The following is a 144,179-nucleotide window of genomic DNA, read 5'->3' on the forward strand; positions in this document are numbered from 1 at the left end:
GACAAAGTTTTCTATAGAAATAAAATTTTGACAAAATTTTCAATAAAAATAAAATTTTGACAAAATTTCAATAGAAATAAAATTTTGACATCATTTTCTATAGAAATAAATATTGGTCAACATTTTCTATAGAAATAAAATTTTGACAAAATTTTCTATAAAAATAAAAGTTTGACAAAATTTTCTATAGAAATAAAATTTTTGACAAAATTGTCTATAGAAATTAAATTTTTGACAAAATTGTCTATAGAAATTAAATTTTGATACAATTTTCTATAGAAAAAAATTTGACAAAATTTTAATAGAAATAAAATTTTGAAAAATTTTCTATAGAAATAAAATTTTCACAAAATTCTCTATAGAAATAAAAGTTTGACTAAATTTTCTATAGAAATAAAATTTTTGACAAAATTGTCTATATAAATTAAATTTTAATAAAATTTTCTATAGAAAAATATTTGACAAAATTTTAATAGAAATAAAATTTTGATAAAATTTTCGATAGAAATAAAATTTTTACTACATTTTCTATAGAAATAAACTTTTGACAACATTTTCTATAGAAATAAAATTTTAACAAAATTTTCTATAAACAATAAAATGTTGACAAAAATTTCTATAGAAATAAAATGTTGACAAAATTTTCTAGAGAAATAATTTTTTCTCTAAATTTTCTATAGAAATACAATTGTGACACAATTTTCAATAGAAATAAAATTTTGATAAAGTTTTCTATAGAAATAAAATTTTTGACAAAATTGTCTAAAAAAAAATTTGACAAAATTTCAATAGAAATAAAATTTTGATAAAATTTTCGATAGAAATAAAATTTTCTATGGAAACATTTTCTATAGAAATAAATTTTTGTCAAATTTTTCTATAGAAATACAATTGTGACACAATTTTCAATAGAAATAAAATGTTGACAAAATTTTCAATAGAAATAAAATTTTGACAAAATTTTTTATAGAAATACAATTGTGACACAATTTTCAATAGAAATAAAATGTTGACAAAATTTTCAATAGAAATAAAATTTTGACAAAATTTTCAATATAAATAAAATTTTGACAACATTACAACATTTTCTATAGAAATAAAATTTTGACAATATTTTCTATAAAAAAATTAAATTTTGACAAAATTTTCTATAGAAATAAAAGTGTGACAAATTTTTCTACAGAAATAAATGTTTGACAACATTTTCCACAGACATAAAATTTTGACAAAAGTTTCTATAGAAATAAAATTTTGACAACATTTTCTATAGGAATAAAATTTTGACAAAACTTTTTTATAGAAATAAAAAAATTTGACATATTCCATTTTTTGTTCGAAACGAGTTCACAACGTTCTGAGTACGTATAACCTCAAAAATGTCAAGCATTACAATAGAGCTGTCAGTTGGCAGATTGCAACCCAATCCCGAAATATAAAAGGCAATCCTCATAGACTCCTCTATATAAACCGATCAAAAACTATAGTGGACAGATAGATTTCATATGGACTAGCTCACAATTTAGAGGACAATGTTAAGATACCACACAAAAATTCTTCTTTCTGATTCAATAACGAAATTAATTGATTCAATTAATTTTTTAACTGAAATGTCTTCAATCACAGAAATGATAGTATCAATTAAAAAATTAATTGAAATTCATATTCGAAGTTTCGGCCGTATATACTGTTTTTGCATAAAACAAAACTTCGTCGAAATAAAAATATAGATTGAATGTTGCAATATGGAAAAGATTTTATAATTTTTTTGTATTAACAAAATAATAAATATACTTATGTGTTAAACAAAATGTCCTAGTTTCGTTAAATTCGTTTTTTTAAAGCTACTCTTCATTACTATTATCATTTTCACTTTCAATATACACACATAAAAAGCTAGTACATCATAAACATAACCTTCTATCACTAATTCACTTAATCACTCACACACCTTTATATACATATACAACATAAATAACACAAGATACACACAAACACATACGTTTTTTCTACACTCTTGTCAATTTTGTTATAAACAAATTTATTATTACAAAGAACAACAACACTCCAAAATTGAATTTATCTTTTTATCAAACCAAATAAAATGAGAAGGAATGAATGAAAACAGATGAAAATATTCCAACAACAAAAAATTCCTTACAAAAAAACAGAAAAGATATGAATAACAACAAACGCAAGCGAACAAATTTCACAATTTCTTATAAAACAAAAAAAAAGAAACCAGACAAAATCCCAAATTTACTAAAAAGAATCCCTCAAACACCATAACAAAAAAAGTTATCAAACAAACCAAAAAGGAAAAAAGAGAAAATAAATAAATGATGATGATATTTCATATGGAAAAATAAATAACAACAGAAGAAAACACAATAAAAAATTAAAAATATTAAAAAAATACACATATAAAATTGTTTTTGATTTGTTTTAGGAAATGACCGTAGATTAGGTTAGATATAGTGATAGCCTGTTATCGTAGGCTCACTTACGGCGATTTCCATTGGAATAAAAGGTGCAACATTTTTTTCTATAGAAAAAAATTTGTCAAAACTCTATAGTTCTATAGAAAATTTTGTAAAAATTTTATTTCTATAGAGAATTTTGTCAACATTTTATTTCTATAGAAAATTTTGTCAACATTTTATTTCTATAGTAAATTTTGTCAACATTTTATTTCTATAGTAAATTTTGTCAACATTTTATTTCTATAGTAAATTTTGTCAACATTTTATTCCTATAGAAAATTTTTTGTCAAAATTGTATTTCTTTGAAAATTTTATCAAAATTTTGGTTCTAAAGAAAATTTTGTCGAAATTTTAGTTCTATAGAAAATTTTATCAACATTTTATTTCTATAGAAAATTTTGCCAACATTTCATTTCTGTAGAATATATTATCAAAATATTCCTATAGAAAATTTTGTCACATTTGTATTTTTATATAAAATTTTGTTAAAATCTTATTTCTATAAAACATATCGTCAAAAATTTATTTCTATAGAAAATTTTGTCAAAAGTTGATTTCTATAGAAAATTTTGTCAAAATTTTATTTCAATAGAAAATGTTGTCAACATTTTATTTCTCTAGAAAATTTTGTCAAAACTTTATTTCTATAGAAAATCTTGTCAAAATTTTATTTCTATAGAAAATTTTTTCAGCATTTTATTTCTATAGAAAATTTTGTCAAAATTTTATTTTTATAGAAAATTTTGTCAAAATCATACTTCTATAGAAAATTTTGTCAAAACTTTATTTCTATAGAAAATATTGTCAAATTTTTATTTCTATAAAAAATTTTGTCAAGTTTTTATTTCTATAGAAAAATTTTTGTCAAAATTGTATTTCTATAGAAAATTTGGTCAAAATTTTATTTCTATAGAAAATTTTGTTAAATTTTAGTTCTATAGAAAATTTTATCAAAATTTTATTTCTATAGAAAATGTCAAATTTTTATTTCTATAGAAAATTTTGTCAAATTTTTGTTTCAATAGAAAATGTTGTCAACATTTTATTTCTCTAGAAAATTTTGTCAAAATTTTATTTCTATAGAAAATTTTTTCAACATTTTATTTCTATAGAAAATTTTGTCAAAATTTTATTTCTATAGAAAATTTTGTCCAAATCGTACTTCTATAGAAAATGTTGTCAAATTTTTATTTCTATAAAAAAAATTTTCAAGTTTTTATTTCTATAGAAAAATTTTTGTCAAAATTGTATTTCTATGAAAATTTTGTCATGATTTTAGTTCTATAGAAAATTTGGTCAAAATTTTATTTCTATAGAAAATTTTGTAAAAATTTTAGTTCTATAGAAAATTTTGTTAAAATTTTATTTCTATAGAAAATGTCAACATATCGTCAAAATTTTATTTCTATAGAAAATTTTGTCAAAAGTTGTTTTCTATAGAAAATTTTGTCAAAATTTTATTTCAATAGAAAATGTTGTCAACATTTTATTTCTCTAGAAAATTTTGTCAAAATTTTATTTCTATAGAAAATTTTTTCAACATTTTATTTCTATAGAAAATTTTGTCAACATTTTATTTCTATAGAAAATTTTGTCAAAATTATACTTCTATAGAAAATGTTGTCAAATTTTTATTTCTATAAAAAATTTTTTCAAGTTTTTATTTCTATAGAAAAATTTTTGTCAAAATTGTATTTCTATGAAAATTTTGTCATGATTTTAGTTCTATAGAAAATTTGGTCAAAATTTTGTTAAAATTTTATTTCTATAGAAAATTTTGTCAAAAGTTGTTTTCTATAGAAAATTTTGTCAAAATTGTATTTCAATAGAAAATGTTGTCAACATTTTATTTCTCTAGAAAATTTTGTCAAAATTTTATTTCTATAGAAAATTTTTTCAACATTTTATTTCTATAGAAAATTTTGTCAACATTTTATTTCTATAGAAAATTTTGTCAAAATTATACTTCTATAGAAAATGTTGTCAAATTTTTATTTCTATAAAAAATTTTTTCAAGTTTTTATTCCTATAGAAAAATTTTTGTCAAAATTGTATTTCTATGAAAATTTTGTCATGATTTTAGTTCTATAAAAATTTGGTCAAAATTTTATTTCTATAGAAAATTTTGTAAAAATTTTAGTTCTATAGAAAATTTTGTAAAAATTTTATTTCTATAAAAATGTCCAATTTTTATTTTTATAGAAAATTTTGTCAACATTTTATTTCTATAGAAAATTTTGTCAACATTTTATTTCTATAGAAAATTTTGTCAAAATTTTATTTCTATAGAAAAATTTGTCAACATTTTATTTCTATAGAAAAATTTGTCAAATTTTTATTTCTATAAAAAATGTTTTCAAGTTTTTATTTCTATAGAAAATGTTGTCAACATTTTGTTTCTATAGAAAATGTTGTCAACATTTTGTTTCTATAGAAAATGTCTAAATTTTATTCCTATAGAAGAATTTGTCAAAATATTATTTCTATAGAAAATTTTGTCAAAATTTTATTTCTATAGAACGTTTTGTCAAAATTTAATTTCTATAGAAAATTTTTTCAAAATTTTATGTTTTATAGAAAATTTTATTTCTATAGAAAATTTCGTCAGAATTTTGTTTCTAAAGAAAATTTTGTCAAAATTTTATTTCAATAGAAAATTTCGTCAGAATTTTGTTTCTAAAGAAAATTTTGTCAAAATTTTATTTTTAAAGGAAATTTGATCAAAATTTTATTTCTATAGAAAATTTTGTCAAAATTTTATGTTTTATAGCAAATTTTGTCAAATTTTTATTTCTATAGGAAATTTTGGGATTTTTTTTTTTGGTATAGAAGATTTTGCCAACATTTTTATTTCTATAGGAAATTTTGGGATTTTTTTTTTTGGTATAGAAGATTTTGCCAACATTTTCTGCTATAGAAAATGTTGTCAAAATTTTATTTCTATAGAAAATTTCGTCAGAATTTTATTTCTATAGAAAATTTATCAAAATTTTATTTTTGTAGAAAATTTTGTCAAAATTGTATTTCTATAGAAAATTTTGTCAAAATTTTATTTCTAAAGAAAATTTTGTCAAAATTGTATTTCTATAGAAAATTTTGTCAACATTTTATTTCTATAGAAAATTTTGTCAAAATTTTATGTCAAATTTTATCACAGGGCCGACACATTGTAGGGTACCACTCACATCAATCCCCAACCAGAAATTCTGATTGAACAACAAAGTCTGCTGGGAAATAGAAAATAGTCATCCTTCGCTCTAATAGCAAACTTTGTCTAAACTCGGTTTTTGGATGTGTGTGAGTTATCACGCTATAGTAGCTCCTTTTTATTTCGAGAAAATATTCAATTTGGTTATATGTTTCATAAGAGTCATGTTAACTGAGCGTTACTTATGTCAGACTCACTTATTCCTGATTCTGTATTTAGCTCAATAAGGAGGTAGCTCACCCCCCAACAGTCGAGGTTGAACGGAAACTCATAGAGAATCTACTGATCTTCTATAGGCAATTGTCCCACTGTATCTCTTCGTCTCATTGTTTTCCTACTTCAGTTTTGTTCTATTTTAAAGAGTATACCATATATTTTATTTTTAATTTTTGTTTTCTAAAAAAGTTTATGTTTTATTTTTATATAATTTTAATAACAACTTTCAATTTTTTTGCGAAAAATTGCGTTAAATTTAAATTTCTTATAATAAAAACACAGATTAAATTCCAAAATCAAAATTTCTTTCTCTTCATTGTATGGTACGATTTACAGCATCGAAGGCTTCGTTTTTATGATCACTCACATTTGGACGAGCTTCATAGGTGCATATGGTTACACCATGATGATGGGCTTCACTAAATTCGCCACGTAAACCTGGAAAGATATATAAATATTACAAATAAATGGAATATAAAAACCACTTAATTAAAATTTTGGGAGAAATTTGGAAACACAGAAAAAAATTTTTTTTGAGTCAGTCAAGAATTTAATTGATTAAATTAATTCTTAATTGAAATTGCTTCAATCATTGAAATGATGGTATCAATCACTGACGTCAATTACATAATTAGATGTTCCAAATAAAAATTTAATTGTTAAAATTAATTTACGTGATTATCGGTTTGATTACAAAATTAATTGATTCGATCTATGTGATTGATTTTTGTTTTGTTTAGAAAATTATTTGATTTTTAATGTTTCAATTGATTTAAAATCAAGTAAGATTTTATAGAAAAAATATTGGACATATGTACACATAATTTTCTGTGAGAATTCAGCGGCGAAGATGTATATATACAGAAAAAAATATTTTTTGTCTCCAATCACGAAATTAATTGATCCAATAAAATATTAATTGAAAGTTATTTAATAAAAGAAATGATAGTATCAATTACCAACGATAATTAAAAAAATAATCAATCCAATTAAAAAATATCAACACAATTATTTTTGATTGATTTTTGATTTAATTAAACGATTGGTTGAGTCAATTAATTTTTTTATTAAATGTTTTTCAAAATTCAATTAATTGTATTTCGGAAAATTTTGGAAATAATTTTCTCTGTGTGGCTACACTAGATTTATAATCAGTTTTATTTGCCTACATACCAATATAGTAAATTTTAGTATTATCATCACCGAAATTCGAGGGGAAATGTATTGACAAATGATGGACCGATGAAAAAGTAACAACTCTGAAAAGAAAAAAAAAAAACATCGAAATAGGTGAGAGGTAAGGAAAACCTAAATCTTAGGATGTGTTATATTTTACAGTTAATCGGCCATAGTGTGTCCAAAATAATACTTGCGGGGGAAAATTGCAGAAAAATCAAATTTTGATTGCAATAACGGGACTGCTGAAATTTTTACAAAGATTTTTTTTCTGAGAGAAGATTTTCGATACAATGCTGAGCCCCATGCCCTGCAGAAGTCATATTTGAAAATCAGAATTTCTAAAACGCTCTATCCGACAATGGACATATACGAATAATTTTTTTGTTTATAATTTGTTGCAGTTACAAAAAAAAACAAATTTTAATAGCAATAATTTTCCTGATGAAAAACAATTTTTGGCTTTTGCTATCAGATTTTTTTTTGAGTGCACAGAGAAGTTTTTTGATCCATTTTTTCTGAGTTTAAAGAGATTTCTTTTTTTAACGCAAAGGCTAGCTTCAATTCTTAGTAGCACACAATTTTAGACGGATCGGATAAAAAATCATATTTGAAAATAGGAAACGACGGATTATTTTTCATGTTAGCATGATATCAATGCAGCCTAGTCTAATGTCCAATACAATATGGACAGGAAAATTAAGACACGGACATATTGAAATAATTTGTATAGCCTAAACCACATCCTAGCAAACAAATTTGGAAGTTGTTCTAAAGGCACAACTTTAAAAGCACTTCCAAAAATGTCCTCCTAAATATGTTCTTTATTTTAACTACACAGGAAGTTATTTTAATTAATTTTTATAAATCTTTTTTTTTTTATTTATTTTTATTTTTAACGGGTAATTTGAAATTTTTTGTTTCAAATGAGTTAAAAACATAGTAAGAATTAATAAAATTATGTATATTATTTAAATTTTATCGAAAAATTTTCTAAATTCATTCTAGAAAAATTGCGAATTTATGAAAGTTGTGGTTCAGACGAGTGTTCAGTGCAACAGCTGTTGAAATGGTAGACATCCGTCCTATTACAAGCCCATGTTTAATTAATCGCTTCTGTGCCAATTTTGCACCACATCCGTATCCAAAAAGAACATTTTCACAACTTTTTGGCGACGCTTTTATGCAGGGATAGTGATCAGGGTATAATAATTTTGATCGGCCAAAAAAATTTGCCTACCAAAAAGTTGTAGACCCCATAAAATATTTACCGATCGCCTCAGAATCACCTCCTGAGTGGATCTGGCCCATGGTGTCTGTCAGTCCGTCTGTCCATGTATTTGTTGTTCGCAGGATTTCGGTTGCAACTATTAATCGATTTTGATGAAATTTGGTACAGAGTGTTCTTTTGACACAAGGGCGAACGCTATTGAATTTCGAAGCAATCGGATCAAATTTATATATGTATAATCCGATTTCGACAAATTGGATCACATTGCACTTTTTGACTAACCGATCGTCGTCAAATTTGGCACAAAGTAATCTTTTTCATCACACTTTAAGCCTGCAACATTTCATCGAAATCGGTTCAGATTTAGATATAGCTCCCATATATGTATCGCTCGTAAAACTCTTATTTATCAACCGATCATACTCAAATTTGGCTAAATGTAATCTTCTATATCACTAACTGTATGTGCAAAATGTCACTGAAATCGGTTCAGATTTAGATATAGCTCCCATATATATGTGTCGCCCGATTTGGCTAAATTTGGCCATAAAACCCTTATTTATCAACAGATCTTACTCAAAGTTGGTTTACTTTAATTTTCTGTAGTCAGTACTATGTGCAAAAAAATCATGGTAATCGGTTCAGATTTAAATATTGCTCCCCTATATATGTATTGCCCGATTTTCCAAAATTTGGTCATAATAGCCTTATGTATTAACCGATCTTACTCAAATTTAGCACAAAGTAACCATATGTGGTATCAACCAAACCTGCAAAATATCATCCAAATCGGTTCAGATGTAGATATAGCTCCCATATATATGCATCGCTCGATTTTCCAAAATTTGGCCATAAGACTCTTATTTATAAAACAATCTTAGGTTAGGTGGCAGCCCGATGTATCAGGCTCACTTAGACTATTCAGTCCATTGTGATACCACAGTGGTGAACTTCTCTCTTATCACTGAGTGCTGCCCGATTCCATGTTAAGCTCAATGACAAGGGGCCGAGTCTGAACGGCGTTCCACATTGCAGTGAAACCACTTAGAGAAGCTTTGAAACACTCAGCAATGTCATCAGCATTACTAAGGTGGGATAATCATCCATCGCTGAAAAACTTTTTGGTGTTCGGTCGAAGCAGGAATCGAACCCACGACCTTGTGTATGCAAGGTGGGCATGCTAACCATTGTACCACGGTGGCTCCCTATATTAAATATTGAAGTATTAGTCGGTCGTAGTTAGACTTAATTAAATATATTTCCCACGTTTCGCAAATTTGGATTTATTACCCACACTAACTTGCGCGATTTCCTCTTTTTTAATTATGGACTCAATATTAGTGGCATACTAACTCTGTAGATTCAGAATTAACTATAGATCCTAATATCAGACATTTCTCTTTAGATTGTGATAAAACTTCCATAAAAATGTACCCCGTAATTTTCTTAAATATATAAATACGTTTTATCTCCTAACCCTATTTCAATGATACCCAACAAATGCTTAGGTTTTCTAATTCTGTAAGGGTGGTTTAGAGTAGATATAGTCGTAGTAGTAATATTAGCTAAATACTACCTCTGCGGGTGTAAAATCAAGTATAGCTCCTAAGATCTATCATTGCTTTTCAGATTTAGATAGAGCTCTCATAAACATGTGCCCCTTAACTTTCATAAATGTGGAACTAAGCTTTATCTCCCAAACATATTTCAATGATACCCCACAAATGCTTATTCAGTAGGGGGTGGTTTCGGGTACGATATAGTCGGTCCCGCCCGACTTTCTCCTTTACTCACTTGTTTTTGTTTAGAATTTATTGAACACAAATTGATTTTATTTTACTTATAAGGAAACTAATAATGTTAACAAACTTACTTGGGAGAATATTCGATTTCGCCTCTACTATCTCGTGTCAATTCAAATTCTTGATCAGCCTTCGATTGTGCATCGTCAAAAGTCATTTTTGGTCGATTTTTGAACCTAAAAACGAAACCCAAAATAGAAAAAATTGCTATACTAAAGCAATTCAATATCTTACAGTCTCATTTTACTGGGGTGTGTGTCATCATTTGCTCCAGCCACTATAATGCCTTTCAGCTTAATATTACCAGTAAAAGGAATATTAAATAAAAGTTCTTCATCTGCATCGCTTTGAACAAACTGTGGGAGAAGGAAAATTGTAGGAGATGATAACTATGAAATCTTTGTATTTTAAATACTCTCTCTGTTCCAACCTTTGTTACATCCAATCGATCTTCGTATGGTTTAAAAACTTTTTTACCATCTCCATCACGTTCCTCATTTAAACATTCCATATTCTCCATATCGATCTTTTGATATAAACTATACTCAATACCCATTTCAAGGGCTTGATCGACATCGGTAGCTTCATGGCCACAACCATGACCATGGTCGTGTGAATGTCCAGACATTCTACAAAAAGGAAACAAAAAAGAAAAATATTAAAATGGAGGACCATTTCCAATCAGCATTTAACCAGAGTAATATATGCATTTGCATGGGATAAGCTGATTTCTCAAACATTGATACCGATCGTAAAACTCAAAATAAATTTTAGTTAAATATTCATGTTCCTCTATAAAAAAAACGTTAATTTCACGCACTAAGTGTGTAAATATAAACATAGCGAAGTAAAATTTTGTCAAAATTTTATTTCTATAGAAAATTTTGTTAACATTTTATAGGAAATTTGTCAACATTATATAGGAAATTTTGTCAAAATTTTCTATAGAAATAAAATGTTGACAAAATTTTATTTCTATAGATAATTTTGATAAAATTTTATTTAAAAAAAAATTAATTTTTATAGAAAATTTTGCCAAAATTCTATTTCTATAGAAAATTTTACCAAAATTTTATTTCTATAGAAAATTTTGTCAAAATTTTACTTCTATAGAAAACTTTGACAAAATTTTATTTCTATAGAAAATTTTGATAAAATTTGATTAAAAAAAAATTTCCAAAATTTTATTTTTATAGAAAATTTTGTCAAAATTCTATTGTCAAAATTCTATTGTCAAAATTCTATTGTCAACATTTTATTTCTATAGAAAATTTTGTTAAAATTTTATTTCTATAGAAAATTTTGTGAAATATTTATTTCTATAGAAAATTTTGTGAAAATGTTATTTATATAGAAAATTTTTGAGTTTTTTATTTCTATAGAAAATTTTGTCACAAGTTTAGTTCAGTAGAAAATGTCGTCAAAATTTCATTTCTATAGAAAATTGTGTCAAAATGTTATTTCTATATAAAATTTTTACAAAAATTTCTTCCAATACAAAATTTTTGAATAATTTTATATCTTAGCAAAATTTTTTTAAAGTTTATTTCTGTACTATATTTTGGCAAAATTTTATTTCTATAGAAAATTTTGACAAAATTTTATTTCTACAGAAAATTCTGTTAAAATGTTATGCAGAGGAATGCATAAAAACTTAAGAGAGCAAAGAGAAGCAAGACGTAGCGAGAACACAGCTGATATCACTCATCAACGACCACACAGATAAATGCAAACTCAGTAGAAGGGATAGATTAGTATTAAACACAGTGGCGCAGACAAGAAAATATTTAAACGAAAATAAAGACATCATGATTTTAAATGCTGACAAGGGAGGAAAAACAGTTGCAAGGAGAAAAAAGACGAATACCAAATGAAAATGAGGAATATAGTGGGCAATATTTGCACTTACAGATGACGGAAACGAGATCCGACATATCACCTACAGACTAAAAATAATAAATTAGTAGATAAGTTGTATAGTTTAAAACTTATCGACGTATATATCAGTTAAGAACAAATTGACGAATAGGACATCTATAGCCCCGAGGATTTTTGGGCCTTCCTAAAATTCATAAGAATGACACACCACTTAGACCCATTGATCGTCTGTAAATTCCCCTTCATGCAGTCTATCTAAATACGTAGTGGACGTATTGAAGAATTTAACCAAAGACTCTCCATACAACGTAAAAGACGCGATTGAATTCAAGACAAAGATACGTGATATTGAACTTGACGAAGAATAAATATTATATCGTTTGACGTGGTTTATTTATTGCCAAATATTCCTGTTAATTTTGCACTAAATATTATAAATCAAAAATGGACGATTATTGAAGAAAGAATTAACACAAATACCAAAAGACTTATTCATGGATATTTTAACTTTCTGCATAAAGGAATCAAGATACTTTAAATTTTAAGACAAAATTTATGAACAACGCCAAGGGATCTCCAATCTCGCCAATCGTCGCTGACATAATAATGGAAGAATTATTAAGTACAACAATACAACTATTCTAGAAAAGATTATAAAAAGAGGAAGAGATTGAGGAAAAGAGATTGACTTGCGTCATACCAAATGTTGCATTTACCAAAGACAATAAACTTGAGGAAGATAGGAAATTGGCTTGCGTCATACCAAATGTTGCATTTACCATGTTAGTTCCATACATGTTTGTAATTTTTTATTTGTTTTTCGTTTTTATTTTCTAAATGAAAAACTTAATTTTCTTTATGAAACAATGTTAAATTTAAAGCAACAACAAAAAAATTACATTTTCCCCTCTATTAAAATTTATTTCGTGCACTTAATTTCTTTTTATTTGCATTTTAATGCTATGTCAATACTTGTCGTATACGCGTTTGGTTCGAGTATGAAACTAACACGGTAAATGGTTTGATCTCCTCAGTAGCCAATTTCCCATCTTTCTCAAGTTTATTGTCTTTGGCATTTACCAGGTTAGTTTAATACATGTTTATAATCTTTTAGTTTTTCGTTTTTATTTTTTAAATGAAAAATGCAATTTTCTTAATGAAACAATGTTAAATTTTAGGCAACAACAAAAAAAATTACATTTTCCCCTTCATGGAAATTTATTTCGTGCTCTTAATTTCTTTTTATTTGCATTTTAATGCTATGTCAATACTTGTATACGCGTTTGGTTCGAGTATTAAACTAATGTGGTAAATGGTTTGATGTGCTCAGTAGCCAATCTCCCATCTTCCTCTTTTATAATCTTTGATTCTAGAAACCCCAAATTTGATTTGAAATGCTAACGTTGGCAACTCTGGTCAAAACAAAAATAAACCGTAAGTAGTTATTGCTATGCGTCGTCGAAAAAGAGTAAAGGAATTTTATTACAGATTTTTAATAAATTTAAGCAGTGTTATTAGTTTTAAGTGTTTCGATTGGATTAATGCTTCGATTAATGAACAAGTCACTATGTTTTCTACCAACATCGCGTGTACAATAATAAAGTGGTTCGACGGTTCAATAAAAATTGATGCGAAGTAATAAAATCATTCTATGCATATATTGCACACAACAATAAAATCAAAGTATATGAATACATTAGAGGTAAACTAATTGAAATAAATTGTTATTAAATTGAACATTGTTTGCTAAAACTAAATTTCGCACACTCACTTTATGTTTGTTGTTGTTTGACAGAAATGTACTTCTTTATTGTGAATGAAATTCACCACTGTGAATAGTAGTATATCGATTGTTGATACCAAAATCGATTTACCGGCAAAATATTTTGATAAGATACCCCATAGGAACTGTCAAAACATTGCGGATAACAAGGAGATTCATATGAAACTACTAATACTACGTTCGCACTAGACACGAAATCCTCGTAAACGAGGATTTTGACCGAAATCCTCCTAGATCTCAGTAGATTTGCAATAGGCAAATATCAGATGGCAATTTTCCTTGTAGATGAATGTGTGTGTGCGTGTACACATACGGGTTTGTGTTTGTATTGATATATTTACAAACACCCTGCCAACATTTTTTGAATTTGGGGGCGCTTCTGAGAATCCCCACTACGTCGAAAACAATCATATACGACATCAAAAACTCGTCGGAAAAGCGAGAAGTTGTACCACGCCAAGTTACTACGAAAAAGTTTCTCATCAGTGCAATTATTAGGTGTCTATTTAGATCAATTTCAAAGGACGCCAATAAGAACCCCTGCAAACTATCAGAAAAAGTGCATTTTAAGGTAATTGTAGAAGAATCATTGTAGTCAAGTAAAACACGATTGTGTAGATGTTTATTGATTTGATTAAACATTTATAATTTCTTATAAATATAACATTTTTCGGTTTATCTCATCACATTTAACATAAGTTTTTGCATTAATAAAAGAAAGATGTTGAGTTTTAAGTAGAAAGTTACATTTTGCAGCGTCTATCAGCCAGTTTGTTAATTTTCGATGGAGACAGCGTGCCTGGAAAAATATTTGAAAAACGATCACTTTATTCTATTTGGAAAGTCGAAAATTGTTCACCATATACCTTTCACAATTTTAAGCGTAATATCTATGTTTTCAGAACTTTATTTTCGTTTTTGTTTAAATAAAATATAACAAGCTGGTTGCGCTTGGCGTTTCACAAAAAATAAAATGGCTCTTCTAACAGTAGTGATGGCAAAATACTTTCATGTACATTTTGTACTTTTTGATATGCTTCCCCCATCACAGTTCGCGATGGTTGTGGTGACATTTACGAGTCTGTGGTAGCGATGAGGATGAAATGGAACTTTGAAATGCTGGCAGGGCAGCTGTTAAACCGTCAAATCTACGAAATCTCGTTATTTTGCCAGTCCGAACACTCAAGATTTGTAAAGAGATTTTGGTTCTAAATAGCGAGATTTCGTGTCTAGTGCGAAGGTAGTATAACACTTTTATTAGATGACGTTACAATTTAAAATGAATGGAGTATTTACACCAAGGTTAGGTTAAAGTGGCAGCCCGATTAAGTTTAATGCTCACTTAGACTATTCGGTCCATTGTGATAATTATACCAACGCCGAAACGCATTTCAATGGTATTTTCTTTCGCATTATGGATATATTTTGAAATAATTAAACTCCATCCAGTAAATATCTTTAAAATTTGTATACAGTACATTCGCGATAACGTGAACACGCTTTTTCTTACACTAACTACTCCATAAAGTGAACAAACTTGAAAGCTGAACAAATTTCGTTTTTGTCATAAACGTGAGTACTATGTACTATGTAAATAATCAAAATTATAAATAAACTTTCTCAATTGTTGCTTTAGATATTTACCCTCCATGTTATAATAAACTTTATGCGCTTTACAGACTATCAGTTATTCCGGACGGAATGTCGATCCCATAAACATGCAGCAGTATCGATTATGCCTTTGGACTTAACTTATAATGTGCACCATATATGGGATATGTTCGACACGAGCACTGTCGTCCGGAATAACTGATAGTCTGTAAAGCGCATTACTAAAAAATTATAATGTTACTCTGCTTTAATAGATTTATTTTTGATTTTAGCGGCTAAACTCGAACTTAGTACTCACCTAAAAGCGGACATAGTACTTACCTTATAGCGTTAGGCAAATGCTAAAATACATGAAATTTGACGTTAAAAGCAAATTCACAATGTCAAATACAGTTTCAAATATATCTATGGATTTTTTTTGTGATCTCGTTTTGCTGTTTTTCGTGAATTTTAATTGTTAATTTAAATTACTTTATAACTCCATACCGACTAATATTTTTCAGATATCTTTTTTTAATTTTTTATGAAATTAATTGTTAAATTAAAGTTTTTATTTACGCACTAAGTGTGTAAATATGACAATGACGATAGGCGAAATATTTTTACTGCGACGACAAACACAATAATATTGTCGGCAAATGTTTAATCTTTTCTTCAGGTTTTCGAGAGTTTTTTTTTGTCAATACAAGATGATTTTTCAATATTAAACATTGAAGTTGAATAAAAACATGTAATAGCTTGTTATTTGTTGAATTATTTTAAGAAAAAATAATTTCCACGTGAACAGGCAACAACAATGGTGAGTTCAAAAAATTGATGTATTGGCAACACTATTCCATTTTTCGCCAAGGAATTAGAATTTTATTTAATTTGGCGACACTCCGCTAGCCGCCACGGTATTTCGTTGCGGATTTTGGGCATTTCGTAAGAAATGCACTTACACATGTGTTCGCCTACCGCCTATCGCTATGATTATATTTACACACTAAACACATTCAATTCTTGATGTTGTTTGACAAATATGTACTTTTTATTGTGAATGGAATATTGTTGATGCTAAAATCGATTTCCCGGCAAAATAATTCGATAACTAAACCCGTAGGTAAAAAGAAGACAACAATACGGCTGTTTTCTTTCAGCACTGGGTACCCTAAGCCGTGAAGGACTAAAAGAAAACAGAGTACTCGCTTATCCAGAACATCTCCAAAAATATGCAACACTGTCATCAGCTGTTTAAAAACAATCACAGAAAAGAAGTTAAATCTTGCATTTCTAATATATGAAATGCTCCAATTTGTAATAAATATTTACTGCTGCGATTATTTATGACACTGTACCACTTTGAATTACATGTTTTTTGATAAATTAGTCACAATAAGTTGCTATTGTGAATCACTTTATCAAAATACAATCCGGCAACATCGGCGCGACTTGCACTGATGAGTTGTTCTGGATAGAACACCAGTGCAACGATGTTCTGGATAGCCCATACAAATGTTGCATCCCAAGGCATATTAAAGAGGTAAAGTCATGCAATCAGGTGACTAATATCGACATTCATCTTGTCAAAGGCTTTGTTTACGTTTAGTAGGTTTGTTTACATTCTTTGTGTACATAAATATTACAATACAACAACACTACGCATACACAAAATGTCAACTTAAGTGACCTGCCTATTTAGTTTGACTTTCTAAATATCATGGCGGTGTACACACGTTTGCTCGTGACTTTACCTTTAATTAATATGCCTTGGTTGCATCCAGTGCTAAAAGAAAACAGCCCTAATATTAACCGGTAGGGGTATTAGGGATAACAGGGCGATTCAAAAAAAAATATATTAAAACGTTTGTTAGATGCCGTTACAGTTTAAAACTTATATACCATTCACACCATAATCGCATTTCATATTAATGGCGTTTCCTTTTCTTTATTAAGGTGGATTACATACCACGCGGTCATGCGTGCTATTGTCAAAATTTTAATGTGGGAACTGCTATTGTTGTTAAATGTGGGAACTGCTATTGTTGGAGTTACACAACAAAAGTATGTAATCAGCAAATTTAATGGTGTTCCGACGCAATGGTGTTCCGACACATGGTGTTCAATTGAAGAATCGTATTCGTCAACGCATTCGAAAACAACGTACGCACGCATGACCGCATGGTATGTAATTCCACCTTTATTAGGCTTATATTTTGAAACAACAAATCGAATGGCAATGAGATTAGTTGTACAACCAATTTTACAATCACATTTATGCGCTTTACAGACTATCAGTTATTCCGGACGGAATGTCGGTGTTTGTAAAGAATCTTACAGTGTGTCGGATCGATAAGACTTGTCGGCGATGACTAAATAATCGGTAAATGTGTTATCGATCCCATAAACATGCAGCAGTATGGATTATGCCGTCGGACGTAACTTATAATGTGCACAATATATGGGATATGTTCGACACGAGCACTGTCGTCCGGAATAACTGATAGTCTGTCTGTAAAGCGCATTACATTTCATTCAAATTTTCTGAGCTAAATTTTTGCAACATTATTGTAGCAACTTGATACTGACGGTTTTTGGGTCATTTGGAAAAAAAATACAACAATTATTAATATTTTTTCTGATTTAAATACATATTTTTGATTAATTGGCGGCTAATTTTGAGTCGAGATGAGTCGATATACTCGGCGGCGGCTTCGAATGGCAAAAACTGTCGGCGCGACTCGGCGGCTTTATTCTTTTAACAGTGACCACAGATAAAGGGCTTATGTATCAGGCTCACTTAGACTATTCAGTCCATTGTGATACCATAGTGGTGATGATGATATGGAACTTTGGAATGCTGGCAGGTAATTGCTTACATGACCAGCTGACTGTCATTTTTTGCATGCGAAATAATGTGCCAGGCTATTTTTTCGCGCGAATTGTGACATTTTTGTGTCAACATGTTGTTAGCGTTTTTGCTTGTTAAACTCAGTAATATTTGAGCGAAAAATGTCCCCAATAATTTCGCAAATGTTAATACTAGGCTTTACGTGGAAAACAGTCTTATACGTTACCCAAATTTCCTTATAATAAAATTTTTGGTACATTTCCCCCCATATAATCCCCCCACTATAATCACTTGAGATATTCCAATCATACTTTATAATAAAATTCCCTAAAAATAAAACAAAATGTTTATGATTTGCTTCACTATTATATTTCAATAGTTTTTTACGCTTTTAACAAATTTCGTTTGTTTCTCTTGTGGGTACTTTTTGTTAAAAGGACCATTTTGGGGAATTCTTTGTCAATCGGATATATCCATCGGCTATGACCTTCTCTCGTATGATATAAAATTCTTAAATGTTTAAATTCATATATTTATTATCGTTTGCTATTTGACTTTTCATTTCTTTTTCTTTCGGGAGTTTTTAAATCCACTCTGCGTTCAATTTCGGCTCTGTTTTTTTCCTCATTCTAATATATTAATAAATTTATAATTTTATATATACTGATAATTATGGCGTCTTTTTAAAATCATATTTTATATTTGTTTTAATTTTTTTTCACTAATTTATGGCTCGATTAAATACAATCTTTTAAATTGCTGATTTCTGTTTGGAATTTTGTTTTTAATCAATTTCTTGATTCATCCTAGGTTTTATTACTAAATACATACATAAGATATGTGTAAACACACATAAAGTATTTTTTTAAGACTTGGGTCATTTCGCTGCAAAAGAAAGATTTGCGATGAAATGCATATTTATATTAGACTTTTCTTTAAGTTGAATGAAAGCACTCAGTTTTACGGGATTTGGTATTTGTTTCACTCGATAATATATGAATCTTTTAGGGGCAGTCTTTGTCTGCTGCCACAAATACAAAAAATGATCAAAACTGCCAGAAATGGTTAACAGTAGTTGATAGATGCAAACACAATTTTGTGTTTTAAATTTCTTATACTACGTTCACACTATGCTTGAAATCTTCAATTTTGAAAGACGAATAGTACGTAGTATTATAACCATGATGTACTGCAATACTTTATAATTTGTTTATCTACTCCAGCCAACGATTACTATTATTTCTTTTTACCGATTTTCCATTTAAAATGTCCGAACCAATGAATTTTTTTTAACTCGTCTCTGCATGCATTTTTGATATATTGTTTTATGCGCTTTACAGACTATCAGTTATTCCGGACGACAGTGCCCGTGTCGAACATATCCTATATATTGTGCACATTATATGTTAAGTCCGAAGGCATAATCGATACTGCTGCATGTTTATGGGATCGATAACACATTTACCGATTATTTAGTCATCGCCGACAAGTCGTATCGATTGGACACACTGTAAGATTCTTTACAAATGCCGACATTACGTCCGGAATAACTGATAGTCTGTAAAGCGCATTATCCGATTGGTAATGAGATTAGTCGTACCACTAATCTTACAATCACATTTACATTTCATTCAAATTTTCTGAGCTAAATTTTTATAGCAACTTGATACTGACAGATTTTGAGTGGAAAGTTAAATATTTTGACAAAAAATACAACTGATTTAAATCAATATTTTTGAATAATTGGCGGCTAATTTTGAGTCGAGATGAATCGACATATTCGGCGGCGGCTTCTACTGGCAAAATCTGGTATCTGATTGGTTATGAGATTAGTTGTACAACCAATCTTACAATCAAATTTACATATCATTCAAATCTTTTGAGGGAGATTTTTGCGAAATTATTATAGAAATCTAATATTGAATAATTGTGGATCGAAAGCTCAAAATTTTAGCAGAAAAGACAAGAATTTTCTATTTCTAATAAATTTTTTGATTAATTGGTGGCTAAATTTGAGTCGAGATGAGTCGACATATTCGGCGGCGTCAACTGCCAAAAAAGGGTGGGCAGCGGCTAAAATCAGCGGCGCAACTCGGCGTCTTCATTCTCTGAGTGTGAACGTAGTATAAGCTGATGTTGTTTTATTGTGCTTGTTTATCTACTATGAATCGCCCTGTTAATGCGCTTTACAGACTATCAGTTATTCCGGACGGAATGTCGGTGTTTGTAAAGAATTTTACAATGTGTCGGATCGATACGACTTGTCGGCGATGACTAAATAATCGGTAAATGTGTTATCGATCCCATAAACATGCAGCAGTATCGATTATGCCGTCGGACTTAAATTATAATGTGCACAATATATGGGATATGTTCGACACGAGCACTGTCGTCCGGAATAACTGATAGTCTGTAAAGCGCATAACGCACGCAAATTGCACTACACTTACTGGGCCGTTCAGACATATGTAGTTTGTTGTACAACTTTATGGCGATTAATGTCTTACAAAGGCTTCCCTTTATAATTGGTTTTGTAATTATTTGGGGGCGCAAACTAGTGACGCATGTTAGTATTATGCGCCTTGCAGACTATAAGTTTATCTGAACGACAGTGGTCTCGTCGAACATATCCCATATATTGGCCACATTATAAGTTGAGTCCGAAGGCATAATCGATACTGCTGCATGTTTATGGGATCGATAACACATTTACCGATTATTTAGTCATCAACGAATTGTCGTATCGATTGGACACACTGTAAGATTCTTTACAAACAAAGACATTCCGTCCGGAAAAAACTTATAGTCTGTAAGATGCATTACAGTGATGTAATGTTGGCATAGGTCTGAACGGCCAATTAAAGATCGGTAGATCGTATATTTATTTTGACGCCGGAAATAAATGCATTGCTTCCCTTTGCCTTTGAAAGAAAAAAATAATAATAAGTATGCTCGACTTTAAACTCTAGGAAATCTATAATAGTTTTATATTTATAATTGTTTTCTTTTATTTTTTGTAATTTCGGAGTATTTTTTATACTTGTGTTTTTTTTTTTTGTCTAAATCTAAAAATTATCGAAAATAATAAACCTAATTGTAATGTCTTCACATTATAAATCTACACAAAATTAACATTAAATATATTTATAATAATATAATATATATGTATGTATAATATTAATATTATTAATTTATGTATGTATACGTATTGGTTTCGATTTTTACTTAGTTTGTTTTTTGTTTTAAAAATGCATACAATTAGTAAAATAATCTCTAAACTATACACAAAAAAGCTTGAAGCCTTCTAACAATCTCTCCATTTGTTTGGTTTTTGTTTTGTTTTATGTTAAAGTTTTCGTTTTTTTTTTTATCAAAATTATAATCATAATATGTCTGTAGATCATTTGCTTCTCCATCAACCCTAGGCATAGTTTATATCATATAAAAAAGAGAATTAACAGATGATTTATTGAAAAATATTTTTTTTTTAATTTTGGGGGCGCAAATGTTCACTTTACTTTCCTGGGGGTCTTTTTGGGGTTTCTATCAAAAAATTATAATTTTGGACTTTTTTGTCTTTCACACAATTAAATTTTTTGTTATTTCCTCTTTTGGCTGGGTTCTGACTTTTTTTAAATCCCTGCTTCTAAAACTCTATTGCAAGCGTTTTATTTAGGCAATTCATAAAACTGGACGGGAAGCGCTTTAGGTGTTATAATCTCATCATCAAAATCTTCATCATGTATGGAATAGTCTCCACCACCTCCACCGCCACCATTTCCTCCACTTTGTTCATGATCGAATTCATTGGGAACAATTTCGACATCGGTAGGTGTTCCCAGTGTTGAAGAGCGTCCATTATTGCCTCCGGCATAATTTGTTCGCGATTTATGTTTGATTACATATTCTCGCAAGAGATGCGAATAAAGGATATCATCTATGTAGAACATTGTACCCAAATTATAAACGAAAACTTCACTTTCTGTTATTTTGGCATTATTCACACTGGTAGCATTACTGCCGGGATTTCGGGTGATTTTAATGTGACCTCCACCTATTGTCTCGAAAACTTCGTTATCTTTGAGATCACGATTGTAGAGACGTCCTTTCACGAAATGATTCAGAAGCATTTTAACTCCTCGCTGTGATGCCTGCAATGAATTATTAAATATTGCTATATTAAAAAAATATATATAGAATTCATAACTAAATCATATTTTAAAAGTGTTAACGTTCCATAATCAAAGAATCATGATGTGACTAGAACAGGTGGTGTATCCCAAATATATGCTCAAATTGTAATCATTGTATTGTAACAAATGCCAGGATTTTTATTGTTTTCTTCCATTTTTTAGTAAAAAATGGCTTCAACCATAACTTTTTTTACATCTTCATTGTTTATGTTTCTCCTTATTTTGTCATGTTGTCATCATATTTGTTTGTGCTGTGTAAGAGCAAAACTTGAACGAACACACAACAAATAGGCGAACCTCTATCGTAGTGTTTATCCGACCGTGCAAGGTCCGCTTTAAACGGACATCTCTCCATTGGAATCACGGTTGCCACAGTTGGTAGAATTCTACCAAAAAATAAGAAATACAAGTTTGACAAAATGTTCTATAGAAATAAAATTTTGACGAAAATTTTCTATAGAAATAAAATTTTGACGAAAATTTTCTATAGAAAAAAAATTTGGCAAAATTTTTCTATAGAAATAAAATTTTAGCAAAATTTTCTATAAAAATAAAATTTTGACAAAATTTTCTACAAAAATAAAATTTTGACGAAAATTTTCTATAGAAATTAAATTTTGACGAAATTTTCTATATAAATAAAGTTTTGACGAATATTTTCTATAGAAATAAAATTTTGACAAAATTTTCTATAAAAATAACATTTTCTATAGAAATAAGATATTGACAAAATTTTCTATAGAAATAAAATGTTGATGAAAATTTTCTATAGAAATTAAATTTTGACGAAAATTTTCTATAGAAGTGACATTTTGAAAAAAATTTCTAAAGAAATAAAATTTTGACGACATTTTCTATAGAAATGAAATTTTGAAAATTTTTCTATAGAACGTTTCTATAGAAATAAAATTTTGGCAAAATTGTCTATAGAAATAAAATTTTGGCAAGATTGTCTATAGAAATAAAATTTTGACAAAATTTTCTATATAAATAAAATTTTGACAAAATTTTCTATATAAATAAAATTTTGACAAAAATTTTTATAGAAATAAAATTTTGACGGAAATTTACTATATAAATAAAATTTTGACGAAATTTTCTATAGAAATGAAATTTTGACAAAATTTTCTATAGAAATGAAATTTTGACAAAATTTTCTATAGAAATAAAATTTGGCAAAAATTTGCTATAGAAATAAAATTTTGACGAAAATTTTCTATAGAAATCAAATGTTGACGAATAGTCTAAGTGAGCCTGAATCTTAATCGGGCTGCCACTTTAACCTAACCTAACCTAACCTAACCTAACCTAACCTACTATAGAAATAAAATTTTGACAAAATTTTCTACAAAAAAAATACAATTTTGATAAAAAATTCTATAAAGATAAAATTTTGACAAAATTTTCTATAGAAATAAAATTTTGAGAAATTTTCTACTGAAATAAAATTTTGACAAAAATTTCTATGGAAATAAAATGTTGACAAAATTTTCTATAGAAATAAAATTCTGATATTTTTTAAGTTGTGTAAAGGTTTCTTTAAATTTTGGTAGATTATTTTTGGCACGAGTGGCAACCGTGATTTGAATTCGTTTTATAAATCGTTTTTGATGAGTTGTGTAAAATAGAAAAAAAATAGTAAAATTAAGTCGTCCTATATAATTGAGGGTTAAGGGTACAGCCGTAAAGCTGACTGTGACAAAAATTTTGTGTCAGCTGCTGACGTCAAAAATGGACCATTTTCTGACAGAGACGAATATGTGATTGAAAGCTTGGCTGTACAATTAATCTCACAACAATTCGGAAACATGAAGTATGATTTTTGTAAGAGATAATTTAACGGAACCGATGTTAGCACAGTCGTCAACCGCTGCCGCCAGTGACAGATATTTAGAGATGAGATAAGATAAAAATCGATAGATGCGTCATTGATCTCATAAATTATCAGCAGTATCGATTACGACGTCGAGCAAAAATTATGGTGTGGTCAAAATTTTAGATTTGTGTCGAAATTTTGGATACCGATAAATGAATATGATACGGTGGCTGACACTCAATTTTTACAACTGACGGATCTATATCTAATCTGAACCGATTTCTTCCAAAATCAATAGGGTTATATTCTGACCTAAAACACATTCATGTGCCAAATTTGAAGTCGATTGGACTAAAATTACGACCTAGACTTTGATAACAAAAATGTGTCCACAGACAGATAGACGGACATGGCTAGATCGATTCAGGGACCGCCCCCGAGCATTATTTCCAAAGAAACCATATGTCTATGCCGTCTCTTTCTGTGTCTTGCAAACATATGTACTCACAGACATTATAATACATAGATGATCCACTATTCTCTTTAAAAAAATGTGTCAGTTCCAAAAATTAATTTTCTGACATTTCGTTTTGATTTTTTCGTTAAGAGTCAGCCCCGACCATTAATTTTCGTGCATTTGCTTTTGTGTGGTGTTCGTAAAGAGCAATGCTGCTCAAAATTAAATTTCGTATTTTCGCGGTTTTGGCCACAATTTTTTGTTCAAATATGAACTTTTAATATATTAATTTATTTATAAATCCTTTGGTGCATCATAAACGTTCTAATTTTGTGTAAAAGTGGCAAACTACAAAAAGGAAAACGAAAGAGATTGTAAGCGTGCTCTTATTTTTCTCGTTTATTCTTAATCTTCGGAACTGTCAAACATAGTTTGACACCCATGGCTCATCTATATGTATTATAATGTCTATGTATGTACTAACTTATAATACACGGTTCCACAGTTTGGCGCAGGGTATACAAATGCCTAGTGTCAATTAAAAAAAATGATAACCATTTCCCCCAAGGAATTAGAACAGATTTCAGTCACATTTTAAGCTTCCCATAAAAAATACACGTAAACAAGTGTTCGCCTAACGCCTAACGCTGTGGCTAGATTTATCTTACGGGAAATGGAACAACCACTGGACTGGTTCAGAACTAGTCCATGGTCTGTATGGACCAGTTCAAGTTCTGGTCAAAATGTATGGAAAGGTCCGGTCACTTTAACATGGGTTTGTCATTGACGGGGTAAATTTACACTTAGACTCATTCCAAAGGACACGTCCTGGGACAATTTAGCAGGAGCACTCCATAGACAGGTCCTCAGGAACCACTCTCGGACAAACTCTTATGCGTCTTACAGACTATAAGTTTTTCCGGACGGAATGTCTGTGTTTGTAAAGAATCTTACAGTGTGTCCAATCGATACAAATTGTCGGCGATGACTAAATAATCGGTAAATGTGTTATCGATCCCATAAATATCCTGCAGTAACGATTATGCCTTCAGACTTAACTTATAATGTGGCCAATGTATAGAATAGGTTCGACACGAGCACTGTCGTTCGGATAAACTTATGTCTGCACGGCGCATTAGATATCTGTTTCATTTTGGGCATCCGAATCGCATTCGAAATTTTGAAAACTTTTGAAATATATCGAACAATGGGTTATTCTGTTATTATTTATTTCATTAAATGTGTAGATACAAAACGATTTTAATATCAAGCTAGTACGGAAATCATTAAATTACGACTATTTAAAAATTGCAACTAACTGGAGCATCTGTACCAGTTCTGTGATGGGTCCATCAGTGGCAATTTGCACGAAATTTTTCCGTAGGGTACACACTAGAATTGACTCAAGCCAGCGTTACCATGTGTTTCCTATTGAATACCCAAATTGTCGTTCGAATAAAAATTTAAGTTTTGTTTGTACAACTTTTTGGGGACCTACCATTGACACATGGTTTTAAATATCCAACCAAAACCCAGTAACAATTCTTTCTATTTTAAAATTCATTAACATATATGTTATATGTCTTACCATAACATCATCACTGAGCTTATCGAAACCTAGTTTCTCAAAAGCTTTATCATCGGGAACAAAGAATGTGTAATTTGCTCCTGAGACATGGGGTGCAATTTCAGCATTATTTAAAAATCTGGAATAATAGAAAATGTTCACATAAATCAAACAGACAAAACAATAATTGTTGTGCGAATGTTGGCGGGAGGGGGTAATTATCCTCCCTATTAATCGTAATGCAAACATAGACATAAAATACCTGGTGATTTGTGTGAATCTAGGATCTCGTTCCAAAGCCAAAAAGGAATGTGATAGAAATTGAGCACCAAACCATGGGAATGCTAATAATGGTGGCGTCTCTTTATCCTTGTGCATCTGTGGGTTGGGTGGGATTGTGGATTAAAAGAAAGAATAAAATACAATTCGTTGATAACATTAAACGTTAGGCGACCATTATGAACACACCATTTACCTGATGCAATTTCGATACAACCGCCTCGGAAACAAACAGCACCTCGGTTATGATAAACACTTGATTGCCATTTGACAATATATAATCGGACATTATGGAAACATTGTTGACGGTAGGCGATGCTGTATTCGTAGAGAAGAGAAGAGAAAAAGGAAGCAAATATAAATCAAGGATTAATCCTAAAAGCAGCCATGTTAAGTGAGGACGACCAAGGGGATAGAGGAATACTCCTCCAGGGCCATTTAAAACCCCATCGGGGCCACTCACTCCCCTCACTTGGTTACAGGGAAGAACACATTTTCATTCATTTGTGTTGTACTTACGTTGTCCCCGAAACAGAACACTCTCACCTCCCATGGTGCGTACTGTCATTTGGTCCATATTCTTGAGCTCATTCATACGCAATGGCTTTTGGGTGGGCAAGAAATGATTGCGCAACACACTTTCGGTAAACTCCTGTACACTGAATGGATAGAAGCCCCAGTCAATTGGATGCCAACGTTGGAAGGCATTGTCGGTGGGTATGAGTATTGTGTATGAGCCATCGTCCATTATTTGTGTGAGATTACTTTTCGAAAGGAAATGCTGGAAAACTTTTGTACCACTTTTCATGCTGCCAAGGAAGGACATTAGGGGGCTGGCCTTTGACTCCTTAAGGATGGGTTCGTTCTTTGTGTGTGCAATATTGCTGCTGGAATTGCGCATCTCCAAACGTTGTGGTTCGTTGTAGCGACTGTAAAATGGTAAAAGTTTAGGACATTAGGCAAACGCTTCGCATCGACTTCTGTTTAGTATGGAGAAGGCCAACAAATGTTGGAAAGGGGAAATTAAAAAAAAAAAAAAAATTATTTATACAGCGGATGTTTAAAAGCTTTTAAATTTATCATTGGCCAATATTGTTGTTCGGCAGGGGATTACGGACAAAATTGAAAGTAACTTATGGAAAAATAGCATAGAAAGAAAGTTAGTTGGAATGGATGGAGAGGATGTGAAATAACCTAGAGCAAAAAATGCATATTGCCTGAACAAGAAAATTAAGGTAATTGAGTTTATAAGCGTAGGATCAATTACGAGGATTGCCTTTCATATTTCGAGATTAGGGAACCCTAGTGTTAAAATCTGCCAACTTATAGCTTCATCGTAAAGCTTAACATTTTTGATGTTATACGACGTCAGAGCGTTTTGATACACGAGCGCGATCTGTGTTGTTTAAAGCAACTTTAAATATTCTTCTCGCCCAAAAAATGGAATTAAATCGTGAACATTTTCGTGCGTTTATTTTTTAAAACTTTCGGCATGGATTAACTTAACAGCAGTGCATCGATGAACTTAGATCAATTTTTGGCGATGACCGAGGTTGTAGTACGAATTTCCTGAAGGTCATCCAAGTTTTTGAAACCATAAATGCTGCGTGCCAACTGATTTTGCAAGATCTCCATGTGACTTATCGTGAGATAGAATTAGCGCGATCAGCATGCATTTAATATTGCATGAACATATATATGTTTTCCGGAAATTCCATTGTGTTCTGTCATTAGCTAATATTTTAGTTATCGCCATGTGTATCCCGCATCGTGTACTTCGGCATCTACTAATCTTCTCCAAGTGTTCGATGGTCTCCCTCTTCTTCGACTTCTCTGTGGATTCCACTCGAGTTCTGTTCTTGCTATGTCATCGTGCGGCTTCCTATGTGGTATGCCCGATTCACATCAATTTTCTTCTTCGGATTTCCAATAATACAGGTTGATGCCTGATGGTAAGTCATAGGTCTTCGTTAGTGATAATGTTTGGCGAAAATATTCTGACTATTTTCCTTAGGCAGCGATTTATAAACACTTGAATAGCCTGTAGTTCTTTATTTGCGGGATTCCATGTCTCACATCCATACAGAATTACTGATTTCATACTGGCGTTGAAGATTTTAATTTTCGTGTTCCTCGATATGTCGAGTCGAGGTCGCAGAGGTTTCCTTGTAGTCTCCAGGTTATTCCTCTATGACTCGAGAATTATGTTGAAGAGGAGTGGTGGGAGGACACATCCTTGGCGTACGTCTATCTCAACTTTTATTTGGTCACTAAGCTCTTGTTCGTGTCGCATGAAGAAAGTGACAAATTGTGAGGGATTCAACGCGAGCATATTTGTTGGCTTTTTTTGCAGCCAAAAACATATGTTCGCGTTGAATCCCTCACAATTTCTCCATCGCTCAAAAACAGGCTCGTGCCGATTGGTCGAAAAAAATTTTGCAAAAATGCAATCGCGGTGTTGCGAAACACTTCTATGACATCGTGACAGGCGATGAATCGTGAATCGTATGCGTATGAGCCCGAAAGTAAACAACATTGGACTCTGTTGCTGTTTCAAGATGAGTCAAATCCAACAAAAGTTGCTCGTTCGCAAAGCACTTCCAAGCAAATTCGTGAAAACTAGACATCTCGTAATCGTACCACTAGAACAACGCAATTCTGAGTGGAGCACAACCATTTGTTTGTCAGTTGTCTACCGAGAAACAGGAAACCTAAGCGCCGAAGATGGATCACTCTTCACCACGACAATGCAATCTCTCACATCAGCTCAAGTAACTGCATTTTTCAGCAATCAAAACATCTATTTAATGGGTCATCTGTCGTATAATCAATACTTGGATTCGTTTTATGTGGGGGCTATACCAAATGTCGGACCGATATGGACCATCTTCAAACTTGAACTTGCTTGCAGAAAAATAACGAATCTTTGGCAAATTTCAGAACAAAAGCTCATCTACTGGAGGCTGTAACGTGACAACAGACAGACACATCGCCATCGAATTTCTCGTTGATCAAAATATATGTGTGCTTTATCCAAGGTTATCAGCTACCTGCAGCAAATTACACGAACATGGCCTTGGACACGAATTATGGCCGACAAAGCCATCTCACGCTGCGCAAAAGTGGCTCTGCATTATTTTTACCAATTCCTTGCGAAGTGCCTTCTTGAGATGATCGGCACTTTGGATTTTTTGGTGTCAACTTTGCACTCCAAAATATCTCAGGCGCAAAAAGTCCAACGGATTGAGTTCGCGGGATTTTGGTGACCAAATGTTAGACCGATATCTACTATCTTCGAACATCACCTGACCAAATGCTGGACCGTTATAGACCATCTTCGGATTTGACCTGAAATTGCTTGCAGACAAATAACGAATCTGTCACCAAATTTCCACTATTGGAGGCTCTCAGCAGACAGACAGGCGGACAGATCGGTAGAAATGAAGTGACGAGCTTCCTTTTTAAGTCATTCCTGGTTGACGCATGCTGATTCCTGTTGGAATGTCCAAGATCTCAATTATTTTGACGATCGATGAATACGAGCGGGTAACGACCATCGGTCGTTGCCCACACCAATTTCATTGCCGACGTTTGAGTTATGGCGCCCAATTGAAGGTTGAAATTTTCAGCTCACTCCTTTGACAAGTGAAAACGATCATTTCGTTTGTTTACAAATAGCTCAATTTGGAACTGGTCACTATCTTGCAAGCGAAGTAACTCCTCGGCATTTTCACTCAGTAATACTGGTTACATTTCTGAGTGTCGTGCAAGCAAAGCAAATCCTCGGTTTGTCATTGAAGTAAACATAGAATAGTGATGCACTCAGTAATTCAGTGATTTCACAGCTATAAAAAGTGTTCCCTTGTCATTGAGGTAAACATAGAATAGTGATGCACTCAGTGATAAGAGAGAAATTCTACTGCGATACCACAATGGACTGATTAGTCTAAGTAACCTTTAACTTTCTTTATGTGGAAACATGCGAAAATCATTCCGGTTCCTAAATCTAATTTGGATTTCCGTCCCATATCTATACTCAGCTACTTGTCTAAGGTTTTCGAGAAGATATTGCACTCTCAGATGTCAGAATATCTTCACCGGGAGTCACTGTTGACTGGTAGGCAGTCTGGGTTTCGCCCGGACCATAGTTGCATCACTGCCCTGGCGGAGGTTTCAGAATCGTTGAGAGGAGATATTGATGACAACAAAGTTGGATTTCTTGTACTTTTGGACCACTCAAAAGCGTTTGATTCTGTTGATCATCAAAATCTGGCCATGAATTGAGACGTTTCTTTAAATTCTCATCAACCGCATTGGACCTGATTACGTCGTACCTTAAGGACAGGATTCAAACAGTTTATAGTGGAGGCGATAGATCGGGACCTCACCCTGTATATAGGGGTGTACCACAGGGGTCCATTATAGGTCCGTTATTATTCTCACTATATGCCAACGATCTCCCCCTACAATTAGAGCATTGCAAGACTGTCATGTATGCTGATGACGTCCAGGTTTTCCTGAGCGGCAATGTTGGCAGTATCAGGGACACTGTAGAGAGGCTTAACTATGATCTTAACCGTGTATTTAATTGGGCGAAGCCTAACGGATTATTGCTGAACCCTACTAAATCGAAATGCCTTATAATACACAGGAACAAGCATTTCCACCCACATGCGCCGGATATTATTATAAATGGTCAGAAGGTAGATGTTGTCACCAGAGCGAAGAATTTAGGAGTAATTTTCAATAGTTCACTTAGTTGGACAGATAATGTCAATTCTGCTGCGGGCCAGACTTATGCTAGGTTAAGAGCGCTGTGGTTTAGCCATTTCTATACGCCACTGAACATACGAATTCTCTTGGCGAAAACTTTACTAGTACCAGGACTGATTTATGGCTGTGAACTTTTTGCTAATTGTGACTCGGGGAGTCTACGGAGGTTAAATGTTGCCTTCAATAGCATATGGATTCAGTTTTCAGACTCTCCTCAATTCAAAGGCTTTGATATTTTTGCAGAAACTTATAGTAAAACGGACACCGGATAACTTGTATTACAAATTGAGATTTGCAAGATCAAGCAGAGGAAGAAAAATAATACCATTTAGGCGTCGATGTCTTGTTTCCGAATGGCATTTCTTTATCAGTACAATACGTCTTTGGAACACATTACCGAGCAACATACAAAGCATCAGCAACCCCTTTATTTTTAAAAAGCGAATACTACAATTGTATCGGAATTAATTTACATCCATCTTGTCCTTCATAAACTTCTATTTACATACTATCACGTCTTTGCATTTAAATGTTAAATTTTTCTTCGATATTATTATAAATACTAAAAACATATTTCTTTTCAAAAATTATTTATTATATAAATTATTAATATTTAAAAGAAATGTTTTTCCTCAATTTTTTTTTCTTTTTTATAAAATTTCCCATAATATGAATTATTGTAATCCTAATTAAGATGGATATTATTTCAACTATTGAAATCTGCACTATAATTATAAGACATTGTCTTGCTGTGTAGAAATATACAAATAAATAAATAAATTTCTCAAAGCTTCTCTATATGGTTTCACTGCAATGTGGAACTCCGTTCGGACTCAGCTATAAAAAATAGGTCTCTTGTCATTGAGCTAAATATGGAATCGGGCAGAACTCTGTGATAAGAGAGAAATTCTCCACTTTTGTACAACAATGGTCTGAATAGTCTAAATGATCCTAAATTTTCGGAGACTCAAAGCTTCTCTAATTGGTTTCACCGCTATAAAAAGTGGTCCCTTGTCATTGAGGTAAACATAGAATAGTGATGCACTCAGTGATAAGAGAGAAATACACCACTTTGGTACCACAATGGACTGAATAGTCTAAGTGAGGTTGTAATATGGGGCTCCCACAATACCTAACGCAGGCTATCTCCGAAATTGACCTGCTTGCAGATAAATAAAGAACCTGTGCTCAATTTCTGGTGGATAGCTCCATTATTGAAAGCAGTAGTGTGACAACATATAGACAGAAGGACGGTGTTAGCTCCCCATACAATTTCTCCCTGATCAAGAATATATATATTTTATATGTTAGGAATTGTTACAAACAGAATGACAAACTCAACTCAACTTGAAAATGATCTAACTCTGATCTGAGGATCTGTGCTTGCTTTAAAGCGAATATTTTAGCCGCATTTTCTTATGATAAAATTAAAGCAGTGACTTTTGAAGAAAAACAATTTGTTCTGCCTCTCCTATGATATATACTGTCCTTGGAAGTATCTTTTGCCTCAAAACGAAAGCAATACAAGTTTCCCATACAAGAAAAAAATTATACAATGGGGAATCAAAAAAGTAAAATAAACGCAATCAACAAGGAATGGTCATCAATAACTACAAATTTTACTTCTACCACATATTTCAAAGTTCTTTCACATAAGAAGAACTCGAAATGTTACAAATGAAACCAATTTAGAACAAAAGCAAAACAACAAATGCTACTTAAGGGCCAAAACTTACATATTGCTACCCTCCTGTATGTTCCGCTTCGAATAAGGTGATTTGCGATCTCCCAAATAACCATCAATGGCCAATGCAATTAAATTATCATTGATGCGAACACGATGCAATATTTGGAAACCATTCAATAACCACACAACACCGTTGGGTGATTTCTCCAATTTGCGAAAGACAATCTTGTGGCCATTACCATTGCCATAGGACGAGGAGGAAGCCACCGATGATGACTCCTCATCGGCATAGTTGTCAAAAGCTCTACCCGGCACCATATGCTCCAGCATGAATTCCTTAAGGCGAGGCTTCTCAATGGTGCGCACATCAATTTTCGGTATAATTAAGGTGAATGGTATATCTGAAATGGTATCATATAAAAAGAAATGAAAAGAATCAGTATTGAAGGAGTATAGGAAATTGCATTTACAATTTTATTTTAATCATGGACAACAAGTCCGGCAGCTGTTGCATCAATAATGACAGCAATTTATTTTACATTTGGTGACTTAAAAACAAGCATTGCTATTGAAATGGGTCATACAATCAAAAAATGGAGATTTCATATCATATATTTGTCTTATCGATAATTTTACTTCATCTCCATATTGATTATTTGATGTTAATTACCAAGACAATTTACAGATCAGTAGGAGAATCAACAAATGCAAGTAGATCATATGGTTAGAAAACTTGAAGAACTGTTAAACGCTGTTCACACTATACTTTAATTCATTCCAGAGAATAGGAAAATATAAGAGAACGAAACTGTGAAGCGAAACTGGGTCAATAGGTGGCAGTCATGAGGAAAAATAAAATAAATTTCTCTAATGTCATGCAGTTTTTGCGGGTGTTTCTCTCAAATATCGTACAGTTTGCGTCGGCGTCATTCAGTTCTGTACTCTGCTTTACGAAACATAAGGAAATAGGATTTAGGACCTACTTCGTAATAAGAATAATAAATCTTTTCATTCTATTAAACTTCTGGCAGACAATGAAATTATAACTGCCGATACTTCTATAACCAATTTAACAGGTTGGCTGATAAGTCCCCGGTCTGACACATAGATGGCGTCGATAGTATTAAATGCATATTATTTTTATATAGTACCAACCTTCAAATGATTCGTGTCAAAATTTTACGTCTGTAAGTCAATTAGTTTGTAAGATAGAGCGTCTTTTGTGAAGTAACTTTTGTTATTGTGAAAAAATGAAAAAAAAGGAATTTCGTGTTTTGATAAAATACTGTTTTCTGAAGGGAAAAAACACGGTGGAAGCAAAAACTTGGCTTGATAATGAGTTTCCGGACTCTGCCCCAGGGAAATCAACAATAATTGATTGGTATGCAAAATTCAAGAGTGGTGAAATGAGCACGGAGGACGGTGAACGAAGTGGACGCCCGAAAGAGGTGGTTACCGACGAAAACATCAAAAAATCCACAAAATGATTTTGAATGACCGTAAAATGAAGTTGATCGAGATAGAGGAGGCCTTAAAGATATCAAAGGAACGTGTTGGTCATATCATTAATCAATATTTGGATATGCGGAAGCTCTGTGCAAAATGGGTGCCGCGCGAGCTCACATTTGACCAAAAACAACAACGTGTTGATGATTCTGAGCGGTGTTTGCAGCAGTTAACTCATAATACATCCGAGTTTTTCCGTCGATATGTGACAATGGATGAAACACGGCTCCATCACTACACTCCTGAGTCCAATCGACAGTCGGCTGAGTGGACAGCGACCGGTGAACCGTCTCCGAAGCGTGGAAAGACTCAAAAGTCCGCTGGCAAAGTAATGGCCTCTGTTTTTGGGATGCGCATGGAATAATTTTTATCGATTATCTTGAGAAGCGAAAAACCATCAACAGTGACTATTAAGCGTTTCAAGGTAGAAATCGCGGCAAAACGGCCCCATATGAAGTAGAAAAAAGTGTTGTTCCACCAAGACAACGCACCGTGCCACAAGTCATTGAGAACGATGGCAAAAATTCATGAATTGGGCTTCGAATTGCTTCCCCACCCACCGTATTCTCCAGATCTGCCCCGAGCGACTTTTTCTTGTTCTCAGACCTCAAAAGGATGCTCGCAGGGAAAATTTTTGGCTGCAATGAAGAGGTGATCGACGAAACTGAGGCCTATTTTGAGGCAAAACCGAAGGAGTTCTACCAAAATGGTATCAACAAATTGGAAGGTCATTATAATCGTTGTATCGCTCTTGAAGAGAACTATGTTGAATAATAAAAACGAATTTTGACAAAAACAAGTGTTTTTTTGTTAGACCGGGGACTTATCAGCCAACCTGTTATCAAAACAGCGCTTCTATCGCAATGCCGGTAATACCAGAACGCAGCGGTCATTGTGTGACATCTACACGATTGAAATTTGTTTTCTTTGCAGTAGAGCCCCTTTCTCATTCCTGTATTTCCTATTCTCTGTTCGTCCGATAATCCGGGTTACCGGATTTTTTCAATAGAGATCCCCAAATGTTCGAAAAAAGGAGACATTGATTGTATGGCCTAAAACAAAAATTCCTAAATATGTTGACTTTTTGAAAATTTAGTCAACATGTTATTTTTAAAGAAAAATTTGCTAAAATTTAGTTCTATAAAAACGTTTTCTTTTCTATAAAAATTTTGTCAAAATTTTATTTCTATAGAGAATTTAGCCAAAAATTTATTTCTATAGAAAATTTTTTATCAAAATTTTATTTCACATTTGTTGTTTTCATCTCAGCTTAAAAACCATTGCGTTGACTCAACTATAAGATTAGCTTAACCAATAGAGGAAAACATCAGCATGATCTACTTGCAGCAAAACTACGAGTATCAACCAATTATCAGAATAATTGCGGATAGTTCACTAAGCTCAAAGTGAACCACACTTGAACCTTCCGTAAAAAGGTTTATGATAGTCGGCTTTTGCCGAAATAAATCTTTGTACAAACATTTCTCTTCTCCTTTGCCACCTTGAAATCATCGATTTGAGTGCAGTTGGCTGGGTTTATTTTGAGGGTGCCTCCTCTTATTTCATATGTTTTGTTTTATTATTGTTGGTTTATATTTCAAACAAAACGAAGTGTGATTCACTTTGGGTTAGGAGAACTACCAGAATTTGTTCTGATAATTGGTTGATAGTTTTGTTGCAAGTGGAGGATGCTGATGAGGAATGTAGTAATTCCGAAACGTTCGTCCATCCAACCATCTTGCAGTCTATAGGGCTTTGCCCTAATATATTTGTCAAATATATTAGGGCTTTGCCCTAAAATATGTTTGACAAACATTCTTTTCCTCTATTGGTTTAAGATACACTTGTATGGTTTTTAAGCTGATATCAAAACAACAAATATGATTGAAGTAGAAACCAACAATAACAAAACAACACGAAAAATTTTATGTGTATAAAAATTTTTGTCAAAACTTTATTTCTATAGAAAATTTTGTCAAAATTGTATTTCTATAGAAAATGTTATCAAACTTTTATTTCTACAGAAAATGTTGTCAAAATTTTATTCCTATAGAAAATTTTGTCAAAATTTTATTTCTACGGAAAATTTAGTCAAAATTTTATTTCTATGGAAAATTTTGTCAAAATTTTATTTCTATGGAAAATTTTGTCAACATTTTTATTTCTATAGAAAATTTTGTTAGAATTTTATTTCTATAAAAAAAATTGTCAAAGTTTCATTTTTATAAAAAATTTTTGTAAAAATTTTATTTCTTTAGAAAATTTTTGTCAAAATTTTATTTCTATAGAAAATTTTATTCTATAGAAAATTTTATTCTATAGAAAATTTTTTATTTCTATAGAAAATTTGATTCTATAGAAATTTTTTTATTTCTATAGAAAATTTTGTCAAAATTTTATTTCTACAGAAAATTTTGTCAAAATTTTATTTCTATAAAAAATTTTGTCAAAATTTTATTCCTATAGAAAATTTTGTCAAAATTTTATTTCTACCGAAAATTTTGTCAAAATTTTATTTCTATAGAAAATTTTGTAAAAATTTTATTTCTATAGAAAATTTTGTCAACAGTTTATTTCTATAGACAATTTTGTCAAAATGTTATTTCTATAGAAAATTTTGTCAACATTTTTGTTTCTATAGAAAATTTTGTCAGAATTTTATTTCTATAGAAAATATTGTCTAAACTTTATTTTTATAGAAAAATTTTGTAAAAATTTTATTTCTTAAAAAATTTTGTCAAAATTTTATTTCTTAAAAAATTTTGTCAAAATTTTATTTCTATAGAACATTTTTTTAAAAATTTTATTTCTATAGAAAATTTTGTCAACATATTTTTCTAAAGAAAATTTTGTCAAAATTTTATTTCTATAGAAAATTTTGTCAACATATTTTTCTAAAGAAAATTTTGTCAAAATTTTATTTCTATAGAAAATTTTGTCAACATTTCTTTTATAGAACATTTTGTGAAAATTTTATTTCTATAGACAATTTTGTTAAAATTTTATTTTTACAGAAAATTTTGTCAAAATTTTTATTTTATAGATAATTCTTTTAGTTTCTTTTAGTTTGTATTTCTATAGAAAATGTTGTCAAAATTTTATTTCTACAGGAAATTTTGCCCATTTTTTTTCTATAGAAAATTTTGTCAAAATTTTATTTCTACGGAAAATTTAGTCAACATTTTATTTCTATGGAAAATTTAGTCAAAATTTTATTTCTATAGAAAATGTTGTCAAAATTTTATTTCTACAGAAAATTTTGCCAATTTTTTTCTATAGAAAATTTTGTCAAAATTTTATTTCTTTAGAAAATTTTTGTCGAAATTTTATTTCTATAGAAAATTTTGTAAAAATTTTATTTCTATAGAAAATTTTGTCAACATTTTTTTTTAAAGATAATTTTGCCAAAATTTTATTTCTATAGAAAATTTTGTCAAAATTTTGTTTTATAGAGAATTCTTTTAGTTGGTGAGGAATATTTATCAAAATCTACCAAAATATCAAGAATTCAAGCAATTTTCCAAACAGTAAAAAAACCTACCATTTTTGGTCTAATTCTACGAAATGTGTCAACCGTGGTCTAGATCCGGAAGTTAGGGAAGAATCGAAACCACTTACTGTGCAGCATTATTCTTTAGAAGAGTCAAGATACTGAACCCCTTTTTCTTTCAGGCTCTCACCATCTGCGAGAGTGTAGCTTAAGGAACACACTCACCTTCGTCAGGGCCTCTGATTTAAAGGAGACCACCACACGAAGAAGAAGTTGAGAAAATTACCGCGAGGAAGTAGAATGGACCTATAGAGGCCTAAGTAGACATCAATTCAATTGAAGAATTGTTGTCAACCTTTACAACCTAACCTAATAGTAAACTTAACTTTAACATTTTTCATTTCGTGTGCGATCAACCGGAATGTGCGTCGACCCGCTCTAATGTATTCTATTAATAGATATTATCTATAAACGAATACGCATTTGTCATAAAATAAATTCACTAACAATGAATCATTTTCCTAGAATGAATTCATCAGATTATTATTGTTTGGTTATTGGAATCTGTTATGGTCAAGATTTCGACTGGAGAAAAAAAAAAAATCATGTGTCATATTTCAAATCCATCTATTTGTATTACTGCACGTGGAACCTTAACAGTTTAACTGTCATAAATTTGCGCGAGGACAACTTTTTAATTAATTTAAAAGCGAATAGAATATTTCGAATAGCGCTAAACACTACACGGACGAAAAAGACTGTTGTTCATATGTTTGGGTGTAAAAATTATATGTTTGGAACTCAAATTTTTTTTAAGTGCAAGCAAATAATGTTCATAAACTAATAGCATAACATGTTTGGGACATATATGTTAATATGTTAGAACATATTATGTTTGGGATATAAAATGTTTGTAAATATAATATGCTTCGATGCAAACATATATTAATTTAGAAATAGACTATAAACATATACATGTTTAGAAAGAGAGACCTAGAGAGTATGATGCAAGTAAAATAATGGATGTAACCAATTGGCGCCTTAAAAATATATCCACACAAAGAAAATTTCATTAAAATTTCTTTCTACCAGTGTATGGTGAAACATACATAATATGTTTGAACAATACAAACAATATTTTGTTTGGACCAATCCTGAAAATATATATGTTTGAAGCAAAATGTGTTTGGGGTATATGTTACAGAAGCGCTTTTTTTTTGAGGGTGTACCTAACGAATTGAGAGAAGAAACGTGAATGTTGTCGAAAGCATTGTTCCATTGATATTCGTTCACCAAAAATACTTATTTCCTCCTTAAAGATATTGTTGACAACGAAATAAGACGAACGTGTTGCGAAGAATGGCCTATTGATCATATGATGTAAAGGCCTACCCTATCGGTCGGAAGGGTGACAGTGGCCCTTTTCTGGGATTCACAAGTTGTGATCCATATGGTATTCTTAGAGCCGGGTCCACTTGAAAACATTGTCACCATTAGTGTGTTAACATACACAGAAAAAAATATCACCAAAATATTTCCAATTAAAAAGTTAATTGAAGTTGAAAATTTTTTCAATTAATAAATTAATTGATTCAATTAACTTTTTAATCATGATAGAAACATTAAGTTAATTAAGTCAATGATTGAAATTTTTAAAATGTTTAATTAAAAAATTAATTAATACAAATAACTTTTTAATCAAATTCGGAAGACTAATTCAGTTAAAAAAAGTACTGATTTTTTTTACTTTTTTAATTAAAAATGTATTTCAAACAATCATTTGTTAATCCAAATAAAAACTCTAAGCCAATCTAACTAAGTAATTAAAAATAGTTACCTTTTTAAAAATAGTTACCTTAATAAATTAATTGCGTTTTGCAATCAACATCAATTAAATTTTTAATTGAATCAATTAAAAAATGAATTGAATTTTGCTGAAAAAATCAATTAATTTTTTCTATGCCCAATTAAAACTGTGATTGATACTATCATTTTCGTGATTGAAGACATTTCAATTAAAAAATTAATTGGATCAATTAATTTGGTGATTGAATCAGAGAAAAAATTTTTTGTGTGTAACGAAAGGCGGCAAGTGAAAGATTTTCCCGCGACGAACAAACACAGCAGCCTTGTCGACCAAAATTTAATTTTTTCTTATTTCCGAGTCATTTTGATGACAATAAATCATGATTTTTCAATATTCAACTTTGGAGTTTAATAAAAACAATTTCCACGTCGAAAGGAATAACAATTCCTAGTGGTGAGTTCAAACATTTGATAAGCGATGGCAACACTATCCAATTCTCCGCACTAGGGAAAAAATGTCTTCCTTTCCATTTTCCGAATGTAAAAATTTGATATGTGATGACACAAATATACCATTATCACGGTATTCCGTCGCGGATTTTGGCCTTCCCATAAGAAATGCACTGCATATCCAATAAATTGCTACTATGAATCGAGGAAACGTCACCTTATCAAATAAAAGTTTGACAAATTTTTCTATAAACAAAATCTTCACAACATTTTTTATACAAATAAAATTTTGACAAAATTTTATATGGAAATAACATTTTGACAACATTTTTTATAGAAATAAAATTTTGACAAAATTTTCTATAGAAATAAAATTTTTACAAAAGTTTTTGTGAAAAATTTTTCTATAGAAATAAAATTTTGACAAAACTTTCTATTGAAGTAAAATTTTGATAAAATTTTCTATAGAAATAAAATTTTGAAAAAATTTTCTATAGAAATAAAATTATTACAAAATTTTTTTGTGAAAAAAATTTTCTATAGAAATAAAATTTTGACAAAATTTTCTATAGAAATAAAATTTTGACAAAATTTTCTATAGAAATAAAATTTTGACAAAATTTTTATACAAATAAAATTTTGACAAAATTTTCTATTGAAATAAAAATTTGACAAAATTTTTATAGAAATAAAATTTTGACAAAATTTTCTACAGAAATAAAGTTTTGACAAAAATTTCTAAAAAATGAAATTTAGACAAAATTTTCTATAGAAATAAAATTTTGAAAACATTTCTATAGAAATAAAATGTTGGCAAAATTTTCTAACAAAATAAAATTTTGACAAATTTTTCTATAATAAAAATTTGCCAACATTTTCTATAGAAATAAAATTTTTACAAATTTTTCTTTAGAAACAAAAATTTTACAATAATTTCTATAGAAATTAAATTTTGACAAAATTTTCTATATGTTAGTTTTCTATAAAAAGTTTTGACAAAATTTTTTATAGAAATAAAATTTTGACAAAGTTTTTTATAGAAATAAAATTTTGACAAAGTTTTTTATAGAAATAAAATTTTGGCAAAATTTTCTATAGAGATAAAATTTTAACAAAAGTTTCCATAGAAAAAAAAATTAACAAAAATTTCTATAGAAATGCAATTTTGACATAATTTTCTATAGAAATAAAATTTGGATAAAATTTTCTATAGAAATAACATTTTGACAAAATTTTCTATAGAAATAAAATTTTTACAAAATTTTTTGTGCATAAGTTTTCTATAGAAATAAAATTTTGACAAAATTTTCTATTGAAGTAAAATTTTAACAAAATTTTCTATAGAAATAAAATTTTGACAAAATTTTCTATGGAAATAAAATTTTTACAATTTTTTTTTTGTGAAAAAATTTTCTATAGAAATAAAATTTTGACAAAATTTTCTATTGAAGTAAAATTTTGACGAAATTTTCAATAGAAATAAAATTTTGACAAAATTTTCTATACAAATAAAATTTTGACAACATTTTCTATTGAAATAAAATTTATATAGAAATAAAATTTTTACAAAATTTTCTATGGAAATAAAATTTTGATAAAATTTTCCATAGAAATAAAATTTTGACAAAATTTTCTATAGAAATAAAATTTTGACAAAATTTTCTACAGAAATAAAATGTTACAAAAATTTCTAAAAAATGAAATTTAGACAAAATTTCTATAAGAATAAAATTTTGAAAACATTTCTATAGAAATAAAATTTTGGCAAGATTTTCTAACAAAATAAAATTTTGACAAATTTTTCTATAATAAAATTTTGCCAACATTTTCTATAGAAATAAAATTTTTCTTTAGAAACAAAGTTTTTACAAAAATTTCTATAGAAATTAAATTTTGATAAAATTTTCTATATGAAATAAAATTTTGAAAAAATTTTGTATAGAAATAAAATTATTACAAAATTTTTTTGTGAAAAAATTTTCTATAGAAATAAAATTTTGACAAAATTTTCTATACAAATAAAATTTTGACAAAATTTTCTATAGAAATAAAATTTTGAGAAAATTTTCCATAGAAATAAAATTTTGACGAAATTTTCTATTGAAATAAAATTTGGATAAAATATTCTATAGAAATAACATTTTGACAAAATTTTCTATAGAAATAAAATTTTGACAAAATTTTTTACAAAAAGTTTTTACAAAAATTTCTATAGAAATTAAATTTTGATAAAATTTTCTATATGTTAGTAATAAAATTTTGGCAAAATTTTCTATAGAAATAACATTTTAACAAAAGTTTCCATATAAAAAAAATTTACAAAAATGGCTGTCGAAATAAAATTTTGACAAAAATTTCTATAGAAATATAATTTTGAAATAATTTTCAATAGAAATAAATTTTTGACAAAATTTCCTATAAGAATAAAATTTTCTATAGAAATAAAATTTTCTATAGAAATAAAATTTTGACAAAATTTTCTATAGAAATAAAATTTTGAAAGAATATAAAAAATTTCGAATAATCTTGTAATGTGGACGCATTAGTCTACAAGTAAAATTTGGAATGGTAGTTTTTCACTTTCACTGTATGACAAGTTGAAGCATCGCTTGGCCAAATGTATCGAATTAAAAGAAGATTATGTTAGGAAGCAAACCAAGACTTTGTCATAATGGTTTTAAGGCTATCTGACTTATCTAATCACCCTTGTAATGATACTCTACAGTAAATATTTACTTTACCTAACATTTTCTCGCGTAATCTTAAAGCTATGTGGGTGGAGAATTTTCTATTCTATACCCATGCTGTCTCAATAGTGCACGCGTTTATCCCTTCCACTAATTGACCATAACCATCGTAATATCGTTCACACATTAATATCATAGCATAATACTTTGTATGCTTCTAACTATTCCCATATACCACTTACTCCTAGCAAAACTCATAACGTTCTTATGTCGGTGGATATGCACGTGCCTCGAACATTTGAGCCTATTTAAAGATGGGTTATGTGCATTGGATATTGTGATGGTTCTTCCACTGGTTTCTGTATAGTTAAAATTAATTATTATTCCTAGTGCATAACAGGTGTGTTCTAATATAAAACACCACATTCCTGAGGCATGTTGTGATTCTTCCAGTTCGTCTCGCTCTACATTGTGGATATCTAGTTAGGTTTTTTCCATGGCATGTAGACATTTATATTATTATTCGTTTTTTTGGTGTGGTTTTCCCCAAAAAAAGACAGAACAATAATAATAATAAAAACAAAACATTTTTGCAAAATTAATGCTCATTGTTGTAACCGAATTGGGTTGGGCTCTATGCTTAAAAGAAATACAACCCTTGATACCCTACGCCACCTAGTGGTCGGACAATAAATACTTTGTCTTATATACATAACAATATGAAGTATAAGGTCTCATGGACAGATTTTGAACTAAGGTTCATATTGATTTTGAATATCATTGAAATTCGACTTGAGTTCCCTATAAAAATTGTAAATATTTTCGGAAATTTCTCCCAAATTGGACGCAGAAAATGGAACATTTTTTGAGCCACCGACTACATCCGTAATCCTATCGGCCTTCGGTATGAAAAATTAACAAAAAAATACATTAGGTTCATTAAACTTCAACCCATTATTATTTCAACAGATGGCATTATTTATCTGCATCTTGCGTTGCGTTGCGATATTTCGTACTAGGCACGAAATCTCGATTTGTAGTACTTTCAAATCTCAACAGTTCATACTAGTAAAAATGGAGATTTTGTTCATTTGGGGATCTAGGTTAGGTTAGGTGGCAGCCCGATGTATCAGGCTCACTTAGACTATTCAGTCCATTGTGATACCACATTGGTGAACTTCTCTCTTATCACTGAGTGCTGCCCGATTCCGTGTTAAGCTCAATGACAAGGGACCTTCTTTTTATAGCCGAGTCCGAACGTCGTTCCACATTGCAGTGGAACCACTTAGAGAAGCTTTGAAACCCTCAGAAATGTCACCAGCATTACTGAGGTGGATAATCCACCGCTGAAAAACTTTTTGGTGTTCGGTAGAAGCAGGAATCGAACCCACGACCTGGTGTATGCAAGGCGGGCATGCTAACCATTGCACCACGGTGGGGATCCAATAGCTGTTTGTTTCGGTTGGGTCTGAATATTCTATTACCTATTGAGTTGTTAGTTTCTTTTGCTTCCTAACCTAACATTGAAGGATTTCAAGGAACGACATTGAGACTCCCAAAATCGTTTAAGTACTTGGGAGTTTTCTTAAACTCCGAACTAAATTAGCTAGAAAATATAGCTTTACGTCTAAAGAAGTCACACACCGAACTGTCTGCGTGCCAAAAGCTGTGTGGAGAACGTTGGGGGAATTAAGCCATCCCTCTTTCAGTGGTTTTTTCAGCAATTTGAAGATCATTAGCTACCTATGGATGCTACGTCGGGTGGACCATTACTAACCATCGGAATCATATATAAAGAAATTCAATAGAATAAACAGGACGGATCTTATTTATATGACTGGTGCGATGAGTACAACGGCCACCGCAACTCTGGAGGTATTGACGGGAGTATGTCAATTTGATTTGCCTAATAGGAAAACAGCTGAGATGATACTCATGAGACTGAAGAACCTGGACTCGCTTGGAAACGCGCACTTCAAACGCACGGAACTGGTTGCTTCAGTTGGGCATTATTTGAAGACGGACTATATGGTGACTCTGGATGGATCGAGAATGGTTGAAGGCTCTGGCAGTGGTATTTACTGCGAATTAGAGATTGATATGAGATGGACAGTGGATGCAGGTTGAGGTATTTGCATTGCAAAAGCTGCAGAACTCCTGCTAATGAGGCCGAAAGCCTTAGGTAATGTTTGCATTGCCCAAGGTCGAACCTGTTGTCATAGAGAGCTTAGAGCACTCACGGAACAACATAATATTACTCTGTGCTTAGTATATGGACATTATGGAATAATGGAGAGGCAGATGTGCTGATTAAAGAAGGCGCACCCGAAACGAATAACACCGTTACGCACGTTTTCCCTCCGCTATCTTCATATATTTACAGAACCAATGTGAAATACAGTGACCTATGGAAAGAACGTTGGGCTCCCTCTGCGGTATAGTATAGAGGATTGGTAGAATTTCACATACATTTCGGAGATCCGGAAATTTATATAGATGGATCGAAAATGGTTGAAAGCTGTGGCAGTAGTTTTTACTGCGAAGAGTTGGGAATTAGCGTGTCATATAAGATGGAGAGCAGATGCAGCATTTTTGCAAGCGGAGTTTTTTGCATTGCAAAAGCTGCAGAACTACTGTCCATGAGACTGATATTCAGAAGCGATATCAGCTTCTTCATTGACTGTCAGACACTAATAAAGACCTTGAGTAGTGCAAACATAACGTCGAAGGTAGTCGAAGCCGCTGTCTTTGAGAGCTTAGAGCTCTCACGGAAAAGTATAATATCACTCTGTGTATGGAATAATGGGTAATGAGGAGGCAGATGTGCTGGCTAAAGAAGGCACACCCGGCACGGATAACAGCGTTATGGAAGTTTGCCCTCCGCTACATTTATATATTTACAGAGCCAATGCCAAATGCAATGATCTATGGAAAGGACGTTGGGCTCTGCGAGCAAACCACATAAGAACACTGGATTTCTAACGGCGACGCACAGAGAGGATTTGAGACCGTTAATTGGCATCATAACAGGATATTTGTGGATGGTGCTTGGACGCGAAGGATACGGAAGACTCGAACCATTTTCTGTGTCCAGCATTACCATTTAGAAGAAACAAGATACTGGGCTCCTTTTCCTTTAATAAGATGAGATTAATTTTGGCAGTGAAAGATAGATGATGAAGAAGAGTCTTGTGAATCATTGGTTTAAGCGTGCTTAAAATTGTTTTATTCTTTGCCAACCAATTTATGTAAATATAAATTTGATTGTACGATTTATTGTACTGCCAATCTCATAACGGTTCAGACACTTTTAATTTGATTAGTCGCCATGCCGCCGTCGCATATGTTTAGGTTAGGTTAGGTTTAGTTGTGCACATTATATAAACTCACATAGACTTTTCAGTCCATTGTGGTGCCACAGATGGTGAAGAGAGAACTCTTATTGATTAGTGCTGCCCACTCAATGACAAGCGCTCTGTTTTATAGCCCAGTCCGAATGGCGTTTCACACTAGAGAAGCTTTGCAATACTCAAAAATGTCACCAGCATCTAACAGATAAACCACCGTTGAAAAACCTTTTGGTATTTGGTCGAATCTGGGCTTAAACCCTTGAAATTTTGCATGTAAGGCGGGCATGGTAAACATTGCACAACGGTAGTTTCCAAAATTTTAATTGTGTTAAAAATTCAGTGTCAACCGCCGCCGACAAAAATGAACCGACTTCATTCCCTTGGATGCATACTAACAAAGAGCAAATACGCTGGATTGCTTTTCGATAAGGGCGAAAATACCATCCAGACGGGGAAAATGTTAACAGACGATCACGTGCAATTTTAGTTTCCTCTATTCCATTCGGGGGATTTCAATGTCAAAGGTGTTGGTCAATTTTTGATAAAATCATGGACATCGTCCAGTCCGTTCGTCATGTAAGCACTGTTTCGATTCCGCAAGAGATTTACAAAACCCGTTTCAGAAAAACTTAATAGATTGAATTTGCATCTGCGAATCGCTACTGAATATCATCAAAATCGATCCATTTCTGAAGTGGTTAGTGACTGTCTATGAAACGTGGATCACTTATGACAACGTCAAGTGAAAACGGTCGTGCTCAAACGTAAAAATTATAAAATTTAGTGACATAACAAAAAATTTCGCAAAAAAAAAAATGCATGAAAAAAGTGGCACATCAATAATACTGCCTGTAGAGTTGTTTGGAATCCAGTAATCCTTAAATGTTCGTTGTGAATATTCAAATCAAATCGGTAAACTCTTTACTCCTTTACCATTTTAGAACACCCATATCAAATTTCACTCGGCGATAATTGTTATATATATATATATATATATATATATATATATATATATATATATATATATATATATATATATATATATATATATATATATATATATATATATATATATATATATATATATATATATATATATATTTCCAATGGTATTGCTATTAGAGGGTGGTTGCCTATATCAATTTCAAAATTTTGGTATTCTTGGCACGTTTACGACACATCTCAATAAATTCTACAGTACAAACCTAAATTTGCTAGAACAAATATTGAAGCAATTTTATTTGTGAAACAATTAAAACAATTTTAGGTAGATGGCTTGACTGTTGGCGTCTAAAATCTCTTGGGATTCCTTGCATTGCTTGGCTGGTTTTCTACATGAATGTGCAAGAATTTCATTCATTTGTAATTTCATGATTGCGGACAAGCCTTTGAGGTGAATATATAGTAGAATGGGTAAAAAATAGAGATGTCATAAAGGGAGTTTTGATTTTCTTTTCTTACCCTCAAATAAAGACAACTGGAAAGCAAGTCTTCTACTGTTTCAAACTTGGCAAATAAATGTTTTTTTTTTTTTTTAGTTTACAAAGTATGCAAATCCAATATTAATTTTAAATGAACCCTTCTCCCTGATGACATCCCTAATAGAAATTGAATGCATTTCGAATACACTTGGGGTGATTCGTTGTGTACTGGGGATTGCAATCCTTTTTTGTCTCATGCCCGTTCAACTTTTCGCTTTAGAACTCAATGACTGTGAAATGAATCACATTGGAAAATCCTGTCTTCTTTTATTGTCAGCATAGAAGTTTGATTTGTTTGATACCAAAAAGTTTGAAAACTAACTTCAATGGCTTGAAGGAATATACGAATCATCGCTGTAATATATTTCAACCTAACACCCACTGCCTGGGGGAAACGCGCACACATAGAGAAATGTTGTTGGTTCAAATAGATCGACTTTTAACGATTTGCAAAATTCGACATTTTCAAAGGCCTAAAATCGAAATTTTCTTAATTCGAAAAACTGAGCCACTCTACATTTTATTAGACACATTTGGGAAAGAAAAAGTTATTTTAGTCAGGATAAGGCAAACCAGGAGATTTCGTCGATTTTCATCCTTCAGTTAATTTTTGTTGGGACCCATAATCATTACAAACCGTCGCCTTACTTTTGGTGTCCTATTTCATTTAGGTTTAGGGACTCATTTTCGGTGGGTTCCATTTGCTTACCGACCGAAAAAACATTCAAATTTTATTTCTATAGAAATTTTTTGCAAAATTTTATTTCTATAGAAAATTTTTGCAAAATTTTATTTCTATAGAAAATTTTGACAAAATTTTATTTCTATAGAAAATTTTGACAAAATTTTATTTGTATAAAAATTTTTTGCAAAATTTTATTTCTATACAAAATTTTTGGAAAATTTTAATTCTATATTAATTTTTTGCAAAATTTTATTTTGATAGCTGTTGTATATTTTATTTCTATAGACAATTGTTTATTTTTATAGAACATTTTTGCAAAATTTTATTTTTATAGAAAATTTTATCAAAATTTTATTTCTATAGAAAATTTTGTCTAAATTTTATTCCTATAGAATCTTTTTGCAAAATTTTATTTCTATAGAAAATTTCCACAAAATTTTATTTCTGCAGAAAATTTTGTCAAAGTTTTATTTGTACAAAAATGTTGTCAAACCTTTATTTCTATAGGCAATTTTGTCAAAATTTTATTTCTATAGAATATTTTATCAAAATTTTATTTCTATAGAAAATTTTGTCAAGATTTTGTTTTTATAGAAAATTTTGTTAAAATTTTATTTTTATAGAAAATTCTGTCAAAATTTTATTTCTATAGAAAATTTTGTCAAAATGTTATTTCTATAAAATAAATTTTTCGCAAAAATTTATTTCTATAGAAAATTTTGTCAAAATTTTATTTCTATAGAAAATTTTGTCAAAATTTTATTTCTATAGAAAATTTTGTCAAAATTTTATTTCTATAGAAAATTTTGTCAAAATTTTATTTCTATAGAAAATTTTGTCAAAATGTTATTTCTATAGAAAATTTTGTCAAAATTTTATTTCTATAGAAAATTTTGTCACAATTTTATTTCCGACCGAAAAAACATTCAAATTTTATTTCTGTAGATAATTTTTTCAAAGTTTTATTTCTATAGAAAATTTTGACAAAATTTTATTTCTATAGACAATTTTGTCATCATTTCATTTCTATAGAAAATTTTCTCAAAATTTTATTTCTATGGAAAATTTTGTCAAAATTTTATTTCTATTGATTTTGTCTAAATTGTATTTCTATAGAAAATTTTGTCAAAATTTTATTTCTATAGAAAATTTTATCAAAATTTTATTTCTATAGGAAATTTTGTCAAAATTGTATTTCCATAGCAAATTTTGTAAACATTTTATTTCTATAAAAGATTTTGTCAAAATTTTATTTCTATAAAAAAATTTTCCAAAATTTAATTTCTATAGAAAATTTTGTAAATTTTTTTTCTATAGAAATTTTTGCAAAACTTTTTTTCTATAGAAAATTTTTGCAAAATTTTATTTCTATAATTTTTTTTAAATGTTATTTATATAGAAAATTGTGTCAAAACTTTATTTCATTAGAAAACATCCAAATTTTATTTCTATAGATAATTTTTTCAAAGTTTTATTTCTATAGAAAATTTTGACAAAATTTTATTTCTATAAAAATTTTTTGCAAAATTTCATTTCTATAGAAAATTTTTGCAAAATTTTATTTCTATAGACAATTTTGTCTTCATTTCATTTCTATAGAAAATTTTTTAAAAATTTTATTTCTATAGAAAATTTTGTCAAAATTTTATTTCTATAGAAAATTTTATCAAAATTTTATTTCTATAGGAAATTTTGTCAAAATTTTATTTCTATAGGCAATTTTGTCAGAATTGTATTTCCATAGCAAATTTTGTCAGCATTTTATTTCTATAAAAGATAATTTCTATAGAAAATTTTGTAAAATTTTTTTTCTATAGAAAATTTTTGCAAATTTTTTTTTCTATAGAAAATTTTTGCAAAATTTTATTTGTATAATTTTTTTTTTAATTTTATTTATATAGAAAATTGTGTCAAAACTTTATTTCATTAGAAAACATCCAAATTTTATTTCTATAGATAATTTTTTTAAAGTTTTATTTCTATAGAAAATTTTGACAAAATTTTATTTCTATAAAAATTTTTTGCAAAATTTTATTTCTATAGACAATTTTGATATCATTTCATTTCTATAGAAAATTTTGTCAAAATTTTATTTCTATAGAAAATTTTGTCAAAATTTTATTTCTATAGAAAATTTTGTCAAAATTTTATTTCAATAGAAAATTTTTTCAAAATTTTATTTCCGACCAAAAAACATCCAAATTTTGTTTCTATAGATAATTTTTTCAAAGTTTTATTTCTATAGAAAATTTTGACAAAATTTTATTTCTATAAATTTTTTTTTGCAAAATTTTATTTCTATAGACAATTTTGTCATCATTTCATTTCTATAGAAAATTTTCTCAAAATTTTATTTCTATAGAAATAAAATTTTCTATAGAAATTTTCTATAGGAAATTTTGTAAAAATTGTATTTCCATAGCACATTTTGTTAACATTTTATTTCTATAAAAGATTTTGTCAAAATTTTATTTCTATAAAAAATTTTGCACAATTTAATTTCTATAGAACATTTTTGTAAAATTTTATTTCTATAAAAAATTTTTTTAAAAAATTTTATTTATATAGAAAATTGTGTCAAAACTTTATTTCATTAGAAAATTATGTCAAAATTTTATTTCATTAGAAAATTTCGTTCGGCAACATTTTATTTCTATAGAAAATTTCGACAAAATTTTATTTCTATAGAAAATTTCGAAAAAAAAATTTATTTCCATAGAAAATTTTACCAAAATTTTATTTCTATACGAAATTTTGTCAAACTTTTATTTCTATGGACAATTTTGTCAAAATTTTATTTCCATAGAAAATTTTGTCAAAATTTTATTTCCATAGAAAATTTTGTTAAAATTTTATTTCTATAGAAAATTTTGTAAACATTTTATTTCTATAAAAAATTTTGTCAAACTTTTATATCTATGGACAATTTTGTCAAAATTTTATTTTTATAGGAAATTTTGTCAAAATTTTATTTCCATAGAAAATTTTGTTAAAATGTTATTTCTATAGAAAATTTTGTCAAAATTGTATTTCTATTGAAAATGTTTGCAAAATTTTATTTCTATAAATAATTTTGTCAACATTTTATTTCTGTAAAAGTTTGGAAGGCTATTGAAATCAATGCTGTTTTTAATATTACAACTTACCCCTCTGAGGCTTATAGCCATACAACTCCAAGACAGGTAAACCATCCTCCATAAAACGCCGTACCTGCTGCCAATTTTCATCGTTGATATTTATGGAAGGATCTGCAGGCAAGACGTTGACATCCGGTATAAATTTGCTTTCGATTAATTTGATATTTTTAAGATTTTGATCGATTTGTAGCACTGAGGCACATGCTACAGAGATCACCAGAAGAGGGCAGAAAATATGCAGCCACATTTTTTGTGAGACGATAACTTTTAGATGTAGAGTTAACTAAATATGTTCGATTTTATTTAAATCTTTTGCTTATTGTATTTTGTTGATTATATAAATTATTATCTCTTGGTTATAACAAAGAGTTAGCTACGAAAGCCCCAATCGGGAATGGGGGCCTGCAATAGTTGCAACAACTAAAAAGTTTTTAAAATGCAATTTATGGCACGACTTTTATTAAAAAAATCAATTTTATTATTATTAATTTTTTTAATTTATATAGATAGGCAATTTATTTGTTTAACATTGCGCTATTTGAAGAGTCGTTTTTATTTATTTTTTTTTAATTACACTGCATTCATATTTCTTCTGATCTGATAGTTTAGAGTGACGAGCTAGATCATTTTATTGTTGGGGTATTTACATTATATATTTTTCTCTTTTAATATCTCTTAATGTTACAATGTAATTATTATTGAATTAATTTTCTTTGTGGATAATAAGCTATAATCTGTAATTAAAAAATATTTTTGTGATTAAATAATCTGAGTGGGGTTTTTTGCAAAACATTTTTTCACTCTCTATTTCGATTGATATACAATTTGTATATATGGTTTAATCACGTTTTTCATGGTTTAAATAATATTAACTTTCTTAAATTAGTTGTTACAGTAGAAAAAGTCGAATTCACTTAGCCGTTATGGCGTTGGCAAGATTGGCATTTTATAGATTGAGCGACGACACACTTTTCATTTTATTTTTGTCACGAATTTTATATCCTTTTTTGTAATATCGTACAGCAATGTACTATACGATCACAAATATTGCATAATTGTATTGTTGCATCACACCAAAGAAAGCATCATCATCGTCGTCATGTTGTTGTCTAGCAACTGAAGCGCATGCGTAACAAAACTACAGTGTCGACCAAAATTATAGACACAGAAATAAGTTTTAAGAAAAACAACAAACACTATCATAAAAAACAAAGACAACTACATAATAAATTCAAATCAAAACTCATGGTTCCATTCAATTTAAAAAATAAAACTTCGACCCTGTGAAAAAGTTCCTAAGAGACTTGTGGAGAAATAAATGCTCTTAGTCGATGGTCTCCTACAATCCGATAAGACCAAGAAGAGATTGCTGGAGAATTCCCAGAGGTAGAGATGATCACCCTGCCGTTCAAACCACGCGAACAAGCTTCAAAGCAGGTGGAAGGTAAACCACTTCATAACCTCAGGACCTTTCTACGTCCAGCCAGGTGAATAAGCTCAAAGGAGAATTGCAATGGAAGATTCGAACGAATATTTCCTAATCTTAACACTACGGGATTAAGGAAAATATTAATAAAAACAAGAAAATACGGTCGAGAGTTCGGTCGGGCCGAATCTAACGTACCCTCCACCATGGCTTGCCTACAAAGTTCTACCACAGATTGTCAATCGAATTACTTTGGTTGTGGTTACCGAAAAAATATCACAAAATATTGATGATGTTGAAAATTTTTTCAATTAAAAATTAATTGATACAATTAATTTTTTACTCAAGATAGCAGAATTAAGTTAATTAAGTCAATGATTGAACACTTTTAAATTTTTAATTACAAAACAAGTATATACGACCGTAAGTTCGGCCAGGCCGAAGCTTATGTACCCTCCACCATGGATTGCGTAGAAACTTCTACTGAAGACTGTCATCCACCATCGAATTACTTGGGTTGTCGATGGCAAGGTACCTTAAAACTTCCTAACACCGTCTTCTAAATTGCAAGGTAGTCCATACGTGGTATATATTAAACTAAAAAAGGCCGATTAAATAGGTATATAATTAAGTTTGAAAAAATTTTCTGTAGAAATAAAATTTTAACAAAATTTTCTATAGAAATAAAATTTTGACAAAAGTTTCTATAGAAATAAAATTTTGACAACATTTTCTATAGAGATAAAATTTTGACAAAATTTTCTATAGAAATAAAATTTGACAAAATTTTCTATAGAAATAAAATGTTGACAAAATTTTCCATAGAATTAAAATTTGGCAACATTCTCTATAGAATTAAAATTTTGACAACATTTTCTATAAAAAAAAATTGGAAAAAATATTCTATAGAAATAAAATTTTGACAAAATTTTTTATAGAAATAAAATTTTGACAAAATTTTCTATAGAAATAAAATTTTGACAAAATTTTCTATAGAAATAAAATTTTGACAAAATTTTCTATAGAAATAAAATTTTGACAAAATTTTCTATAGAAATAAAATTTTGACAAAATTTTCTATAGAATTAAAATTTGGCAACATTCTCCATAGAACTAAAATTTTGACAACATTTTCTATAGGAATAAAATTATGCCAAAATTTTCTATAGAAATAATTTTTTTTTTAGATTATTTTTGGCTCGAGTGGCAACCATGATTATGAACCGATATAGACCAATCTTTGTGTGATTGGGGATCGGCTATATATAACCACAGACCGATATGGACCAATTTTCGCATGGTTATTAGCGGCCATTTACTAACACCACGTTCCAAGTTTCAAGCGGATCGGATGAATTTTGCTCCTCCAAGAGGCTGCGGAGATCAATTCTGGGGATCGGTTTATATGGGGGCTATATATAATTATGGACCGATATGGACCAATTTTCGCATGGTTGTTAGATACCATATACTAATACGATGTACCAAATTACAGCCGGATCGGATGAAATTTGCTTCTCTTAGAGGATCCGCAAACTAAATCTGGAGATCGGTTTATATGGGGGCTATATATAATTATGGACCGATATGGACCAATTTTTGCATGGTTATTAGAGACCATATACTAATACCATGTACCAAATTTCAGCCAGATCGGATGAAATTTGCTTCTCTTAGAGGATCCGCAAACCAAATCTGGGGATCGGTTTATATGGGGGCTATACGTAAAAGTGGACCGATATGGCCCATTTGCAATACCATCCGACCTACATCAATAACAACTACCAAGTTTCAAGTCGATAGCTTGTTTCGTTCGGAAGTTAGCGTGATTTCAACAGACGGACGGACGGACATGCTTAGATCGGCTCAGAATTTCACCACGATCCAGAATATATATATACTTTATGGGGTCTTAGAGCAATATTTCGATGTGTTACAAACGGAATGACAAAGTTAATAAACCCCCCTATGGTGGGGGGTATAATAATTGATGCTCAATCTCGAAAGACTAAGTCAGCTAAAACACTGATGAAAAAATTATCAAATTTTAATTAAAAATTTTAATTAAATTTATTAATCAAACTAAAACCACTAAGTTAGTTAAGAAAGTAAGTGAAAATAGTTACGTTTTTAATTAAAAAAATAATTGTGTTTTGCAATAAACATTAATTACATTTTTAATTGAATCAATTAAAAAATTAATTGGATCAATTAATTTCGTTAATTGATCAGTTTTTTTTGTGTATGGCAAAGTATATTGAACCTTCATAACATTGTCTGTCAAATTTTTAAGTTATTGAATATGGAGTCTATGTTAGATAAAAAAGGCAGAATATAAGGCACGGTAATTAGATCAGATGAGATTTGTTCCTTCATGAGGCTTCGAAGTTAAATCTTGGTGGTTGGTTTGTGTGGGAGCTATCTATATACGGATATGGAAAAATTTTTGCACAGTTGTTAGAGGACATGAACTAACATCACATACCAAAATTCAACCGGATCGGATGTAGGTATAGTGCCAGCCCGATTTTTCATGCTCACTTAGACTATTCAGTCCATTGTGATACCACAGTGGTAAACATCTCTCGAATCACTGAGTGCTGCCCGATTCTATGTTAAGCTCAATGACAAGGGACCTCCTTTTTATAGCCGAGTTCCACATTGCAGTGAAACCACTTAGAGAAGTTTTGAAACACTCAGAAATGTCACCAGCATTACTGAGGTGGGATAATCCACCGCTGAAAAACTTTTTGGAGTTTGGTCGAACATGGGTTTGAACCCACGACTATGTGTATGCAAGGCGAGCATGCTAACCATTGCACCACGGTGGCTCCCACCGGATCGGATGTAAATTGCTACCAGGAGGATCCGTCAGACAAATCTGGGGATCGTTTTATCTAGCGGCTAAATATTGTTATGGAACGATATAGACCAATTTTTGCACTGTTGTTAGAGGGCATATACTAACGTCACGTACCAAATTTCAAGAAGATCGGATGAAATTTACTCCAACAGGTTCAGGTCATGTTAGGGGATCGGTTTATATAAGGCTATATATAAATATGGACCAATTTTTTCGTTTTTGTTAGAAGTCGCATGCGAACACCACGTTCAACAGGATCGGATGAAGTTTGTGCATTCAGGGAGCTTCGGAAATCAAATCTGGGGATTGCTTTATAAGGGGCTATAATAAAGTACGGACCGATAAGGGCCATTTTTTGCATGATTGTTAGAGGATTGGATGAAATTTGTTCCGCCAAGAGGCTCGGTAATAAAATATAGGGATGGCATTATATTGGAGCTATACTTAAAACTGGTCCTACATAAATAACAATTACGTGTGCCAAATTTCAAGACGATAGATTGCTTTGTTCGGAAGTTAGAATGTTTTCAACGGACGGACGGACATCGATAGATCGTTTCAGAGTTTTACCACGACCCAGTATATGGGGGTCTCCGACCAATATTTCGATATGCAGTGTGGCCAGTATTGGGGATTCCCCACTCCCAAATTGGGGATATTTTTTCGTAAATGGGGACGAAATTTCTGAATTGGGGACTTGGAGAATTGATGCGGTTTTTCCAAAAATTTGGGAGTTTTTTCGAAATTAACATAAAATTTTTTCATTATTAAAAAAACACAGTGAATCGTTAAAATTTAAAATAGAAAACTATAGTCTTGTTCATTTCACGGCATTTGGACAAGAAAAGGACACGGGATTTTATTTTGGGGGCCCCAGCGCTAATTTATAATTTTACTTAGCTAAGACATTTTTCTACAAATGCGAAATCATGTCGTAGGTACTTAGACTAAATGTTTGCAGCTCATAAGCTGGTTTGACAATATTTTTAATATCTTTAAATTACTACTGATTTTCTACAGCGGAGCCTATTTCTTTATTATTTTTTTTTTAATAAAATATTGCCAGAAATTAATTTGAGATGTTTGTGAGGAATTTTAATTTAAGTTGGGGAGTTTTGGGTACGAAAGCATCATAATTTGGTAACAAGAGTCAGAAAAATACTGGCAACACTGTCCATATGGCAAAGCTAATATACCATAGGAGGAGGCTATGGTGGAAAGTAAAAAATAATCGTATGCTAATTTTAAAAAATTAACAATAATTAAAAAAAAAATTATTCTGTCTGAACTGAAAGATTCGAAGATGTAATTTTTTTGCTACAAATCTTCAAAGTGCCACTAACATGACCATAAAGGCAAAAATTTTACATTTTTTTTTGTGATCATATTATGTTCTCATCGCAAATACATGTAAAAAAATCAGAGCTCTAACTGCTTCCTTTGATATAATGCCTGTCGTTAGGCCCATAGTGCAATGGTACGAGAAACAACAGATTTATTGACATTGAAGTGCTGAAGGGTCACTTGTGGTTTTCCAGCCAAATATAAAGCAATCACACCATCACTCTTGAATTCCATTAAGATTAACTTTATTTCTATATGATATGGTTCAGAATGTTTTTGTGAGTTTGTAAACAATAAAATAAAATGTCAATGGAATAAAATCAATCAGCTGTCAGACTAGCGGTTTAGAAATGAAAGCAACCTAAAGTTGGTTGCAATATATATCAGCCACCTAATATATTTCATCTAGAATATTGTGATCAAAAAATCACTCTATCGAACCCTTTGTTTGTTTTGGTATATGTAAAATTACCATTTGGAAAGAAAGCGAGTTTCAGATGTTTTTTTTTTTAAATAAAGGTTTTTGAAGTTGTTTTAAATCTTCATTTTTGTGCCTTTCAATCTGTGGAGGTATAAAGTTAGACAGCATTTAGCGATTCCCTAGTAAATTATTTCCACATCCTGTAAGTCTCTTACAGGATGTGGAAATGTGGATGTAGTCAAGGCTTATCACAAAAATTCTATAATTTCCCTACAAGCTAAATCTTTAAGTGAAAAGAAAATTGAAAACGGGAAGGAAAATATTTAATAAAATTTTTTGGCATGTACTTTTTCATAAAACCTTTTATTATAAATTTCATTGTGTGTAGAGTCTTGTCTCTACTTACAGATTTCTGCAAATTAACTTTTGTGCAAAATGTGTATACGATATAGTTTTAATAAAATTATTTTTGCAAACCTGATAGCTGATTAAATAAAACCTCAATGACAAACAAAAAAAAAAAAAAACACCAAACACAACATAGTTCAAAATTCTATTTAAAGTCACTAAATTGCGTCGTTGCAAGACAACAAAATAAGAGAATCAGGAAGACACCCAGTCTGTCTTCATTGGAAAACTTTCACCCAAACATTCTCATCATCATCATCGCCGTAATAAAAAAGAAATTCTTCTATATCCCCTAGATGCTTTTTATTTTTTGTGAGGACAGACAAACGAATGAATGATCATTTATGTGTTTGATATACAACAGAATAATTGAGACCTAGAGTTAGTTGTCACATATTTTTGGAGCGAGGGCGGCAACCTGAGGATTCAATTTCATTGTATTGACCCCTGCACTTAAATCTGATCGCATACAAGGCTGTTTGGTGCTCTTCGTTTTACTCACATGCATTACGATCTCCCAGAGCCGAAGAGAAGAAGAGAGCATTTGTGGGATGCTGCCCCACTCGTGTTTCACATTCATCGTCGACGTTAGACAAATTAATTTTAATTAAAAAAGCTGAGGGAAGATGTCCACCGATTACGTTGATAAACAACATATCCGCACAGTGGTTCGAAAATGAAAGTAATATCCAATTTGTTTCCTAAAGAAGAAGTAACAATGTTACTGTAACTGGCGGTGTATTCCCTGATAATTATAAATCGGAGGATGAGAAAGTGACCATAAGTAAGTCGTTAATAGCAGGTGAATCTATTTAGCTAGCATGGAGGTTCGGGTCTTTACACATGCGAACACCAAGCAAGTTTTAAGTTGGCCAGTACCCTTTGTAAATCCGGTGAAATTTCAGATTCCGAAAATCGAGTACCAAGCTAAGTTGCCAATCATTTTTTTATGTCGCCTCTTTGGGGATTTTATATAAAACACATGGCAACACCGATTTGACTCCTAATGATTTCAATTGATCAAAAAATAATGCGCCGTTCAGACTATAGCTTTATATAACTAGTACGCTCTTGGTTCCATAACCTGGGCTCATCCCTAATTTAGGTTCGAATCTAGAAAATTCCGACGATTCGATTTACAAATTGCATTTTTCTCACTGATTCAACGATTTGCAAACCACCCTATTTCCTTATTTGGATGGTTATGAAGTCGACGCATGAGTGTCGAATTGTTTTGATTTCTTGTTTTGCGTTCATAACCGCTTTCCAAATTTGTACAAGTTCAGTTTGTTTGGTACGATGACAATATGACGACTACAACAAAATCATCATTCCCATCTTTGCCATCACCATCCAACGTGGAAGTCGCGTAGCATAAGCAACAATCGCAACAAAAGCGGCAGCACCAATTACAGTTGAATGGATTTAATTTATCTTGATTTAAAATTGCAACACAACCGCGCGCGGAAGAGACAGGGTGAGAGAGAACGAGCGAGCGAGGAGTGGGAATACAAGAGAGAAGAACTCATAAGTGAAGATTTGATTTCTTTCATAATTTACAGAGATTTTCCTTAGGACTTTGCTACTCTATGCTCATTTGTTCCTTCGCTTCTTGCCATTTACTTTTCTTCAGAAATATTCTTCAATTGTGTTTTTGTTTTTCTTTTTTGTTGATATATTTTATTTGTTTTTTTTTTTTTTTGTCTTGCCACTCAATTTACCGACTAATTTGTTATTTTTAAATTCTTGACCGCTGTTCCAGTTGGCACAGTTGAAGGTTTTCTATTCCGTGTTGAGCAACCGTATTCGTTGAATTCCCGTTTCGTACTGATATCATAAGTTCTCTGTTGCAAACTCCTGTTCGGTAATTGGACCGTTGTGCTGTTTCGCATTTAGTGGTATAGCAGCAAGTAAGTGCTGCCAATGACGATGTTAACGATGATGAATACGATGTGCGTGTGTGTGTGTGCGGTTTGGTGATGATGTTGTTTTATGTCTGTGTCTATTTGCTGTGTGTCAGACTGGCTGCCAGTGTGTTTTGTTTTTGGTTAATCTTCTATAGTGAAGTGAACGAAGTCTCTGGCAGCTTCGTTACCGTTGTGCTTGTTGTTCGTTACCGTTAGCGTAGAAGCGTAGAGATGCCATTTGAACAAAGTAGGTGTTGAGTTTTATAACGTTAAGTTTGTGGAATAAGCAGGAACTCATTGTGAAATACCCACAATAATGGATAGCGCATATGTTAATAGGTCTGTTCGCTTACTCGTCTAGTAACAATTATTCAGTAAAAGGTAGCAAGTTAGAAGAATAATAGTATCCCCAACATTTCAAATGAAAATAAACCCCAATTTTCTTAATGGTATTATGTTTCGTTTTCAAGTGGGGCCTATTTAACAGGTTGGCTGATAAGTCCACGGTCTAATAAAGAAAAACACTTTTTTTTTATTTTTTTTAGTTTTTATTATTCAACATAGTTCCCTTCAAGAGCGATACAAAGATTATAACGACCTTCCAATTTTTTGATACCATTTTGGTAGTACTCCTTCGGTTTTGCCTCAAAATAGGCCTCAGTTTCGGCGATCACCTCTTCATTGCAGCCAAATTTTTTCTCTGCGAGCATCCTTTTGAGGTCTGAGAACAAGAAAAAGTCGCTGGGGGCCAGATCTGGAGATACGGTGGGTGGGGAAGCAATTCGAAGCCCAATTCATGAATTTTTGCCATCGTTCTCAATGACTTGTGTCACGGTGCGTATGGGGCCGTTTTGCCGCGATTTCGACCTTCAAACGCTCCAATATCGCCATATAATAGTCACTGTTGATGGTTTTTCCCTTCTCAAGATAATCGATAAAAATTATTCCATGCGCATCCCAAAAAACAGAGGCCATTACTTTGCCAGCGGACTTTTGAGTCTTTCCACGCTTCGGAGACGGTTCACCGGTCGCTGTCCACTCAGCCGACTGTCGATTGGACTAAGGAGTGTAGTGATGGAGCCATGTTTCATCCATTGTCACATATCGACGGAAAAACTCGGGTGTATTACGAGTTAACAGCTGCAAACACCGCTCAGAATCATCAACACGTTGTTGTTTTTGGTCAAATGTGAGCTCTCGGGGCACCCATTTTGCACAGAGCTTCCGCATATCCAAATATTGATGAATGATATGACCAACACGTTCCTTTGATATCTTTAAGGCCTCTGCTATCTCGATCAACTTCATTTTACGGTCATTCAAAATCATTTTTTGATGTTTCCGTCGGTAACCACCTGTTTCGGTCGTCCACTGCGTTCACCGTCCTCCGTGCTCATTTCACCACGCTTGAATTTTGCATACCAATCAATTATTATTGATTTTCCTGGGGCAGATTCCAGAAACTCATTATCAAGCCAAGTTTTTGCTTCCACCGTATTTTTTCCCTTCAAAAAACAGTATTTTGTCAAAACAGGAAATTCCTTTTTTTTCCATTTTTTTCACAATAAAAATGTTGCTTCACAATGCCACATATGTGGCATCGTTCCATTTGGGTTTTGGGGCTTATTTTCTTGGGGCACATTTTCATACCGCCTCGCCGGAAAAACGGTAGCAGAAATGATGCCTAAAGAGAAGCACAGATTTGATCGAAATCCACGCCACAGTGGATAACATGATCGTGAGATTCAGATAAAATTAACTTGGACAAAAGCCATTGACGTTTCAAAAAGTGCAAGAGCTTTCCGATAAGAAGTCATTTTATATTGAACAAACAACATAATCGGGCTTACTGTGCAAAGAAGTCAGTTGAAAATGTACCCCTTCGATTGGCCACCAGAACTCAAGCGTTACCTATGTTAATGGGGTGGAACGACGTAACCATTAATGGTCATGGGGGAGCCACTGTGGCGCAATGGTTTGCATTCCGCCTTGCATACACAGAGTCGTGGGTTTGAACCCAGCTTCGACCAAACACCAAAAAGGTTTTCAACGGTGGATTATACCACAAAGGTTTTCAGCGGTGGATTATACGTGCTCTGCATCACTGTACGTAAACGCATTGCTATCATTACTTGGGTAAGGTACAAGTGATACTGAAGTAAAGTAACTTCCACCACTCAACGTTGATAACTTATACATACGAGTATGTTCTCATTTGGTTGCGGTCACTACCGACTAAAGAATGCGGGTTTGTCGGGACGATGGCATGATTCACCCCAAGCTTGACGAGTAGTAAAGCGAGTGGCATCGACCGCAGCCGAACTTCCGATAGCAGCACCTGATTCATTCTAAAGCGATTCGTTCGCATCAATACCAGTGGACTTATCGCGATCCCTTCACATCCTAACATTGTAGTAGACTAGCACTCCCCACCACCTCTCCCCATCATCTCTTCCGCCACGAGAAAACCACGTTGCAACACTTCGCCGGGAATGGACCATACCGCAGAGCTACTTTTGACCAGAGTGTGATGACTTTGTCGGCCGTTTGAAGGCAATAATTCGTGCCAAAGATAGCCAATTGGAACAAATCTTAACTGATTCTAATAATATGGTGTTATTTCTGATATTTTTACTTACCTTAAAACTCCCTTCATCCTAACCACGACTCTATGTCAAGAGCTTGGGAAACGAAACTTAAAAGTCCCCATGGATACATACTATTTACTGGTGTAAATGTGATGTTACTTTTCTCCTCATTGTATTTAAGAGGTATTACATATTTTCGATCCGCCCATAGGCCAACTCCTAAGGTTTAGATACAGGTGATTAAAACGGGAAGGTTTGATTTTACAGGTGATTTCCCGGTTTGATGAATTAATAAAATTATAGGATTTTTTTCCTTTGAACATTTACTGGTAATAGTTATGAGTTTTTTAATCTGACATCCCTATTTGTGGCATATGAGTACGTAAGCCGTAATTGCAGCGTATTTTTATTAGTCAGTTGACTGAGGCACTCTTTCTGTAGGGAATATGAGCTTCGTTATTTGCAATTTCTGTTTTGTGTGGATTTGATTTGCAAAGTATTGTGCAATGGTAGTATAGTCGAGAAGTTTGTGGTTTCACTCCGAAAATGGAGAAATGGTGGCATAACATTTAATCCAACCGATATATGGCCACCTAAATGTGGTACGTGTATTTGCTTTACATTTCCTACTAACTTTATTTCCCTTTTCAGTCAATAGAAAACATCCAAAAAGTAATTCCTTCAATGGGCTACTGAAACTATAGGATATATGGTTAGATTCTGGATGGGAGACCTTTGGCTTTCGTCAAAACCTCCATCATACCTGAAGTATGGCATATTAATCTATCAGACAGGTGGAATTTTATTTAATTATGTACGACAATTTGATTAATATCTTGAGGGCTAGCTACCAGCCTCATTTAATGCCAACATCTCGGAGATGGAAACCCTTCTCGTCTCTTCTCGTACAATACCAGACGATTATGCTTGGGAGGAATTGCACTGTGAACGATTACTGGTAAACATATGAATGAAATGCGTTGAGGTATGACTCGTTGTGAAAAAGTTTCAGTTTTAATGACATTGTTGGGTTTTCACTTAAAAAATTTAATATTCCAATCATGTCCAGTCATCGATATCTATCAGTTGATATTTTTAGTTCTGATGACAGAAATGCATCAGAAAATGCCAGACTTGTGAATAATAGCGGGATTACAAAAACGCTTTTGATTTTGTTCCAATTTGAAATTGAATGTGTATAAGCTTTGATGGTTGTATTGGATGCGTCAATGTTGTCCCCTCCACTGATGGTCACCATCATTCTGACAGATAGAAAAATTCCTTGGCTTGACTTCACTCATAAATAACAGCAACCCTTCTATTAAAGTGGTCTTTCTGTTTTACTATACGCAACTTGATTTGCATATTGTCTTCCTGAGTAGAGAAGCAATGGAATTTATTCTGTGAGAAATTGACATTAAGATTCCGGGTTACTTGACATACAATTTATTCCTTATTTACGCTATTGCATTGGGGTAGGTAATGTGACAAGAGGAATGTAGACTTTAGACTATATTTAAACTGAATAATTGATGATCCAATTTGAATGGATTGCGGTCCCTATCTTTAAGCTGAGACAGGAGCTGCTATACGAAACATGCAAACAAAGGAAATCGTGGGAATATTTTAACTGATTCCATGCGTAACTCCAACCAAGTGAAGATGGTTACGATAGGTTGGAAATGAGAGCTTTAGTCTAGAAGCAAAGCTCTCCGATTCCTAAAGAAATGGCTCTGGTATCATGAACGCGTGTAGGCTTTTCGTATCTAATAACTGGGTGCGGTCCAATTCTATATTTAGCTCAATGACAAGCCGTATACAACCGTGATCGAATGACGTTTCAAATTACGGTGAAACCACATAAAGAAACTTTGATATACTCAGAAATGTCACCACCATTACTGAGAGGGGATAGACCACCGCCAAAAAAATTCTGGTGTTTGGTCGAAACTGGGATTGAACGCAAGACTCTTTGAACGAGGCTTGCCTCTTATAGTTCGTGATCAGAGAACAAAAACAACTATTATCGAAAATTTCTTTATTATTTTTGAAAATATTCGCCAATAAATTTTGCAAGCGATTGAACCAATTTTCGAAGCACTTTTACCACTCTGATTGAGGTATCCCCAAAGCATGCATTCTGAACGCATCAACTGCTTATTCAGGTGTAGAAAACGTAGACCTCTCATTTGTTTACGTACTGAAATAAAAAGAAGTCATTTGGTGCAAAGTCAGAACTAGCCACCGTAGTGCAATGGTTAGCATGCCCGCCTTGCATACACAAGGTCGTGGGTTCGATTCCGAACACCAAAAAGTTTTTCAGCGATGGCTTATCTTACCTCAGTAATGGTGGTGACATTTCTGAGGGTTTCAAAGCTTCTCTAAGTGGTTTCACTGGAATGTGGAACGCCGTTCGGACTCGGCTATAAAAAGGAGGTCCCTTGTCATTGAGCTTAACATGGAATCGAGCAGCACTCAGTGATAAGAGAGAAGTTCACCACTGTGGTATCATAATGGACTGAATGGTCTAAGTGAGCCTGATACATCGGGCTGCCACATATCATTATGACCCATCAAATTGAAGTTTTGAATGCTCAAAACTGCAATGCTTTGGGCTTTTGACAAATTGTGTGGGATCCAAAGCTTAAAAATGTTTCAAGCTTTGGATGTTTATGCTAGGGAACCCTCTAGACTTTACATTCTATTCCTCACCAAAAAGATTGATCGTCTTGCAACCACACATAAGTGAATGAAATTGTGCAAATTGCGCCTCGAAGAACTCGATCGCCGGTCCTGGCAATTTTGAAGGACTGTCAAACTGCCAATAAAGGACACCGACTGTGTCCCTTAAATGCGCAGATTATTGATAATCCCTTACTCTCCGACGGATTAGTTACCCTACGATTGCGTACTTCAGACAATAAAGCCTATCCAGAAGTCTACAACCCACATAGTCGTTGAACGCAATGGGAACTCTGCATAAAGGCATTGAACTTCCCGAAAATCTGACCAAAGAGAGCAAAGTGTACCTCGAATTAGAGCTCTATTCCTCCTCTCAAGTAGCCAAGATTTATTGGAGGCTCATTAAATCAGAGTAAAACAACAACCCCAAGAACATATGAATCAATTGGATGTCCTTTCGCAAGTATCTGCGGCAAATCTCAAGGGCTATGATAAATAACATCAAACGGAGGACACTCTGGGGTCGAAAAGTAAAAGGGATTCTACATAAACGAGTTGAACTTTCCCAACCATGACTAAAATGAGCAAGATGCACGTTAATATACAGTTCTGTTCCTCTTCTCGCATAGGTTGGGTTGGGTTAGGTATAGTGGCAGCTCACTTAGACTATTCAGTTCATTGTGATACCACATTGGTGAACTACTCTCTTATCACTGAGTGCTTCCCGATTCTATGTTTAGCTCAATGAAAAAGGAAAAGGTCGGACTGGAGAAGCTTTGAAACACTCAGGAATGTCACCAGCATTACTGAGAGGGGATTGGGGTTGAACCCACGATCCTGCGTATGCAAGGCGAGCATGCTAATCATTGCACCACGGTGGCTCTCTCTCATATAGGAAAAAAATTGTTATTAACCCACTGCGGCCAATCTGGACACAAGATAATAGCTGCATTGAGGGTAGGGAACTACATCTAATATAACATTAGTTTATTTTTGGAAGACAGACCGAACAACATTCGAGTGATGAGTGATGAGTTCAAGATATTCTGTGCGAAGAGTGGAAGGCCGTTATGTCAGGTTGACTCACAATATTAATTCCATTGTGATACTAAAACGAGCAAGATGCATCTAAAGTTAACATAAAGTTCTTCCTCTCATTTAGGACCAAGATTTGCAGTTAGCTCATGGACACAGAGTAAAGGTACAATTGGATAACATTTGTGATACATATCTGGGCACCGAATAATAGCTGCATCATGTGTAAGGAACTCCACACTTCTGAATATAGCCATAGTTTATTTTTCTAATAAAGACCGTTCGCTGTGAATAGTGGGAGGTTAACGGCCTGTCAGGTTCGCTCAGACTATTCACTCCATTGATATACCACCGATGGTTCTTTTCTCTCTTAATAGGAGATTTCACACGAAAATTTGTTCGCTCCTAATAACTGCGAAATATTTGTTTTGAACCTTTTCGAACACATATTAATGTAACTCTGGAATTTTCGCTCGAAAAAATATGCATGTATATTATTTTGCACCAATAACAACCCTGTGATTGTTGCTAATATTAGGTATGATAACTAGCATTCTCGAAATTGTACCTTGAAAATCGAACTATGTGCATTCAAGGCTTGGCGTACTCAGCTAATAGTTGCCACGTCTAGCAATGCGTGATCTATCTGAGATCCTAAATCTATTTCATTCTCATTCAGACGTATTTATAAATTCTCTGCATAGACAACCATGCGCCCCAGGTTTGCATACACAAGGTCGTGGGTTCGATTCCTGCTTCGACCGAACACCAAAAAGTTTTTCAGCGGTGGATTATCCCACCTCAGTAATGCTGGTGACATTTCTGAGGGTTTCGAAGCTTCTCTAAGTGGTTTCACTGCAATGTGGAACGCCGTTCGGACTCTGCTATAAAAAGGAGGTCCCTTGTCATTGAGCTTAACATGGAATCGGGCAGCACTCAGTGATAAGAGAGAAGTTCACCAATGTGGTATCACAATGGACTGAATAGTCTAAGTGAGCCTGATACATCGGGCTGTCACCTAATCTAACCTACTGTAAGGATAAACAAATTTTAACTAGCGTTTATATTTTAATTTATGAGCTTACAAAATGTTCAAAAAGGTACCAAATGTGTCGCGTGGATACCACGGTACTTATTGTACTCACATAGTATCAAAAAAGTACAAAAGTGTCAACATTATCAACCCTGACTGATATTGTTTGTCGCATAAACGAACTTAGTAATAGGCACAACCAGAGAATGAAGCCACCGAGTCGCACCGCCGATTTCAGTTGCCGCCGACCATTTTTGGCCAGTCGACGACGCTGCCGAATATGTCGACTCATCTCGACTCAAATTTAGCAACCAATTAATCAAACATTTTTTCGCCAAACTTTTGGACTTTTCACCCACAATCAATCAACTTAAAGGTGATATAATTTTGCAAAAATTTAGTGTAGAAAATTTTAATGAATTGTAAATTTGATTGTAAGATTGGTTGAACAACTAATCTCATAACCATTCGAATGACTTCAAATTGATTTTATAATGGAGATAATTGTCCGTCGCCGAAGAGACATATTTATATCGACTAAGCTGCCAAGCCGCCGCAAAAATTTAGTGTCAGCCTCCGCCAACAAAAATGGGCCGGCTTCATTCTCTGAGCACAACCCGATTCAAGTACCTGCTTTAAATGTGGCTTAAGCCACGAAGCATATTTTCATGTGAGGCACGAAAAAGACAACAGCAAGTTTGCCATTTTGGTCCGATCGGACCAAAATTGTTTCAAAAAACTATTAAATTTTAAATTTGCTCCGATGGTCCAAATTTTTTATTTTATAATGGAGATAATTGTCCGTCGCCGAAGAGACATATTTATATCGACTAAGCTGCCAAGCCGCCGCAAAATCTTAGTGTCAGCCTCTGCCAAAAAAAAAATGGGCCGGCTTCATTCTCTGAGCACAACCCGATTCAAGTACCTGCTTTAAATGTGGCTTAAGCCACGAAGCATATTTTCGTGTGAGGCACGAAAAAGACAACAGCAAGTTTGCCATTTTGGTCCGATCGGACCAAAATTGTTTCAAAAAACTATTAAATTTTAAATTTGGTCCGATGGTCCAAATTTATAAATTTGTCAAAATTTTTAAAATTTTGACAAAATTTTCTGTAGAAATAAAATTTTGACAAAAATTTCCATAGAAATAAAGTTTTAAAAAAAATTTGTTCAGAAATGAACTTTCCAAAAAAAAAAAAAAATGATATATATACAAAATTATGTAAAAATTTTCTATAGAAATAAAATTTGCCTCAATTTTCTATAGAAATACAATTTTGCCTAAGTTTTCTATAGAAATAAAATTTTGGCTAAATTGTCTATAGAAATAAAATTTTGCCTAAATTTTCAATAGAAATAAAATTTTGCCTAAGTTTTCTATAGAAATAAAATTTTGGCTAAATTGTCTATAGAAATAAAATTTTGTCGAAATTTCCTAAAGAAGTGAAATTTTGACAAAATTTTCTATAGAAATAAAATTTTGACAAATGTTTCTATAGAAATAAAATTTTGACAAAATTTTCTATTGAAATAAAATTTTGACAAAATTTCCTATTGAAATAAAATTTGTACAGAAATAAAGTAAAAAAATTGTATAGATACAAAATTATGCAAAAATTTTGTAAAAATTTATATAGAAATACAATTTTGCGATATCTTTCTATAGAAATAAATTGTTGGCTAATTTTTTTATAGAAATATAGAAATAAAATTTGTACAGAAATAAACTTTTGTATAGATACAAAATTATGCAAAAATTTTATACTTTAATTTTGACAAAAATTTCCACAGAAATAAATTTTTAACAAAATTTTCTAAGAAATAAAATTTTCCCAAAATTTTGTATAGAAATAAACTTAAAAAAAAATTTTCTATAGAAATAAAATTTTGCCTAAATTTTCAATAGAAATAAAATTTTGCCTAAGTTTTCTATAGAAATAAAATTTTGCCTAAATTTTCTATAGAAATAAAATTTTGCCTAAGTTTTCTATAGAAATAAAATTTTGCCTAAATTGTCTATAGAAATACAATTTTGTCGAAATTTCCTAAAGAAGTGAAAATTTCCTATTGAAATAAAAATTTTTACAGAAATAAAGTAAAAAAATTGTATAGATACAAAATTATGCAAAAATTTTGTAAAATTTTATATAGAAATACAATTTTGCGATAACTTTCTAGAACTAAATTGTTGACTAAATTTTTTTATAGAAATAAAATTTGTACAGAAATAAACTTTTGTATAGATACAAAATTATGCAAACATTTTATATAGAAATAAAATTTTGCGATACCTTTCTATTGAAATAAAATTTTGGCTAAATTTTCTAAAGAAACATAGAATATGTAGGCTAAATTTACAATAGAAATAAATGTTAGGTTAACTTTTCTATAGAAATGGAAGTTTGACAACATTTCCTAAAGAAATGAAATTAAAAAAAAAAAAAATTCTATAGAAATAAAATTTGGAAAACATTTTGGACAAATTTTAATGGTCCGCTGGTACGAATTTTGGTCCAATTTTGGAAAAATTTTGGTCCAAAATAAAAATTCATTGTGGCAACGCCGGACAACGGAATCACTCTTTATAGATACAGGACAGTCGGTGCGTGAACCTTTTCGCAACAAGCGATAATTTCTTGTCACACGCTCACCTCTTGGGCCTGATCAATTTTGCGATACATTACAATCGCAATAACAAACTTTTATGAAGCCTTACTCCATGGGGCTCTACAAATGACAATTGCAATTCGATTTAAAATATCGTTATTATTTCTAATGATTCAACATGATTATAATGGTATTGGCAAATTTATGAAGACAATAACGGCTTGGATCCATCTGTAACTTGGCACACATTTTCATAATTTTATCCCCACAATCTCAAAGACAAGTGAATAAAAGCCTAAATGAGAATTTGAATTCCCTTCCGTACACAAAATGAGGTCTTGTCTAAATTACAACAAAGCCAGATAGATGTAACAAAGAAAGAACAAATTCAAGAAAATTCCTTTTTTGTTGTCACCGATGCAGTAGTGCCAAAAAAGCCGGTAGCTAAATGCAACTCAACATTCAACCCCACCCCACACATATAAAGAACGTGTAACGACGACATAAATAATTCACTCACCAATGACAATCAGTCTTACTAAAGGGTGATTCTTTTGAGGTTAGGATTTTCATGCATTAGTATTTGACAGATCACGTGGGATTTCAGACATGGTGTCAAAGAGAAAGATGCTCAGTATGCTTTGACATTTCATCATGAATAGACTTACTAACGAGCCACAACGTCGAATTTTCAGTGAATGGGCCCTAGAAAAGTTGGCAGAAAATCCGCTTTTTTATCGACAAATTTTGTTCAGCGATGAGGCTCATTTCTGGTTGAATGGCTACGTAAATAAGCAAAATTGCCGCATTTGGAGTGAAGAGCAACCAGAAGCCGTTCAAGAACTGCCCATGCATCCCGAAAAATGCACTGTTTGGTGTGGTTTGTACGCTGGTGGAATCATTGGACCGTATTTTTTCAAAGATGCTGTTGGACGCAACGTTACGGTGAATGGCGATCGCTATCGTTCGATGCTAACAAACTTTTTGTTGCCAAAAATGGAAGAACTGAACTTGGTTGACATGTGGTTTCAACAAGATGGCGCTACATGCCACACAGCTCGCGATTCTATGGCCATTTTGAGGGAAAACTTCGGAGAACAATTCATCTCAAGAAATGGACCGGTAAGTTGGCCACCAAGATCATGCGATTTGACGCCTTTAGACTATTTTTTGTGGGGCTACGTCAAGTCTAAAGTCTACAGAAATAAGCCAGCAACTATTCCAGCTTTGGAAGACAACATTTCCGAAGAAATTCGGGCTATTCCGGCCGAAATGCTCGAAAAAGTTGCCCAAAATTGGACTTTCCGAATGGACCACCTAAGACGCAGCCGCGGTCAACATTTAAATGAAATTATCTTCAAAAAGTAAATGTCATGGACCAATCTAACGTTTCAAATAAAGAACCGATGAGATTTTGCAAATTTTATGCGTTTTTTTTTTTAAAAAAGTTATCAAGCTCTTAACAAATCACCCTTTACTATATCACGAATACCTCTTATACACTGTCGTATTCACATACGAAGTAGATTCGTAAATTGATTTAAATGTACTTTTGTTGTTGTTGTTCTTGTAGCTTCTTTTATTTTTTCAATTTACTAGGGGGCAAGATAATATTTGATGACATGGGGTGGGGTGGAGAGAAGGCCACCAGGGTATAGAAATAGTGGCAGTCTAATATACAAAACGTCAAACAATTTGTTAGTTAAATAGTATGTATCTAAAAAATAAACATTTTCGTTTCATTACTTTCACAGTTTGAGCGTTGTTACATTTAACTACACTACACTGCCACCTATCGCACACGCACATACACACACACATCGTCCGTCACTCGCTTGCTTATACTTGCAACCCAGAAGGCAAGAGAAGAGTAAAATAACTACAACGACAATGTTGATGATGTCGGTGTGATGATGCAAAGGAGGTATGAAAACTGTATACATTCACAAAATAAAATTTCAATGAAAGAACATGGGGAAAAATTATAGATTTTTCACATGAGATATTTTCTATCAATATACTCAGGCACACTAAACGTTTGCATCGATATAAAAAGGATATATAATCAACGTAGATTTTTTTTAATAATTTTTTACTATTAATGAGTTGTATTTAATTTAAAACAAACACTTGTTCTCTTTTTTTTGTAGAAGTTAACACCAATAACTCTCTTTTTGTATACACATATTTTCACATCGCTTCAGTTTATTTTAATGTTTACTACATTTTAATTTATAATTACTGTTGTTTGTTTGTTTATATATATATGTTTTTATTACTATTTTATTGTGTCACTTTTCCCCGCTGTATAGGAATTTTTCTCACGCACGTCTTCGATTAACCGAGGCCAAATTTACGTCTGTTATGCCGGAAAATTTACAACAATTAGCATTTCTCTTTTCCTTCATTCCTTGACACTTGTGTCACTTCAGTCACAGGGTTGCCATATATGATTTTTAAGCTTTCGGCAAAAACTTACAGTTTAGTTGCTAAATCGCAACAAATACCCGGGCAGAGATAAAATAAAATGATAAAATGCAAAAAGAAATAGGGAATAGGCAAAACAAGTACCCATCTTAACGAAAAATGGAATACTTATTTTAATTTGAAGTAAATCTATAATTTTTGAGATGAATATACAATCCACCGAAAATCCTAAACATAAATATTTGTTTTGTTCGTGGGTTCGAACCCAGTTTCGACCAAACACCAAAAAGTTTTTCAGTGGTGGATTATCCCACCTCAGTAATGCTGATGACATTTCTGAGTGTTTCTCTAAGCGATTTCATTGCAATGTGGAATGCCGTTCGGACGCGGCTATAAAATGGAGGTCCCTTGTCATTGAGCTTAACATAGAATTGGGCAGCACTCAGTGATAGGATAAAGTGGCAGCCCGATTAAATTTCAGGCTCACTTAGACTATTCAGTCCATGGTGATAACTCAGTGATAAGGGTGATGTTCACCACTGTGGTATCACAATGGAATGAATAGTCTAAGTGAGCCTGAAATATCGGGCTGCCATTATACCTAACGTAACTTAACCTAACCTTTGTAGCTATGGATCAACCTCAGTACCGGTACATGGTTAGTCCCTGGTGTGTATGGACCAGTCACTGTTCTGGTCCAAACGTATGGAATGGACCGGTCACTTTCACATGGGTTTGTCTTTGGGTGGGAAAATTTACACTTTGGGACAAACTTTTAGGACCCTGTTTCCATCCGTATCGCACTAGAAAGGAATATGTTGAACAATAAATAATTCTGATAGTTTGTATTGTAGTAAAAGTGTGCATTCAAAATGATTTTAATATCAAGTGAGTATAAAAATCAATAAATTAAATGAAAATTAAAAATGTTGATAAACTGGAGCACTAGTACCAGTCCTGTAATGGGTCCATTAGTGACAATTCGCACTAATTTCCCGTAGGGCATATACAGAAAAATTTTTTTTTCCTTAAGCACGAAATCAATTGATCCAATTAATTTTTTATTGAAATTTCTTCAATCGCAAAAATGACTGACTGATACTATAAGTCATCAACGTCAATTTTTTTGATTAAAAAATTGTTGCGTCATTTGACTTTTTTACTTCGGACGAGGAAACGAGTTGAAATGTTCATAGTACTTTCCTGAAGTTTGAAAGCTGATGCTATTAGAACCCAAAAATATTGGTAAAAATATCGTTCATAGTTGGATACTCTGGTTTAAAAAAATTAGTATTACCCCCATTTTCATGAAGCTCCGTTAGTGCTACGTTAGCTAACGAACTTTTAAACCGTGATATCTACATATCTGTCATCTTGCGTATATATTCCATATGCCAGTTAGAAACTTAACTGCTGAAGATTTTTCAGTTAATGTTAACCGGAGAAAAAATATTTGCATTTTTCTTTCAGTTAACTGCCAGTTAAAGCCTAACGGAGCTACATGAAAATGGCCGTTAGTGAGAAAGCTATTGTAGTTTCACCCCCAAAATTTCGACCTACAAGGTTTTTTAAACTGCCTCGTATCTCATCAATCTTTCGCACCTTCAATCGGCGTTCTATCAATATGAGATCGTGGTTTTGGGTCCTTGTTTTTCTGGGTAGAGAATGTAAAATTACGGCCGTCAATGGAAAATGCCGTCAGTGCAAAAAGAGAAATCGTTAAAAAGTTAATTGAAGTTGAAAAAATTTTTAATTCACAAATTAATTGATACAATTACTTTGTAATCAAGATAGAAACATTAAGTTAATTAACTCAATGATTGAACATTTTTTTTTTCAAATTTTTAATTAAAAAATTCATTGATTCAATTAATATTTTAATCAAATTTGGAATTTTGACTGACTTAGTCAAAAAAATGATGGAAGTTTTTAAACTTTTAATTAAATTAAATTTTTTAATCAAACTAAAAACATTATGTGAGTTTAGAAAGTAATTGCGTTACGTTGTTAATTAAAAAATTAAAATCAAGTAAATTTTTAATTGAATCAATTAAGAGATTTATCTACATTTCCTAATGAAATGAATTAATTTTTTATTGAAATAATTATTTATGTCCAATTAAAAATGTTATTGATAGAACCATTTTCGTGATTGAAGACATTTCAATTAAAAAATTAATTGGATCAATTAATTTCGTCATTGAATCAGAAAGTTTTTTTGTTTGTATATAATTATAAAAAAATATAAGAATGTCAGTAAAAAAGACTCCTTTTTTCTTATATGCGTTTCTTGTGAATATAGTTTAAAGAAAATTATAAATTATAAAAAAAAGTTTTTTCTAAAAAATAGGTTTTGGACAAAAGATTGAAGAATCGCGTTTTTAGTTGTAAAATATTTTAATTAAAAAAAAAACATAATACAATGCAAATTTAATGACTTCATTCTGTCATAAAAATTAAAAAACAAAATAAAATCAAGTTGTAGTTTTCAAAATGTGCTTAGTTTTTAATTTATTCTTTGTTCATTATTATTTTTTATTTGGCGTTGTTGTCAGCAGGTTGGCTGATAAGTCCCCGGTCTAACAAAGAAAAACACATTATTTTTGTTAAAATTCGTTTTTATTATTCAACATAGTTCCCTTCAAGAGCGATACAATGATTATAACGACCTTCCAATTTTTTGATACCAATTTGGTAGTACTCCTTCAGTTTTGCCTCAAAATAGGCCTCAGTTTCGGTGATCACCTCTTCATTGCAGCCAATTTTTTTCCCTGCGAGCATCCTTTTGAGGTCTGAGAACAAGAAAAGGTCGCTGGGGCCAGATCTGGAGAATACGGTGGGTGGGGAAGCAATTGGAAGCCCAATTCATGAATTTTTGCAATCTTTCTCAATGACTTGTGGCACGGTGCGTTGTCTTGGTGGAACAACACTTTTTTCTTCTTCATATGGGACCGTTTTGCCGCGATTTCGACCTTCAAACGCTCCAATAACGCCATATAATAGTCACTGTTAATGGTTTTTCCCTTCTCAAGATAATCGATAAAAATTATTCCATGCGCATCCCAACAAACAGAGGCCATTACTTTGCCAGCGGACTTTTGAGTCTTTCCACGCTTTGGAGACGGTTCACCGGTCGCTGTTCACTCAGCCGACTGTCGATTGGACTCAGGAGTGTAGTGATGGAGCCATGTTTCATCCATTGTCACATATCGACGGAAAAACTCGGGTGTATTACGAGTTAACAGCTGCAAACACCGCTCAGAATCATCAACACATTGTTGTTTTTGGTCAAATGTGAGCTCGCACGGCACCCATTTTGCACAGAGCTTCCGCATATCCAAATATTGATGAATGATATGACCAACACGTTCCTTTGATATCTTTAAGGCCTCTGCTATCACGATCAACTTCATTTTACGGTCATTCAAAATCATTTTGTGGATTTTTTGATGTTTTCGTCGGTAACCACCTCTTTCGTGCGTCCACTGCGTTCACCGTCCTCCGTGCTCATTTCACCACGCTTGAATTTTTTGTTGATTTGATTTGTTGATTTCAGAAAACAGTATTTTATCAAAACACGAAATTCCTTTTTTCCCATTTTTTTTCACAATAACAAAAGTTGCTTCACAAAAGACGCTCTATCTCACAAACTAATTGACTTACAGACGTCAAATTTTGACACGAATCATTTGAAGGTTGGTACTATATAAAAATAATATGCATTTAATACTAGCGACTCCATCTATGTGTCAGACCGGGGACTTATCAGCCAACCTGTTAATTGTTCTTTTTATCAGGATTTTTCCTAAAAACGTTTGTTTTTAATAAGAAACACTTTTCCTACCAAAAAGCATTGGTGTTCTTCTTCTTAACATTCTTATATGCATTTTGTTTCATAAATACCATTCGATATTGATAAAAAAAAAAAATAAATCGGTTGATTTACTTCCATATGACATCAAACGTTTCCACTTTTTGCTGCAAACAAAAAAATGCAACAAATATTTTGTTTGTAGCTTAATATTTTAGTATCGCCCTTTACATACAGATTTATATTATTTGTGCATTTTTCATCAAAATTTACGGAAATGCAACATTTGATATGACTCAAGTCAATTACCCTTCTTCTTCTTATTCTATTGTTTTTGGTTATAACGGCAGCATTTTACATGCGACATTTACACGACATTTACATGTCGTGTAAAATCGTAGAATCCAATTTATAGCGATGTTACACCACAATATGTAAAATAGCTTTTTATTGCGTGGTTCCTGTCGGTGATAAGATGTTGTACTGTATTCAAAATTCATATTTTATATTTTATGATATGAATGAGATATGAATAAAATATTTTTAAAGAGATGTAGGCACAATAAGTTTATAATAAAACTATTGTGAATAATAAAATATTGGATTTTTTTGTGGTCGCCACGAATGTAGCTTCTTGTCGTTGTGGTGTTTAGTGATACTGAAATGTGAGAATTGCCAGACTCAAAAGGTGGCTACTAAGTACGAGTTTAGCCGCGCTAAAATCGCTAAAGTGAAAACTAAATCAGTAAGAAAAACGCATACAATTATACATATTTGTTGCAAATTTTTTGCAAACTTGATGGGGAAAAGTCCAAAGTAAATTTTCACAAAGTTTGTATTCCTTAAAATGGATTATTAAGGAAAAGTAATTATGAAAAAATGACGATTTTAGCGGCTAAATTCGAACTTAATACCCACCTAAATGTATAACTTTTTAAGTTTTAGAAAAAGCTTTTATAAAAAAGGTGGTTCAGAGTTTTGGCAACAATCCACGTCGTGTTAGCTCAGACACAACCTACAATTTAAAATAACGAATTTAATTTGTAAAAATTCCCTATGGCTTACCCGCGATTAAAATTAAGATGTGATGAAGTATAAATTAGACTTGTTTCCTTTGATATCAGTAATGAAATTTTACTTCTTGTCCCTCACTTCTTTTCTATGACAAGGAAACCTTTTTAAGGGTCTTTTTTTTGGTTCGGAAAAGAAGTGAAGACTTACTGCCTGTTCGTGGAATTTCCGTATGCCTCACGGCATAATTCCCATAGTGATATCTCGAAAGCCAGAGTCTGTGGAATCCCAATTGTTTCGCTATTCGATAGTAAATCATAAATAGTGAGTTCATGACAAATTTCAGGATTTTCTAGCAAATATATCTAAAGTTAGTCGAGTCGATGTTGTGTTTCATGAACAGGCAGAAAAACTGCCTTGGAAATGAGTTGTCATATTTGGGATAATCGGGGAAAAATTATCAATGTCTTCCCAGAAAAAATTCTCAATAACAAATAATCTTGAAGGTAACTTAGTTCAAATTTGGTAAGTAATTTCTATTAAATGGAAATCTTGTTTTATTTCTCAAAGACATGTCCTATGAGGTAAGTACTTCTATGCAGCATTACCAAAAGCAACATGGTAAGTGTAGAGAAGATGTTAGAGCTCGACCAAAGAATCAACTTCGGCCAAAAATCGATATTCGTCCACGAATCGGGCTTCGGCGTTAAGAGGCCGATTAACCAAAGCCGAAGCTTTTTGAATATCTTTTTTTAACCCAATCACCAAAGAATGGTGATGGGTATAAAAAGTTTGTCATTCCATTTGTAACATATCGATCGACTATATAAAGTGTGATCAGGGAGAATTTCTATGACGATATAACCATCTCCGTTTATCTGGCTGTCTGTTGTAATCACGCTACAGTTTTCAATAATGAAGCAATCGTGCTGAAATTTTTCACTAACTTGTCTTGTCTGCAGGCAGGTAAAGTTCGAAGATGGGCTATATTGGTCAAGGTTTTGATATAGCCCCAAATATAGACCTAACTCCCGATTTTATTTCTTGGGCTTGTAGAATCCGTAGTTTTTATTCAATTTGCCTGAAATTGGAATCCAGAGGTATTTTAGGGCCATAGAGAGGAGCGCCAAAAACGGTGAGTATCGGTCCATGTTTTGGTATAGCCCCCGATCTCCCGATTATACTTCTTGGGCTTTTAGAAACCGTAGTTTTTAAACCTCCACCATTTAATCCTTTGTTTATCGTATCATTGATCGTTACTGTGATTCTGGCTCTGTTGCATGGTGTCCAAAAAGTGATGGAAAAACAAGGTAATAATGTAGAATTTTTACTGTTTGGTAGATTGGTAGAATTCTTGATTTTTTGGTAGATTTTTCAAAATATTTCTCCAACTTAGAGGTATTTCAAATTTTCATACAAATTCAATTTTGACAACATTTTCTATAGAAATAAAATTTTGAAAATGTTTCTATAGAAATACAATTTTTACGAAATTTTCTGTAGAAATTACAAAATTTTCTATAAAAATAAAATTTTGGCAAAATTTTCCATAGAAATAAAATTTTGGCAAAATTTTCTATAGAAATAAAATTTTGGCAACATTTTCCATAGAAATAAAAAAAATTTGACAAAGTTTTATATTTTTATAGATTTGAAATTTTGACGAAATTTTCTATAGCAAAAAAATTTAGACAAAGTTTTCTATAGCAATAAAATTTTGACAAAATTTATAGCACAAAAATTCGAGAAAATTTTGTATAGCAATAAAATTTTGAAAAAAAATTTCTATAGAAATAAAATTTTGATAACATTTTTTATAGAAATAACATTTTGACAAAATTTTCTATAGAAATAAAATTTTCACAATATTTTCTATAGAAATAAAATTGCGACAAATATTTCTATAGAAATAAAATTTTGAAAAAATTTTCTATAGAAGTAAAATTTTGACAAAATCGTTGTTGTTGTTTTTGATTTCAGCTTAAAACCATGCATTGACTAAACTACAAGTGTAGCTTAACCAACAGATGAAAAGAATGTTTGTCAAATTTATTTGGGCAAAGCCCTATAGACTGCAAGATGGTTGGATGGACGAACGTTTCGGAATTACCACATTCCTCATCAGCATCCTCTACTTGCAGCAAAACTATCAACCAATTATCAGAATAAATTCAGGCAGTTCATTAAACCCAAGAGTAAACAACACTTGAGCCTTCCGAAAAAAGGTTTTATATGATAGCCGGCTTATGCCGAAATAAATTTGTACAAACATACCTCTTCTCCTTTACCACCGTCAAATAATCGATTTGAGTGCAATTTGCTGGGTTTATTTTGAGCGTGCATCCTCTTTTTCTTCATTCGTTTTGTTTTGTTATTGTTGGTTTTTTTCTTTACTCATTGTTGTTGTTTTTGATTTCAGCTTAAAACCATGACAAAATTTTCTATAAAAATAAAATTTTGACAAAATTTTCTATAGCAATAAAATTTTGACAAAATTTTCTATAGCAAACAAATGTCAACAAAATTTTCTATGGAAATAAAATTTGGACAAAATTTTCTATAGAAATAAAATTTGGACAAAACTTTCTACAGAAATAAAATTTTGACACTATTTTCTGTAGAAATAAAATTTTGACAAAATTTGCTATAGAAATAACATTTTGACGAAATTTCCTATAGAAATAAAATTTTGACAAAATTTTTTATGGCAATAAAATTTTGACAAAATTTTCTATAGAAATAAAGTTTGAAAAAAAAATTTCTATAGAAATTAAATTTTGACACAATTTTTTATAGAAATAAAATTTTGACAAAATTTTCTATTTGTATTGATTTGCTATTTTGGCGAAATTTTCTATAGCAAAAAAAATTGGACAACGTTTTCTATAGCAATAAAATTTGTATAAAATTTTCTATAGAAATAAAATTTTGACAAAATTTTCTATAGAAATAAAATTTTGACAAAAGTTTCTATAGAAATAAAATGTTGATAAAATTTTGTATAGAAATAAAATTTTGTCAAAATTTTCTATAGAAATAAAATTTTGACAACATTTTCTATAGAAATAAAATTTTGACAAAATTTCCTATAGAAATAAAATTTTAACAAAATTTTTTATGGCAATAAAATTTTGACAAAATTTTCTATAGCAAAAAATGTCGACAAAATTTTCTATAGAAAAAAAGTTTCGAAAAAAAATTTCTATAGAAATTAAATTTTGACAAAATTTTTTATAGAAATAAAATTTTGACAAAATTTTCTATTTGTATTGATTTGAAATTTTGACGAAATTTTCTATAGCAAAAAAATTTGGACAAAGTTTTCTATAGCAAAAAAATTTGGACAAAGTTTTCTATAGCAATAAAATTTTGACAAAATTTTCTATAGAAATAAAATTTTGACAAAATTTTCTATAGAAATAAAATTTTGACAAAAGTTTCTATAGAAATAAAATGTTGATGAAATTTTGTATAGAAATAAAATTTTGTCAAAATTTTCTATAGAAATAAAATCTTGACAACATTTTTTCATAGAAATAATATTTTAACAAAATTTTCTATAGAAAAAAAATTTTCACAAAATTTTCTATAGAAATAAAGTTTTGAAAAAAAAAAATTTCTATAGAAATTAAATTTTGACACAATTTTTTATAGAAATAAAATTTTGACAAAATTTTCTATTTGTATAGATTTGCTATTTTGGCGAAATTTTCTATAGCAAAAAAAAATTGGACAACGTTTTCTATAGCAATAAAATTTGTATAAAATTTTCTATAGAAATAAAATTTTGACAAAATTTTCTATAGAAATAAAATTTTGACAAAAGTTTCTATAGAAATAAAATGTTGATAAAATTTTGTATAGAAATAAAATTTTGTCAAAATTTTCTATAGAAATAAAATTTTGACAACATTTTCTATAGAAATAAAATTTTGACAAAATTTCCTATAGAAATAAAATTTTGACAAAATTTTTTATGGCAATAAAATTTTGACAAAATTTTCTATAGCAAAAAAGTCGACAAAATTTTCTATAGAAATAAAGTTTCGAAAAAAAATTTCTATAGAAATTAAATTTTGACAAAATTTTTTATAGAAATAAAATTTTGACAAAATTTTCTATTTGTATTGATTTGAAATTTTGACGAAATTTTCTATAGCAAAAAAATTTGGACAAAGTTTTCTATAGCAAAAAAATTTGGACAAAGTTTTCTATAGCAATAAAATTTTGACAAAATTTTCTATAGAAATAAAATTTTGACAAAATTTTCTATAGAAATAAAATTTTGACAAAAGTTTCTATAGAAATAAAATGTTGATGAAATTTTGTATAGAAATAAAATTTTGTCAAAATTTTCTATAGAAATAAAATCTTGACAACATTTTTTCATAGAAATAATATTTTAACAAAATTTTCTATAGAAATAAAATTTTCACAAAATTTTCTATAGAAATAAAATTGTGACAAAAATTTCTATAGAAATAAAATTTTGACAAAATTTTTTATTTCTATAGATTTGAAATTTTGACAAAATTTTCTATTTCTATAGATTTGACATTTTGAAGAAATTTTCTATAGCAAGAAAATTTGGACAAAGTTTTCTGTAGCAATAAAATATTGACAAAATTTTCTATAGCAAAAAAATGTCGACAAAATTTTCTATAGAAATAAAATTTTGACAAAATTTTCTATTTTGACAAAATTTTCTATAGAAATACAATTTTGACAAAATTTTCTATAGAATCACAATTTTAACAAAATTTTCTATAGAAATAAAATTTTATCTTAGTTTGTGGTATCACCAATGTGGTATCACAATGGACTGAATAGTCTAAGTGAGCCTGATACATCGGGCTGCCACCTAACCTAACCTAGTTTGTTGTTTTTGTGGTTTGACCTTTTGGTTTATTACCTTATGTTTTCTTTTTGTAACAAAAATAAAACTTTGACCTCGAGCTTGAATTTACAAAAAGAAACCATAAGGAAATAAAATTTTGACAAAATTTTTTATACAAATAAAAATTTTGACAAAATTTTCTATAGCAAAAAAATGTTGACAAAATTTTTTATAGCAATAAAATTTTGACAACATTTTCTATAGCAAAAAATGTTGACAAAATTTTTTATAGAAATAAAATGTTGACAAAGTTTTCTATAGAAATAAAATCTTGACAAAACTTTCAATAGAAATAAAATTTTGACAAAATTTTCTATAGAAATAAAATTTTGACAAAATTTTCTATAGAAATAAAATTTTGACAAAATTTTCTATAGAAATAATATGTTGATAAGATTTTCTATTGAAATAAAATTATTACAAAATTTTCTGCAGAAACAAAAATTTTTACGAATAAAATTTTAAGAAAATTTTCTATAGAAATAATATTATGAGAAAATTTTCATTAAAATTTTGAGAAATCTATAGAAATAAAATTTTAACAATACTTTTCTGTAGAAATAAAAAGCTGACTAAATTTTCCATAGAAATAAAATTTTGACTAAATATTCTATAGAAATAACATTTTGACTAAATTTGCTGTAGAAATAAAATTTTGACAAAGTTTTCTATAGCAAACAAAATGTCGACTAAATTATCTATAGAAATACAATTTTGACTAAATTTTCTATAGAAATAAAATGTTGACAAAATTTTCAATAGAAATAAAATTTGGAGAACATTTTCTATAAAAATAAACTTTTGAGAAAATTTTCTATAGAAATAAAAATTTTGACGAATAAAATCTTAAGAAAATTTTCTGTAGAAATAAAATTGTGAGAAAATTTTCTTTAGAAATAAAATTTTGAGAAATCTATAGAAATAAAATTGTAACAAAAATTTTCTGTAGAAATAAAATGTTGACTAAATTTTCCATAGAAATAAAATTTTGACTAAATTTGCTGTAGAAATAAAATTTGGACAAAGTTTTCTATACCAAAAAAATTTTGACAAAATTTTCTATAGCAAAAAAGTTTTGAAAAAATTTTCTATAGCAAACAAAATGTCGACAAAATTTTCTATAGAAATAAAATTTTGACAAAATTTTCTATAGAAATAAAATTTTGACAAAATTTTCTATAGAAATAAAATTTTGACAAAATTTTCTATAGAAATACAATTTTGACAAAATTTTCTGTAGCACAAAAATGTTGACGAAATTTTCTATGTAAATAAAATTTTTACAACATTTTCTATAGAAGTACAATTTTCACAATATTTCAAATCAAGGCGTCATTTCATCATAGGTAAAATCTTTAAATTTATCTTCGGGAAGTGTACTGGTTAAACTGATCTGCTTGGGAGAATATCTGTCCCTGAAATTTGAATGGAAACAACAGTATTTGATTCAACTTACTGCTGTGTATACTTGTTTTCATATCTAATTGTCCCAGTGTTGACAGTCAAACACCCAGTACAAATAAAACGTAAAAATATTATAAAAATCCTTGTTTGTCATTATATTATCAAACTACTTAATTTTGAATACTAAAAAGTCAGTTAGTCCTCAACATGAATATTATAAGACATGGACTGAATTACCTTTTATAGTTGTTTTTGCCTATGCCTTTGTTGAATAAAATATGCTGATATTGGACTAAAACACCCCTAATTTTCTTAATTATTAATTTCAGGAAAATAATCGGCTTCGACCAAAAAACTTGCTTCAGTCGAGCTCGACTAGATATGAGTAAAAAAGTATATTTTACGAGTAACAAACAAGAAAAATATTTGCTACGTGGTAGTACGCATGGAAATTTGATGTGCGGTAACTGAAACCATTTAATGAGGGTAAGTTCTTATTCACATAAATTATTCGTGGGGGTATGCTCCTGGTTGATTTCATCCCGTGACAATCTAGAAGGAATATTATTATTTTTTTTTTCTTTATAAAAGTAATATTAAGAAGTAGTCACAACTGTTACAAATTATCTGTAATCCACCTTCCACAATGACCCATTGCTGGCAACTGGATTTTCATACTTATTAGACAGTAAATGTTTGAAAAGAAACTACAAGTCGGTTTTTCTTTTGAAGTGTAGAATTTTATAACAAATTTCAATGAAGAAAAGTTCGTTATGAATATCAAAGTAATTTCACTGCCATTTGCAAAGGGCACGCACAAAAGGAGAAGCGGTGTTTATAGTTCCAATATCTTGATGTTTCATAAGTTTATTAAAAAGAACAGATATTATTAAAGTCACAGTCAAGTACATTATTGTACTGAACTAGAAGACTAAGGGTTATTGCCTAGATTGATGATAATAGGAGACAGTGGTGAAATAGGATTATTATATAGATATAAAAATGACAATTTCAAGCAAATCGGAGAACTTTAGTCCAATTTTCAAAAAGTCGGGCAAGCGGAAGGTTCCTCTCCCCGTCCAAAAATTAAAACAACTCACGTCCTTCATATTAATTTACTTCAATAAAATCGGGCAAAGGCTCCATCCTCGACCAAATTACGATTTTTTGTCTAGAGGCCACCACTAACCTTCCCTGAAATTTTCAAGCAAATCAGCGAACTGAAGTTCAACTTTCAATACTAACTTTGTTATTCAGTGCACGTTCTATTGATTATTTGAGAGTATTTTAAAATTTTTTCTTCGAATGAAAGAATCATCCCTCCTATTAGCGAAAATTTTTTAAGATGTATAAATATCCTTAAATTGTAAATGAGTCGAATTTTAGATGTTTTGACGATTTCAGCTTGGACCACCAACGGGACTACATATACTAAAAGGGAGTAGTCATATTAAATAGTAAGAAAATTTAAATATTCAAAGAATTGAAATTTGTCAAACTTTCATTTCTTTCGAAAAATTTGTCAAAATTTTATTTCTATAGAAAATTTTATCAAAATTTTATTTCTATAGAAAATTTTATCAAAATTTTATTTCTATAGAAAATTTTGTCAAATTTTATTTCTATGAAAAATTTTGTCAAAAATGTATTTCTATAAAAAATTTGCTTAAAATTTTATTTCTGTAGAAAATTTTGTCAAATTTTTTTCTATAGAAAAATTTGTCAACATTTAATTTCTATAACAAATTTTCTCAAAATTTTATTTTTATAGAAAATTTTCTAAAAATGTTATATTATATATAGAAAATTTTTTCAAAATTTTATTTTTATAGAAAATTTTGTCAAAATTTTATTTCTATAGCAAATTTTGTCAAAATTGTGTTTCTATAGAAAATTTTGTCAAAATTGTATTTTATTTCTATAGAAAATTTTCTCAATATTTTATTTCTATAGCAAATTTTGTCAAAATTGTGTTTCTATAGAAAATTTTGTCAAAATTGTATTTCTATAGAAAATTTTGTCAAAATTTTATTTCTATAGAAAATTCTGTCAAAATTTTATTTCTATAGAAAACTTTGTCAAAATTTTGTTTCTATAGAACATTTTGTCAAAATTTTTTTTCTATAGCAAATTTTGTAAAAGTTTTATTTCTATAGAAAATTTTCTCAAATTTTTATTTCGGTAGAAATTTTTTTCAAAATTTTATTTTTATAGAAAATTTTGTCAAAATTTTATTTCTATAGAAAATTTTGTCAAAATGTTTTATCCATAGAAAATTTTGTCAAAATTTGATTTCTATAGCAAATGTTTTCAAATTTGTAGTGCTTAAATTTGTAGTGCTTAAATTTGTAGTGCTATAGAAAATTTTCTCAAAATTTTATTTCTATAGAAAATTTTGTCAAAAATTTTTTTCTATAGCAAATTTTGTGAAAGTTTTATTTCTATAGAAAATTTAGTCGAAAATTTTATTTCTATAGAAAATTGTGTCAAAATGTTTTATCCATAGAAATTTTTATCAAAATTTTGTTTCTATCCATAGAAAATTTTGTCAAAATTTTGTTTCTATAGAAAATTGTGTCAAAGTTTTATTCCTATAGAAAATTTTGTCAATTTTTGCTATAGCAAATTTTGTGAAAGTTTTATTTCTATAGAAAATTTTGTCAAAATGTTTTATCCATAAAACATTTTATCAAAATTTTGTTTCTATCCATAGAAAATTTTGTCAAACTTTTGTTTCTAAAGAAAATTTTGTCAAAGGTTTATTCCTATAGAAAATTTTGTCAATTTTTTTTTCTATAGCAAATTTTGTGAAAGTTTTATTTCTATAGAAAATTTTCTCAAATTTTTATTTCTATAGAAAATTTTGTCAAAATTTCATTTCTATAGAAAATTTTCTCAAATTTTTATTCCTATAGGAAATTTTTTGAAAATTTTATTTCTATAGAAATTTTTTTGAAAATTTTATGTCTATAGAAAATTTTTTCAAAATTTTATTTCTATAGAAAATTTTTTCAAAATTTTATTTCCATAGAAAATTTTGTCAAAATTTTATTTCTATAGAAAATTTTGTCAAACATTTTTTTCTATAGCAAATTTTGTGAAAGTTTTATTTCTATAGAAAATTTTGTCAAAATGTTTAATCCATAGAAAATTCTATCAAAAGTTTGTTTCTATAGAAAATTTTGTTAAAATTTTTTTTCTATAGCAAATTTTGTAAAAGTTTTATTTCTATAGAAAATTTTCTCAAATTTTTATTTCGGTAGAAATTTTTTTCAAAATTTTATTTCTATAACAAATTTTTTCACAATTTTATTTCTATAACAAATTTTCTCAAAATTTTATTTCTATACAAAATTTTCTCAAAATTTGATTTCTATAGCAAATGTTTTCAAATTTGTAGTGCTTAAATTTGTAGTGCTTAAATTTGTAGTGCTATAGAAAATTTTCTCAAAATTTTATTTCTATAGAAAATTTTGTCAAAAATTTTTTTCTATAGCAAATTTTGTAAAAGTTTTATTTCTATAGAAAATTTTGTCGAAAATTTTATTTCTATAGAAAATTGTGTCAAAATGTTTTATCCATAGAAAATTTTATCAAAATTTTGTTTCTATCCATAGAAAATTTTGTCAAAATTTTGTTTCTATAGAAAATTGTGTCAAAGTTTTATTCCTATAGAAAATTTTGTCAATTTTTTTCTATAGCAAATTTTGTGAAAGTTTTATTTCTATAGAAAATTTTGTCAAAATGTTTTATCCATAAAACATTTTATCAAAATTTTGTTTCTATCCATAGAAAATTTTGTCAAACTTTTGTTTCTAAAGAAAATTTTGTCAAAGGTTTATTCCTATAGAAAATTTTGTCAATTTTTTTTTCTATAGCAAATTTTGTGAAAGTTTTATTTCTATAGAAAATTTTCTCAAATTTTTATTTCTATAGAAAATTTTGTCAAAATTTCATTTCTATAGAAAATTTTCTCAAATTTTTATTCCTATAGGAAATTTTTTGAAAATTTTATTTCTATAGAAATTTTTTTGAAAATTTTATGTCTATAGAAAATTTTTTCAAAATTTTATTTCTATAGAAAATTTTTTCAAAATTTTATTTCCATAGAAAATTTTGTCAAAATTTTATTTCTATAGAAAATTTTGTCAAACATTTTTTTATATAGCAAATTTTGTGAAAGTTTTATTTCTATAGAAAATTTTGTCAAAATGTTTAATCCATAGAAAATTCTATCAAAAGTTTGTTTCTATAGAAAATTTTGTTAACATTTTTTTTCTATAGCAAATTTTGTAAAAGTTTTATTTCTATAGAAAATTTTCTCAAATTTTTATTTCGGTAGAAATTTTTTTCAAAATTTTATTTCTATAACAAATTTTTCACAATTTTATTTCTATAACAAATTTTCTCAAAATTTTATTTCTATAGAAAATTTTCTCAAAATTTGATTTCTATAGCAAATGTTTTCAAATTTGTAGTGCTTAAATTTGTAGTGCTATAGAAAATTTTCTCAAAATTTTATTTCTATAGAAAATTTTGTCAAAAATTTTTTTCTATAGCAAATTTTGTGAAAGTTTTATTTCTATAGAAAATTTTGTCGAAAATTTTATTTCTATAGAAAATTGTGTCAAAATGTTTTATCCATAGAAAATTTTATCAAAATTTTGTTTCTATCCATAGAAAATTTTGTCAAAATTTTGTTTCTATAGAAAATTGTGTCAAAGTTTTATTCCTATAGAAAATTTTGTCAATTTTTTTCTATAGCAAATTTTGTGAAAGTTTTATTTCTATAGAAAATTTTGTCAAAATGTTTTATCCATAAAACATTTTATCAAAATTTTGTTTCTATCCATAGAAAATTTTGTCAAACTTTTGTTTCTAAAGAAAATTTTGTCAAAGTTTTATTCCTATAGAAAATTTTGTCAATTTTTTTTCTATAGCAAATTTTGTGAAAGTTTTATTTCTATAGAAAATTTTCTCAAATTTTTATTTCTATAGAAAATTTTGTCAAAATTTCATTTCTATAGAAAATTTTCTCAAATTTTTATTCCTATAGGAAATTTTTTGAAAATTTTATTCCTATAGGAAATTTTTTGAAAATTTTATTTCTATAGAAAATTTTTTCAAAATTTTATTTCTATAGAAAATTTTTTCAAAATTTTATTTCTATAGAAAATTTTGTCAAAATTTTATTTCTATAGAAAATTTTGTCAAAAATTTTTTTCTATAGCAAATTTTGTGAAAGTTTTATTTCTATAGAAAATTTTGTCAAAATGTTTAATCCATAGAAAATTCTATCAAAAGTTTGTTTCTATAGAAAATTTTGTCAAAATTTCATTTCTATAGAAAATTTTGTCAAAATTTTATATCTATAACAATTTTGCTCAAAATTTTATTTCTATAGAAAATTTTTTCAAAATTTTATTTCTATAACAAATTTTCTCACAATTTTATTTCTATAACAAATTTTCTCAAAATTTTATTTCTATAGAAAATTTTCTCAAAATTTTATTTCTATAGCAAATTTTCTCAAAATTGTATTTTCATGGAAAATTTTGTCAAAATTTTATTTCTATAGAAAATTGTGTCAACATTTTATTTCTATAGAAACTTTTGCCAAAATTTTATTTCTATAGTAAAATTTCTCAAAATTTTATTTCTATAGCAAATTTTCTCAAAATTGTATTACTATAGAAAATTTTGTCAAAATTTTATTTCTATAGAAAATTTTGTCAAAACTTTATTTCTTACGAAAATTTTGTTAAAATGTTATTTCGATAGAAAATTTTGTCAAATTTTATTTCTATAGAAATTTTCGCCAAAATTTTATTTCTATAGAAAATTTTGCCAAAATTTTATTTCTATAGAAAATTTTGTCAAACTTTTATTTCTATAGAAAATTTAGTCAAAATTTTATTTCTATAGAAAATTTTGTCAAAATTTTATTTCTATAGAAAATTTTGTCAAAATTTTATTTCTATAGATAATGTTCTCAAAATTGTATTACTACAGAAAATTTTCTCAAAATTTTATTTCTATAGAAAATTGTCTTAAAATTGTAGTTCTATAGAAAATTGTGTCAAAATTTTAATTCTATAGAAAATTGTGTCAAAATTTTATTTCTATAGAAAATTTTGTCAAAACTTTATTTCTTAAGAAAATTTTGTTAAAATGTTATTTCCATAGACAATTTTGTCAAATTGTTTTTCTAAAGAAAATTTTGTCAAAATTGTATTTCTATAGACAATTTTGTCAAAAAGTTTTATCCATAGAAAATTTTGTCAAAATTTTGTTTCTATAGAAAATTTTGTCAAAATTTCATTTCTATAGAAAATTTTGTCAGAATTTTGTTTCTATAGAAAATTTTGTCAAAATTTCATTTCTATAGAAAATTTTGTCAACATTTTTTTTCTATAGCAAATTTTGTGAAAATTTTATTTCTATAGAAAATTTTCTCAAATTTTTATTTCTACAGAAAATTTTCTCAAATTTTTATTTCTATAGAAAATTTTGTCAAAATTTCATTTCTATAGAAAATTTTCTCAAATTTTTATTTCTATAGAAAATTTGTTCAAAATTTTATTTCTATAGAATATTTTTCAAAATTTTATTTCTATAGAAAATTTTGTCAAAATTGTATTTCTATAGAAAATTTTGTCAAAATTGTATTTATATAGAAAATTTTGTCAAAATTGTATTTCTATAGAAAATTTTGTCAAAATTGTATTTCTATAGAAAATTTTGTCAAAATTGTATTTATATAGAAAATTTTGTAACAGTTTTATTTCTATAGAAAATTTTGTCAACATTTTATTTTTATAGACAATTTTGTCAAAATTTTATTTCTATAGAAAATTTTGTCAAAATTTTATTGCTATAGAAAATTTTGTCAAACTTTTATATCTATAGATAATGTTGTCAAAATTTTATTACTATAGAAAATTTTCTCAAATTTTTATTTCTATAGAAAATTGTTTTAAAATTGTAGTTCTATAGAAAATTGTGTCAAAATTTTAATTCTATAGAAAATTGTGTAAAAATTTTATTTCTATGGAAAATTTTGTCAAAATTTTATTTCTATAGAAAATGTTGTCAAAATTTTATTTCTATAGAAAATTTTGTCAAAATTTTATTTCTATAGATAATGTTCTCAAAATTTTATTACTATAGAAAAGTTTCTCAAATTTTTATTTCTATAGAAAATTGTCTTAAAATTGTAGTTCTATAGAAAATTGTGTCAAAATTTTAATTCTATAGAAAATTGTGTCAAAATTTTATTTCTATGGAAAATTTTGTCAATATTTTGTTTCTATGGAAAGTTTTGTGAATATTTTATTTCTATAGAAATACAATCAAACAGGGTGGTAGTTGCAGGGGCTGATCACATCTTAAGAAGTGATGCAAGTTTAAATGTTACCACAATTCAAGTAATTCGTTTCTGTTTGACAGTCTTTGGTAGAACGCAATCTTTGATGAAGGCTACATAAGATTCAGCCTGACCACACTTTCGAATGTATTTACTTGTTATTTATTTATATTGATAGATTTATAGATACCCTCATCTTGAGTATTTAATTAAACAAATGTTGTCAATACTGGCGAGGGGACATCTGCGAACATGTAACATGTTCACCGTGAAATGATAACATTATGCTCTTGAGACTAGTTTGAGGTAATCATATTCCGTAACTATTTTTATTTATTTTTTATATCTAAGAGAGTATGCAAACTATGTTTACACCAACCCCATAAAGTATGCAACGATAATTGAATTGCCGGTAACAGAAGAAAAAGTTCATTTGCTACTGTGAAACAATTATTTAAATGGCAAGTTCATTTGGCTAATCCTTTGATAGCCTCCTACTCTGTTTCCGGTACTCAAGACGTTTTTCGGAAATATTGGTGAACACAGAATGCACTGTGCATTGTTATTTCTTATGTTCCAGGTCATAGCATTTTATTCAAAAATGTTCTTGTTCATTGTAGCTTTGAGAGGCAGAAATAAAGAGAGAGAGAGAGAGAGAGAGCGTGCGAGAGTTAGAGAGCGGGGTGAAACATAATGGCACGTGCTAAGTTATTTACGGCCTGGCCAAATGTTATTCGGACTACGTTGTTGTTGTTTTCTCACTGGTTTTTCTTGGCTTAGCCCCATGTTTACTGATTTTCTACACTGCACATTGCCCGTAATTTGTAGTGAATGCTTCCTAGATATTTCATCGTCGTGGGACTGCCTTATGCAGTTAGGTGCTCACTGCTTGGTTAGGTGTCTGTTTTTTGTTTTTGGTAGCAGCAAATAGTGTTTGTAACTTCTTGATTAAGGTAATTAAGTGCAAATGTTGGCCAACAGGTGAGAAACGAAAGGAGCGAAGTTAGCCCATAGAGGAAATTGGTAGTACGAACATAACACTTATCCACAATGGCATCGGAAGTACATTCTTTGCCATAATGAAAATTGAAAATAAATTACTATTTTCAACTTTTGTTTTTTGCACAAACCCAACAAAACAATAAGAAATGGAAAAAAATGTCCCTCACAAAACAAAATTGAATACAATAACAACATCTACGAGACATACCTTGAACATAGTAGGTAGGGAAAAATAGCAATAGGAAAAGTTCTCTAATAAATCGTACTTTCACTTTCGTAGAGAATATAAATCATCTTAGCTGAATCGAAAGTTATTTGCTGATAGAAGTTTTTCTTTCCTTGTTCTCGATTACCTACATTTCTTGATTTTTTTTCACTAGAGGTAATTTTAAATTTAATGACATGCTTTTCAATTCAATAGCTATGGTCATTAGGGAAAGTAAACAAAAATCAGTCGTGACTGGTATAGGTACAAAATCCATTTACATTAAATTTTATAGAAATTTGTTATGAAATATTTTAATACAAAAAAAATCTACATTCAGAAAAAACTCAACCCACCATTAAAAAAATTGGAGATTTATTTTACAATACAAAAATGTTTATAATGTCAAATTGAAGAAAATTTATTAAATAATAATAATATTTTTTCTGTTGTTTAAGAAAATTTCATACTTTGAAGGAAAACAATTGAAGTTAAAAATTAAAATTAAAATGTCTTTAGCGCTAAATGAAGTTCAAGACCAGAGATGGTCTAAGTAGCAATTTTTTGGGTTTTCTACTGTCAAAAAGTTGTAAACGTCGAAAACATCCTGTATAAAACGTAAAAAACGTAGTAAATGTCAAAACCATGGTGGCTACATATGATTATGTACTGATATGGACCACTTTTGGCATGGCTGTTAAATATCATATACTACCATCACGTACCAAATTTCATCCAGATCGGATGAATTTTGGTTCTCCAAAAGGCACCGGAGATCAAATCTGGAGATCGGTTTATATGTGGGCTATACATAATTAAGGACCAATTTCGACCAATTTTTGCATGGGTGTTTGAGGCCATATATTAACACCACGTACCAAATTTCAACTGAATCAGATGAATTTTGGTCTTCCAAGAAGCTTCGGAGATCAAATCTGGTGATTGGTTTATATGGGGGTTAGGTTAGGTTAGGTGGCAGCCTGATGTATCACGCTCACTTAGACTATTCAGTCCATTGTGATACCACATTGGTGAACTTCTCTCTTATCACTGAGTGCTGCCCGATTTCACGTTAAGCTCAATGACAAGGGACCTCCTTTTTATAGCCTAGTCCGAACGGCGTTCCACATTGAGTGAAACCACTCAGAGAAGCTTTGTAACCCTCAGAAATGTCACCAGCATTACTGAGGTAGGATAATCCACCGCTGAAAAACTGGGGTTCGGTTTATATGGGGGCTATATATAATTATGGACCGATGTGGACCAATTTTTGGACGATTGTTAAAGATCATATACTAACACCATGTACCAAATTTCATCCGGATCGTATGAAATTTGCTGCTCTTAGAGGCTCCGAAAGCCAAATCGGGGGATCGGGTTATATGGGGGCTATATATAATTATGGACCAATGTGGACCAACTTTTGCATGGTTGTTAGTAGAGGTCTGCATCGAATAACTTTTCACTACATGTATGCAATTCGCTGTCGAATATAATACATACACTGTCTTTCTCTCAGAGCGCAAGTAGTGAAGTGAAGAGAACACTTGCTTGTCAAATACCACCAAGTACTTATCCGAAACAATATGTGTTCCGAAAAAAAGGAACAATAAAAATGTAAGTACTTGAGAAAAAGTACAACATGGATTCTCTTCACTTCACGTGGTACCACAAGTATTTCTCAGTTATGTGCGAAGCAAAACTTTCCATTATTATTAATCATAGATATGTATATATGTCACATATTTCATATATTTATGTATGTCACACACTTACCTTAACGTTTGCCGTTCTTTATATCAATCCGAAAACATATATTATGGAGAGTAACAGTTTTCTTGTATTTCTGAAACTGCACGTGGTACATGGAGTACTCTATGAAGTTTTGTTCTCACAACATATTTGACGTGATCACTCTGAGTACACTTCAATAAGAGAGAAAGAGGAATATGTGTTTGTTGGTAGTGAAGACATCAGAGTATCAACAAGAAGTTACTCGTGGCTTTTGGTGTTCATTAAAATGTGTACCAATTTTTTGCGACTCTCTCAAATAGATGTACTCATTTAGCAAGTACACGTGTACTCTGCATCTACAAATGGAATTGTGCAGACCTCTAGTTGTTAGAGACCATATACTAACACCATGTACCAAATTGCAGCCGGATCGGATAAAATTTGCTTCTCTTAGAGGGTCTGCAAGCCAAATTTGGGGGGTCCGTTTATATGCACGGTTGAAAAAGACTGTTTTTGATATGTTTGGCTATAAACATTATATGTTTGGAACACAAATTTTTAAACACAATATTTTTGAGTGCAAGCATATAATGTTCATAAACTAGCATAACATGTTTGGGACATATATGTTAATATGTTAGAACATATTATGTTAGGGAAATAAAATGTTTGTAAATTAATATGCTTGAATGCAAACATATATTAATTTAGAAATAGCCTATAAACATATATGTGTTTAGTAGCTTGGAGCGCTATTTAACAGGGAGCGATATTGAATTAAGTTGGTGGTTGCTGCTTGTTATTACTAAATTAACATTTTATTTTTCCTTGGGCAATTGATCAGCTACTTCTTTGATCCTTACAAACTGCGTGGTCCGCTGTTCGAATCCCCGTCCGGCAAAGGGTAAAATTAAAATAAAAAAAATCATAAAATTGAATAATTTCTTCTACAATGTTTGTATTACAGAAAAAGGTGCTAAGAACTAAAAAATCTCGTGGAAGTGAGAAAGATGTCGGGGAATATACAATTGGGCAGAAACAAAATTTTGAGCATTCAGGTCGAAAACCTATGTTGTTAGCACCTATATTACCTGTTTATTTTCATAATTCATTATGATTGTAAATATATAAGTAAATAAATAAAATTTTGGACACAATATTGTTTGGGAGAATTTTTTTTAAGCATATAATATTTTTGGGTGCAAAATGCTTCCAAACATATTATATGGTCACATAATAACATATTGTTTTTTGGAAGACAACATTATTGAATTTGGATGCAAAAATACAAAATGTTTGGAACTTAGACTACCCAAACATATATTGTTTAGACCAATATGCTTTCAAACATATTATATATTGGTAGAGATCAAACATATAAATGTTTGGGCAATACCCAAAAATGTATATGCTTGAAGCAAAATATGTTTGGGAGTATATGTTACAGAAGCGATTTTTGTGAGGGTGTGGGGGCTATACGTAAAAGTGGACCGATATGGCCCATTTACAATACCATCCGACCTACATCAATAACAACTACTTGTGCCAAGTTTCAAGTCGATAGCTTTTTTCGTTCGGAAGTTAGCGTGATTTCAACAGACGGACGGACGGACATGCTCAGATCGACTCAGAATTTTACCACGACCCAGAATATATATACTTTATGGGGTCTTAGAGCAATATTTCGATGTGTTACAAACGGAATGACAAAGTTAATACACCCCCATCTTATGGTGGAGGGTATAATAAAATTTTGACAAAATTTTCTATAGAAATAAAATTTTGACTGAATTTTCTATAGAAAAAAAAAATTACAAAATTTTCTATAGAAATAAAATTAAGACAAAATTTTCTATAGAAATAAAATTAAGACAAAATGTTCTATAGAAATGAAATTTTGACAAAATTTTTTATACAACTAAATTTTTGACAAAATTTTCTAAAGAAATAAAATTTTGACAAAATTTATAATAGAAATAAAATGTTGACAAAATTTACTACAGAAATACATTTTTGACAAAATTTTCTATACAAATAAAAATTTGACAAAAATTTGAAAATTTTTTCTATTGAAATAAAATTTTGACAAAATTTTCTGTAGAAATAAAATTTTCCCAAAATTTTCTATGGAAATAAAATGTTGACAAAATTTTATATAGAAATAATATGTTTAAAAATTTTTTTTATAGAAATAAAATTTTTACCAAATTTTCTTTGGAAATAAAATGTTTACAAAATTTTCTATTTCCATTTTAGGAAAATATGAACTATTTTGAAATTTAGTATAATTGTGGACTTCGTTTGTATACAACTTTTTTTCTTATTGTAAGTTCACGACATTAAAGTAAGCAAAAAATAATTTAAATAAGCAAAATTTCTCACATTTGGCAAAATTTAACTAAAATCAACATATTTTCATAAACTAAAATAAAGTTAAATCGGCTATAATAAATGTCGTTCACTTTTTGCTGAGAGTATTGTTTCTCCTAAATTAAATAATAACATTGACTTTTATTTGTTTATCAAGTACGGCTCTCAAACCATTTAGTGATAAAATATAATTTTTAATATTTAAATAATACATATGTAAACTTCAATTATCGATTTTTGTTTGGTCCACTCAATGTTAGTTAACAACCAATTTCATCCATTCATTAGAGAATTATTCGAGAACAATAATAAAATTATTTAAATTAGCTTGTAGGCTATCATATGATAGGCTTCTGTTATGTTGGAATTCGTTCATTTTGTAACAAATCTAGTGATTCGTGACATTTAAAGCTTTATTAAAATTAAATTTTTAAATGCAAAAAAAAAAAACAAAACTTAATAAATGTATGTAATATTTAGCATAGCACTGTGGATTATTTTAGCATTAAGAATGGATAAAAATTTAAAGATGAAATTGTTCAAATTGGGTATTAATTCTTATTTTATGGCATGTACTATTCTGCTGAGATTTTCATCGCCAGGTTCCTTGAAGTTGAAAAATGATTTTCATATTGAACTTTCAACTGACCTTCCATATTTTGTTTAATGATCTTTATTGAACCAAATATACAATATTTCGGCGAAGCACATTTTTCCATTTTTATGCTAAAGACTTTATTTCATTAGTGTTAAACGTTTATGGTTTCTGGAGGAAAAACTGCTACAAGTAATTTTCACAGGCATAGTTTGAGTCCATCTTTAACTTATTAAGGGAGTTAAATATATATATAAAAAATAGTGCCACTGTTATATTGTATATACATTAAAACATCAGAGTCAATGTAATTTTTTTGATTTTGATCATTAAAATCCTCAGGCGCCAGTTTTACCGATGTGTTACTTTAGTGGAAAATTTGCCACGTTTTTCAAGTGTTGATATTTTGGTGCCACTAAATGCCATACATTTTACAAATTTGTGCCACTTTTTTGTCATATTGTGCCACTTAATGATAGGTACCTTAGCAAATAATCGAGTGGTCGCTATCAATAAAAAATTTGTGACCGCTTATCGCATACCATAATGTTTTCAAGCGGACAATCGGAAGCGCCTAAAAATATGTAACGAAAGCTGTCTGTATTAGGTAAATTGTGTTATCACGGTGGACATTCGAACCAAAAATAATCTCTATAGAAAATGTTGTCAAAATTTTATTTCTATTGTTTCTATATATTCTATTTATGGAAATTTAATTGCTATAGAAAATTTTGCCAAAATTTTACTTTTATAGAAAATTTTGTCGAAATTTCTTTTTATACCCTTCACCACTACTGTGGTACAGGGTATAATAAGTTTGTGCATTTGTATGTAACGCCAAGGAGTAACCATAGACCAACCTTTTAGTATACGGATCGGCGTAGAATTAAATTCTGAGTCGATTTAGCGATGTCCGTCTGTCTGTCTGTCCGTCTGTCTGTCCGTCTGTCTGTCCGTCTGTCTGTCTGTCTGTTGATGTATTTTTGTGTGCAACGTAAAGCTCGCAGTTTTAGTCCGATTGTCCTAAAATTTGGTATAGGGTCCTGTTTCGGCTCAAAGACGATCCCTATTGATTTTGGAAAAAATCGGTTCAGATTTAGATATAGCTGCCATATATATTTTTCGCCGATCTGGTCATAATTGGCGTGTATATCAACCGATCTTCCTCAAATTCCGTACATCCGAATATTTTATGGGTCTCGAAAAACTTGCAAAATACCAGCCAAATCGGTTCAGATTTAGATATAGCTCTCATATATAGCTTTCGCCCGATTTACACTCATTTGCCCAAAGAGGCCAATTTTTAACTCCGATTTGGTTGAAATTTTGCACAGGGAGTAGAATTAGCATTGTAACTATGCGTGCCAAATTTGGTTGAAATCGGTTCACATTTGGATATATCTCCCATATATAGCTTTCGCCCGATTTACACTCATATGACCACAGAGGCCAATTTTTTGCTCCGATTTAGTTGAAATTTTGCACAGGGAGTAGAATTAGCATTGTAGCTATGCGTGCCAAATTTGGTTGAAATCGGTTCAGATTTAGATATAGCTCCCATATATATGTTTTTCTGATTTCGACAAAAATGGTCAAAATACCAACAATTTCCTTGTAAAATCGCCACTGCTTAGTCGCAAAGTTGTAAAAATGACTCTAATTTTCCTAAACTTCTAATACATATATATCGAGCGATAAATCATAAATAAACTTTTGCAAAGTTTCCTTAAAATTGCTTCAGATTTAAATGTTTCCCATATTTTTTTACTAACATTGTGTTCCACCCTAGTGCATTAGCCGACTTAAATTTTGTGTCTATAGATTTTGTAGAAGTCTATCAAATACTTCCAGATCGAGTGATATTTAAATGTATGTATTTGGGACAAACCTTTATATATAGCCCCAAACACATTTGACGGATGTGATATGGTATCGAAAATTTAGATCTACAAAGTGGTGCAGGGTATAATATAGTCGGCCCCGCCCGACTTTAGACTTTCCTTACTGGTTTATAGATAAATTTATTTCGATTGAAATTCTCTGCAGAAAAAATTTTGTAGACATTTTATTTTATTTTGTCAACATTTTATTTCTATAGAAAATTTTTTCGAAATTTCTTTCTTATAGAAAATTTTATTTCTATGGAAAATGTTGTCAACATTTTATTTCTACGGAAAATAGAAATAAAAATAAATAAATAGAAATAAAATTTTGCCAAAATTTTATTTCTATGGAAAATTTTAACAACATTTTACTTCTATAGAAAATTTTGTCGAAATTTAATTTCTATATAAAATTTTGTCAAAAATGCATTTCTATGGAAAATTTTGTCGAAATTTCTTTCTATAGAAAATTTTATTTCTATGAAAAATTTTGTCAACATTTTATTTCTATGGCAAAATTTGCAAAAATTTTTTTCTATAGAAAATTTTGCCAAAATTTGATTTCTATGGAAAATTTATGGAAATTTAATTGCTATAGAAAATTTTGCCAAAATTTTACTTCTATAGAAAATTTTGCCAAAATTTTACTTCTATAGAAATTTTTGCCAACATTTTATTTGTATAGAAAATTTTGTCGAAATTTTATTTCTAAAGAAAATTTTGTCGAAATTTTATTTCTAAGAAAAATTATGCCAAAATTTTATTTCTAAGAAAAATTATGCCAAAATTTTATTTCTACAGAAAATTTTGCCAAAATTTTATTTCTATTGAAAATTTTGCCAAAATTTTATTTCTATAGAAAATTTTGCTAAAATTTTATTTCTATAGAAAATTTAGCCAAAATTTTATTTCTATAGAAAATTTTACCAAAATTTTTTTTCTATGGAAAATTTTGCCAATATTTTATTTCTATAGAAAATTTTGCCAAAATTTTTTTCTATAGAAAATTTTGCCAAAATTTGATTTCTATGGAAAATTTTGTCAACATTTTGTTGCTATAGGGAAATTTTGTCGAAATTTTATTTCTAAAGAAAATTTTGTCGAAATTTTATTTCTATAGAACATTTTGCCAAAATTTTATTTGTATTGAAAATTTTGCCAAAGTTTTATTTGTATAGAAAATTTTGCCAAAATTTTATTTCGGCATAAGCCGGCTATCAATGTAAAACCTTTTTTCGGAGGGTTCAAGTGTGGTTTTTGTTGGGTTTAATAAACTGCCTGAATTTATTCTGATAATTGGTTGATAGTTTTGCTGCAAGTAGAGGATGCTGATGAGGAATGTGGTAATTCCGAAACGTGCGTCCATCCAACCATCTTGCAGTCTATAGGGCTTTGCCCAAATAAATTTGACAAACATTCTTTTCCTCTGTTGGTTAAGCTACACTTGTAGTTTAGTCAATGTATGGTTTTAAGCTGCAATAAAAAACAACAACAAATTTTATTTCGATAGAAAATTTTGCCAACATATTATTTCTATAGAAAATTTTGCAACATTTTATTTCTATAGAAAATTTTGCCAATATTTTATTTCTATAGAAAATTTGTTAAAATTTTATTTCTATGGAAAATTTTGCCAACATTTTATTTCTATGGAAAATTTTGTCAACATTTTATTTCTATAGAAAATTTTTTCGAAATTTCTTTCCTATAGAAAATTTTATTTCTATGGAAAATGTTGTCAAGATTTTATTTCTACGGAAAATAGAAATAAAAATAAATAAATAGAAATAAAATTTTGCCAAAATTTTATTTCTATGGAAAATTTTGACAACATTTTACTTCTATAGAAAATTTTGTCGAAATTTAATTTCTATATAAAATTTTGTCAAAAATGTATTTCTATGGAAAATTTTGTCGAAATTTCTTTCCTATAGAAAATTTTATTTCTATGAAAAATTTTGTCAACATTTTATTTCTATGGCAAAATTTGCAAAAATTTTTTTCTATAGAAAATTTTGCCAAAATTTGATTTCTATGGAAAATTTATGGAAATTTAATTGCTATAGAAAATTTTGCCAAAATTTTACTTCTATAGAAAATTTTGCCAAAATTTTACTTCTATAGAAAATTTTGCCAAAATTTTACTTCTATAGAAAATTTTGCCAAATTTTATTTGTATAGAAAATTTTGTCGAAATTTTATTTCTAAAGAAAATTTTGTCGAAATTTTATTTCTAAAGAAAATTTTGTCGAAATTTTATTTCTATAGAAAATTTTGCTAAAATTTTATTTGTATAAAAAATTTTGCCAAAATTTTATTTCTATTGAAAAATTTGCCAAAATTTTATTTCTAAAGAAAACTTTGCCAAAATTTTATTTCTAAGAAAAATTATGCCAAAATTTTATTTCTAAGAAAAATTATGCCAAAATTTTATTTCTATAGAAAATTTTGCCAAAATTTTATTTCTATTGAAAATTTTGCCAAAATTTTATTTCTATAGAAAATTTTGCTAAAATCTTATTTCTATAGAAAATTTAGCCAAAATTTTATTTCTATAGAAAATTTTACCAAAATTTTTTTTCTATAGAAAATTTTGCCACAATTTTATTTCTAAATTTATTTCTATAGAAAATTTTGTCGAAATTTCTTTCCTATAGAAAATTTTATTTCTATGGACAATTTTGTCAAGATTTTATTTCTATTTTCTATGTATAGAAAATTTTGCCAAAATTTTATTTCTATAGACAATTTGCCAAAATTTTATTTCTATAGAAAATTTTGCCAAAAATTTATTTCTATAGAAAATTTAACCAAAATTTTATTTCTATAGAAAATTTTGCCAATATTTTATTTCTATAGAAAATTTTTCCAAAATTATATTTCTATAGAAAATTTTGCCAAAATTTTATTTCTATAGAAAATTTTGCCAAAATTTTATTTCTATAGAAAAATTTGCCAAAAATTTTTTTTTCTATGGACAATTTTGTCGAAATTTCTTTCCTATAGAAAATTTTATTTCTATGGAAAATTTTGTCAACATTTTATTTCTATGGCAAAATATTCTATATATAGAAAATTTTGCCAAAATTTGTTTCTATAGAAAATGTTGCCAAAATTTGATTTCTGTGGAAAATTTTGTCAACATTTTATTGCTATAGGAAATTTTGTCGAAATTTTATTTTTAAGGAAAATTTTGCCAAAATTTTATTTCTATGCAAAATTTTGCCAATATTTTATTTCTATAGAAAAATTTTCCAAAATGTTATTTCTATAGAAAATTTTGCCAAAATTTTATTTCTATAGAAAATTTTGCCAAAATTTTATTTCTATGAAAATTTTGCCAAAATTTTATTTCTATTGAAAATTTTGCCAAAATTTTATTTCTATAGAAAATTTTGCCAAAATTTTATTTCTATAGAAAATTTTGACAAAATTTTATTTCTATAGAAAATTTTGACAAAATTTTATTTCTGTAGTAATAGGTAAATTGTAGTAGGTAAATCCTGTTACTATCACGGTTGCCACTGGAGCCAAAAATAATCTACCAAAATTGGCAAAAGACTACATAAATATCTTATTTTGCAAAATTTTATTTCTAAAAAAAAATTTTTTTAAAATTTTATTTCTATTGAAAATTTTGTCAAAATTTTATTTCTATAAAAAAAATTGCCAAAATTTTAGTTCTATAAAAATTTTTGACAAAAATTTTGTAGAAATTTCATTCAGTTTCATCAGTTTTGCTGCAAGTAGAGGATGCTGATGAGGAATGTGGCAGTTCCGAAACGTGCGTCCATCCAACCATCTTGCAGTCTATAGGGCTTTGCCCAAATAAATTTGACAAACATTCTTTTCCTCTGTTGGTTAAGCTACACTTGTAGTTTAGTCAATGTATGGTTTTAAGCTGCAATAAAAAAACGAAATTTCATTTGCACGGAAAATTGTGTCAAAATTTTATTTCTATGGAAAAGTTTGTCAAAATTTTATTTCTATAGAAAATTTAGCCAAAAATTTATTTATGTAGAAAATGTTGCCAAAATTTTATTTCGATTGAAAATTGTGTCAAAATTTTATTTCTATAGAAAATTTAGCCAAAAATTTATTTCTATAGAAAATTTTGTCAACATTTTATTTCTATAGAAAATTTTGTCAAAATGTTATTTCTATATTTACATTTATTACATTTATTTGAAAGTCCAATACCCCATAGTGTTAATTATAGAACGCTATTTGCCCCCCTCTGAATATGTACTTGTGGATATTTCGTTGAATAAATATGTATCATATTTATAATTTAATTGAAACATAGTATCATGCAATTATAACCACAAAACATGCAATTTATTCAATATTGGTTAAGGGACAAATGACTCGTGAGCCCGAGAAAAAAAAAAACACAACTAAGGGAAAGAGTGTTTGGAATTATGATAATGCCTCGGCAGGGTGTAATCGAGCCTTAAAACTCTTTGGAATTCATTTAATTAATATCGTTTGTATAAATATTTTATGTAAATACTCGATTAGACAATATTTATTAAACGACACAATTTAAACAAAATGCTGAAGGGGAAAATAAATTCAATTAAATGTGAAACTGAAAAATGACCACGGCTATGGAAAATTAAATCTAATCAGTGTTCGCAGGGTGTAATGTAATTCCTGCAATGAAATTCCTCTCAACTTGTCAACTTGCTACTCTTGCTAATAACTACCCGACAAACTATGGTATTCTCAAAAAAGACCCTTTTGGCAATTTAAAACCAAAAATTTAAACAATTTTCTGGATTTGTTTGATTACTAAGCTCCAGCAATACTCTGGACTACAAACTAGAGAATATTTCATTAAGACCAACAACAAAATGATGATGGTCTTTGGTTAAAATTTGGCCAAAGATTGAATCCAGTTGCCTTTGTTCGAAGAAAATCTACTGGCACATTCTCTTTGTAGATATATTTAAATTAGTTGCAATAAAAATCCCAAACGATGGACCAAAAGTTGTTAACAATGGTTGTGAAATGGTCTAGTGATGTCGATGTCCTCTTCGTTGTTATGGAGTAGTGTCCTCCGTCTATAGGAATTCCGACACTGTTTGGGTTGAGTTGAGTGCAATCATCAACAAGCCGGAATATCAAAAAATGGAAAGGACTTAATAAAGTCTGTCAATGGCAGTAGAAGTAGCCTTTGGTTAAGGAAGACAAAATGCTCATTTGTTTCTCTCCTCGTTGAAACAAGAAATGCGTTTTCTTGATGTACTCTGAAAAATTCTGAATACACTCAGAGAAAAAAATTCAAATTTCTCACAAAATTTTGATAAAAGCTAAAGTGTCGGTAGGAAATCTTTTCTATAGAAAATCTTTTGGTGGGAGATTTTTTACTACAGAAAAAGGGTCGGTTGAAAATTTCTCTACAGGAAAACGGTCGATGGGAGATTTTTCGTATAACAAAAATGTCGGCTACAGAATTTTTACTATAGGGAAATGAGTATGTAGCAGACGTTTCCTATAGAAAAAGTGTCTATTGAGTCTATTTCCACGAGAAAATTGACAGAGTTCTTCTCTAGAAAGTGTCGGTGGGAGACTTTTTCTGTAGAAAAAGTGTCGGTGGGAGACTTTTTTTATAGAAAAAGTGTCGGTGGGAGACTTTTTTTTGTAAAAACATGTCGGTGGTAGACTTTGTTATAGAAAAAGTGTCGGTGGCAGAAAGTGAACAATGTCGGTGGTAGACTTTTTTTTAGAGAAAAAGTGTCGGTGGGAGACTTTTTCTATAGAAAAATTTCGGTGGTAGTCGGTGGAAGACTTCTTTTAGAGAAAAAGTGTCGGTGTGAGAATTTTTCCGTAGAAAAATTGTCGGTGAGAGACTTTTTCTATAGAAAAAGTGTCAGTGGGAGACTTTTCCGATAGTAAAAGTGTCGGTGGGACACTGTTTCTATAGAAATATTGTCGGTGGGAGACTTTTTCTATAGAAAAATTGTCGGTAGTAGACTTTGTAATAGTAAAAAGTGTCGCTGGGAGAAAGTGAAAAATGTCGGTGGTAGAAAGTGAAAAATGTCGGTGGTAGACTTTTTTTATAGAAAAACTTTCGGTGAGAGACCTTTTCTATAGAAAAATGTCGGTGGTAGACTTTATTTTTGAGGAAAACTGTCGGTGGGAGACTTTTTCTGTAGAAAAAGTGTCGGTGGAAGACTTTATCTGTAGAAAACATGTCGGTGGGAGATTTTTTCTATAGGAAATGTCGGTGGTAGACTTTTTTTTATAGAAAAAGTGTCGGTGGAGACTAGTTCTATAGCAAAAGTGTGGGTGGGAGACTTTTTCTGTAGAAAAAGTGTCGGTGGGAGACTTTTTCTTAGAGAAAGTGTCGGTGGGAAATTTTTTCTATAGAAAAATTGTCGGTGGGAGAATTTTTCCATAGAAAAAATGTCGGTAGGAATTTTTCTATAGAAAAAGTGTCGGTGGGAGACTTTTCAATAGAACGAGTGTCGAGGGGAGACTTTCTCTATAGAAAAAGTATCGGTGGGAGACTTTTTCTATAGCAAAAGTGTGGGTGGGAATTTTTTTATATAAAAAAAGTGTCGCTGAGAGACTTTTTCTATAGAAAATGTGTCGGTGGTAGAATTTTTCTATAGAAAAAAATGTCGGTGGGAGACTTTTTCAATAGAACAAGTGTCGGTGGGAGATTTTTTCTATGGAAAAAATGTCGGTGGGAGACTTTTTCAACAGAACAAGTGTCAGTGGGAGAATTTTTCCATAGAAAAAGTGTCGGTGGGAATTTTTTCTATAGAAAAAGTGTCGGTGGGAAATTTTTTTCTATAGAAAAATTGTCGGTGGGAGAATTTTTCCATAGAACAAGTGTCGGTGGGAGTTTTTTCTATAGAAAAAGTGTCGGTGGGAGACTTTTTCAATAGAACAAGTGTCGGTGGGAGACTTTTTCAATAGAACAAGTTTCGGTGGGAGACTTCTTCTAAGAACAAGTGTCGGTGGGAGACTTTCTCTATAGAAAAAGTATCGGTGGGAGACTTTTTCTAAAGCAAAAGTGTGGGTGGGAATTTTTTTTATATAGAAAAAGTGTCGGTGGGAGACTTTTTGTATAGAAAAAGTGTCGATGGTAGAATTTTTCTTTCGGTGGGAGAATTTTTCCATAGATCAAGTGTCGGTGGGAGTTTTTCTATAGAAAAAGTGTCGGTGGGAGACTTTTTCAATAGAACAAGTGTCGGTGGGAGACTTTTTCAATAGAACAAGTTTCGGTGGGAGGCTTCTTCTAAGAACAAGTGTCGGTGGGAGACTTTCTCTATAGAAAAAGTATCGATGGGAGACTTTTTCTAAAGCAAATGTGTGGGTGGGAATTTTTTGTATATAGAAAAAGTGTCGGTGGGAGACTTTTTCTATAGAAAAAGTGTCGATGGTAGAATTTTTCTAAAGAAAAAGTGTCGGTGGGAGTCTTTTTCAATAGAACAAGTTTCGGTGGCAGACTTCTTCTAAGAACAAGTGTCGGTGGGAGACTTTTTCCATAGAAAAAGTGTCGGTGGGAATTTTTTCTATAGAAATGTGTCGGTGGGAGAATTCTGTGTTTAGGATGCGAATTAAACATTTTTGTAATATTGTGCCAAATAAACAATTTTTATATTTTTTTATGATTTTTATGGCATTTAACGCTTGTCTGAAACCTGTGAACTAAAATATTTTCCAAAAATCGCAATTTTTCTAGAATGGATTTATAATATTTTTCGACAAAATTTAAATAAATTTTACCATTTTATTAATTCTTACTGGTATTTGAACCTACTTGAAACCGAAAGAGTTGAAATTACCCATTAAAAATACGAAAAAAGCCAGCTATAAAGTATTTAATTAATAGAACTCCCTGTGTAGTTAAAATAAAGAACATCTTTGGGAGGACATTTTTGGAAGTGCTTCTTAAGTTGTACCTTTAGAAGAACTTCCAGTTTTTTTTTGCTGGGGTACTAAAAGAAGAATAAAATTTTATATAGAAGAAGGGTTGATGAAAACAAAACTTTATCTTTGGTTTTTGTCCAGCTTGAGGTCATAAATGAAATAAATGAAAAATTTCAAATGTTATTTATTTGAGTTTTATTTTATTAAAGCCAATATTTCGATTTGAAATCGTCAATTTTCATCAGGGTCAGGTAATTGAATAAAACAAGAGTGAATTGCACTTTACTGTTTTATAACACCTTACTGACTTTTAATACAAAAATGTCAGTGGAAGAGTTTTCTACAGAGAATGGGTACACAGAAAAAAATTTTTCACGAAAATTTTTCCAATTAAAATCTTAATTGAGTTTTAAAAAATATTCAATTAAAAATTTAATTGAATCAACAAATTTTTTAATGGAAATAAAAATCAATCACACAAATTAATAGTATCAATTAATTTTTTAATTGGATCAATTAATTTTTTAATTGACTATCAATTAATTTTTTAATTGATACTATCATTTCTGTGATTGAAGACATTTCAATTAAAAAATTAATTGGATCAATTAATTTCGTGATTGAATCAGAAAAATATTTTTTGTGTGTAGGCGAAAAACTTTTCTCATAGGTGTCGTTGATGGGAGCCACCGTGGTGCAATGGTTAGCATGCCCGCCTTGCATACACAAGGTCGTGGGTTCGATTCCTGCTTCGACCGAACACCAAAAAGTTTTTCAGCGGTGGATTATTCCACCTCAATAATGCTAGTGACATTTCTGAGGGTCTCAAAACTTCTCTAAGTGGTTTCACTGCAATGTGGAACGCCGTTCGGACTCGGCTATAAAAAGGAGGTCCCTTGTCATTGAGCTTAACATGGAAACGGGCAGCACTCAGTGATAAGAGAGAAGTTCACTAATGTGGTATCACAATGGACTGAATAGTCTAAGTGAGCCTGATACATCGGGCTGCCACCTAACCTAACCTAGGTGTCGTTGATATTTTATTAAAAAAAAGTTTGGTGGAAGATATTTCTAGAGAAAAAGTGTTATAAGATTTTTTTTTCTATACAAAACCTATTTGTGGGAGACTATTTATATATAAAATGTAACGTGGGAGGTTTTTTCTATATAAAAAGTGTCAATCAGAGATTCTTATATTAAGACAGCATCGGAAGATAAAGTATCTTAGGAAAAATGTTGGAGAAATTTTTTTGAATTACTATCTGAGAGACCTTTATTTGAGATATATTTATAAATAGATTTTTATAGAATCGAATTTCATAATCGATTTTTTCTTTCAGTGTTTCTTATCTGAGAACATTCATTTCGTCGTTTTCAGTGATTCGTAAGTGTCATGAATAAATTAAAACAATTTATTCTTTTATTCCGAGTAAAAACAAAAACAAAGAACTGAAAAAGAGCCTTGAAAGAAATAGATTTTCTTTTTGGTGCATAAATAAAAATACAAAACAGAAATGGACACCCAAAAGGATAACCGACCACTTCGACAAAGTGATGAAAGTATTGGTGGGGTATATATGTGTCTGGTTGTATATGTATGGGTGTTTGTGTGTGTGTTTGGCCCACACAATCAAACATCAAATGACAACAAATAAAAATCTTTTGTTATTGTTTTTACAAGCTTTAGTTTACAACCCATCTTTTAAAGCTAAAGAAATGGAGATGTTTTTCACCCAGGCGGAAGCTCTATGAATAATAGGGATGCCATAAAGGATTTTTTTTGGAATTCTAGAAGTTAAAGTAAAAAGAATATTTAACTACACAATAGAGATGTTTTTATCAGTTGGATGCTCTATGAATAATAGGGATGCCATATTGGATTTTTTTGGGGAATTGTAGGAATAAAACAAACTTTTTTAAATGAATTGCCGTTACAAAGATTTTATGACAAAATATACATTTTTACCTGTCTATGATAATAGGGATGCCATAAAGGATTTTTTTAATTCTAGAAATTAAAGTAACTTTCTTAAATGAATTGTCGTTACGAAGATTTAACGACAAAATAGAAAATTTTCACCTGTCTATAATAGTAGGGATGCCATAATGTATTGTTTTGGAATTCTGGGAATTACAGTAACTTTCTTAAATGAATCGTCGTTACAAAGATTTAACGACAAAATAGAGATTTTTTACCAGCCTATGATAGATAATAGAGATGCAATAATGGATTTTTTGGAATTCTAGGAATTAAAGTAACTTTCTTTAACTAATCGTTGTTACAACGATTAAACGACACAATAAAATGTTTTACGAGTCTATGATAATAGGGATGCCATAATGTTTTTTTTTTTAATTCTAGGAATTAATGTAACTTTCTTAGATGAATTGCCGTTACAAAGATTTAACGACACAATAGAAATTTTCTTACCGATCTATGATAATAGGGATGCCATAATGGATTTTTAGAATTCTCTGAATTAAAGTAACTTTCTTAACCCTTATATTATGTTAGGGCCATTTGATGACCCACATCGTATTTTTCATCAGCGCATTTCTCATTTTTGGAATATAAATAAAAGTTCTTACTAGTCAGTGCATGAATTGTTGACATGTACTGAATTCTTGCTGAGTAGTAAGAACTTTTAATTATATTCCAACAGTAAGAAATGCGATGATGAAAAATATGACGTGGGTCATCAAATGACCCTAACATAATATAAAGGTTAAATGAATCGTCGTTACAAAGATTTAACAAAAAATAGATTTGGATTTTTTTGAATTTTGAATGAAAAACAAGTATATACGGCCGTAAGTTCGGCCAGGCCGAAGCTTATGTACCCTCCACCATGGATTTCGTAGAAACTTCTACTGAAGACTGTCATCTACAATCGAATTACTTGGGTTGCGGTAACACTTGCCGATGGCAAGGTATCTTAAAACTTCCTAACATCGTAATATATACCACATAGTCCATACGTGGTATATATTAAACTAAAAAAGACCGATTAAATACGTATATAATTAAGTTTAAAGTTTCTATAGAAATAAAATTTTGACAAAATACAATTTTGACAACATTTTCTATAGAAATAAAATTTGGAAAAAATTTTCTGTAGAAATAAAATTTGGATAAAATTTTCTATAGAAATAAAATTCTGACAAAATTTTCTATAGAAATAAAATTTTGACAAAATTTTCTATAGAAATAAAATTCTGACAAAATTTTCTATAGAAATAAAATTTTGACAAAATTTTCTATAGAAATAAAATTTTGACAAAATTTTCTATAGAAATAACATTTTGACAATGTTTTCTATAAAAATAAAATTTTGGTAGATTATTTTTGGCTCGAGTGGCAACCATGAGTATGAACCGATAAGGACCAATTTTTGTGTGATTGGGGATCACCTATATATAACTATAGACCGATATGGATCAATTTTGGCATGTTTATTAGCGGCCTTATACTAACACCACGTTGCAAATTTCAAGCGGATCGGATGAATTTTGCTCCTCTAAGAGGCTCCGGAGATCAAATCTGGGGATCGGTTTATATGGGGGCTATATATAATTATGGACCAATTCTTGCGGGTTTGTTGGAGACCACGTTCCAAATTTCAACCGGATCGGATGAATTTTGCTCCTCCAAGAGGCTCCGGAGGACCAGTCTGGGGATCGATTTATATGGGGACTACATATAATTATGGACCGATATGGACCAATTCTTGCATGGTTGTTAGAGACCATATACTAACACCACGTACCCAATTTCAACCGGATCGGATGAATTTTGCTCCTCTAAGAGGCTCCGGAGGTCAAATCTGGGAATCGGCTTATATGGGGGCTATATATAATTATCGACCGATATGGACCAATTCTGGCATGGTTATTAGAGACAATATACTAACACCACGGACCAAATTTCAATCGGATCGGATGACTTTTGCTCCTCTAAGAGGCTCCGGAGTTCAAATCTGGGGATCGGTTTATATGGGGGCTATATATAATTATGGGCCGATGTGGACCAATTTTTGCATGGTTGTTAGAGACCATATACTAACACCATGTACCAAATTTTAGCCGAATCGGATTAACTTTGGTTCTCTTAGAGGCTCCGCAAGCCAAGTCGGGGTTTCGGTTTATATGGGGGCTATATGTAATTATGGACCGATATGGACCAATTTCTGCATGGTTGTTAGAGACCACATAGTAACACCATGTACCAAATTTCAGCCGGATCGGATTAAATTTGCTTCTTTTAGAGCAATCGCAAGCCAAATTTTGGGGTCCGTTTATATGGGGGCTATATGTAATTATGGACCGATATGGACCAATTTTTGCATGGTTGTTAGACAACAATACTAACACCATGTACCAAATTTCAGCCGGATCGGATGAAATTTGCTTCTCTTAGAGCAATCGCAAGCCAAATTATGGGGGCTATACGTAAAAGTGGACCGATATGGCCCATTTTCAATACCATCCGACCTCAACAATAACAACTACTTGTGCCAAGTTTCAAGTCGATAGCTTGTTTCGTTCGGAAGTTAGCGTGATTTCAACAGACGGACAGACGGACGGACATGCTCAGATCGACTCAGAATTTCACCACGACCCAGAGTATATATACTTTATGGGGTCTTAGAGCAATATTTCGATGTGTTACAAACGGAATGACAAAGTTAATATACCCCCATCCTATGGTGGAAGGTATAAAAAATAGACAATTTTTTTATCAGTCTATTATAATAGGGATGCAATTAATGGATTTTTTGGAATTGTAGAAATTAAAGTAACTTTCTTAAATGAATTGCCGTTACAAAGATTTAACGACAGTCTATGATAATAGGGATGCCATAATGGATTTTTTGGAATTTTAGAAATTAAAGTAGTTTTATTAAATGAATCGCCGTTAGGAAGATGTAACGAAAAAATAGAGATTTTTTACCAGTCTATGATATATAATAGGGGTGCCATAATGAATTTTTTGGAATTCTAGGAATTAAAGTAACTTTCTTAAATGAATTGCCGTTGCATAGATTTAACGACAAAATAGAGGTTTTTACCAGTCTATGATAACAGGAATGCCATAATGGATTTTGTTTGGAATTCTAGGAATTAAAGTAATTTTCTTAAACTAATCGTCGTTACAAAGATTTAACGACACGCTAGACATTTTTTTTACCAGTCTATAAAAATAGGGATGTCATAATGGATTTTTTGGAATTCTAGGAATTAAAGTAACTTTCTTAAATGAATTGCCGTTAAAAATATTTAACGACACAATAGAATTTTTTTTACCAGTCTATGATTATAGGGATGCCATAATGGATTTTTTTGGAATTAAGGTATAAATTAACAATTGAATGCTTGTTTAAAAAATTTGCATTGTGCTTTACAAAATTTTGTTTCTTGCCTATTTTTATCTAAAATCGCTCTTAATGTTAACCTCTATCTTAACTTACACCTCGTATTACAATGTTCTGTTTCCTGTCTGTTTATTGCTTCCCATTGATGTATACGATATTAGTCAAGGAATAGGCAAAGGAATTCTAAGATAAATGGCCTCAAAAGCATGTTATGGTGATATGCCAACAAGATGAAGAACAAAAAGAACACGACAAAATAGAGATTTTTTTTTACAAGTTGGATGCTCTATGAATAATAGGGATGCCATAAAGGATTGCTTTGAGATTCTAGGAATTAAAGTAACTTTCTTTAATGAATTGTCGTTACAACGATTTAACGACAATATAAAGATTTTTTACAAGTCTATGATAATAGGGATGCCATAATGGATTTTTTGGATTTACTAGGAATTAAATTCGGAATTGAGTTCACGTTAAAAATATTGGCACAGTGCTTTATAAAATTTCGTTTCTTCTTTAACTGCAAAATTATCCTAAATGCAGATTTTATTTCCACCATTCATTTGTTCTTACATCTATATATCTTTTGTTCCTTGTCATAATCGAGTTTTTGTTTTAGAGCTGCAATTTCCAATGGATCTTTGTGGTTTTTGTCGAAATATAAAATTTATTTGTATTATTATTTAATTATTTAATTGTATATATTCAGGTAAATATGAAAGATTGACGATTGAATGCCAGAAGTTTTTTGGTTTTTTCCTTTTCCTGACGATGAGGCAGTCTTTGCTTTTCTCAGAGCAAGTTCACCAAGAGTACCTACCGATACGTGATATCGGTAGGTACTCTTAAGCGGCCACATAAATATCTAAATATGGACGATATGGACTAGAGATGTGCTCGTGAGTAATAGTTTACTCACGCTCACGCACACTCACGACGGAAAAATCTTACTCACGCACAATATTGTTTGGTAGGACTCACGCTCACGCACACTCACGAAACGAAAATTTGTACTCACGCACACTCACGTACGTAAATCTCGTGACTCACGAAAAATATCGTACTCACGAAAAATGTCGTGACTCACGAACAATTTTTTGAGTAATTTGCCTTAGCAACGTGTTTGAAAACATGATGTCATTAATATAATCGAGAGTGTTATTAAACTCTTCACATCCAAGGTGTCACCAAAATTGTAAATGAATTTAACTTTTAAGTGTTTTATGTTTGTGAACGGGATTTTTTCGTGAGCGTAAATCTTTACTCACGCACACTCACGAAGATAATATTTTTGTGACTCACGCTCACGCACGACATTTGGGTTTGTTAATCACGCTCACACACGCCGCTGCCATGAGCGTGACTCACGCGTGAAATTTCCGTGAGTCACGACAATTGAATGTCACGTGCACACGTCTAATATGGACCCTACATAAACTGATCCTAAAAGCATTGCCCACAAATTTGGGATTTCCTTTAAATTTCTCTATTCATCATTCTTCCTCCATTCATGGCCCTGGCTAAGCTCCAGTGATTGTTGTTTTCTTTTTTTAATTTAATTTTTTTTAACATTTTGTATACACCCCTACACCGACACGAGAACACGAAATTGATTCTATTTAACCTGAGATTTCGTTTGTTTGGCATTTTTCAGTTGTTGGTTTTCGTTAGAAAGTTTCTTTTTCTATTTTGTTCATTGCTCGTCACCAATAACAGCAACAAAATGCAAATTTTTTATGCAAACATATAAAGGCTGTGTTTTACTTTTCCTCCTCCATCATTACTATCACTTGGTATTTTTTTTAGAATTTTCTGTTTTTTTTTCGCAGGATACAAAATGGGTGGATTTGATGGCAATATTGTGTATCAATTTCCTTTGTTCTGTTTTTTGTAGTTTTTTTTTGTCTAAATGTTATGGCTTAATATTGAATGAAAAATGTTATTTGGAGAGCATCGAGAAGGGAAAATCATCACAGCCATGATTGTCAGTTACGCTGACACAAACAGAAAATGTCAAAACTAATGAAAACTGAAAGTAGAGATTTTTTTTTGGAATATTGTGAAAACATGAAATTGAAATTTAAATTATTGTATATCGAATTTTTATTGCATTTTTTTTAGGGCGATGTAACGTGAAGTTACACAGGGTCCTTTATTCATGGAGTTCCGCATGGGCCTTAAATATTTTGAGGGTTGTAGTAATGATTTCGAAAAATCTGCAACTTCTCCTAAATTTATTTCGTACGCTGATGATGTACTTCCTCATAAAAACGAAACTGCGGACGAACCAGGTCATGACAAGGATCAATATCTGGGCTATACGGCGGATGGTGTAGGACTTCCCATTTGAGTGTTTCCAAATAGGTTTTTACGAGTTTTGCTATATGTAGCCGAGCGTTATCGTGCTGCAGAATCATGTTTTCATGCCTTACCAAATATTGTGGTCGTTTATTGCGCAATGTTCCACTCAAAACGCATCATTTGAGTTCGAGACAAAGCTTCGGTTGCAGCCACACCACACTTAGCGGTTCCTACCAAAAACACAGCATATAAGCTCCTTTCCATGGATATTCAGCTTTTCTGTCGCTCTTGAGATATGACCGGGCAACCATTTCGCTTGCGATTGTCGTAGTGGTTCCTCTTGGGTCATTACCTGTAACGATGCGATGCAAAGAAACTTTCTTTCTGTGGAGTAGTGGAGTTCGAGACAAAGCTTCGGTTGCAGCCACACCACACTTAGCGGTTCCTACCAAAAACACAGCATTTAAGCTCCTCTCCGTGGATATTCAGCTTTGCTGTCTCTCTTGAGATATGACCGGGCAACCATTTCGCTTGGGATTGTCGTAGTGGGTCCTCTTGGGTCATTACCAGTAGCGATGCGATGCAAAGAAACTTTCTTTCTGTGAAGTAGTTGAGTTCGAGACAAAGCTTCGATTGCAGCCACACCAAACTTAGCGGTTCCTACCAAAAACACAGCATATAAGCTCCTTTCCATGGATATTCAGCTTTTCTGTCGCTCTTGAGATATGACCGCAACCATTTCGCTTGGGATTGTCGTAGTGGTTCCTCTTGGGTCATTATCAGTAACGATGCGATGCAAAGAAACGTCCTTTCTGCGTATTAGCTGTTTGCAAACCTCTCACAAATGCCGTTTTCTGGGCGCGAATTTTGACATATTAAGAGCCGTCTCGATAAGATCAACATTTTGGTATTCTTTAGAGCCAACCCTAATCTCTAAAATGCCCCTGGCGCAAAAGTTCAACAGATTCAGATTCTGGAGGTTTTGGTGGACATTGTGCATTAGGTTAGGTTAGATATAGTGACATCCCGATATTTCGGGCTCACTTAGAACAATCAGTCCATAGTAATGCCTCAGTCAGTGTTGCCAGTAGTTTTCTGGCTCATGTCCCCAAATTATGATTTTTTCGTCCCCAAAAATCCCCAATTTAAACTTAAATTCCCCAATACATTTTTGACAAGTTTTTTTGAAAAAAAAAAAAACAAATAAAGCAAAAGGCTCTGCTGTAGAAAATCAGTAATTCTTTAAAAATTAAAATTTTGTCAAATCCAGCAAGCTGCAATAAGATCAAGATTTCGAACCACAACTCCAAGAGACTGATGATCGTCTTCCCAATGCTGGAGATGGGAGTTCGGTTACCTTGTATTTATGAACGAAAATCTACTTCTAAATATTCAAGTGGTAAAATTGGGTGGTAACACGCCAAAGTTGGTCGAATTCTAGCAGAAATGGTAGATTTTTTATTGTTTGGTAGATTTGTAGAATTTTTGTTGTTTTGGTAGATTTTGCAAAGAGGTACTTCATAAATTTTCTATAGAAAGAAACTTATGACAAAATTTTCTATATAGAAATAAAATTTTGACCAAATTTCCTATAGAAATAAAATGTTGACCAAATTTTCTATGGAAATAAAATTTTGATAAAATTTTCTATAGAAATAAAATTTTGGCAAAAATTTCTATAGAATTAAATTTTTGGCATAATTTTCTGTAGAAATATTTTTTTTAGAAAATTTTCTATAGACACCATATAGGAACAAAATTTTGACAAAATTTTCTAGATAGGAATAAAATTTTGAGAAAATTTTCTAGAGAAATCAAATTTTGGGAAACTTTTCTATAGAATAAAATTTCGAGAAAATTTTCTATAGAAATAAAATTTTGTTAAAAAAGATTAAATCGATTTCTCGAAGAAATCCCCACAAAACTCCCCAAATTTATGGAAATTCCCAAACAAATCCCCAACTCAGAAATTTTGTCCCCATTCACGAAAAAATATCCCCAATTTGGGGAAACATTCCAATACTGGCAACACTGGCCTCAGTGGTGCTGGATTCTATGTTTATATCAATGACAAGAGATCTTGTTTTCTTGACCGAAGGGTGTTCCACATTCTGGTGAAAACACTTAGAGACACCATGTTGGTGTTTGGTCGAAACTGGGTTGATCCTATCATCCTTTGTATGCAATGCAACCATGCTAATGAAGCGAGCCATCACACGCCGCACGAAAGTGGCTTTGAGCAATTTTGACCCATTCCCGGCGGAGCGCTGTCTTGAGACGATCGACACGTTGATAAACTTTGGAGTTCGGTCGAAACTGAGGTTTAACACACGACCCTATGGATGCAAGGCGGGCATGCTAATCATTGCACCACGATGTCTCCCAACCTTACTCTTCGAAATGCCCGAGCCGCAAAAGGCCAACGGATTGAGATGCTGAGATTTTGCTGGCCATTGTGCGATAGAAATGAAGCGAACAATCTGAGTCCTGTTGTCTACGGTTTGCGGCCGAAATGTTTTTTGTCCAGGACTTCAAGAATGTCTTATGGACATTATGTTGACCCCACTGTCGATGAATACAAGCGGGGAGCGACAATAGGCCGTTACGGCGAGGAACGGCCCTAAAACGGCCTATACCTTTACCGGCGCTTGAGTTGAGCTGACCTCTTCGGCAATTAAACCCCCTCATTTTGCTCAATTTCGGATGGCTACTCATCGAAGAAAATCAAATTCGATAACTGGACACTTTCGTGCATGCGAAACATTTCCTTCGTTGATTCCGGCCTAACGTTGTTTTTGGGCATCGGTGAGTTCTTGCATTTTTTGGAACTTCTATATAACAGGTTGGCTGATAAGTCCCCGGTCTGACATATAGATGACATCGCTAGTATTAAATGCATATTATTTTTATATACTACCAACCTTCAGATGATTCGCGTCAAAATTTGACGTCTGTAAGTCAATTAGTTTGTGAGATAGGGCGTCTTTTGTGAAGCAACTTTTGTTATTGTGAAAAAAATGGAAAAAAAGGAATTTCGTGTTTTAATAAAATACTGTTTTCTCAAGGAAAAACATACGGTGGAAGCAAAAACTTGGCTTGATAATGAGTTTCCGGACTCTGCCCCAGGGAAATCAACAATAATTGATTGGTATGCAAAATTCAAGCGTGGTGAAATGAGCACGGAGACGGTGAACGCAGTGGACGACCGAAAGAGTTGGTTACCGACGAAAACATCCAAAAAATCCGCAAAATGATTTTGAATGACCGTAAAATGAAGTTGATCGAGATAGCAGAGGCCTTAAAGATATCATAGGAACGTGTTGGTCATATCATTCATCAATATTTGGATATGCGGAAGCTCTGTGAAAAATGGGTGCCGCGCGAGCTCACATTTGACCAAAAACAACAACGTGTTGATGATTCTGAGCGGTGTTTGCAGCTGATAACTCGATATACACCCGAGTTTTTCCGTCGATATGTGACAATGGATGAAACATGGCTCTATCACTACACTCCTGAGTCCAATCGACAGTCGGCTGAGTGGACAGCGACCGGTGAACCGTCTCCGAAGCGTGGAAAGACTCAAAAGTCCGCTGGCAAAGTAATGGCCTCTGTTTTTTGGGATGTGCATGGAATAATTTTTATCGATTATCTTGAGAAGGGAAAAACCATCAACAGTGACTATTATATGGCGTTATTGGAGCGTTTGAAGGTCGAAATCGCGGCAAAATGGCAGCATATGAAGAAGAAACAAGTATATACGGCCGTAAGTTCGGCCAGGCCGAAGCTTATGTACCCTCCATCATGGATTGCGTAGAAACTTCGTCTAAACACTGCCATCCACAATCCAATTACTTAAGTTGCGGTAACGCTTGCCGATGGCAAGGTATCTTAAAACCTCCTAACACCATCTTCTAAATTGTATGTAAGTCCATACGTGGTATATATTAAATCAAAAAAGATCGATCCAATACGTATATAATTCAGTTTGACAAAGTAGACATAAAATTTTGACAAAATTTTCTATAGAAATAAAATTTTCACAAAATTTTCTATAGAAAAAAAAAATTTGACAAAATATTCTATAGAAAGAAAATTTTGACAAAAATTTCTACAGAAATAAAATTTTAACAAAATTTTCTATAGAAATAAACTTTTGACAAAATTTTCTATAGAAATAAAATCTTGGTAGATTATTTGTGGCTCGAGTGGCAACCATGATTATGAACCGAATAAAATTTGAACAAAATTTTCTATAGAAATAAAATTTTGACAAAATTTTCTATAGAAATAAAATTTTGAAAATGATGAAAATTTTATTATGAACCGAATAAAATTTTAACAAAATTTTCTCTAGAAATAAAATTTTGACACAATTTTTTATAGAAATAAAATTTTGACAAAATTTTCTATAGAAACAAAATTTTGGTAGATTATTTTTGGCTCTAGTGGCAACCATGATTATGAACCGATATGGACCAATTTTTGTGTGATTGGACCAATTTTGGTATGGTTGTTAGCGACCATATACTAACACCACGTTCCTAATTTGAACCGGATCGGATGAATTTTGCTCCTCCAAGAGGCTCCGGAGGTCAAATCTGGAGAACGTTTTATATGGGGGCTATATATAATTATGGACCGATATGGACCAATTCTGGCACGGTTGTTAAAGATCATATACTAACACCATGTTCCAAATTACAACCGGCTTGGATGAAATTTGCTTCTCTTGGAGACTTCGCAAGCCAAATCTGGGGATCGGTTTATATGGGGGCTATATATAGTTATGCGTCGATGTGGACCAATTTTTGCATGATTGTTAGAGACCATATACCAACACCATGTACCAAATTTCAGCCGGATCGGATGAAATATGCTTCTCTTAGAGGCTCCACAAGCCAAATCTGGGGATCGGTTTATATGGGGGCTATATATAATTAAGGACCGATATGGACCAATTTTTGCATATTTGTTAGAGACCATATACCAACATCATGTACCAAATTTCAGCCGGATCGGATGAAATTTTCTTCTCTTTGAGGCTCCGCCAGCCAAATCTGGGGATCGGTTTATATGGGGGCTATATATAATTAAGGACCGATGTGGACCAATTTTTGCATGGTTGTTAGAGACCATATACCAACACCATGTACCAAATTTCAGCCGGATCGGATGAAATTTGCTTCTGTTTAGGCTCCGCAAGCCGGACATGCGTAGATCGACTCAGAATTTCACCACGACCCAGAATATATATACTTTATGGGGTCTTAGAGCAATATTTCGATGTGTTACAAACGGAATGACAAAGTTAATATACCCCCATCCTATGATGGAGGGTATAAAAAGTGTTGTTCCACCAAGACAACGCACCGTGCCACAAGTCATTGAGAACGATTGCAAAAATTCATGAATTGGGCTTCGAATTGCTTCCCCACCCACCGTATTCTCCAGATCTGGCCCCCAGCGACTTTTTCTTATTCTCACATCTCAAAAGGATGCTCGCAGGGAAAAAATTTGGCTGCAATGAAGAGGTGATCGCCGAAACTGTGGCCTATTTCGAGGCAAAACCGAAGGAGTGCTACCAAAATGGTATCAAAAAATTGGAAGGTCGTTATAATCGTTGTATCGCTCTTTAAGGGAACTATGTTGAATAATAAAAACGAATTTTGACAAAAAAAAAAAATGTGTGTGTTTTTTTTTTTGTTAGACCGGGGACTTAAGGATTATTTTTAAACTTTTCATGGCCAACGAAAATCGAATGCCTTTCATGAAATCGTGAACGCCCATAGACGAAATCTTGAACATTCCGTTGCGATTTTTTGTGAACGTTTCCGTTTCATTTTGTCACCCTCCGTTCACGATTGTGGAACGCAGTTTTTTCTATTAGTATTGGCACTTGTTGTTTTACAGCTAAATATAAAGCAATCACTCTATCACGCTTGAATTCTATCACAATTAACTTTATTTCTCAATGCAATAGATAAAAATGAGTTTGTATGCTCGTAAACAATAAATCGAACTGTCAGTGGAACAACTCTGTCAGCTGTCAAATGAGCGGTATAGAAATTATGGCAAACTGAAGTAGGTTGCCACACATATAAGCCACACTGTAACTCCTACGCAGACATGACCATCAGGCCAGAAAATAAATCTATCCCAAAATTGCAGAAAGAGGTTTCTTCAAGTAGCATAGTTTATTTTTTTAAAAAATTACAATCCTTCAAAAAACACTACTTCGGTAGAGTTTATGCTCATTAATTGGATGTGATTTAAGTAACAGCGATACAGAGTGGGTTAACTATCATCACTCAACTCTCACTGATGCTTAATTTTTCCACAAAATTTGCCTACTTACATTCATTCTCCATGATAAGGAAAACAAATTATCCTTATGCTAACATTCACTAAATGCCAATCATCATCAAGTATATTCAGCTCATTTCAAGAGTAAAAAGCAAAAAAAGCGAATGCTTTCAATAGACCCAACTGTTGCTGATTCTTATAACTAAAACAACCAACCAACTGTGTTACCATTTGAAAAAAAAGAGCCTAGTAAACTAATGGCACCTCCGGATCCAGTGTAATGTTATCGGCACCGGTATCCTATGGAGAAATTTCTAAGGAAGTTTGAAAATATATCATGTCTCGTAGTTGTAGTAGTTTTAGCAAACGCCTTAAGTAAGTAGCACAAATAGGATGCTGTGGAGAACCCAAATATGACTGAATGTACTCTGCGTATGTGTGTGTGAGTAGAGATCTCACACAACTGCATAAACAGGAAGATCCTGGAAAAAAGGCTATGAAAAAGTGAACTGGTATTCGCCTGTGGACTGGTTTGGCCATGTGGTATGCTTAGCCTACATATTCTGGACTGCTGGAAGAACAACGGGGCGAGGTGAATTTGACAAAAGGCCTTTGAGGACACAACTTAATATAAAAACAAGTATATACAGCACTAAGTTCGGCCGGGCCGAATCTTAAATACCCACCACCATGAACCAAATATTAGGGTTTCCTTTGAAATTTCAGGAGGGCTTGAGGACTTGAGGACACTTCCCGAAGATAAATTTAAAGATTTCACCTATGAGGACTATATCAGATTCTGGAGTTATAAGAACCATTTTGGTTTGAGTTTTAGAGGAATCATTAACATCTCTTGTAAGTGTGCAAGAAAATTATAAAATAACGTCTTGATTTGAAATCTTAAATCTGTAGAAGTAAAATCTGGAAATTTTACATTGAGTTTCAAGCAATTTTCATGATCAGTGCGCCTTCTACACCCTCAAGAAGTGAAGTCGATCTATATGGAGGCATTACCAAATGGGCCGATAAAAACTTAATCCGATACACGTTTTTGTGAGCCTAAAATACCAGAATATTTACAATTTCAGGCAAATCAGATAAAAACTACGGTTTCTAGAAACCCAAGGAGTTAAATCGGGAGATCGTTCTTATGGGGGCTATACTAAAATATGGACCGATACTCACCGTTTTCGGCACACCTCTTTATGACCCGAAAATACCTCTAGATTTCCAATTTCAGGCAAATAGGATAAAAACTTCGGATTCTAGAAGCCCAAGAAGTAAAATCGGGAAATCGGTCTATATGGGGGCTATACCAAAATATGAACCGATACTCACCATTTTCGGCACACATCTTTATGGTCCTAAAATACCTCTAGATTTACAATTTCAGACAAATTGGATAAAAACTACGGTTTCTATAAGCCCAAGACCCCAAATCGGGAGGTCGTTTTATATGTGGACCATACCAAAACATGGACCGATACTCACAATTTTTGGCACACGTATTTTTGGTCCTACAATACCTCCAGATTTCCAATTTCAGGTAAATTGAATAAAAACTGCGGTTTCTATAAGCCCAAGAAGTAAAATCGGGAGATCGGTCTATATGGAGACTATACCAAAACATGGACGGATACTCACCATTTTTGGCACACCTCTTTATGGTCATCAAATTTCAGGCAAATTGGATAAAACCGACGATTTCTATAAGCCCAAGACCCCAAATCGGGAGGTCGGTTTATATGGGGACTATATCAAAACCTGGACCGATATAGCCCATCTTCGAACTTGACCTGCCTGCAGACAAAAGACGAGTTTGTTCAAAATTTCAGCACGATTTCTTCATTATTGAAGACTTTAGCGTGATTACAACAGACAGCCAGACAGACAGACAGACATGGCTATATCGTCTTAGAATTTCTCCCTGATCAAGAATATATATATACTTTATATAGTCGGAAATCGATATTTCGATGTGTTACAAATGGAATGACAAACTTATTATACCCCTGTCACCATTCTATGGTGGTGGGTATAAAAAATATAAATTTAAATACCCAGTTGCAAAAAATAGCGATAGGCGGTAGGCGAATACTTATTTACGTATATGTCTTATGGGAAGCCCAAAATCCGCGACGGAATACCGTGACGGCTAGCGGCGTGTCGCCAAATTAAAATCAATTCTAATCCTTGGCGGAAAATGGTATAGAGTTGCCATCGCTTATCAAGTTTGAACTCACCACTAGGCATTAGTGTTTCTTGGACACGTGGAGATTTGTTTTCTTGAAATAACTCAACAAATAACAAGCCATTGCATGTCTTTATTCAACTTCAGTGTTTAAAATTGGAAAAGCATACTGTATTGACAACAAAAACGCTAGGAAACATGAAAAAAAGAAATATTCACCGACAAGCTTATTATATTGGTCGTCGCGGCAAAAAAGTTTCGCCTACCGTCTATCGCTATGGTTATATTTACAGACTTACTAGTCAAAGAAGAGAGGAATTACACTAAGTATTCTTTGAAAAGAAAGTCAGTGTTAAATTTAGGATTTGGATTAAGGTAAAATAAATGATAAATAATGTATCTGTTGGCTTAGAAAATTACTTTTCCGAAGATGAACTAGTAACATTTTAACTATGCTATTATCATTCCTAAGATAGACCAATATACACTCTCGGAGAACGCATAAATATTCAACTCTCTCTCTCTCTCTTCTCTCTCTCTCTCTTCTCTCTCTTCTCTCTATAGAGATGGAGGTAGCAAACACCTATGTCGATTATTCGATTCGATTATTTGGCATTGCAATTGGTTTCACCTCACTATCAACCAATTCAACGTCAAAAGTCCATTTGTTAATGTTGTCCAACAGGAAAACAAGATTATTGGCGTAAAAAAAAAAATAAATAAATAAAAATATCGATTAGTCAATACAAATATGAGTGCAAGTCAGTGTTGCCAGGCGATCATAAATTGTTCGAGGTTTTTTTTGAAATAGCCCCCAAAAAAATGTAGGAAATCAAATCAGATAAAAATGCCTTCCCAAATTTTGAGTAAACAATTCTGTATTAAAACACTTACACACAATATGTATACACACATGTTTTTTGATCCAATTAATTTTTTAATTGAAATGTCTTCAATCACGAACATGATAGTATCAATCACAGTTTTAATTTAAAAAAAATACTTGATTAAAAAATTTATTAATTTCATTTGCAAATTTCAATTAATTTTTTAATTCATTCAATTAAAAATTTAATTAATGTTGATTGCAAAACTCAATTAATTTTATCATTAAAAACGTATCTATTTTAAATTAATTTCTTAACTGTTTAGTGTTTTAGTTTGATTAGAAATATTGATTGTTTGAAATAAATGTTTAGTTAAAAATTTAAAAAAATCCGTCGCTTTTTATACCCTCCACCATAGGATGGGGGGTATATTAACTTTGTCATTCCGTTTGTAACACATCGAAATATTGCTCTAAGACCACATAAAGTATATATATTCTGGGTCGTGGTGAAATTCTGAGTCGATCTAAGCATGTCCGTCCATCCGTCTGTTGCAATCACGCAAACTTCCGAACGAAACAAGCTATCGACTTAAAACTTTGCACAAGTACTTGTTATTGATGTAGGTCGGATGGTATTGCAAATGGGCCATATCGGTCCACTTTTACGTATAGCCCCCATATAAACGGACCCTCAGATTTGGCTTGCGGAGCCTCAAAGAGAAGCAAATTTCATCCGATCTTGCCGAAATTTGGTACATGGTGTTGGTTTATGGTCTCTAACAACCATGCGAAAATTGGTCCACATCGGTCCATAATTATATATAGCCCCCATATAAACGGATCCCCAGATTTGGCTTGCGGAGCCTCAAAGAGAAGCAAACTTCATCCGATCCGGCTGAAATTTTTTACATGGTGTTGGTTTATGGTCTCTACCAACCATGCGAAAATTGGTCCACATCAGTCCACAATTATATATAGCCCCCATATAAACCGATCCCCAGATTTGGCTTGCGGACCCTCAAAGAGAAGCAACTTTCATCCGATCTTGCTGAAATTTGGTACATGGTGTTGGTTTATGGTCTCTAACAACCATGCAGAAATTTGTCCATGTTGGTCCAGAATTATATATAGCCCCCATATAAACCGTTCTCCAGAATTGACCTCCGGAGCCTCTTGCAGGAGCAAAATTCATCCGATCCGCTTGAATTGTAAAACGTGGTGTTAGTATATGGTCTCTAACATCCATGCAAAAATTGGTCCACATCGGTTCACAATTATATATAGCGCCCCATATAAACCGATCCCCAGATTTGGCTTGCGGAGCCCCTATGTAAAGCATATTTCATCCGATCCGGTTGAAATTTGGAACATGGTGTTAGTATATGGTCTCTAACAACCGTGCCAGAATTGGTCCATATCGGTCCATAATTATATATAGCCCCCATATAAACCGTTCTCCAGATTTGACCTCCCGTGCCTCTTGGAGGACCAAAATTCATCCCATCCGGTTCAAATTTGGAACGTGGTGTTAGTATACGGCCGCTAACAACCATACCGAAATTGGTCCATATCGGTCTATAGTTATATATAGCCCATCTCCAGTCACACAAAAATTGGTCCATATCGGTTCATAATCATGGTTGCCACTCGAGCCAAAAATGATCTACCAACATTTTATTTCTATAGAAAATTTTGTCAAGATTTTATTTCTATAGAAAATATGGCAAAATTTTATTTCTATAGAAAATTTTGTCAAGATTTTATTTCTATAGAAAATATGTCAAAATTTTATTTCTATAGAAAATATTGTTAAAATTTCATTTCTATAGAAAATTTTGTTAACATTTTATTACTATAGAAGATTTTGTCAAAATTTTATTTCTATAGAAAATTTTGTTAAAATTTCATTTCTATAGAAAATTTTGTCAAATCTTTATTTCCGTAGAAAATTTTTCTATAGAAAATTTTGTTAACATTTTATTTCTATAGAAAATTTTGTCAAAATTTTATTTCTATAGAAAATTTTGTCAAACTGAATTATATACGTATTTAACCGCTCTTTTTTGATTTAATATATACCACGTATGGACTTACATATAATTTAGAAGACGGTGTTAGGAGGTTTTAGGATACCTTGCCAACGGCAATCGCTACCGCAACTTGAGTAATTCGATTGTGGATGGCAGTGTTTAGAAGAAGTTTCTATGCAATCCATGGTGGAGGGTACATAAGCTTACGGCCGTATACACTTGTTTTAATTGTCTTAGTCTTCTGAGTTTGATTAAAAAGTTAATTGCATCAATTAATTTTTTAATTGAAAATTTTCATTGACTTAATTAACTTAATTTTTCTATCTTTATTAAAAAGTTAATTGTATCAACCATTGTACTAATTGAAAAACTTTTCCACTTCAATCAACTATTTAATTAGAAATATTTTGGTGATAGTTTTTTCTTTGTATCAATTTATCAATTTTTTAAATCAACTTAATTAAAAATATATAAAGGGAAAACTTGGTTTATAAAATAGAAGAGTAAAGAAAAATAAAACTCGGTATATATATTCATTATTCGCCAAAAGTAGTCCAAAATTTCAAAATCTTCTGCATTGTCCAAATTGTTTTAAGTAAATAATTTAATAATTGCAAAAGTAAAATTATGACACCCACCATATAAGGAATATTTAACTATAACAAGTATATACGGCCGTAAGTTCGGCCAGGCCGAAGCTTATGTACCCTCCATCATGGATTGCGTAGAAACTTCTTCTAAACACTGCCATCCACTATCGAATTACTTAGGTTGCGGTAACGCTTGCCGATGGCAAGGTATCGTAAAACCTCCTAACACCATCTTCTAAATTGTATGTAAGTACATACGTGGTATAAGTTAACAACAATTTTATTCTTTTAACTTTTGCAAACTTTGCATTCAGTCAATTTATTGAACAAAAGGTAAATGACATTCAAATAAGTCACTTCTCATATTGCAACATAAACCATTCACAAAGGGTAAATGACATTTAAATAAGTCACTTCTCATATTGCAACATAAACCATTCTCACTTATTGGCATTTTGTTAAATAGAACTTAAAAAAAGAAATGTTAGCGTAAGTGAAATTGTTAATAAGCTCATGTTTTCTTATTGCCAAATAGAATTCAAAAAGAAATGTTAACGTAAGTGAAATTGTTAATAAGCTCATGTTTTCTTATTGCCAAATAGAATTCAAAAAGAAATGTTAACGTAAGTGAAATTGTTAATTTATAAGCTTAATATCATTAATAAAGTTTCAGTCGTAGTCAAGCACTCGAAATGATAGTTTTATTTTAAAATAAACTAACTGGCGCCCAACAAAATATTTAAAAGACACTCAAGTAGTGCATCATTTTAAATAAAAAGAACACTAAAATAGTGAAAAATCTTTAAGATAAAAAATATTAAAAGACACCCAAGTAGTGTATGATTTTAAATAAAAAGAACACTAAAATAGTGAAAAATCTTTAAGATAAAAAATATTAAAAGACACTCAAGTAGTGTATCATTTTTAAATAAAAAGAACACTAAAATAGTGAAAAATCTTTAAGATAAAAAATATTCAAAGACACTTAAGTGTATCATTTAAAAAAAAAATCACTAAAGTAGTGAGAAAAGTAACACTCAAGAAGTGTATCATTAAAAAAAAAAAAAAAATCACTAAAGTAGTGAGAAAAGTAACACTCAAGAAGTGTATCATTGGTGCAAACTCTTAAACTAAACATTAAAATAGTAAAAAAGGACACTAAAGCAATAAAAAATAGTGAACTGGATACTAAAGCAATTAATAGTGAACTGAATACCTGCCAAGAACAAAAAGGGAAACCGTGTCACCAGATTGAAAACGCAAAAGGATCAAATCTACATAAAGAAAGATCTACCCCCAAGATGAAATCAGCTATAATTTGGTTGTGAGTTTTTAGTTAAGATATTATAAGTATTTGATTTTTATTTTTCCATAAGATTAATTATACTTGAATCCTAAAAATCGTTAATAACAATAAAAAGAACAAATTTTTTTCAAACACGAAAATTGTAATATATTTTCAAATCCTTATTAAACTACAAATATCGAAAAAAAAAAAAAATTTACAAAATATTATAACCTTGACCTTTGAATTTAAACACGAAATTGTAAAACGAATCATATTTTCAAATTCCTTACTAAACTATAAATATCTTGATAAAATGTCAAATCCAAATAATCTAATCCGCCCTCCAATATTAACTCCTCCCAATAATCAACCCAACAATCCTAACATCCCACCCATCCCACCTATCAATCATAATGCTCAATCTGAGGCAGATATCATTAATGTAGTAACTAGAATTTGTAGGGAGCAATGCAGAAATGTAGTAGAGAATATGTTAAATCCCAATGCGGATATTTCAGGGATAGATCAAGGTATAGACGAACGATATAGAGAGAACCTTACGGATTTAGACAAGGTCCCCGATATAGTTCGCTGCCTGAGGGAATTCTCCGGCAATCACACAGAATTTAGCTCTTGGAAGAAGAGTGTAGAACGGGTTTTAAACCTGTACGAATCAACGAGAGGTACTCCGAAATATTTTGCAATCCTGAATGTTATCAGAAATAAAATAATTGGGGCGGCCGATGCTGCTCTCGAATCTTACAATACTCCCTTGAACTGGGAATCTATTTCGCGCTGTCTAGCATTGCATTATGCTGATAAACGTGATCTTGGTACTTTAGAGTACCAAATGACCACTCTTATTCAGGGTAATAACACAGTTCAAGATTTCTATCAGGACGTTTACACCCACCTTTCTCTAATAATAAATAATATTTCGTGTATGACTATTGGTAAAGAAGCCATGGATATTCTAATCCAAACCTATAGGGATAAAGCTTTGGATACTTTCATTCGTGGACTAAGAGGCGACCTCGCAAAATTGTTATGCATTCGGGAGCCAACAACTCTCCCACAGGCACTCCATCTATGTCTAAAAATGCAAAACCAAAACTTCCGTACAGAACACGCCTATGGTAAAAATACCAAACTCCCACAACACCCAAAAACCAATCAAAATTTTAGACCCCAAGTCTCCCACAGAACTCATGATGCATTTCTTCAAGTAACATCTGTACCCCTTAGAACCCAAAACATTTACCAACAGCATCAACCCCAATACTTTAACAATAATTCCCAACCCTTACAATACTTCAATCGGAACCGACAATTCCCGACCCAAATTCAGCGATATCAGAATATCAATCCAAACCACAATAACCCACCACCACGTCCACTCGCTCCGAAACCTCAACCAAAGCCTGTTCCTATGGAAATAGACCAATCAATGCAGTCACGTGCCGTTAACTACATGAATAGGCCAAGACAAAATAATGATTTCACAGGGAAAAGACCACCAGAACAAACATACCAACAACCCCAAAAATTCCAACGAAATTTCCACATAGAAAGTACTGACCAGGAAATAAACGGTCAAGTTCACGCTAACGAGGATGAATTATACTACCAACAAGCAATGACTTATGGTATCGAAAATAATCTCCAAGATTTTCCAGAATATGTCGAAAATGTGGATAGTCGGTATGATGAGGAGAGCTCAACTGATATTCTCGAAGCAGCTGACATTAATTTTTTAGATTAGAAAGCTCGTCTTTGCCATATTTTGAAGTTAAGACGAGCTCTGGTGAGGTCCTAAGAATCTTAGTGGATACAGGATCTAATAAAAATTATATACAGAATTCCCTAGTAAAATCAAGTCACCCAAACAAAGTAAAATTCTACGCAAAATCCGTTGGAGGCAAAACTGCTATAACCCACCATACATTTCTAAATCTCTTCGGTTTGAAGCAAATTAACATTAAATTCTTTTTACTACCTGTTTTAACATCGTTTCATGCGATACTGGGAAACGATACTCTGAAGAGCCTATCAGCAGTTATCTACACTGCAGAAAATTATATGACCATAGGAGACAACATAAAAATACGGTTAAAGCAACAGGTTTCACAATCAATTAACAACATACAAATAAGATCTGATCATATGACTAAGGAACAAGAGTCCAAAATTAATCAAATAATCCAGAAATATCCTAATCTGTTCTCCGAACCAAATGAATCGCTTACGTATACAACATCAGTCAAAGGCGAAATAAGAACCAATACCGATAACCCTATTTACTCCAGATGCTATCCATATCCCATGCATTTAAAAGATGAAGTCGAACGCCAAATAAAAGAACTATTGACTCAGGGCATTATTAGACCCTCAAAATCACCATACAACTCACCTGTATGGATCGTACCGAAAAAAATGGATGCTTCAGGGGTAAAGAAATTTAGAGTAGTTATTGACTACAGAAAACTCAATATGGTCACAGTCCCCGATAGATATCCTATTCCTGAGATTAATGAAGTTCTTTCTCAATTGGGTCAGAATAAATTCTTTTCTGTAATAGATTTAAAAAGCGGATTCCATCAAATCCCTCTTAAAGAAAGTGATATGGAGAAAACCGCATTCTCGGTTAATAACGGGAAGTACGAGTTTACGCGACTCCCGTTCGGTCTTAGAAATGCCCCTTCAATTTTTCAAAGGGCCTTGGATGATATATTGCGCGAACACATCGGGAAGATCTGCTATGTCTATATAGATGACATCATCATATTTGGTAAGGACGAACAGACACATATTGAAAATCTCGAAAAGGTTTTTCACACATTAGAGTTGTCCAACATGAAAGTTCAACTAGACAAGTGTGAATTTCTCAAAACAGAGGTAGAATTTCTGGGCTTCTTGATTTCAGACAAAGGAATACGAGCAAATCCAAAAAAAGTGGAAACGATTAATAAATTCCCAATCCCTGAAACAATAAAGGATTTGAGATCGTTTCTAGGTATGTCAGGGTTTTACCGACGCTTTATAAAGGATTATGCCAAATTGGCAAAACCCTTAACCGTGCTTTTAAGAGGGGAGGAGGGACAAATGTCCAAAAACATGTCCAGCAAAGTGAAGATCAAAATGAGCAATGACGCATTAAATGCGTTTGACAAAATTAAATAAACGTTAGTATCAGAAGATGTTATACTAACCTACCCCAATTTCGAGAAAGAGTTCCACCTCACCACGGACGCATCAAACTACGCAATCGGCGCGGTATTGGAACAAGATGGTAGACCTATTACTTTTATTTCCAGAACACTGAACAAAGCGGAAGAGCATTACGCAACAAACGAAAAAGAAATGCTCGCGATTATCTGGGCAATCAAAACGCTGAGGAATTATCTTTATGGTTCCGCGAAAATTAAAATTTTTACGGATCACCAACCTCTTACATACGTACTATCAAACAAGAATTCGAACAGCAGGCTTAAAAGATGGAAAGCGTCTCTGGAGGAATATAATTACGAACTTCTCTATAAACCAGGCAAAACTAACGTTGTTGCAGATGCATTATCTAGACCCCCTCAACAAGTATTTCAGATAAACTCAATAATTGCTACACAACATAGTGTTCAGAGCTCACCTAATAACCTCATCCAATTTACTGACGCACCAATAAACGTCTTTAAGAACCAGATAATAATAGAACAACATGAAAAACCGTCATACGAATTCCAGATCGTGTTTCCAACATACCATCGTCATATTATTTTGGAACCTAATTTCACCGAAGAACGACTTAATGAAATTTTAAGTAAATTCTTAAACCCCTCAGTAACAAATTGCATAAAGACTACTGACCAAATACTTGGCAAGATACAAGAAATATACTCCACAAACTTCTTCAAATTTAAAATTTTCTACACAAGAAAAATGGTAGCGGATATCATTGATGAATCGGATCAAGAGGCAGAGGTAATAAACGAACATATTAGGGCACATAGAAATGCTTTTGAAAATAAAATTCAACTTCTCGAACGATGTTACTTCCCTCAGATGACAGCTAAAATAAAGAAGGTGACCAAACTATGCAAAATATGTAAAGAAAATAAATATGATCGACACCCAAATAACATAAATCTTCAAGAGACACCAATTCCACAATATCCGGGACAGATCGTTCACATTGATATTTACATTACAGAGAGGACGTCCATCTTGACAGGAATTGATAAACTTACGAAATATGCCCAGGCGAGAATATTGAAATCAAGGGCAACAGAGGATATTAGACAACCACTTAGGGAAATGCTTCTAAACTTTGGAATGCCCGAAATTGTTGTCATGGACAATGAAAAATCTTTCAATTCGAAATCCATAATATTCATGATGGAGAATGAATTCAATGTAAAAGTTTTTAGGATTCCACCTTATGCTAGTACTGTAAACGGTCAAATAGAAAGATTTCACTCAACCCTCTCCGAAATTATGAGATGCCTTAAGTCGGAAGGAACGCAACTTAATTTATCTGAACTTTTGGACAAATCCATCATACCGTTCATTCATCCCTAAGAAGAAAGCCAACCGATGTATTTTTTGGGAAAAAGTCCCACGGTAATCCTAAACAACGCGAAAATGAGATAGCGAAGATAGTCAAAACTATTAAGGATAAACAAATAGCTGATCTGAATTACCATAATCGTGGAAGAAGTGCCCCGAAAGAGTATAAAGTAGGAGAAACAATATTCGTTAAGGTTAATAAAAGATTGGGGACTAAACTTTCTAAAAATTATAGACAAGAAATAGTTAAAGAAAATAGGCATACCACTGTATTGACAAATAGCGGAAAAATTATTCATAAAAACAATATCCGTAACTAATAGAATATAATCCTCTAAAATTCTTTTCCTTTTAGCATTGCGTTATCATCTTTTGCTTATAGCGAGGTGAAGATACTAGATTACACCAATTCACGAGTGGTAGCTATCGATACTGGATCTGCTAGAATTCAGTCTGGCACGGTGAAACTAGTGCATGTTGTTGATATTGATAAATATGAAAAGGTAGTCAACGATATACAGACCATCATCTACTCAAATGTGAGCAATTCCCATTCCCTTTATCCCTTCCTTTCCTATGATATAGAACAACTACAGATACATATTAATAACTTAAAACCGAGAAACAAGAGATCCTTGGATTTTATTGGATCAGCATGGAAATGGATCGCAGGTAATCCAGATCATGCTGATTTTGAAATCATTGAACAAAAAATGAATAATGTATTACAAAATAACAATAGACATAATCAATAGAATGTCGTTAGAAAAATTAAATGAATTAACTTCACAAACAAATAAAATACTTAAATCAGTGAAAAACGAAGAAATAAAAAATTCTCTAATAGACCAATTAAAATACAAATTACAAATTATTAAAACCGAAATTTCAAACCTAAAATACGCTATAGATTGGGCAAAGGCAGGGGTCATTAATTCGTTCATATTATCCAAATATGAAATGGATATGATCAAAACCTTAGCTGATAAAGAAAATATAACTTATTTAAATATCGAAGAATCTCTTGATTTCGGCGAGATAAGAATAGCCTCTAATGTTAACTCTTTAATTTATATTATAAATATTCCTACAACCTATAATGAATCATGTAATAAAATAAGAATAAAACCTGTAAAAACCAACAAAATTGCCATTAAGATCGAATTTGACGAAATCCTGATTTGCGATAAAAAAACGTTCGGTATTAAGAATAAATGCCAAAACTTCAATGAATTGACCATATGCAAAGACAACAACATAGAAGATATTAGTGATTCTGAATGTATCCCTAGGCTTATACGCAGTAAACCCTCAAATTGTTCCATGGTAAATAATCTCCATATAGATACTATAGAAGAAATTATTCCCGGCACTCTTCTACTAAACAAATTTAACGGTACAATTTTAGTGGGTCAAGAATCATATGACCTTAAAGGTACTTACCTTATTAAATTCCACAACGAAACGTTGAGAGTAAATGGTAAAACTTTCTCATTTTCAGAAATCTCCTTTTCTAATCCATTACCTGCCATCGTGCAACCAATAGTAGGAAACCCGTATGTAGAGGAGACTCTTACATTGGAATTAATAAGAGAAATGAATGCTAATAATACAGAGGCCATAGAACTTTTGAATATCGAAAATAGACTAAATTATGTCATAAATTACATTTTAGTGATCTCTGCGATTATCATGATATTATTGATCTGTCTAAATAGGAAACGTAATTATAAGAAAGATCAGATATCTACTAGAATCAATGTAGACACTTCACGACCATCACAGAATGTAACTCTCAGTCAAAATGATTCCAACAATTATCCAATTGCAAAAATTACTCAGATACCATACTTTTGATTGTGGACAATCAATCTAAAGGGGGAAGAGTTAACAACAATTTTATTCTTTTAACTTTTGCAAACTTTGCATTCAGTCAATTTATTGAACAAAAGGTAAATGACATTCAAATAAGTCACTTCTCATATTGCAACATAAACCATTCACAAAGGGTAAATGACATTTAAATAAGTCACTTCTCATATTGCAACATAAACCATTCTCACTTATTGGCATTTTGTTAAATAGAACTTAAAAAAAGAAATGTTAGCGTAAGTGAAATTGTTAATAAGCTCATGTTTTCTTATTGCCAAATAGAATTCAGAAAGAAATGTTAACGTAAGTGAAATTGTTAATAAGCTCATGTTTTCTTATTGCCAAATAGAATTCAAAAAGAAATGTTAACGTAAGTGAAATTGTTAATTTATAAGCTTAATATCATTAATAAAGTTTCAGTCGTAGTCAAGCACTCGAAATGATAGTTTTATTTTAAAATAAACTAACTTATATATTAAATCAAAAAAGATCGATCCAATACGTATATAATTCAGTTTGACAAAGTAGACATAAAACAAAACAGACAAAATTTTCTACAGAAATAAAATTTTAACAAAATTTTCTATAGAAATAAAATTTTCACAAAATTTTCTATAGAAATAAAAATTTTGACAAAATATTCTATAGAAAGAAAATTTTGACAAAAATTTCTACAGAAATAAAATTTTAACAAAATTTTCTATAGAAATAAACTTTTGATAAAATTTTCTATAGAAATAAAATCTTGGTAGATTATTTGTGGCTCGAGTGGCAACCATGATTATGAACCGAATAAAATTTGAACAAAATTTTCTATAGAAATAAAATTTTGACAAAATTTTCTATAGAAATAAAATTTTGAAAATGATGAAAATTTTATTATGAACCGAATAAAATTTTAACAAAATTTTCTCTAGAAATAAAATTTTGACAAAATTTTTTATAGAAATAAAATTTTGACAAAATTTTCTATAGAAACAAAATTTTGGTAGATTATTTTTGGCTCTAGTGGCAACCAGATTATGAACCGATATGGACCAATTTTTGTGTGATTGGACCAATTTTGGTATGGTTGTTAGCGACCATATACTAACACCACGTTCCTAATTTGAACCGGATCGGATGAATTTTGCTCCTCCAAGAGGCTCCGGAGGTCAAATCTGGAGAACGTTTTATATGGGGGCTATATATAATTATGGACCGATATGGACCAATTCTGGCACGGTTGTTAAATATCATATACTAACACCATGTTCCAAATTACAACCGGCTTGGATGCAATTTGCTTCTCTTGGAGACTTCGCAAGCCAAATCTGGGGATCGGTTTATATGGGGGCTATATATAGTTATGCGTCGATGTGGACCAATTTTTGCATGATTGTTAGAGACCATATACCAACACCATGTACCAAATTTCAGCCGGATCGGATGAAATATGCTTCTCTTAGAGGCTCCACAAGCCAAATCTGGGGATCGGTTTATATGGGGGCTATATATAATTAAGGACCGATATGGACCAATTTTTGCATAGTTGTTAGAGACCATATACCAACATCATGTACCAAATTTCAGCCGGATCGGATGAAATTTTCTTCTCTTTGAGGCTCCGCAAGCCAAATCTGGGGATCGGTTTATATGGGGGCTATATATAATTATGGACCGATGTGGACCAATTTTTGCATGGTTGTTAGAGACCATATACCAACACCATGTACCAAATTTCAGCCGGATCGGATGAAATTTGCTTCTGTTTTAGGCTCCGCAAGCCAAATCTGGGGATCGTTTTATATGGGGGCTATACGTAAAAGTGGACCGATATGGGCCATTTTCAATACCATCCGACCTACATCGATAACAACTACTTGTGCCAAGTTTCAAGTCGATAGCTTGTTTCGTTCGGAAGTTAGCGTGATTTCAACAGACAGACGGACGGATGGACGGACGGACGGACATGCTTAGATCGACTCAGAATTTCACCACGACCCAGAATATATATACTTTATGGGGTCTTAGAGCAATATTTCGATGTGTTACAAACGGAATGACAAAGTTAATATACCCCCATCCTATGATGGAGGGTATAAAAAGGCTTTCAGCTGTTGAAGTTAAGATACGATTTCTTAATTTGTTTTCATTAAAATTCAGCCAACGAAAAATGTTCATTGATATAACGAAACATGTTCATTAACATAATGAAAGTATTCGTTGATAGTACGAAACGTTACGTTGATTAACAGAAAATTCGTTATAATAACAAAAAATTTCGTTGTATTAACGAATTTTTTTTCATTGGCTCATTTTTAATGACACATTTCGTTAATATAAAGAAACTATTTCTATCTGTTTAGCGACAGTAATACTATTGCATTACTTTTTAATAGACTAGGTCTTTGGATACCACATGAAACAAAATCCAGGTGAAATAAGTAAATTCAAATTTGTTTCCTAATATCAAGATGATTATCGTAAGGACAAAATCTTTAGAAGAAGGCCTTTGCCTCAATTGCAATTTTACTGCACCAAATTGTATGGAATTCAAACAAACTTTTTGCTCTTCTTGTTTATACTCCCGTTTGTTGATTTTCTTTTGCTTTTTGCTTTTAAACCATGTGGCCGTATGACTTCCTTTTCAATAGTTGCACTTAGATTCCTTCAAAGAAATCCCAAAGATGAAAGAAAGAGAGAGAGAGCGATAGAGTAAGTGTGCGATATGAAATTTAACAAGAATTGTTTTTCATTAAAACACTTTTTATGGCCCCAAGTATGATTTTCAACCACACGTACTTGGGTTTCCGACAAATTCTCAACTTGAGACATGGCATAAATAAAGCAAAAGCCATTGAGAGCAAAACAGCAGCATAGCAAAGATGGCTGGGTGATGGATGCATGCATGTGAGTAGAGACAGATGAGTAAACGCAAGAGAGTAAAGAAAAATGCCTGCAGCAGGAGAAGGATTAAATGTATAAACCAAACATAATTTGAGGTTAAACAGTACATTCATCAACTCAACTCATGGTTTCCTAAGTGTGTGTATATGTGTATGTGTATTGGTGTAAATATAAACTGACTTCATTTAAGATTTCTCTGTTTTCTCACCACACCACCCAACCAACTATTCTCTTTTATTTATTTACTTATGTAAGTGTGCATATTGATGCATCATAGTTTTACTCTGTAAACACTGCATTTCACTGACGAAAAAAAAGTGCAAGTTTTCACAGCTCACATAGAACTTGGCATTTGTTTTTAGTTTTTGTTGATGACATGTAGTATTGTTTTATGACTTCCTCTTATTCTCAAACTTAAAAATACCATAGAAATATTTCTAAATTATTTTTAAGTAGATTTTTCTTTGAGAATTTCTGTTCGAATTTCCCTAGAATTTCTTTGCAAGTGTTCTCTTTATTAGATTTGTTGATTGTTTTCTTTGGGGATTTCCTTTTATATGTAGGCATTGCCACAATTGAGATGACTTGGAAAACTTCAGTTTCATAAACTTGTGAATATTTCATTTTTATTGTTTAGACAAGACAACTTTAAGCTTTTAATGACTTGAGGCGTTTTTGTTTTGTCTTCCCCGCCACACAAAAATCACAAAGAAAGAATTTTGAACTATGAATTCTAAGTGTTATGTTATTAAATGATATTTTAAGTTTGCTTAGCAGGAATAATACTTAGAGAAAATATTAACAAGTACGCATGTATTAATAGAGTAAACCTCAAATTATAAATAATAGGAAGTTGGAAGTTGATGTACAATGACCAACAAAAAAAGTTGTACACCAATGTGATATAAATTGTGAAACGATATGGAAAATACGAAGTAAATATTTATTTATTAGATCTTAAATTAAAGCTCGGATCTCAAGCGTTAATTTAAGGAATAATAAATAAATGTTTACTTCTTATTTTCCCTATCGTTTCACAATTTATGTTACATAACTGTACAACTTTTTTTTTTGCTCACTGCATGTATGTTGAAGATTCCGAGAGATCCCATTACACGTAAAAAAATAATTTTTGGATTCAATGACGAAACACCAATGTCCAATTAATTTTTAAACAAGTAAGGAAAGTCTAAAGTCGGGCGGGGCCGACTATATTATACCCTGCACCACTTAGTAGATCTAAATTTTCGATACCATATCACATTCGTCAAACGTGTTGGGGGCTATATATAAAGGTTTGTCCCAAATACATACATTTAAATATCACTCGATCTGGACAGAATTTGATAGACTTCTACAAAATCTATAGACTCAAAATTTATGTCGGCTAATGCACTAGGGTGGAACACAATGTTAGTAAAAAAATATGGGAAACATTTAAATCTGAAGCAATTTTAAGGAAACTTCGCAAAAGTTTATTTATGATTTATCGCTCGATATATATGTATTAGAAGTTTAGGAAAATTAGAGTCATTTTTACAACTTTTCGACTAAGCAGTGGCGATTTAACAAGGAAAATGTTGGTATTTTGACAATTTTTGTCGAAATCAGAAAAACATATATATGGGAGCTATATCTAAATCTGAACCGATGTCAACCAAATTTGGCACGCATAGCTACAATGCTAATTCTACTCCCTGTGCAAAATTTCAACTAAATCGGAGTTAAAAATTGGCCTCTGTGGTCATATGAGTGTAAATCGGGCGAAAGCTATATATGGGAGATATATCGAAATCTGAACCGATTTCAAGCTATATCTAAATCTGAACCGATGTCAACCAAATTTGGCACGCATAGTTACAATGCTAATTCTACTCCCTATGCAAAATTTCAACTAAATCGGAGCAAAAACTTGGCCTCTGTGGGCAATTGAGTGTAAATCGGGCGAAAGCTATATATGGGAGCTATATCTAAATCTGAACCGATGTGGATGATATTTTACAAGTTTTTCGAGACTCATAAAATATTCGGATGTACGGAATTTGAGGAAGATCGGTTGATATACGCGCCAATTATGACCAGATCGGTGAAAAATATATATGGCAGCTATATCTAAATCTGAACCGATTTTTTCCAAAATCAATAGGGTCCCTATACCAAATTTTAAGACAATCGGACTAAAACTGCGAGCTGTACGGTGCACACAAAAATACATCAACAGACAGACAGAGAGACGGACATCGCTAAATCGACTCAGAATTTAATTCTAAGCCGAACCGTATACTAAAAGGTTGGTCTATGATTACTCCTTTTTGGCGTTACATACAAATGCACAAACTTATTATACCCTGTACCACAGTAGTGGTGAAGGGTATAACAATGAAAAACGTATAAACTTTGTTAAATAACTTATCAGGTACCCTGTATATTGGTCCATAACCTTGAACTCTAGCCTATCTCACACATTTGAACTCTTAAGGGCTTGTAAGGCATATTTATATCCTGCACCACTGAGGGTATTATAAGTTAAGGCTTATGTTTGCAACACCAAACAGGAGACGAGATAGCATATTGCTATGGTCACACTGGACAAATATTTGACAAAAAATCAAAAAAGAATCCTTCGCCACAGCCAAACTAGCTAACATTTTTAGCTCATATTGGATATATAACATCATGGTAGGATTATTTTCCAAAAAAAATTATCCAGATATTCGGAAAATTATTCTGGAAAAATGTTTGACACTCATTTTGGTCAAATATTTGCCTAGTGTGACCACAATATCGAAGTCACTTCAACTTAAAATCATGTGTGATTCTTATGACGAAACAAGACTTTAGCTTAGGTAAGGTAGACTATTCAGTCAATTGCAATATCACAGTGTTAAAATCCTCTCTCACCCATGAGTGCTGCCCGATTCTATATAATGTCAATGAGAATTTGCAAAATTTGCAAATTTCTTTAAAATTTCCAAGTCCCCAACTCGACAATTCACGGAAAAAAAAATCCTCAATACTTGCAACACTGACTATATCATAGTGCCAGCGTTGTCACAATGTATTTTTATCTTGAGCCAACATTTTTCCAAAATTGGACCAAAATTCGTACCAGCGTACCATTTTTACAAATTAAATTAATATAAAGTAAAAGTAATTTTTTCTTTTTCGATGGAAAATTTTGTCAAATTTTTATTTCTATTAAAAACATTTTATTTCTATAGAAAATTTTGTCCAAATTGCTTTTGTCCAAATTTTATTTCTATAGAAAATTTTGTCCAAATTTTATTTTCTATAGAAAATTTTGTTAAACTTTTATTTCCATAGAGATTTATCGCAAAATTTTTGCATAATTATGTATCTATACAATTTTTATACCCTTCACCACTACTGTGGTACAGGGTATAATAAGTTTGTGCATTTGTATGTAACGCCAAGATTTAATTGTCATAGACCCATCTTTTAGTATACCGATAGGCTTAGAATTAAATTCTGAGTCGATTTAGCGATGTCCGTCTGTCTGTCCGTCTGTCTGTATATGTAATTTTGTGTACAAAGTACAGGTAGCAGTTGAAGTCCGATCGTTCTCAAATTTGGCATAACGTCTTTCTTCGGGTCGAAGACAAACGCTATTGATTTTGGAAAAAGTCGGTTCAGATTTAGATATAGCTGCCGATTTGATCATAATTCACGTATTTATAAACCGATGTTCTTCAAATTTCGTACATCTGAATGTTTTGACAGTCCAGTAAAATATGCAAAATATCAGCTAAATCGGTTCAGATTTATATATAGCTCCCAAATATATCTTTCGTCCGATTTGGACTTATATGGCCCCAAAAGCCAGAGTTTTGCCCTGATTTGCTTGAAGCTTTGCACAACGAGCACGTTTAATAGTATCGTTAATTGTGCCAAATTTAGTTGAAATCGGTTCAGATTTAGATATAGCTCCCATATACATCGTTCGTCCGATTTTGACTTATATGGCTTCAAAAGCAGAGTTTTGCCCTGATTTGGTTAAAATTTTGCACAAGGAGTACGTTTAATAGTATCGTTAAGTGTGCTTAATTTGGTTAAAATTGGTTCAGATTTAGATATGGCCTCAAAAGCCAGAGTTTTGCCCTGATTTGCTTCAAATTTTGCACAAGGAGTACTTTTTATAGTATCGTTCATTGTGCCAAATTTAGTTGAAATCGGTTCAGATTTAGATATAGCTCCCATATATATCATTCGCCCTATTTGGACTAATATGACCACAGAGGCAAAAGTGTTAGTCTGATTTTCGTGAAATTTTGCAGAGGGAGTAGAATTGAAGTTGAAACTTTGCACAGGAAGTAGAATTAAGGTTATGCATGTGCGTGCTAATTTTGGTTGAAATCGGTTCAGATTTTGATATAGCTCCCATATATATATTTCGCCCGATTTTCCGTCATATGACCACAGAGGTCAAAGTTGTAATCTGATTTACGTGAAATTTTGCACAGGGAGTAGATTCAACATAGTAACTATGCATGTGAAATTTCATTGAAATCTTGTGAAAAACTTGTGAAAATTACTCAAATTTTCCTATTACTTTCACCTCAGCGCATTAGCCGGCTTAAATGTATAATCTATTAGTATTGTAAAGGGTGATTTGTTAAGAGCTTGATAACTTTTTTTTTAAAAAAAACGCATAAAATTTGCAAAATCTCATCGGTTCTTTATTTGAAACGTTAGATTGGTCCATGACATTTACTTTTTGAAGATAATTTCATTTAAATGTTGACCGCGGCTGCGTCTTAGGTGGTCCATTCGGAAAGTCCAATTTTGGGCAACTTTTTCGAGCATTTCGGCCGGAATAGCCCGAATTTCTTCGGAAATGTTGTCTTCCAAAGCTGGAATAGTTGCTGGCTTATTTCTGTCGACTTTAGACTTGACGTAGCCCCACAAAAAATAGTCTAAAGGCGTCAAATCGCATGATCTTGGTGGCCAACTTACCGGTCCATTTCTTGAGATGAATTGTTCTCCGAAGTTTTCCCTCAAAATGGCCATAGAATCGCGAGCTGTGTGGCATGTAGCGCCATCTTGTTGAAACCACATGTCAACCAAGTTCAGTTCTTCCATTTTTGGCAACAAAAAGTTTGTTAGCATCGAACGATAGCGATCGCCATTCACCGTAACGTTGCGTCCAACAGCATCTTTGAAAAAATACGGTCCAATGATTCCACCAGCGTACAAACCACACCAAACAGTGCATTTTTCGGGATGCATGGGCAGTTCTTGAACGGCTTCTGGTTGCTCTTCACTCCAAATGCGGCAATTTTGCTTATTTACGTAGCCATTCAACCAGAAATGAGCCTCATCGCTGAACAAAATTTGTCGATAAAAAAGCGGATTTTCTGCCACTGATTTTGGTAATAAAATTCTATGATTTGCAAGCGTTGCTCGTTAGTAAGTCTATTCATGATGAAATGTCAAAGCATACTGAGCATCTTTCTCTTTGACACCATGTCTGAAATCCCACGTGATCTGTCAAATACTAATGCATGAAAATCCTAACCTCAAAAGAATCACCCTTTATAACTCTGTCCAGATATACAGAATATATGTGTATGGGTGCATATACACGCAGAGAAGGAATATGATCACCTCAAACATGTTTTAAGAGCAAAATAATATTTTTGTATGGTGACCATGAAACATGTTTGTCACTAAAATGTTATTTTCTCGTCAAATATAACCTGCTTGCCGAAATCAGATACAGATGACCATGTTACATGGTCTCCACCCAAAAGTAACATTTTGCTCTTAAAACATGTTTGAGGTGATCATATTCCTTCTCTGGGTGTATGCCATGTAGGCTTAATGAAAATAGATTCATTTGTTTTCATTAGAAAGACTACCACTTGGAAATTTCATATCACTGACACCTCTCATTTATTTGCTAGTTTCGATGAATATTACAAATAGACTCCCAAAATGATATCACAGGGAGTTTAATGTCTCTAACTAAGATTATACAGGAACCATGTTATATTAAATCTAAACCAAATTTTTAAAAATTTTCTTAGTATCCTCTATAACGCAAATAAATCCAACACTTGTTTCAACATAAAAAAAGATCACTAGATGGAGTGCAAAAATATGCCATACTTCTTTCTGACAAAATATTAGAAAAATTTTCCGTTTTTTACTATGTTGACATGCAATAAAACAAACCTACCCTTCGAAAATTTAATTTATCTGTTGGTACTTATTTCATTCATTAAAGAAATTACCATAGATTTTTCATATTGCCTCAACTGTTTGGTAAATCAAGCGTGAAAAGAAAGATGTAAGATTTCCGTTTTTCCCTGTTTTCTTTAGCCCAACCTTTGGTTAATTAATTGTTCCGGAACTACCGTACTTTAAAAGCCAGTAGCCAAGAAACCAGCAGTTTTATCTTTAACTCTTCATCGTTACCATATCTCAATGCTCCCTGAGTTTGCCTCTGCCTCTGAATTTGGAATTCACTCTCCACTCAATGTTAAGCCATTAAAAAGTGTAAAGAATGTAAAAAAGAGCAATTCCTAAGTTTGAACATTAACGTAAAAAAGAGACAATTGAAATAATTTCCAACATTTATCATAGCAATTTTTGGACGACTGAGTAATTAACACAATGACTGTAAATGGCTCTTGCCTATTTCTTCTCTTGTCTCTCTTCTCCCTCGCTCTCTCTGTTTAGCCTTTTTGTCCTTGGTTGATTATTATACTTTGCGCGCTGCTGTTGGTGGCTTATTTTTCTAGCCATTCGGAATTCCAGCAGACTTCAGCAGTATGCTAATTATTTGCACTGGATCCTTGAGGAATGAGTAGTCCTTGTTTTTGTAGACACCATCACAATTACATGCCTCTCCTGCATCCATCCCTTGTCGATGTCCTCTTTGAACATGGAAACATGTCAAAGCTGGCAACTACAGGCGTCTGTTGATGAGGATTTTTTGAGCTGATCTATGTGGTTGTGTGTGTAGTTTTATGTCTGCCTGCATGCGTTTGGGTGGCGGGGGCTAGAAAGTTCAAGTGTTTGTTTGTGACAGACTATTTAAAGGACTTACATTCTCAACTATTCTCCTAAAAAGGGCTATGAGAATGAAGTATTTCATTGCGTACTTTGAATTGATGTTATGAACCCTACTTTTTGCTAATTGTTATCGTCCCAAAATTAAATTCAAAATTTCTTAAATATTTGAAAAAATTTAAACTAATTATCAAAAATATAATAATAATATGAAAATTAAAATAATTCTTGTGAAAATTCAAAAGAATTATTTTTTTTTTTTGAAAATTCGAATATATTAAACTTTTTTATGAAAATTAGAACAAATTTCAATTTTCGAAGGAATTTACATTTTCTATGAAACTACGTATATATTCAATTTCTTTAACGAAAATTCGAACAAATTAAAATTTTCTGTGAAAATTCGATTGAATTCGAAATTCTCTATGAAA

The 144,179-nt window shown here is 31.3% G+C and overlaps 3 protein-coding genes and 1 long non-coding RNA gene across 8 annotated transcripts; 1 reads left to right on the top strand and 3 right to left on the bottom strand.

Annotated features, from left to right (window-relative positions):
- Positions 1-6,062: 6,062 nt before the first annotated feature.
- On the bottom strand, positions 6,063-13,827 carry LOC142227029 (PITH domain-containing protein GA19395). 5 transcript variants are annotated; one of them, XM_075297343.1, is made up of 6 exons: positions 13,763-13,827; positions 10,544-10,742; positions 10,348-10,469; positions 10,185-10,289; positions 7,078-7,163; positions 6,063-6,342 (listed from the first exon to the last, which is right to left on the bottom strand). In XM_075297343.1, exons 2-6 carry the CDS (start codon positions 10,739-10,741, stop codon positions 6,218-6,220), a joined length of 636 nt encoding a protein of 211 aa, XP_075153458.1. In that variant the 5' UTR covers position 10,742; positions 13,763-13,827; the 3' UTR covers positions 6,063-6,217. The 5 variants fall into 5 exon arrangements, with proteins under 5 accessions (XP_075153458.1, XP_075153456.1, XP_075153460.1 ...); XM_075297341.1 differs by lacking the exon at positions 13,763-13,827 and adding an exon at positions 13,478-13,611; XM_075297345.1 differs by lacking the exon at positions 13,763-13,827 and adding an exon at positions 13,574-13,592.
- A 536-nt stretch (positions 13,828-14,363) lies between these two features.
- LOC142224995 (uncharacterized) lies at positions 14,364-14,730 on the bottom strand. The gene is made up of 2 exons (XR_012719208.1): positions 14,641-14,730; positions 14,364-14,573 (listed from the first exon to the last, which is right to left on the bottom strand). It is a non-coding gene; the product is annotated as an uncharacterized LOC142224995 (long non-coding RNA).
- Positions 14,731-18,561: 3,831 nt separating this feature from the next.
- LOC142227028 (uncharacterized) lies at positions 18,562-59,869 on the bottom strand. Its single transcript, XM_075297340.1, has 8 exons — positions 59,763-59,869; positions 51,589-51,999; positions 33,037-33,388; positions 27,047-27,456; positions 26,724-26,845; positions 26,511-26,626; positions 26,270-26,387; positions 18,562-22,366 (listed from the first exon to the last, which is right to left on the bottom strand). The coding sequence occupies exons 2-8, from the start codon at positions 51,824-51,826 to the stop codon at positions 21,884-21,886; spliced, it is 1,839 nt and encodes a 612-aa protein (XP_075153455.1). The 5' UTR covers positions 51,827-51,999; positions 59,763-59,869; the 3' UTR covers positions 18,562-21,883.
- Positions 59,870-127,705: 67,836 nt separating this feature from the next.
- Positions 127,706-130,817, top strand: LOC142225255 (uncharacterized). Its single transcript, XM_075295028.1, has 3 exons — positions 127,706-129,093; positions 129,150-130,518; positions 130,707-130,817. The coding sequence occupies exons 1-3, from the start codon at positions 127,706-127,708 to the stop codon at positions 130,815-130,817; spliced, it is 2,868 nt and encodes a 955-aa protein (XP_075151143.1).
- The last annotated feature ends 13,362 nt before the right edge of the window (positions 130,818-144,179 follow it).

Source organism: Haematobia irritans, chromosome 2 (assembly GCF_050003625.1).
Source record: "Haematobia irritans isolate KBUSLIRL chromosome 2, ASM5000362v1, whole genome shotgun sequence".
Taxonomy (NCBI): Eukaryota; Metazoa; Arthropoda; class Insecta; order Diptera; family Muscidae; genus Haematobia; species Haematobia irritans.

Excerpts from the sequence above, each read along its gene's own strand:
- LOC142227029 (XM_075297341.1), bottom strand. The coding sequence starts at position 13,575 with ATGTTGGTAGAAAACATAGTGACTTGTTCATTAATCGAAGCATTAATC. Across the intron at positions 10,470-10,543 it reads ATCGATTGGATGTAACAAAG|TTTGTTCAAAGCGATGCAGA; the intron begins GTTGGAACAGAG and ends CTTCTCCCACAG. Across the intron at positions 6,343-7,077 it reads TACTAAAATTTACTATATTG|GTTTACGTGGCGAATTTAGT; the intron begins GTATGTAGGCAA and ends ATATCTTTCCAG.
- LOC142227028 (XM_075297340.1), bottom strand. The coding sequence starts at position 51,826 with ATGTGGCTGCATATTTTCTGCCCTCTTCTGGTGATCTCTGTAGCATGT. Across the intron at positions 33,389-51,588 it reads TGGCTATAAGCCTCAGAGGG|ATATACCATTCACCTTAATT; the intron begins GTAAGTTGTAAT and ends ATACCATTTCAG. Across the intron at positions 22,367-26,269 it reads AGCTCAGTGATGATGTTATG|GCATCACAGCGAGGAGTTAA; the intron begins GTAAGACATATA and ends AATTCATTGCAG.
- LOC142225255 (XM_075295028.1), top strand. The coding sequence starts at position 127,706 with ATGTCAAATCCAAATAATCTAATCCGCCCTCCAATATTAACTCCTCCC. Across the intron at positions 129,094-129,149 it reads GTCGAAAATGTGGATAGTCG|ATTAGAAAGCTCGTCTTTGC; the intron begins GTATGATGAGGA and ends TTAATTTTTTAG. Across the intron at positions 130,519-130,706 it reads CCAAAAACATGTCCAGCAAA|AACACTGAACAAAGCGGAAG; the intron begins GTGAAGATCAAA and ends TTTTATTTCCAG.